This window comes from Sphaerodactylus townsendi, linkage group LG08 (assembly GCF_021028975.2).
Source record: "Sphaerodactylus townsendi isolate TG3544 linkage group LG08, MPM_Stown_v2.3, whole genome shotgun sequence".
Lineage (NCBI taxonomy): Eukaryota > Metazoa > Chordata > Lepidosauria > Squamata > Sphaerodactylidae > Sphaerodactylus > Sphaerodactylus townsendi.
The window spans coordinates 96987870-97114850 of NC_059432.1; the positions used below are offsets into that span (position 1 = coordinate 96987870).

Genomic DNA, 126981 nt, shown 5'->3' on the forward strand with positions numbered 1-126981 from the left:
CTAGTAGTCTTCTTGCACTCTCTGCAGCTTCCTAGCACTTTGGAAAAGAATACTCTCCACACGTTCTTTCCATAGGAAGGTTTTACTTTAGCAGTTCCAAGGTTACACAAGTCTATGCTATACAAGACTATAATACTCTACAGAACTCTTCAGCAAGAACACAGTGAACACACACTGAACTTAACACTCTGAACTTAGCATATACAATGCATTGCTTATATATATAACAGGATACTTCCCCTGCCCCAGCAACAGCCTGTCATTGGTCTACAGTCACAGTTGAACTCACCAATCACGTTAAAGGTCAACTGTTGCTACTTTTTACCCCTAGACTTTGTCTCGGCCTTTTGAGTTGGGCAAACTTCTGCTGACTAGAAAATGACCCTTTTGTGAACCTTTCTTTATATATGTGTGTGTGTGTGTGTGTGTGAGTGTGTGAGTGAGTGTGTGAGTGTGTGTGTGTGTGTGTGAGTGAGTGTATGTATGTGTGTATATATGTATGTATGTATGTGTATGTATGTATGTATGTATGTGTGTGTATATATATATAGCATATCAGCAGAGTATGTGTGTGTGTGTGTATATATATATATATAAAACTTCCAAGTCCTCTCATAGATTAACACATTCCAAGTCCTCTCATAGATTAACACATTAAATATATATATATATAAATGACATAGCGCAAATCTTTAAAAAGCTGAGGGGAAAGCACAGTTGAAAAATTCAGCGAAAAAAATGGTGGTCCTTTTGAAAGCATTCCAAACAGCTCACTGGAGCAGTTCCAACAGGGCAAGGAAGAACTGAAAATGAGAGAAAGCAGTTTTCGTAAAAAATAAAATGGTTGAGCTCTGCAATATGAACAGGAGGCAAGAAACTTAATCTCAACAGGTTTTTAAAAAATCTGAAACAGCCAGGGCCAAAATGGTTGTGTCTGAACTGACCCAAAAAATCTGTTAGCAACCAGCTGTTCAAAGGGATAAGGGCAGTTTGAAAGGGACCTTTGTTTCCTAGCAAACATAAGGAGATAAAGGTGCCCCTGTATCTCATCCTGTCTCTTTCTCTGTTAATTTAGGGCCTGTTTTGTGACGATGGCATCCAACTCCCTTTTGGGGACAGTGACTTACACAGAGGGGTCAAGGAGAAGCTAATCAAAATGAAAATTTCAATAAGGTTAGTAAGCATATGAATAGACAATTACTTGAACTCTTAAAAACCCTTATGGCTAAAGACCCTCACCAAAGTCCTCGTGAACTAATATAGCAGTCAAATAAGATGAGTCCTCTCATAGATTAACACATTAAATGCAGAAAATAGAAGGCAGAAGTAAGTAGAGTTTCATAATGGAAGGAGAGTCCAGTAGCATCTTAAAAACTTACACCAGGGGCGTCCAACTCTGGTGCTTCAGATGTTCATAGACTACAACATCAGGGGCTGATGGGAATTGTAGTCCATTGTGGGGCCAGGACCGCGTTTCTGGTCCTACACAGCTGAATTAGTTTAAGAAAAACTTAAAGTTAGAAATAAAAGCAAAAGACATCTGACATTAGAAACAAACAGACAGTTTTTACTTAGCAGAATATAGAAAGTTACAGAAGGTGACCTCTCCCGAGGAAGAGGCACGCCCTGGTGCTCTCAAGTGAGAGACACACCCCCTTCCGGGTGGCTCTCGAGTGAGAGTCACACCCTTGATACAAAAGACCCCAATCTTTATAGATACAGAATACAGACGTCACACGGTCCATCCCCTTACGTTCCACGTATTATAATCCATACCTCTTTCACGTGCTACAAGCATGTATGTTCAAACCCCATTGGATAGAATCTGTCTCCTGGTCACATGAAGACAGCCTCTTTTCCTACGTATTCACATTCCTTCTGTTCCTCAAACGCTACATGCTGTTAGTGCGTGGCCCTCTATGCATATGCAAAGGACAGCCATAAAACTAGCTTGTTGTCTTCAAGAATAACTTGTTCTTCTGTTTTTTTCTAACTTTGCTCCCAGATAGATATTTCCCCTTCAGGCAATGCAGGCTTAATATACTTTTCTTTACCATTTAGAAATGATTACAAATATTGATTCTAACAACAATTACACCTTCGATTCTAAGACAATAGAATTATGATCAAATACAAGTAAATGTGAATCACTCATTATCATTTCTGTGTTCATTCAACATAAATAGAAAAACACTTTTTCCTTATTTAATTAATCACATTGATTTAGCTATCCCTTATTGCTGGTCATAACCAAGGAAAACAAGGTCATAAATTTATATGGCTTCTGTCATATAGTAACCTGTAGTTAAAAGACCCTAAAGATATCTATCTGTACCTGCCTGCATCTTCGCTAGCAAGCTGGTAACATGCAGGCCTGCTGGTCTGTATACAGAAGCTCCCATTTTGATTCATCAAATCCTTGGTTCGGGCAACTTGATTAAATACAAATTTTATACATTCTGATCCATCTCCACACCATGAACATCTGAAGCACCAGAGTTGGACACCTCAGACTTACACAATTTCTCGCAGGGTACGAGCTTTCATGAGCCACAGCTGACTTCTCCAGATACAAGTGGACTCAAGAATGCTCATATCCTGCCAGAAATTTTATTTGTTTTTAAGATGCCACTAGACTCTTGCTGCTTTCTACTGCTACAAACAGAATAACTTGGATACCCCATCTTCATCTATCTCCGTGGAGGGAGGTAAGCAGTGGAGTCTTTCAAGTATGTGTTTCAGGATCAGTACTATTTAGTTTGTTTACAAATGATTTGCAATTGGGGGTGGAGGGAGTGAACTTTAGGATGGCCAAGTTAGTAAATGACAGGAATGTGAAAACCAAAGTGGATTTTGAAGAGTTCCAGAAGGATCTCTCCAAACTGAATAAGCAACAAAATAAAGTTCTATGTAAATTAATTGACACACAAAATCTGATTTTGCATACTGGTATGTACTCAAAAAACAGGAAAACCATCTCGGGGACATGGTGAATAGTTCAGTGGAAACTGTCAATGCCGTGTGCAACTGAAGTAAAAACAATCAAATTCTGTGTTGCCAAGTTCCAAGGAAACAGGGTGAAACTATAACAGCAAGTATCGCAGTGCCATCATATGAACTTATGGAGTGCTCCCATTTAGAAAACTGTGTACAGTTCTTGTCGCTGCATCTTTAAAAGGGCATTATAGAATTGAAAGAAATGCATTGAAAAACAACTAAAATTAGGAACAACTTCCAAGTCCAGGAGCACCTTAGAGACATGCAAGATTTTCAGGGTATAAGCTTCCCTATACAAAAATACTCCCCAAATCTTATTGGTCAGTAACATGCTACGGGACTTGAATCTATCTGTTCTGCTGCAGACCAACACGGCTGGCCTCTGAAACTAAAATTAGGAAGCCGTTGGGCAACACTTGCTACGAGGACGAGAGAATTTGGGGATTTTCACTAGTGGAATAAATTACTAAATGGGGATAAGGTAGAATTGTATAAGACGCTGCACCGAAGTGAATACTTTCCCTGTCCTTTATGATGGTCAATAGAATTCAAGGGCACACAATGAAACTGATGAACAGTCAGGTAAGGACAAGGCACTTTTTCATACAATGTTCGATGACCTTATGGAACTGTTCCTGAATTTGAGGGCAGCCTCCACATTGGGTGGTTTTAAAAGGGGACTGGAGAAATTCGGGGGGGAAAGCTCATTCAATGGGAAGAAGAAGAAGAAAAGAAGAGGAGGAGGAGGAGGAGTTTGGATTTATATCCCACCTTTCTGTCCTGTAAGGAGACTCAAGGTGGCTCCCAAGCTCCTTTCCCTTCCACTCCTCACAACAGGCACCTTGTGAGGTAGGTGGGGCTGAGAGAGCTCTGAATGAACTGTGACCAAGGTCACCCAGCAGGAATGTAGGAGTGCGGAAACACATCTGGTTCACCAGATAAGCCTCTGCCATTCAGGTGGAGGAGTGGGGAATCAAACTCGGTTCTCCAGATTAGAATCCACTTGCTCAAGAAGAAAATTGGAAAAGGAGAGCTGAAAAAATGAACCTGCTGCTGCACATTTGAAAGAAGAAGAAATTTGGGGGTAGGGTGGGGGAAAGGGGGTAAAATGATATTAAGGATGTACTATAATGTTGAAAAGTGATTGTAAAAATGATCCAATATATCAATTAAATTTTTTTTAAAAGAGAATCCACCTGCTCTTAACCACTACACCTTGCTGGCTCTCAACCAACTTTTCCACGCAGTCGTGCCTAATTCTACTCCACTTTATACTTCCTGTTCCATGTGGCTTGTATCCATGCAAAGCCAGCAATGACCAGCATAGCCTTTTCAGTGGGTTAAGAGATTCCTACTTCCCTTTCTTAACCCCAAAAAACTGGCTGTACCCCTGTGGGTTGCTGGGGAAGAGCAGGATAGGTAATATTTTAGCAGCAGCCTCTGCTTGCGGGTCACTGTTGGAAACACATGTATGGACTAGCTAGACAACTGTCTGACTCAGAAAGGCTCCTTATGAAGCAGGGAAATAGTAAGTACACGTGCCAAGAATAATCTTCTACTCTAATTGTAATCATTCAAGTACGGCACTGGGATTACAAAACCCTTTATAGTTTTAACAGGCATCACACTAGCAGCTCCATAAACACTTCGATTTAAAATGTCACCTTAATCCTAGAATAATACAGGATTAAATCTATTTAATGCCATAAATATTTTCCGTAAACATTTTCATCCCGTGCATTAGTTCTGTGAGATCTGTATTTCCCCCCCGTTACGTGTGAATGTATGTTGCCATCTGCTGTTGGAGAAACAGAGGTGCTGTTTTAGCTAAAGCGTCACATGCTTATTCAAGATGTTAAAATGCAGTGCACAAAAATGTAATTGGAAGACGGCTGTTCCAATACTGTTCTGTGAAAAGCTGCCTTGCGCTGGGCTGGAGCACCCGTTTGACTAACCAAGTACTTGCCACACTAATTGGAAATGGCTCCCCATAGTTTCAAGCAAAGGTCCTTGGGGCGGAACAACCCTGCTGCCTGCGCACACTGGTTCATTTGGCCATCTGTGACTGTCTTAAGTGTCTGCTCTGTGCTCTACCAACCCTTGGCGATGTTTCTCTCTTGCACTTTCTTCAGTACGTTTCCACCAATATATCATTTTAGCTATTACCCACTAACAGAGCCGGTACTCCCAGTTTCCATTCCCAGGCTCCGACAGTGCCTGTTCCTCCTGCTACCCAGCAACTGGTTATTACAGAAATGACTTACTACGCCTGTGCACTCCTAGTGAAACAGTGGTTTAGAAGCACCTGACCGCCTCTCCCCGGCACCATTTTTAAAAGTGTGTGCTAACAGTAGATGTCTATATAGTACAGAGAACGACCACGAGCATTCAGAAATGTACAGAATTGGTTAAAAGTGACACTTACTCTCTGCACAGGAGTGGATTGAACAAGATGTGAACATGTGATCTTCTATCCTTGAGGCCCACACATATCCGTACAGTATCTTATTCTCAGGCAGGCTTTCTTAAAGCCTGGAGGTTACACCATTCTAAAAGCTTTCAATTCTTTTTGTCCAGCCAGCCTGCCCTTTGTTCACTCCATGTAGAAATGGAAGCCATCAAAAATACAGCCCATGTGTGAAAAAGCTCCTTCCCTCCAGATGGTATAAGCCAAAATGGACCTCTTTTCCTGTGCCAAGGGAGTGTATTGCTTGGCTATCCCCTGAGCATTAAACAATCCTTTCCTCAGGTCTTCAGGAAGATACTGTCTAGCCTTTCTTCTCCCCCCCCCCCCTCAAAAGAGTCTGTGTCACCTTCTCCATGTCATATTTCAGCTAAGATGTCAGCTGACCACTTTGTTGTCTTTGGCCAGGAGGGCCACCAGCTTTTTCAAAGTTCTGAGAGTATTTGCCCTTTTAATGCCCTTTCCTCCGGTTTGGAGGGATCCTTTAGGAGCTCTTCACAATCTGTCTTTTGTTTTATCCACCCTAAATGATTTGGTGTGATCTGCAAACTTGGCCACCTCACTGTTCACCTCCAGCTCCAAACCCAGATGAACAGGTTGAAAAAACCATTCTGATCACAGATCCCTCAGGGACCGCACCACTCACTTTCCTCCATTGTGTGAACTGACCAATTATTCCTTCTCTCTACTTTCATTCTTTAGCCAGCTTTCAATCCATAAGAAGACTTGTCCTTTTATCTGAATGGTTTTTTCAGAATGGCTTTTTCAACCTGTTCATCAGTGACTTGGAGCTGGAGGTGAACAGTGAGGTGGCCAGGTTTGCAGATGACACCAAATCATAAGAGGACTCTGCCTAAGTGGCAGAGGCTTATACGGTGAACCAGATGTGCTTCTGCACTCCTACATTCCTGCTGGGTGACCTTGGGCTAGTCACAGTTCTTTGGAGCTCTCTCAGCCCCACCTAGTGTCTGTTGTGGGGAGAGAAAGGGCAAGGAGCTTGTAGGCCACCTTGAATCTCCTTACAAGAGAGAAATGTGGGATATAAATCCAAAATCATCATCTTATCAGTCTTTGGTGGGGGACTCTATAAAAAAGCCTTTTGGAAATCCAATAGCACAGTGTCCACAGATCCATTTCAATTCACATGGTTACTGACACTTTCAAAGAACTCTAGAAGGTTGAGATAGGATCTACCTTTGCAGAAGCCATGCTGGTTTTTTGCTCAGCGAGGCTTGCCCTTCTATATGCTTGACAATTCTATCTTTAATAATAGTTTCATTAATTTACCTGGAACAGACAGTCAGCTAACAGCCTGTAATTTCCTGGATCCCTCTGGATCCCTTTTATAAATAGGTGTTACATTGGCCATTCTCCAGTCCCCAGGTACAGAGGCTGACTTCGGGGACATGCTACATATCATCAGTAGCTCAGCAGTTTCCCATTAAAGTTCTTGAAGAACTCCAAGATGAATGCTGTTTGTTTCTGGTGACTTGTTAGTCTGCAGTTTGTCTGTACATTTTAGAACTTCCTGCGTTGTTTACGCCAGTTCCATGTTCTCCTCTCCCCAAGGCAGGAAAATGTATTTGCCCAATATCTTCAACAGTAAAAACAGATGAAAATAATTCATTTAGCATCTTAGCAATCACTTTATTCTCCTTTAGAGTTCCTTTCTTCCTATTGTCATCCAGCGGTCCAAATGCTTCCCTAGCTGATTTCCAGCTCCTAATGTACTTAAATAGTGTTTTACTGTTTATTTTGATGTTGTTACCGCAGAAGGTGGGAGGGACGAGATAAATGCCAGGAGACAAGAGGCAGTAATTGTTAATTTGTATTCAAACCGACAAGAGATTCTAGTAGCTAAGGAGAGGGACTCTTCGATTGTCAAAATGTGCCCCTTTTTATTGAGAAAAGAATGGGAAAGAATGTCTACTTGATACATAATAAAACAATCAAGCTTACATACATCACAAAGAGACTGGCACCTCATAGTAACACTTTAGATTTAAACATCTGTAAAGAGTATCTGCCATTCTGGCCATCAGTGACCTGGGTAACATAACATGGGGGTAATTGACAGATATAGCAATTCTTGGAAATGCGGCTGTTTATACTAGCAGCCTTGAAAGGGGCATACAGCTCTTGATTACTTTTAACAACCTTGTAGCTTCGGAGACTCTTTTCTCAATGTGCCAGGGGCTTATCAGAATTCCAGGATACAGGAAAACAAGTTAAAACTGTATTCATTCAGTTATATCACATGCTCTATTCATTCTAAATTAAACTAAACTCACAAAAAGGTAGCTTGCAGACACAGAGTACATTCACTAATATTTTTTAATGCATGGAACTAATCAAAATTTTATTTCAGTAACATTTGAAACTAAAAGACTAAAATAGGTCAATAACTTTATAAAAGGTTTAAGGAGAACTTTTGCTGACCCTTGATTGTCACTAGTACAGGAAATTTACGACTGGATCTCTGGACATTCCACAACAACCATTTGTTTTTCTCTTCCTGAGAGGTGTTATCTGTTTAGCAAGACTAAAGGGTGTAAATTAAACCATGTTCAAACCAAGTGCTTTGATGGCCTCAGCGTGAGTGCAGCCGATGTCGTGCCTGGCTTCTGCTCAAGGAAGTAAAAGTTTGGTCAAGCGAAATTCCTCCAAAGGGTTCTGCTTCCCGAAATCAAATTAACTACATTCTTTAATTGGTTCAGGGCCCATCTTCCTTCAGAGGCTACAATGTGTTAGAGATATGTCCTTCAAAATCCTGTTTTTGCATCTCTAATCATTTGCTTGCATTTTATTTGTGCAAATCTGTGTTTGCTTTTGTTAGTCTCATTTGGGCAAACCTCCTAGTATCAGAAAGCAGCACTCCCTCCCCCAATAGCTTCCTTCACCTGACCCGTTGACTACAGAAGTGACCTCTTGGATTTTATACTACCTTTCCTGACTTGTGGTATACAGTCCTACGCAAAGTGTGGATGTCATGCAACACCACTAGATGGCAACAGACCTCTATGCCATGCTTGAGTGAGAGACAACACGTCTTTTTGGAGGACATTTAATTCATAGAAAGCAACTTGTTGGCACTTAGCACACCTGTGTGCTGCAATTCACAACCATCCAAATAAAACAAGTTCCAGGCTCCAAAACATTTATAGAACCCTCATGTACTACTGAAATATGTACAGCCAAAGCTAGCCCTTTTAGGCTATTACAATAAAGTTCATAGATAAAACTAATAAAGCAGCAGTTCACTGATGTGAGCCCACAGGGCACACGTCAATTCCACACAACCTAAGAATCTCGTTATGCTTTAGAGAAGTTCAGTTTTCTATATATTCAATAACAGTCATTAGCATAAGAAAATGTTCTGTTACAAGGGCATTGCGTCGGTGGACTAATATGGTATGGCCAGACGGGCAGCAAGTCTCCTGCATGAGGACAAATTAACATAAGAGTTAAAAACAGAATTCAGCTGGTACAGTCTAATATTCCCATCCTTGCAAAACTGTCTATAGATGGTTGTGGTAAAGGGGTTGGGCTGCAGTTTGGGTGAAACCTAAGAAGCCAACAGATTGCTGCATCAGAAAAACTGCAGACTCATTAAACCTGCCCAAATGGCTGCTAACTAGCCTTTAAAACAGATTATTTCTTTGACACTGCAAGGGACCGAGCTAAGAGTTTATTCTAGGCCACTACAGAACCACACCAAAGTAGGCAGGTATGTTATTACTAAACATGCCTAGTTGTAGGGCTTCCCATGGTCCAATTACTTTAAAGCAGATCGGATCATAGAAGAAAAAGCCCCTTGAGAGCAGTAGCTGGCTGAGCAATATCATACAGACAACGGCAATTAGGGCAATTTCACATTAATTCTTAGCATATACCCAAGACATATAGTGAATTCGGTTATCAGGGGTTTGGAGGGAGAATGTGAGCAAAAAAGTATTTTGCGGTTTCATTTTTAATGCATGGTTTGGCACTAATAACGAACTGGGATCTTCAGCCACATCACTTAAATTAGGAAAGAAGCCAGAAGTGGCCTCAAGCAAGCTAAAGAATGCAAAAGGAATGTTATGTGTGCACACAAAAGAATCTAAATAGAGTAAGCAGGGAGGAAGTTTACCCTCCAAGGTCACCCACTGACCCCTTTCCTGATGCCCATCCTGTATTTTTAGAAAGTAGGCTAGGCCGGGCAGGGCTTTTGTCTCTCTGTCTGTCTCTCTCTCTATATATAGCTTTTGTAGCAGCTGTACAAGGACCTTAAATGTGTGACCAAAGGTAAACTGCAGCAGCTATTTTGTGGCTGGCTTCACCTCCTGAAGCAGCCATTTTGTGTCCTGGGTCATAACAGTGTTAAAATTCCAGTAAGTGTCTTTCCTTGCACTTTAATAACAATAACAATGTGGTACTTGATCTTGCTTTAAGTGACCCCTGAATGTTAACTAAGAAGCCAAAAACATTCTCATCCTACTCTTTACATGCAGAAAAAGAAATAATACACATTGCTCTGGATAGAAAAGACCTGATGCATCTGAAAATCAGGGTGGGCACATATAGGCAAATGAATCACCAGGGAAGTAAGCAGAAAGAACAGGAAGCTATTAACAAAACAAAGAGGTTCTGGATTCAAGAATGTGCTACCATGTAGAAGGATTAAGCTTATTTAAAAGCAAGGTTGCTCCTAAATTATGCTTAAATGTCAGCTCAAATCTGTGAAAAGTCCAATTCCTATTGCAATCTAACACAGACCTGCAGAAACAAAAGAGGGGATTTAAGGTTTGTAGTGTACCCTTTGTGAAATACAGCCTACTTCATCAGACATCCAAGTTTTATCTTCACACAGAGAAAAGCATGATTGGAATCTGATAGCACATTAAAGACTACCTCGAGATTCCTAGGGTATAAACTTGGGAGAGATAAAGCACCCAAGAATCTTGCTCTTCCACTGCAGTTTATAATTGCAATACTTTCTCTCTGTGAGCCTGTGCACGCATCTAGAAACTGAAGCTTTGATTCAACCTATCCCATATCAAACTTAAGTGCAACCCCCCAGGATCCAGCCTTACCAGATCAGACCAGAAGTCCACCTTTGGGGAGAAAGGCAGAGTTAAGCATCCTGCATCACTAAATTAAAAAAACAAGGGCGCGCTGCACATTTATTTGCATCTCACCGGCTTCCAGCCCTTGCGTTTGTTTTTGCTTCCCTCCTCTTTTGCACCTCCATGCGAGAAAAGCAAACCTCGTGCTGAAAAAAGGTCAGCCACCACAAGGCATTTCAAGACGCCCTCCCCAGTCAACATGAGATGCAAATGCAACACCCGCATGAATGTATATCTCGCTGCAACACCCACACACGTGCATTTCTCTCGTTGCAACCCCAACAACGTGCGGCTTCTCTCGCCCCAAATATCGCAACTGGCACACATGAATGTGGGGGCGAGCTGCAGCGCGCGTCCGACAGCTCTGGGCGCGCGCACGGGCAGTCGCCCCGTCTTTGCTCTGGCACCTGCGCCCTCCCCAACCGGGGGCACTTCCCTACTCTTCCACCACACCCAAGGCAGGGACTAGCCCTTCGCGGCAGCAGCGGCGCGGGCCAGGCTGACCGCGGCCTCTTCGGCGGGGCTGCGGCTTCTGAGAGGGCGACGGGCCCCGAAGTGGGGGGAGGCGGGCGCGAGCGGAGGAGGCCTTTTCCCCCGGAAAGCTGATCTTTTTTCTTTCGGAAATCCGCTGAAAGTCAGCCAGGAAAACAGCGAACGCGACTAAAAAGCCGTTTAACGGCATGTTAGGGTTAGAAATCGAGGGGAGGCCTCACAACCGCTGACGTGAGAGCAAGCCGGAGCTCGGGCTTTTATAGCCGGTCCGCCCGCCCCTCGTTCCGCGTTCGCTGCCTTTGATTGGTCCAATGGGTTGCTTGGTGATTTCGCATTGGTTTAGGAGAGAGAACGCGATGACGCTTTTATGTGAGAAAAGGCTTAATCCTCAAGCGCGCGTCTTATTTTTTTTGTTGTTGTTGTTGAAGAAAGACGGTGCTCTGTGGTGTCTGGTGGCTTACTTTTTATTCTTATCTAGAAACTGACAACAACAAAAAAGTTACACAAATTACAAGTGCATTTATCGCAGTAACTTTCAACTTCATCTGCCTCAAGGTGTTAGTTGTAAATAAATATACCCGTTGGTCCTTGGTACATAAAAAGTTATAACTGTATAAACATTACTAATAAATTGATAAATGTTACACTTTTCTAATATTAATTCTTAATTCTAAAAGTCCATTGACCTTCAAAACCACTTTTGCCAGCAGTTTTTGCTTTTATTTCCTTTTAGATTCAGATTTACTGTTTTAATTGCTTCAGTATGATTTATTCTTTATTTCATAGAATTATAGAGTTGGAAAAGACCACAAGGGCCATCAAGTCCAACAATGTAAACAATGCAGGAACACACAGTCAAAGCACTCCCCACGGGTTCATCCAGCCTCTGTTTTGAAAACCTCCAAAGAAGCAGACTCCACAACTCTCGGGGGCAGTGAACTCCACTGTCAAACACCCCTAATGGTCAGAAAGTTCTTCCTAATGTTTAGGTGGAATCTCTTTTCCTTCACCTTGAACCCATTACTCCTGTTCCTAATCTCTGGAGCAACAGAAAACAAGCTTGCTCCCTCACCAACATGACATCCATTCAAATATCTAAACATGGCTATCATGTCACCTCTTAACCTTCTCTTCACCAAACTAAACATACTCAGCTCCCTAAGGCCGTTTCCGCACGGCCAAAAGCAGCGACGCGATGACGTCGCAAATTGCGACGCATACGAAAAAAAGCGTTCACACAGACAGGCGGAGCTGCGGGCGTCCGCAGCCCCGCAGAAATGTGACGGTTCGCACTGAAGCGCTTGCCATGAAGCGGCGTCTCAGCGAAGCGTTAAGTGTCCATGCGCGCTTGGCGGCCGTGCAGGAGCCCTGGCGATCATGCCTGACGCAGCAGTCGCGATGGACAACGTGACTGCCCTGATAAGTTCTGCCTGGCTCCCCCATCTGTCAGTGCCTCCCCTCCCAGCTACTGTCAGTCCCAGTGCATGGGTCTGGGAAAGGTGCTTGGCCATGCAGGGAAAGCACCAGGGACAAACGTGTGTGTGTGGGGGGGGAAAAGGTGACCCAGCTTAAGCCGTCCTGGCGAGTCGCCATTTTGAAGAGCGTGCTCCCTTTATGCTGTTACGCATGCAGTCGCGGCGTCGATGCGTCACAGGGGGAAAAAGAGTGGTTTAAAGCGTTTTCTGAATACGGCGTCTTCGCGCCGGTTTAGCGTTTCCGCGACGGCGCGAATGCGCACCTCCGCCGCTGCGCGTGCGAACGCTCTCGCTATGGCGGTTCTTTTACCGTTTCCACGACGTCATATTTCGCCCGTGCGGAAACGGCCCTAGTCTCTCTGCATAGGGCACAGATTCCAGACCTTTTACCATTATGGTTGCCCTCCTCTGGACCCGTTCCAGCTGGTCAATATCTTTCTTAAATTGTGGTGCCCAGAACTGTACACAATATTCCAAGTGAGGTCTAACCAATGCAGAATGGACCTGATTTACCTTATGCTGGTCTGTGGCCATAATAAAGATTGACTTGACGATATTAGTCATCAGTTCATTTTTTATTTTTCATCTATTTATTATATCATAGGTTTCCAGTTGACCAAAATTTTATTCAGAATCCTTTCTTTAAGCAAGCTGGATGGCGCAGACTACAGCCTCATCTTTTTGAATTATAATGCACATCAGAATTTTAGGACTGCAAGGAACGCTCTCCTAATAAAATCGATAGGAAAAGGTGTCAGGAAGAAGGAAGGGCAATCCAGGTGGACCTATTGCTCCCTGTTGCTTCCCTTAACTACAGGCATGGCAGAATAGTTCTGGCTTGCATGCCCTGCGGAATTTAATTAGGAGTGGCATCTATAAATCATTCATGATAATTGTTTCAATCTTGTTTTCTGGATTTAAAGAACTTTGTTAAACATCTTCAAAACTTTTAATCAGAAGTTAAATTTTTGATGTACTAATATATGTTACTTGTCACGAAAATTGCCCTATGTGATAGATGACTGGAAAACAGCAGATGTCCCACAAATTTTTAAAAAGGTATCCAGTGGAGATCCAGGAAATTACAGGCCAGTTAGCCTAACATCTGTTCCAAATAAATTAACAGAAACTGTTACTAAAGAGAAACTTAGTGCACAGAATTACGCCTGCTAAGGGAAAATCAACGTGGCTTCTGCAAAGGGAATTCTTGCCTCACCAACATTTTAGAGTTCTTTGAGCTAATTATCAAGCATGAAGATATGGATGATCTGACAGACATTACTTATTTGGATTTCCAAAATGCTTCGAACAATGTACCACATTGGGTCACTATCCACTCACCATAAGCCGCGGGGTCACCTCTTTAAAAGCCACGGGGGTCCTGGACGCTCCCCACATCTCCGGCGCTCACTGCGCGGCTGCCAGGGATTTACCTCTCTCCCGCCTCCTGGCTGCGCGGCAAATTAGCTCCGCTAAAAAGAGCAACTTTTTTAAAAACCCAGCAAGGGTGATTACCGCGGGTTGTAAGGGAACCTCGGCTGTTCTTGCGCTGGCCGGGCTGATTCGCTGGCTGTGACGCCGCAGCTCACGGCTACAATCAGGAGGAACAGGGAAGCCATCTTGTTAAGTGGGGTGTCCTCCTGTCTAAAGAGATCTTGCGCGTAGTGATGACGTAGAACCACGCAAGCCCGACATCCAGTCGAAGTCCACGTCTTCACGTCTCAACTTAGAAATTCAAAGCCCGGTGCCGAGCAAATGGAAAATGTAGCGGGCGCTCTCGAAATGCGCATGAGGAAGTACAAGAGGCGTCGCGTGCCGAGCTGGCTTCTGCTTTCACTTCCAGAAACACTGCTGATGGCGTGTCTCCGCAGAAAGCGCGGCCAACGATTTACTGCTGGCGTCAGCGTAATGCGGCCGTCTTAATAGAGAGGGCTGTTAAGCCTCTTTGATAGCGTTCACACTCACGCATTTCGTCGCGAACCTATCATAAACAACCTCTTTAGCCAATCACACTGGAGACCCGCCCTCGGCTGGCAGCCACTTTCCGCGTAACTCATGGCGCTTACACGTTCGACTGACCAATCGGAATCTCCATTCCCCTGTTGCAACGGAACTCCGGCTCTTTGCTGCCCGGCGTTATTTTACAAGAATTGCAAGCGATGTGGGGAACAAATAATATCCGTGGTCGCAGAACCCGCGGAGGCTTTTCATTGCGGGAATATGGCGGCGTTACCGGTTTAGTGAAGACAAAGTGGGTGGTGCCATTGTTAAATGTACCACTTAAATACTCTTAGCAATTATGAGAATAGATGAGAGATCCTTACAGGTGAAAAATTAGTTAAATGATTTGAAGCAGAGAGTAGGAATCCATGAACAGTTCTCACAATGGAAGGAAGTGAGCAGCGGGATCTCACAAGAATTGGTTTGGAGTACCCATAGCTATATGGTGTCTATTCCATTCAAACAGGGCAATCTCATTTTTGCTCCATCATATGAGTTGAGAATAAAGTTTAAAAACATCCCAGAATGTCCTATGGAGATTCTTTGGGGAAGGTTTGGGCAAGCTGTAATCTTTTGGGAAAGTCTGTGGAAGCTGTAATTCAGGGAAGCATAGTTGCCAGTACTGATTTAAAAAAAAAAATTGGGTATCTCCCAATAAGTTTCCACAGAAAGCAGGACTCCCAAACTGTTTTAACCACAGTTTAAAATGGCATTTTCTCTGGAACTTGATGCCCAGAGCATCTGGCTTGTGATGTTTCCATGCCATCCCTATTTAATACATGGGGCAGGGGGGGAAATATTCTGAGCGCTTGGCACCAAAACTTTGAAGGCACAGATCCAGGAGCTTTGTGCTGCATGGGGGAGGGGGGATGAGAAGAGATTTGTGACAGGTGCACATAGTTTCCTACGTACCAGCATTTTACATATAGAAAACCGTCACTAAAACAACACTGTTTTCTAGACAATCGGAAAGATGTATTCTAAAGCAAGCATGCATGGAATTGTTATTTTTATTCATCTTTCAGAAAGTGGGGAGCTTTGAGTTTCACTGAGCATGACATGACTTTGACGTTCTTCCCCACGGCGCATTTAAATAAAAATGTTTCAACACAACAGGAATCTAGAAGCATTTCCTGTGCACTATATTGGGCCCAACTTCGGCATATTCTTCCTTGGAAATCCACATCTCCTGGAAGGCAGAGAGAGAAGCAAGAATGGATCCTCCCATCCAGACAGAGATCTTCCTGTCAGCGGGTGCAGTGACCAACACCTCTGTGTCCTTGGGAGCCATGCGAATCAACTCCTTTGTCAAGCGGTCACCGATGCCAGGAAAAAGACTGGAACCACCGGAAAGGAGTACGTTGGCATACAAGGTTGTCCTCAAGTCGATGTCACATTTCATGATAGTGTTGAAGAGGAGTTTATCGATTCCAGGGGCCTCCATGCCAATATTTGATGGACGAAAAAGGGTCTCAGGACAGCGGAACATTTGGTTGTGGACTTTAATGATTTGTCCATCAGGCAACTTCCAAGTTTTCTCTATCTCATTTGGTCTCTTAGCCATGTCCTCCTCAGGATTCAAACTCACATAACACAGACCCTCCTTCATGATCCGCACGATTTCCCTCTCAGCTGTGCTCACTAAGGCAACTCCACTTTCCCTTAGGATTCTCATGAGGTAATCTGTGAGATCCCGCCCTGCCAGGTCGAGCCGGAGGACCGCGTGAGGCAAACAGTAGCCCTCATAGATTGGGACCGTGTGGGTGACGCCATCTCCCGAATCCATCACACAGCCGGTGGTGAGGCCTGCAGCGTAGAGTGCCAGCACAGCCTGGATGGCCACATAGAGTGCTGGAACCTCAAATTTTTCAAAGAGCAATTTTGTCATTTGTTCACGATTGGCCAGTGGGTTGAGTGGCGCTTCAGTTATCAGCGCTGGCCTTGTGCAAGAATTTAACTTCAATTCGTTATCATAAACATGCCTCCAGATTTTCTCCATGTCTGGCCAGGAAGTGACAATTCCATGTTCTACTGGGTATCTATTGCACATCAGTAGAAATAAAACAAAACATGGATATCTTTGACTTTATCGTGCAAAATAAACCTTTACATTATCCAGTTATACATTCAGCATTCATAGGAGCTCAGCAAAGACACTTAAGAACCTTTCTATAATAACAAGATAGATAATAACTACTCAGATATTTATTATTATCTGCCCATTTAGTTCACTCTACATCTAAGAAGCTCAGGGCTGCACACCAAATTTTCCATTTGGTCCTAACAACAACCCTCTGAGGTAGACCCGGTGTTGATTAATTGTTACATAGTCATGCATAGCATACATGGACTATCTTTTTGTGGTCCATGTTGGGAATTCAGCCCCTAAGCATGTGTGGGCTTGATTGGATCAGGCTACCTCATGTGAAGAGAAGATTTTCAACCTTCTTCCTTGTGCCATTTTCCTGATCCAAAATAGCTTCACAGAGTCATTATTTGTTGCTTGGGGAAACTTACATGTACTGATTGCTCATAGCAAACGTATAACAGGTTGTAGTCGTTATAAAGCAACAATTCTCAACCTGTGGATCGCGACCCCTTTGGGAGTCAAACGACCCTTTCACAGGAGTCGCCTAAGACCATTGGAAAACAGTAGCAAAATTACACTTACACAATAGCAACAAAAATAATTTTATGGTTGGGGGTCACCACAACATGAGGAACTGTATTAAAGGGTCGCGGCATTAGGAAGGTTGAGAACCACTGCTATAAAGGAACTCATTTTCCTATTCACATGCATGCTGTACAGGCAGCAATTGGAAACCGTGGAAACAATCCAGGTTGTGTTTCGCTCCTTCACAGAGAAGTTTCTCTCTTTTTTTGTTTCCTGCAGCACATGCATACAGGAATGAACCCCCCATAGCCATGCCCATCATCCCACAATCCGATTGGCTGCACCTGCGTAGCTGCACATGTGCAACACACAGAACATTTTACAAAGAAAAAGGGGCCTCCCTGCCCAACAGGAGCCAGGAACTGCATGAGAACAATGGGGAGGAACAACATGGGAACAAAAACCATAGCGAGAAAGAGAAGGTAAAAAACAGTTACCAGCGTGGTGTAGTGCTTAAGAGCAGGTGCACACTAATCTGCAGAACTAGGTTTAATTCCCCGCTCTGCCACTTGAGCTATGGAGGCTTAGCTGGTGAACCAGATTGGCCTGTGAACTTCAACACATGCCAGCTGGGTGACCTTGGGCTAGTCACAGTTCTTCGGAACTCTCTCAGCCCCACCTACCTCACAGGGTGTTTGTTATGAGAGGGGAAAGGAAAGGAGTTTGTAAGGCCCTTTGAGTCTCCTTACAGAAGAGAAAGGGGGTGTCAAGAAAGAACTTACATTAGCTTAATTATAGTCATGTTAGTTAGAACATCTTCTGTAAGTTTTGGTATGGTGTTTTTAAAATCATAATCATCTCTGGCTTTTCTCCAGCTGGCCCATCCTGGTATTGAATCATTAGCTGAAGGTCACTGCCCAGCTGTATGGAGTTATCTAGCTGTTGAAACTTCAAAGAATGCTAAGTTTCACACCTGATAAGTCTGACTCCTGATTCCTTGAAGTTAGGCACCTACCGTGTTTCCCCGAATATAAGACAGTGTCTTATATTAATTTTTGCTCCCAAAGATGTGCTATGTCTTATTTTCAGGGGATGTCTTATTTTTCTGTGTTCTGTTCATCGGGCATGCTTCCAAACAAAAACTTTGCTATGTCTTACTTTCGGGGGATGCCTTATATTTCGCACTTCAGCAAAACCTCTACTATGTCTTATTTTTAGGGGATGTCTTATATTCGGGGAAACAGGGTAATTGGTAGTTGAAAACAACCAGGCTAGGCTTATGGCCGGTTAGAGCACTTTGGGAGGAATTTATCATGCTTGCCTTATATTTTGTATGTATTAGCCAAGTCAGTAGCAGTATGCATCTTGCTGTGGTTTTATTTGAATTGTTTTGATGCTGGCTCTTATATTACTCGCATGCATTTTATGCCAGGATATAATAGTTTGTTGAATGGACGCTTGATTCAATAAGCCTTAAAATATTTTTTAAAGACTATTTGCCTCTGAGTTATGTGTTAATACAAAATCCTAACCCACGTTTAAGGAGGATCAGTAAGGTCTTCCTTTACGGGGGGGGGGGGGGGGATATAAATCCAACTCTTCTTCTTCTACTCTTCTTCAAAAGGTGCATATTGTCTCTATAGTGGTGGTGACGGGTAGAAAATTTGGCCTACTACATGATGGGAACCTGAGACTACCGCCATACTGCCATTTGGCGTGGGGGCAGGGGGTCGCTTCTGTGACAGTTTCCGTGGCTGCTCAAATTTTACCTCACTGGAGGAGGATATGGAAGTCAGACTTAATTTGCATGGGAGATGGGTTGCCAGTGCCACGGCGGCCACCTTAGGAAGGAGATTGATTGTCCTATCTGATGGGGGATCAGGTATTCTTTTGGAAAGGTGCTAAACATCTGAAGGTTGCCTGCTGATTTCCTGCCAACAGTGGTGTGTGGAAAGCTCTGTCAACAAACCCAAAATATCTCAGGGCAAGTGGTGAATAGAGGTCAGGGCATCCTGAGATTATGTGTGTGTGTTTACGGCTGCTCATGGTGACCCTATGAATCAAGGTATGCCAGAATATCCTATTGTTAATAGCCTTGCTCTCAACTTGCAAACTTAGGATGGTGGATTCCTTTTTAAAGTCAATCCATCTCATGTTTTAAAGTCATCCATCTCTTTTCCTACTGCCTTCAACTTTTCCTAGCATTATGGTATTTTCCAGTGACTCTTGTCTTATAATGTGACCAATTGGAGTCACATGGAGGCAGAAAATCGCCCCCCCCGGGGCCCCCTCCCCAGGGGCGGGGCGTGGGCGGGGCATGGGCATGGGCATGGTGCGGTGGGGACAGGGCAGGGCAGGGCAGGGCAGGGCAGGGCAGGGCGGAGGGCGCGCACAAGCAGGTCATGCCCCGGCCATAGTTCCCTCTCCCTCCGTCCCTGGGCAACCCCATTATGCCACTTGGATAATAAGTGTGGTGATTAACCCTTGACTTGTTGGATTGTGCACAAAAACTTTGTAGGAGAAATACTAAGTTGTTTGTTTAGTTTGAGAAAACAGTAGACAAAATCATTTTGACATATGTCCTTACTGGCTATACTTTTAGTGCACGTAACTTTCAGGTGGCCCTAACTACACCAACAATGACATCTCTCATTTTTAATCTCTGAACGGGAAGGGACTCAGGTCGTGGTTGGGAGACTGACGGGCAATCTAGAAATCGATGGGATCACCAGCCATTGTTTAAAGTTAGAACGTGGTACTTCTAAAAGGGAGAAAACCTAGCGTAATCTCTCTCTTTCTTGCTCTCCTGCCTCACCAGGACTCCACTCTGAAAACGTCTTTTAGAACCAGATGGATTCCATTTTATTCCTGAAACGACAATCCTACGTTTGTGCACTGAAACAAAGCCACTGATGTTCTGTACTGGTATTTCTATAGCAGTTTTATTCTTAAGTATGATTCCAAGCAGAGTTACACTCTTTTAATGTGCCCATTGAAGTCAACAGCTTTGGTGCTGGTAGAAACTGTCGAGTGACTCCCATAGGGATTTCAAGGCAAGAGGTTTCAAAGATGGTGAGCCATTGCCTGCCTCTACATAGTGAGGTTTTAGTTCTTTGGTGGTCTACCATCCAATTACTAACCAGGGTCAACCCTGCTTAGCTTTCAAGATCTGACAAGATTGGGCTAGCCTGGGCCAACCAGACTGGGACATCAATGGGTTTAGAGGAGTCTAATCTGTTTAGGACTACCCTACTACTCCCTTACTCCCATGCAGGGGAAAAAAGATCTATACTCAGCATAGTCAATGACCCTAGCCATGTATAACCCTGATCTCCCCCATACACATGACATACACATACACATCTTGGTCCCCATATCAATACTGTTACAACAACCAGATTCCGGTTTGTTTGTTTTCCAGCTCTCATGCTAGAGAGCTTACCTATCCTTGTTCTGTTTTCCAGGTTTACTCCTTCCAGTTTGCTATAGAAAAAGGAGAGGAGGAGGCGTTTGGATTTATATCCCACCTTTTTCTCCTGTAAGGAAACTCAAGGTGGCTTACAAGCTCCTTTCCCTTCCTCTCCCCACAACAGACACCTTGTGAGGTAGGTGGGGCTGAGAGAGTTCCCAAGAACTGTGACTAGCCCAGGGTCACCCAGCAGGAATGTAAGAGTGCGGAAACAGATTGGGTTCACCAGATAAGCCTCTGCCGCCCAGGTGGAGGAGTGGGGAATCAAACCTGGTTCTCCATATTAGAATCCACCTGCTCATTACCACTACACCACCCTGGCTCCTAGTAAACAGTCCCCCACATAGTCCCAGTACTTGAGAGAGAGGATCCCTCGCTTGGCTTGCGCCTCGTCTCCGATGTAGAACTCCTTCTGGCCAGCTCCTAGCATCACAGACTTGGCCTTGGGCCGACCTATCAAGTTGGTGAAGATGGTCCGTGGTTCCTTGTCCCCAGCAACGCCACCTTTAAGCAGACCTGAGCCATTGTCTATCACGACCGCTGGTGGTAGCTCACCCATCCCTGGGTGACAGGTTTATTATGCGTGCTTGTTCCTGCTCAGGGCAATTGGCCCTCAGTGGCCCTGCCTTTTATTGGGGGGAGAGGCAGGCTGACAGTCTTCCCAGGCATGTGTGGCTTTCTCTATTGTGACCTGGATGTTGCTATGATACCTTTTCTTCCAACTTGGGGAGGCTTTGGGTGAGAAATTTATGGCGGAGGAGAATTTCTGCTCTTTGTGTGAACAATAGTTGATATAAGACCACAGTAGTCCCAATCTCTCAGCTGAAAAGCAAGCACAAATATAGATTGGTAGGAGATGCTGCCTTCATAGTCAAGCTTGTTGGCGACTCTGGAGAAGATCATGTTGGACTGGATGGGCTATTTTGCTTTGATCCAGCAGGGCCCTTCTGATCATCTTAATATGTTACTATTTGATAAGAGCCTCTTGAATCTCCTCTTTTGCAAGCCCTGGTTAAAATGTTGAGCAGTATTGTCATTAGCCTGCTAATAGTTTATGAGAGTTGGAAGAACAGACACGCTAACAGAGAATTTTAGAGTAACAGGGGCTGACAGGTTTATTGAACTCAACTTGCGCTAGAGAAGGATTCTTCTCACACTTTAACCCATATAGTTGCATATTTGGGATTGTAGGGTTGGAGATTACAGGCTGGGAAATGGCTGGAGATTTGGTTGTGGAATCCTGGGGAGAGTGGGGGTTTGGGAATGAAAGGGTTAGACACAACAAGACCACCCCATCATTGGTCCTATGGCCCTGTCGCCACTACCAGTGTGGCGGAGGTGTGGCTGGGGTTGGAGCCAATAGTAGTGAGCTTCCACCTGGCCTTTGGCTGCCGGAATGGTAGCTCAAGGGGTTTGGGCTTACCCCGTTAGCCCATAAAGCCCAATTGAGGGCTTTTTAACAGCAGGGAGGCCTTTTTTGTTTTTGTATTGTTGAAGGCATTCACGGCCGGAATCACTTGGGTGCTGTGTGGTTTCCAGGCTGTATGGCCGTGTTCTAGCAGCATTCTCTCCTGACGTTTCGCCTGCATCTGTGGCTGGCATCTTCAGATGATGCAGGCGAAACGTCAGTTGTGGGGCTTAGTTAGTGGTTGGTTTTAGCAGCATGCCTTCGGACGCTTCTGCATCTGTGGCTGGCATCTTCAGATGATGCAGGCGAAACGTCAAGAGAGAATGCTGCTAGAACACGGCCATACAGCCCGGAAACCACACAGCACCCAAACTTTTTTGTTTTTGTGTTTTGCATCCCCACGCTGCCTGGAGGTGGCAGGGCAGCGCTGGAGGTGATTGGGCTGCCCGTCTCTTTTGCAGGATTAATAATGTTTACACATTTCTGAATATTGAATATTTTCCTATTTGTAAGAAAACCAATCGGACAGTGGTGGGATCCAAAAATTTTACTAACAGGTTCCGATGGTGGTGGGATTCAAACAGTGCCCTATTGGGCAGGGAGGTTGCTTTAGTATCCCCTTCTCGGCACTCAGAAAAAATTAGTAACCACTTCTAGAGAAGTGGTGAGAACTGGTTGGATCCCACCTCTGCAATCGGATCTTGATCCATATATTTCAATTTCAATAAGCCTTCATTGGCATACAGAACATACAATATAAATACAGTAAAAATTACTAAATAAAATTTCACACTGGATCATAAGTTCAGTTCGCAAACCTCAGCCAGAAACTTTGCCACTGCGAGACAACAGTCAAGGTCATTACAGTTTAAGAGCATATTTACTTTATCAAGCTCTGACAGGGTTTTCATAGAGTCAATGATTTGTAATAATAAGCTGGATCTTGGTTTCTGGTAAAGTGGGCAGTGGAGGAGAATGTGCACAATGGAATCCAACTGCCCTGGACTGCAGGGGCAAAGCCTCTTATCGTTTGGTAGACCCTTGAGTCTTCCTCTATGGAGCGGGGATGGCATAATATTATGTGATCCATATATTTCAAGAGAAATATATAGAGTTCAGTCTACTGACTATCACTGAGGTTCAGATCTTGAAGTCCTGGTTCAAAAGTAGTACTGGACATGATGTGCCGGGAGACACAGGCATTTTCCCAAGTTTAGGTAAAACAACAAACTTTGTTTCTCCCCAAGATGTATGCAATTGCCTGGAGATCAGTACCTATTTCAAAACTATTGTTGGGAGGTTGTAATAAGGCATCAGAACTTTTGGGCCAGGAGACTGGTCATTTTTAACTTATAAAATTTCCAATACTGCCTCTTTTACTAAGAAAGGAACTTGCATTATTCTTCTAAATCAGATTAGAATAGTTTTGATAAATTAATACCAGCAAGAATTTTTTTATAGAATATGTTGGATTGCCTTTTTGATACAGCTTAAATCGTTCTACAATTTTTCCACCTTTAACGATTTGTTACTAAAGATTAAACCATTACTGACTTAAAAAAATTAAGGAACCTCTCAGCTGCTAAAAAAAAGAGTCCTTGGAAAATTTGAAAAACATAGTTATAAAGAGACTAGAGGCAGAAAATGGCATCCTTTCAGGAATCTATGGTTCCAAACAGCACTTTTTTGACAGGCAATCAGAAAGATTAATTCTAGAACAAGCGTGTCTGGAGCTGATACTTTTATTAATTTTTCAGAAAGTTTAACACTGCACGTTTCATTAACAGAGACATGACTTTGAAGTTCTTCCCCACACCATTTTAAATAAAAATGTTTTGATACAACAGGGATCTAGAAACACTTCCTATGTACTATGTTCTGCCCAACTTCAGCATATTCTTCCTTGGAAATCCACATATCCTGGAAGGCAGAGAGAGAAGCAAGGATGGATCCTCCTATCCAAACAGAGATCCTCCTGTCAGGGGGTGCAATGACAACCACCTCAGTGCCCTTGGGAGCCATGCGAATCAACTCCTTTGTCAAGCGTTCAGTGATGCCAGGAAAGAGACTGGAACCACCAGAAAGCAGTATATTGGCATACAAGGTTGTCCTCAAGTCGATGTCACATTTCATGATAGTGTTGAAGAGGAGCTTATCAATTCCAGGGGCCTCCATGCCAACGTTAGATGGGCAGAAGAGTGTCTCAGGACAGCGGAACATTTGGTTGTGGACTTTAATGATCTGTCCATCAGGCAACTTCCAAGTTCTCTCTATTTCTCTTGGGCTTTTAGCCAGCTCTTTCTCGGGGTCCAAAGCCACATAACATAACCCTGCTTTAATGTTTCGAACAATTTCCCTCTCAGCGGTGCTCACCAAGGCCACTCCACCTTCTCTCAGAATCCTCATGAGGTATTCCGTGAGATCCCGCCCTGCCAGGTCAAGTCGGAGGACCGCGTGAGGCAAACAGTAGCCCTCATAGATTGGGACCGTGTGGGTGACGCCATCTCCCGAATCCATCACACAGCCGGTGGTGAGGCCCGCTGCATAGAGTGCCAGCACAGCCTGAATGGCCACATAGAGGGCAGGTACCTCAAAAGTTTCAAAGAGAACTTTTGTCATTTGTTCACGATTGGCCAGTGGGTTGAGTGGCGCTTCTGTTATAAGTGCTGGTCTAGTGCTGGACTTCAACATCAATTCGTTATTGTAAACATGCCACCATATTTTCTCCATGTCAGGCCAGGAAGTGACAATTCCATGTTCTACTGGGTATCTGTTGGATTTTAGTGAGAATAAAACAACAACAAAATTATATTCTATTACTCTGTCATGCAAAAAAAATCCTAAGCATTCCTGAGCTACATATTCAACATTTACCGGTAGTGAGTAAATACATAGTTAGAAACCCTTTAATTCTACTTAGATAAATACTAGCTGCCTCCCAAATGTATATTATTTACAGTAATCCAACTGCCGTTGTAGATAAAGGCCTTTACCGCTCTGGCCCCTGCCTGGTGGAATGCTCTACCTCCAGCTGTCCGGGCCCTGCAGGACCTTGGCGAGTTCCGCAGGGCCTGTAAGACAGAGCTATTCCACCGGGCTTCCACCGCCCCCCATTGAAACTAAAATCAAAGCTGCCTGTCTGGACCATCTTGGTTGGGCCTTAATTCCATCTTGGGCCCTGCCTATCTCCTCCCCTTCTTTCTTCTTCTTTTTTCTTTTCTTCTTTGGCCTTTAGATCGGGCGCATGTGTATATGTGTTCTGCACAATCTTGTTGTTTTAATTTATTTATTGTTATTAATTGCTGCTGAGTTTTAATGGGTTAACTTTTATGTTGTATCGATCTGCTGTTGGAAACAGCCGTGTTGTGAGCCACCTCAAGCCCTTCGGGGATGAGGCAGCCTATAAATGAATGAATGAATGAATGAATGAATGAATGAATGAATGAATGAATGAATGAATGAATGAATGAATGAATAATCTATCTGTATTAACCTGTCATACTTCCAAGAAGCTCAGAATGGCAAATCTGATTTTTATCCCCCTTTAGTCCTCACAAAAACGTTGTGAGAGAGAATGACTTACTCAATGACTTACTTCATAGCTAACAGGGGATTATGAACCCACGTCTTTCCTGTTCAAATCCAACACACTAACCATTAAACCATCCTATCTACAACTTTTATTAATCATGCTTTATACCCCACTTCTGCATTTAAAATGTTCAATGTGACATGTAAAAATAATTATAAAACAGGCTGTTGTGGATTTTCTCGACGGTGTGACTATGGTTTTATCTCCTAACGTTTTGCCCACATCTATGGCTGGCATTTTCAGAGGCATGTCATGGTAAGAGGTATTTCTTTCTGTTGCGCAGTGTGGAGACAAGCCTTTGACAATACTGCGCTAATAAAAGCCAACATCAAACTCAATCATAACTACGTCAGAAATCAGGAGGTCTGGCACATCCACCCATATGCAGAAAAATCTCAGACATTCTATCTGGTGAAATAACCAAAGTTCTACATATATCCAAAGGACAATGGCTGCTCTGAAGTGAGGTGTGGATTCTAGTGTGGCAAACCTTTTGGGCTCGGTGTGTCAAAAATTCAGAAAATGTCTAATCTGCTTCTGCTGGTGTATCATCTCCCTGCAAATCATCTCCCTGAACAAAAGAGAAACAATTCTTTAGAAGAAGAAGAAGAGTTTGGATTTATATCCCCCCCCCTTCTCTCCTGTAGGAGACTCAGAGGGACTTACAATCTCCTTGCCCTTCCCCCCTCACAACAAACACCCTGTGAGGTGGGTGGGGCTGAGAGAGCTCAGCAGAACTGTGACTAGCCCAAGGTCGCCCAACTGGCATGTGTGGGAGTGTACAGGCTAATCTGAATTCCCCAGATAAGCCTCCACAGCTCAGGCGGCAGAGCGGGGAATCAAACGGGTTCATCCAGATTAGAATGCACCTGCTCTTAACCACTACACCACTGCTGCTTCCCTGCTCTACATATTTGTTTCTTTAAAAAAATATACAGTCCAATCATGAGTGGTGCTATGTATGAGATAAAGAAATAGCCATAAATAATTACAAAAATAATGCAGACTCAGACAGGGAGAATAATTGTTGTGGGGTGTTGGTGAACATGGGCGTGTCACCCAAAACGTTGCAGCGCATCATAGGTTCGCCATCACTGTTCTGTGGCATTGTATGCCGCTATCTTCCCCAAGCTTCATCTTCAAATCTCGGGGAATTTCCCAACCTAGATGTGGCAGCCTTACCCCCACATTCCCTGCTGGTGGCACTTTGACTTCAAATGACTTAGAAGGGTGTAACTCTGGCCCCTTCTGCACATGCAGAATAAAGCACTTTCAATCCACTTTCACAATTGTTTGCAAGTGGATTTTGCTATTTCACACAGTAAAATGCAGCTGCAAAGTGCATTACAAGTGGATTGGAAGTGCATTATTCTGCATGTGCGGAAGGAGCCTCTGTTTGCATGCACACTCACACACACACACACACACACACACACACACACACACACACACATCTGCGTACCACATATGCAGATTCTTTAGCCAAATATTCTCTCACCCCTCCCCTTGCTGGCACAGCAACGTATCCCTAGGTAGACGTTCTGTTTTTGTACAACCCCGGCTATTTAAAAAGGAACCTTTCCCCCACTTTCTTTCGAAATCAATTTCATTTGACCACCTCCGATTGGTTCTCTACAGTGGCCAGCGCCCCGTCTTCCCAGCACCTCAGGGAGAGGATCCCTCTCTTGTCTTGTGCCTCGAGCCCAATGTAGAAGTCCTTCTGGCCAGCCCCTAGCATCACAGACTGGGCCTTGGGCCGACCTATCAAGTTGGTGAAGATGAACTCCGGTTCCTTGCCCCCAGCAACACCACCCTTGAGCAGACCGGAGCCATTGTCTATCACGACCGCTGGTGGAAGCTCACCCATCCCTGGGTGATGGGTTTACGCTGCTGCTTGTTCCTGCTCAGGGCTCTTGACCCTCAAGTGGTCCTTCCTCATATTGGGGGAAGACTCAGGCTAACAATCTTCCCAGCCAAGGGTGGCTTCCTCTATTGTGACTTGGGTGTTGCTATGATACCTTCACAGCCAGCTGAGGTCTCAGTCGTATATCCCCTATGCTATTTAACCTCTCTATGAAGTGCTGGGGAGAAGTCATTCATCATTTTTGAATAGCTGTCGTCAACATGTTGACAACCCAGCTCTGTATGTCTTTATCCAAATGCTCTAGTGATGCTGTAGCGATCCTGAGCCGTAGCCTGATCACTGTGGTTAAATTCCTTTGTGTGTAAGGTCTCAGTGTAAGGTGGATTATGCATGAAGTAAATCACTCAACTTGGTAAGGGTTTGAGTAGTTCTGGGAACGAGACAGAAATTTTGGCTGTGGAGAATTTCTGCTCTTTGTGTGTACAGGAGGAGTTAATACTGTAAAAATTATGATCATCGCAATCTGTTATCTACTTTGGAGAAGAGGATAATAGAATAGATGAAGCAAAATAGACAAATTGGCTACATGAATATATGTTACCTATGCATGCTGAGTGAATATTTTATGTTCAGTGCTGGATTTACCTATAGGCTTGGCAGGCTGAAGCTTTGGGCCTCAAAATCTGGGAGGCTTCCAGCCAAGGTGTATAATATTTGTCACAGGCAGTGGTGGGATCCAAAAATTTTAGTAACAGGTTCCCATGGTGGTGGGATTCAAACTGTGGCGTAGCGCCAATGGGGCGGGGCGGGGCACAACAGGGGCGTGACCGGGCATTCCTGGGCGGGGCTGTGGCAAGGACAAAACTAAGGCAAAAATCAAGTGGCAAAATCACCAATTAGTAACCCCCTCTCGGCACACACAAATAATTAGTAACCTACTCTCGGGAACCTGTGAGAACCTGCTGGATCCCACCTCTGGTCACAGGCCTTTTTTACATATGCTGCCATAACATACTGTCATCTCTAAACAACCCTAAAACTCTAAACAGCCCTAAAATTACCCTTCAGTAATTTTCCCTGCACTCCATTTCAGAATAATACTGTCTTGAATCGATAACTCAGACCCTATTTCTGTATTAATTTTGTGAACTGCGGAATTTTAAACACACGTCATCATCCTTGGCTTTATTCAGTTTTGTTTAAAACACTCTTCCAACTTCCTCTGGTTTTGAGGGTGGGGGATTGGGAGGGATCTCACAAGTGGAATAGACTTGGCCCACTCTTTATCTAAATCTGGCACAGTTTATGTTACATGCTGTAGACTGGGGGTTTCACACAGAAGCCTGAGAGGTAGTGTGGTGTAGTGGTTAAGAGCAGGTAGACTCTTAGCAGGACCCTAATCTGAGGTTTGATTCCCTGCTCCTCCACATGAGTGGCAGACTCTAATCTGGAGAACCAGGTTTGATTCCCCTCTCCTCCATATGAATCCTGCTGGGTGACCTTGGGCTAGCCACAGTTCTCTCTGAACTCTCTCAGCCCCACCTACCTCACAAGGAGTCTGTTGTGGGAAGGGGAAGGGAAAGAGTTTGTAAGCTGCGTTGAGACTCCTTACAGTTGAGAAAAGCGGGGTATAAATCCAAACTGTACTTCTTCTCTGCCACTATCACAAGGTTACAAATATACCTATTTAGGGTAATTTGCAAAAGATATACTGTGTAGTTGTTGATGTCATATTATGCAAAATAGTAGTAGCAGCAGTAGTAGTACTAGTGGTTGTGTCAAAGTACAACCAGGGAAACTCACATCCAAATTCTCACTGAACTCCAAAGCCTGCTTTGGGCCAATCACTCTCCCTCAGCTTAACCAACCTCACAAGGATGCTGTGAGGACAAGATGGATAAAAGGATCACATAGAAGCTCCTTAGAGAATTAGTCAGATGAATATTTAATTTTTACCAAATGGCTATGCACTGTCCTGTGAGCAGGACAGAAAAATGGTGCAGTAAATATTTCATGTTACGGATTTTTTTTAAAGTATCACTGACTTTTGTTAACCCCATCCATGAACTGTCCAAAGTGAGCAGAGGTAGTTTGCCATTGACTTGACTTCCGCAGCAGTGGCCTAGTGGCTAAGAGCAGTGGCTAAGAGCAGGTGCACTCTGATCTGGAGAAATAGGGTTTGATTCCCAGCTCTGCAGCTTGAGTTGTGGAGGCTTATCTGGGGAATTCAGATTAGCCTGTGCACTCCCACACATGCCAGCTGGGCGACCTTGGGTTAGTCACAGTTTTTCAGAGCTCTCTCAGCCTCACCCACCTCACAGGGTGTTTGTTGTGGGGGGGGGGGGGAAGGGCAAGGAGATTGTAAGCCCCTTTGAGTCTCCTACAGGAGAGAAGGGGGGGATATAAATCCAAACTCTTCTTCTTCTTTTGCACAGCAACTGCTGTCCTTGGTGGTTTCTCTGTCCCCCCACCGACTGTGCCTGGCAGACTTGGCTTCACAGTCAATAAAGGCACAAGCCACCATCTCTAAGCTGTTAAAAGATGTAACCAATAAACTGTAAAGTGTCAGGTGGTTTAATGATGCCAAGATGCTCAATGTGAAAGAAATGAACAGCGCAATGCATAAGCAACAACATATATCCCTTCTATAGGTTCCATGCCACTTAGCACTATATATAAATGTACAGCTTTTTCAATGGTATGGTCTTACAAATGTGGATACCTCAATGAATAAAACAGTCTCTAAATACAAATCAGATGTGGACTGAAACCACTCTGTAGACAAGAGATGAATCACAGTCTCCTGGGAAGCCAGCCAGGTATTACAGGACCATGTCATTCATTTTCTCCAACCAGTTGCTAAGTAGCAAGAACTGAGTCCCTGGTAAACTTGTCTCGCATTTCGGATAATTCTTTCATCCAGTCATGCTTCAATATATAGAGGTTTAAAAAAATATAAGAATTCACTTTGAGATCCCCTTCTGTAGCATAGGCTTCACGTGAATTGCCCTGAGGAGTTCAGGCTGAGCTGGACAATTCAGTTTGCTGGTTGAGAAATGCCCCACTGTGAGTAAGAAGAGGAGAGCAGAACAAAAGGAGAGAAGGCGTCAACACCATCAGGCAGGGTCTTTCAAACGTTAAATGTCAAGATAGAAAATAAATAGGCATGCTGAGGTATTTGCAGTTGGATGAAGTATCGCAAGCGGAAAATGGGTCCGGAAGTGCAAGACCAATTTCTTCAAACTGGCTTTATAAGGTGGATAAAACTTTGTTTATGAATTAACTTTTTGAAATACCAGGCATCTCATAGAATAGAGAAGTTTTATATATGATAGTTTGGAAGTGACTAGCACCGAGGTTTCCGTAGTGTAGTGGTTATCACGTTCGCCTAACACGCGAAAGGTCCCCGGTTCGAAACCGGGCGGAAACATTTTTTTCCCCTATCCCCATTTATGTCCAGTTCTTTGTAAGGTGTTTTTAAAATTACATACACATTTCATTTAGGAGCAATTAACTGCAATGCTCTTAAAAAGAACAATGGACTGATCTGATTTTTTTAAAAAAAGATTTTACTTGGTAGGGGAAAGGATTACACCCTTCCGAAATCCATCGAAGGAAATTTGCTTAGAACGGGGTGACTGTGTTAACGTTGGCAGTGCACGCCTCGTTAAAATGATTGTACTATTGTACTAACAGCTTCTGAGACTTATTTGTTTGGATTATAAGGAACATGTCATACAGTTACAGCCGTGGAAGCTTGACATGTAAACCATTTGTGTTTGTTGTTTGTTTGTTGTTCTATGTGGGTGTGTTTGTTTCATACCCTTTTCTCTTTTTTAAAACAATAAAGTATATTCAAACCTTTAAAAAAATGATTGTACTATGACTGCGTGCAACTTTTCAGACTTTTTTATTTTTATTTTTTTGCATTCTACCGAGAGTTGCTATAACTTTAGCGTGGTGATGAAATAAAGTTCCCAAATGTTGGGGAGGGTTTTCCTAAAGGCAACATTCAGTTGTTGTTGTTGCCCTTATTCCTTCCCCTGCTCCCCCCATTATGCCCAATATTCTTGCCAAGGAAACCCAGATAAACCCTTCTGGACCCTAGATTTTCAGCCTCAGACACATTTCAATTTATGTCTGGCAATGAATCAGTTAAACTCAGCGCCTCCAGGACGCATAATTGCCTCATCATACGCGCACGCTCAATGGCGCTAGGGATCATGGGAAGTGTAGTTTCCCTGCCGCCCTTGGCGTGCTATAACTCCGCTGTGCCCCGTTCAAACTCCGCTCGGCCCCATTCAAACAAGCTCCTCCCGCCACCCTTTCGTTGCCAGAGTCGATGGAGAACGGAAGTGAGACTTAAACCACCACCGACACCCTCCCAGGACTGCGGCCTGGGTCGCGTCATCAGAAAATGGCGGCTTGATGTGATCAAGGGTCTTTGCCCCACATTCATCTCTCCCCCCCCGCCCTTCAGGTGGGTTTGCCCACTGATTCGTGCCGCGGACTGTGGTTGGACGGGTCCATTTTGCCTGGGGGGGTGTTTTGTAGGGAAGCCCTCCAAGTAGACGGGACGGAAACTCCCATGGAAGACTAATGCAAACGGGGCCAAGAGGGCGTGGGGAGCGGCGGGTGTGCGAGGCTAGTTGGGAAGAGTGTTATGGCGGACGGGAGCGAAGGTCACCGCTGTCCCCTGGACTGGGACTGCGCAAAGAAAGCTGCCGAGAATCTGAGCATACACGCGTGTCTTCGGTCTGCACGTGTGCATGCGATTGCAAGACTTATTGGGAGGCAAGTCCTGCTCACATCTCAAGGGTTTCTTTCTGGTTGACTCGGTTGCAGAAACTGGGCTAGCAGCAAATGATCCCAGTGTCAAAAGGCAGAGAGATGGAGTGAAGGGAAGAGTGCAGGCATGAGGCAAGAGATGCCAGCAAGGCTAAACCGAGTTTCCTGACGTGTGGATCAGCAAAAAGCAGTGTCGATGTGGATGCAGGGATAAGTTGGCAGAAGTTATCTAAATGTGGGATAGGAGAAAGTCTGGGCTGATAGACCAAAGTGTGGTGGAGTTTACACCAAGCTGGTGAGTGGTATTTTTAAGAAATCCCCAGAAATGTGGGTTAAGGGACAACTGTGTAATTGGAACCACCGTGGAGAACAATACAAGTTTTAATAACCTTTGAACTCCCACTTTGACATGTGCCTTCTTTACTTGTCCAGGAGATTGACTCTGAAGGCTCCCAAAACAGAGAAAATAACTTCTGGCAAGACAAGAGTCGAACTTGTTCTTCTTTCATCGGCATAATTGATTGTGTGACCTTTAGTAGGGGTGTTACTTCTGGTACATGGGAGGGCATAGCTTTCAGAAAAGGGTGGTTGTCAAGGATCCACAATCAATAATGTTGCGTTGCTAAAACATTGTTCGAATAAGTGGAAGGTGGTGAACTTGGATCTGCTTCACATTTTACAGACTTCTGTACGAAAGACATAAATGCTTTGCGCATGCAGGACTATTGCCTGTGGTTCGAATGCAGTGAATTTATGCTCGCGTATATTTTTTTCTGGTCAGGATATGCAGTTGAAAAAGCCCACTCATGACATTCGTGATCGTAACAATCTGCATATTATTTCTAATGTGCATGTGCCTGAGAACAAATATTTTTGGGAATTTATTTCTCTGGGTTCACTGTCCACTGGCTATGCACTTCACTCCCAGTGTACCTTAATCTTGCTGAAAAGCAGTTTATGCCAAAGCTGGAACAGCTTGGTGGCACCTGAATAGAGGGTTTATACTAACAGCCATCTCTGACTGGTGGCAGTGCAAAATGATGTTAAGCATTTGGTGAGATTGAGAGGATGCCTCTAATTTTATTTCTATCCCACCATTCTCTGCAAATGGGGACCCAGACCAGCTTACATTGTTCTCTTTGCCTCTGTTTAATCCTCACAAGCAACCCTGAGATAGATTAGACTAGAGTCACTGGCCTCACAAACTTCCAGGCAGCGTGGGGATTTGAACTTGGGTTTCCCAGAGACAAGAATGACACTTTAGCCACTACACCACGGCAGCTCTAACCCTAGAATAGCCTTTTTCAAGGTCAAGTCAACAGCTTATCCTAAAAACTTGTTCTGGCCAATATAAGTCCCTGCTTTGCTGCATAGTAGTTAAATCTCCTCTTTCTTGCTTTATGGTTGTGTTTTTTACCTGCTTGTTTAAAAGGGAAGCCTTTTCGGTACTGTATAGCATAGGTGTCAAACTCGTGGCCCTCCAGATGTTATGGACAACAGTTCCCATCATCCCCTGCCAGCATCATGCTGGCAGGGGATGATGGGAACTGTAGTCCATAATATCTGGAGGGCCATGAGTTTGACACCTGTGCTGTATAGGGACTACTGTACAAAAGTGTTCCTTTGCCTTCTCAGACCAAAAAGTCTGAGTTTGACACCTGTGCTGTATAGGGACTACTGTACTAAAAGTGTTCCTTTGCCTTCTCAGACCAAAAAGTCGCATCCTGTCTTCCCAAAATGCAGTGTTCACATCACTGTGAGCATCTCCTGGAAAGGCTGAACAAGCAGCGAGAGGCAGGTTTCCTGTGCGACTGCACCGTCGTTATTGGTGAATTTCAGTTCAAAGCTCATCGAAATGTGCTGGCTTCCTTCAGTGAGTACTTTGGGGCTTTTTACAAGGACACATCAGACAGTAACGTAGTTTTGGATCAGAATCAAGTGAAAGCCGATGGATTTCAGAAACTTCTGGAGTTCATATATACAGGAGATTTAAACCTTGACAGGTAATATTAATGGGGTTGGGTATGTGTTTGTTCAGTCCTGAGAATTCAGCACAAAGAATTAAAAAGACAGGCCCCTCTCTGAAATTTTGGTGGACCAAATGTCTGATTCGGTATAAGGCTAACTCATCTCAGAAAGGGCAGGGAGTACACAAAGGGACATTAGAATATGAGAGATTATGTTGAATGGTCCCTGGGAGTTGGATCTAGCCCAAACTCTTTGTTCCAGAAAAGGTCAGTAGTGATAGTTAAATGAGACCTCCATTGTGAGAGGCAGCACACCACTGGATGCCAATTCCTGAGGGATAGCAGTGGCCTTGCTTGTGAGTTTTCCTGAAGCATTCAAGAATGATATTGACAAGCTGGAACGGATGCAGAGGAGGGCAGCCAAAATGGTAAAAGGTCTGGAATGCAAGCCGTACGAGGAGAGATCTAGGGAGCTGGTTAAGTTTAGTTTGGTGAATAGAAGGTTAAGAGGTGACACGGTTCCCATGTTTAGATATCTGAAGGGATGTCATGTTGGTGAGGGAGCAAGCTTGTTGTCTGCTGCTCCAGAGACTAGGACCAGGAGTAATGGGCTCAAGGTGAAGAAAAAGAGATTCCACCTAAACATCAGGAAAAAACTTCCTGACAGTGAGGGCCGTTCAACAGTGGAATGCACTACCTCGGAGTGTGGTGGAGTCTCCTCCTTTGGAGGTTTTTTAAAAGAGGCTGGATGGCCATCTGTCAGGAGTGCTTTGATTGTGTATTCCTGCATTGCAAGGGGTTGGACTTGGTGTCCTTGGGGGTCTCTCTTGGTGTCCTTGGGGGTTCCAACTCTATAATTCTGTGATTTAGTTGGCCATCTTAGCATACAGAAGTCTGAACTAGATGAATATTTTGGATGATCCAGCAGAGCTTTTCTTAGAGTAGCAGCCACTGCTGAGATATTTTAATAATAAACAGAAGGCAAATACTCTGCCAGTGACTATTTAAGGGAGCCGTGGTTCACTCCAGACTCCACCTGCCTACGGAATGATATAAAAGAATTAATTTTTTTCTGGTTCTTCAGTCTCTGGTGTTTGAGTTTAAATGGCATAGTAACGTGGTGGTGAACCTTTGGCACTCCAGATGTTATAGACTACAATTCCCATCAGCCCCTGCCAGCATGGCCAATTGGGAATTGATAGCTTTAAAAGGGGCTTGGACAGATTTATGGAGGAGAAGTCGATTTATGGCTACCAATCTTGATCCTCTTTGATCTGAGATTGCAAATGCCTTAACAGACCAGGTGATCGGGAGCAACAGCCGCAGAAGGCCATTGCTTTCACATCCTGCATGTGAGTTCCCAAAGGCACCTGGTGGGCCACTGTGAGTAGCAGAGAGCTGGACTAGATGGACTTTGGTCTGATCCAGCTGGCTTGTTCTTATGTTCTTATAACATCTGGAGTGCCAAAGGTTCACCACCACTGGCATAGTATATCTTTTGGTCAACTGTGAATTTTTAAAATGTGCATTTTTAAAAAAACGAACGTTCTTCTGCACAAGAAATGGGGAATAGAAGGATTAGGGTGGAATAGATGTTTCCTGTCTGTTTTTCTGCAAACTGGGGGGAGTCGCAGGTTCTCCGCCGTACAGCCAAACGCTGATCTCGTGGCCATCGCTTTGCAACCTGGGCAGACTTTTCCCAGGGAGACCCTGTCAGAGGTAGGGAAGGAAGGAACATTGATAAGGTAGGTAGACTGGCTCGTGAGTGGGGAGAAGCAAACAAGGCAGGAGCAGGGGAGAGGCAGTGGGGCTTCGAGGGAACAGAAAGACAAAGTAGTGGGTGAGGCGGCAATGAGATGCCTGCCACAAGTCCTTGTGGGTCCCCTGCGTGTGCTAGATAGATATGGAGTGGCAAATGCATGCAAGAGTCCCATGAGACCAGTCCCATCCTCATGGCCACGTTGCAATCATGCAGTCCCCAACTATGTAGGACGGCACTACAAAAAAGTGGTTTCTGTGTCTCAGTGCCCAAAAGATGCCTGTGAAATATTGGGTTGGTTCAGACATTGTGTGAAAACCATGGTTTGTTTTAACTGCGGCTACTTTGGGGAACCAAGATTCAACTCACAAGCCCTCAAATCTTGGGCTCATTCCGCACATGCAGAATAATGCACCTTCAGACTGCTTTCAGTGCTCTTTAAAGCTGTGCGGAATAGCAAAATCCACTTGCAAACAGTTGTGAAAGTGGTTTGAAAACGCATTATTTTGTGTGTGCGGAAGGGACCCTGGTTTGTCTCAGCAAACTTCGGTTTTGTTTTGCCTCCTCTCTGTAATAGGGGAGGGCATCTGCAGAGAATGAGACAGGATGTCTGCACATGAAACAATAGTTAAGGCTGGCTGTGGTTAATAAACCATGTTTGTATCCATAATTCCTTCCATAATTAGTGGAGTGCCCCATGTTCAGACAGTCTCATTAACCATACTTAATTTAATTAAACCTGGTGTCACATCTGAACCAAGCCAGTGACCTCCCCAGGTTTTCTGAGCTGTGTTGCTGAGCAAAGATTTGAATCTTAGTTTGCTGTTTCCCTGATGTTGTATGTAAAAAGAGACAAAGGAAAAGATTTGACATGATTGCATGAAATCCCATTTTTGTGTTCGACGGCTATTTTCAAGCAGCAATTGAAGAAATCCTGAGGTAAATTAAAAAACAATCTGTTTTAAATGGAAACAAATGTTTACACATTCTAATTTTTATCCAGCATTCATATACATGCAGATTCTTCAGGCATTTTCCTTTTCGTCACCTACCACACGATGTCATTGAATCTTTTTTCCTCGCAGTTGGAATGTTAAAGAAATCCACCAGGCTGCCGACTATCTCAGAGTGGAGGAGGTGGTCACAAAGTGTAAAATAAAGATGGAAGACTTTGCTTTCATTGCAAACCCCTCGTCTACAGAAATCTCCAGCATCACTGGGAACATCGCATTGAACCAGCAGACGTGCCTGCTCACGCTTCGCGACTACAATAGCCAGGAGAAAGCGGGAGACGCCCCTCTGGTAGACACCACTCAGCCCCCAGCTGCCAAAGCGACCCCAGAAAAGAAATCCGCTCAAGCTAAAAAGCGGAAGAAAGGCTTCAGCTCTCCGAAAAACCCGCCGGACAAGTCAGCTCAGTATCCGAGCGATGTCACGGAGAACTCTTTGGCAGAGATGTTTTTGGATGCAAATAAACTGGCCACGGAGATAACGGAGCAAGCCGCCCAGGGCGGGGACAGTTCGGAGCTGCAGTTGATGCCTGTGGTGGAAAGCGAAACTTTTACTGCCCAGGAGATCCTGGTGCAGACGGTGGCCGTGAAACCCAAACAGGGGAAGGCCCAGCAGAGTTGCGCGTTGAAAGAGCACTGCTTGTCCAATATTTCCAATGACAAGAGTTCTTACCAATTGGAGAGCTTGGGAGAGGAACTGGATCCAAAATACCCCAAGGCGAAGCCGGTCTGTAACACTTGCGGGAAGGTGTTTTCGGAAGCCAGCAGTCTGCGACGGCACATGAGGATCCACAAAGGAGTCAAGCCGTACGTGTGCCATCTCTGCGGGAAGGCCTTCACCCAGTGCAATCAGCTGAAAACGCATGTAAGAACTCACACAGGTAGGGCTCTGTGCTTTGGGCGTGTGTGTGTGTGTTTGTGTGTGGCGGTTGCCTCTTGCAATTTTTGTTTTCCTAAATTTATGTCCTGCCCTCCCTGACCAGGGACAGGCTCAGGGCGGCACACAAACATTCCAAAAACAATTCACTAATAAACAAATTCACTAGCCTTGATGTCATTAAAATTTATTAAACACATTTATGTCAGGGAATAAAAAAATGTGTGGTGTGCATCTTGTGAGCAGACAGATCATTGTGATCTAGGTGACAGCACTTGTCAGACAGAAACACCTGTCAGAACCTGATGTAACTGTACAGAACCAGTTTAATCCTGATCACTGACCTTTACTGTGATTGGCTAACAGTAGTATATAGGTAGAGCATGTTCCACTGTACTGTGTCTAGGGATTTCTGAGTTGCTGCACAGCATGCTACCTGATTGTTTCCTGATACTGTCTACGCTGTAAATAACCTGCACCTAAAGATAAAGTGTTCTTTGGAAGTGAAACTACTTTATGGTGTTGTGTTGTTTCTTCTGCCGTGCCAAGCCTGTTGCAGCCGCACTTATCCTACCTCGGTAACACAGCTTCCACTTGTTAAAAGGTCTACTCTGTTAATTTATCCTTAAAAACCCCAAGACGGCAACATTATTCAAGCATATAAAACTCTCCCAGGCAAACTCGCAAGCAGACTTCATTAAAACTATCTAAGTATGGGTGAGGGTAAAGGAGGGACAGTGCTAAAGTAGCATGTTGCTTGTTGAAGGGAGACTGGCCGGGATGGTAATGGGAGACACAAGTGGCCTCAACCAAAGGCCCAGTGGAACAGCTCTGTCTTATAGGCCCTGTGGAACTGTTTAAGATCTCCACAGGGCCATGGTGTCTGCTGACAGAGAGTTCCACTAACCTGGAGCCAGGGCCTAAAGAGGTTTTTATCAGAGAACCAGAGCATCCCCTGTGGGCAGTATAGGGCAATGTGGTTCAATAAATACGTCGGTCCCAGATTGCTCAGATACTTAAAGGTTAAAATCAAAACCTTGAACCTGATTTGGAATTATACTGGCAACTGGTGCAGCTGCTGAAGCACAGGTACAATATGCTCTCTCACGGAAGCACCAACGAGGACTCCAGCTGCTGCATTCTGGAGCAATGTTAGTTTCCGAGTCAGTCTCAAGGGCAGGCCTGCAATAGAGTGAGTTGCAGTAGTCTTGCAGAAAACGTCCTTTCACTCTTATCCATTGGGCCCCATAGCATTGTGGCTCAGTTCTTGCTTCTGATTGGTTGCAGCAGAATTGTAAGAGGTAACCTAGAACTATCCCACAAAAATACCCCCCACCTGCAGTATCAAGTTGCCATGGTCTCTTGGATAACAGAAGCATTTAATGATAACTAGATAAGGTGTTGAACCATCTTAAAATTAACTCCTGTAGTTATAGAATCTATACTGTGATGATAGTTTGGTCAGTTCAAGCGCAGTGATAGAGAAAATAGTATGCTTCTGCATTGGAATATAGTCCTGAATGAATATGAGAATTATCATTCATTTTTACATACTACCTTGGTCAAAACCATTCTTTTGTGCATTATTGAACGTGGTACTTTGATACAAGAGCATTTATACCAAAATGTATTTTTATTTTCAAACAGATGGGGAGAATAGGGCTAGGTAGGCACTAGGACTCAGGCATTTTGGCATGCTTTGTTCTGTGGTGGAGGAATATGCAGCCCAACTATCATGTTTCTGTGGAACAGTGTACAACAGTCTGAATTATGATGCGAAAATTGCTGGTTCAGATCTTTCTTCTGGCTTCAGCTTTCCAGGAAGAACTGGCCTTAACTAATGGAAATAATGTGAACTAGACAGCCCTACCTGTGGAACCTCGTTTTGTTTTTAGAGGGAACAGTCAAGTAATGCCACTTTTTCATCTCAGATAGTGAGGTCAGGAAACTAGAGTTGTAAAGGGTCTGAAGTAGACAATATGGGACCATAATTTCATGGGAAGAAAGAATATAATAGAAATGGAAGAATTTCACAACGATGGAGTCTGATGAATCAGCTAGTCCAAGGCCCCTTTGACACATGCAGAATAATGCACTTTCAATCTATTTTCACAATTGTTTGTAAGTGGATTTTGGTATTCCACACAGCTGCAAAGTGCATTGAAAGTGCATTATTCTGCATGTGTGGAAGAGGCCCAAGCAATGCTAAAAGAACATATCTCCAGTGATGGAGATATCGCAGTCTCTGTTGTTCAAATGTGTTTACTCCCATGGAATACTTAGCCCTAATATTTAACTAAAATATTCCTCAAACTTGCTGGATTTCCCCCACCCCCTTCTGCTCTTAGTAGACTGGTTGAAACATTATTGTCCTTCTTTGTTTGAAATTAAATATATGAAACCATATATGAAACCATATTCCCCACTCCATACCTATTTTGTCCTTTTGATCTTCCTTCAATGTCTCGTGCCTTGCTCTAGTGCTCTCAACTTTCTATCTTGCTTTGTGATACCCAAAATTATTTCTGGTTGAGGTCTTGCATCCCTCATCTAGAGGGCAGCTAGTTTACTAAAATAACAGGGGTCAACTTCATGTGGTTTTTAAAATTGAGAACACAGTTGGTGGTTGGTCTTAATCCATCTTATAATTAACTGTTTTGTTCTAGTACTTCTCCCCACCTCCCAAAAGCTCCTATGAGTCTTTGTGTATCTCTTTAGGAAAGGGTGTGTGTGTTTTGTTTTCAGTGTTCATCACTGGGGTCTGAATTCCTGAAACTTGCCTAGCTAAAATCCTAGCTGAATGCCTTGGGTAAATTCAAAATGGGTCGTAATGGCTTGGGTTTAGGCAGAATGGACTTGAATCTTGCCAGAGTTTCCACTGGTAGAGGGCCTCCTTTTATCACCAAAAGTGCTGTGCTGCATATAGTCAGAACCCTGTAAACAGAGGACAGGTTGCACTGTGTGTATGGCTCATTCCGCACATGCAGAATGATGCACTTTCAAACTGCTTTCAATGCTCTTTGAAGCTGTGCGGAATGGCAAAATCCACTTGCAAACAGTTGTGAAAGTGGTTTGAAAACACATTATTTTGCGTGTGCGGAAGGGGCCTATGTGTACCTGGTGAGGTCAAGCAGAAAAGCTGGTAGTATCTCTCTTGCTGACCAGGTTACCTTTGACTTGTCTTCTGTTTTTTTTTAACATTCTGTATTTTAGTGTCCTTCACATTGCCTGGCTAAAATAAGCAGCTTTATTCTCTCCGTAGGTGAAAAGCCATATAAATGTGAACTCTGCGACAAAGGCTTTGCTCAGAAATGCCAGCTGGTTTTCCACAGCCGCATGCATCACGGAGAGGAGAAACCGTATAAGTGTGATGCTTGCAATCTGCAGTTCGCCACATCTAGCAACTTGAAGATCCACGCCAGGTGAGCGAAAGGGCCCTGCTTGAAACTGGCTCATCCTGTCGGGTTAAGGGTGTTGTTGCGCAGGGAAATGTCTGGGGCATCAGCAGGATTTAATCTGCTTCTTCCCCTTAGGAAGCATAGCGGGGAAAAGCCATACGTCTGCGACAGATGCGGCCAGCGATTCGCCCAGGCGAGCACCCTGACCTATCACGTGCGGCGACACACAGGAGAGAAGCCTTACGTTTGCGACACCTGCGGGAAAGCTTTTGCAGTCTCCAGTTCACTGATCACTCATTCAAGGAAGCACACAGGTGATTCTTCAACAGTTGAGCTGGGGCAAGATCAGGTGGGTCTTTCTGAGAGGGCTGGTGCAGCCAAGGAGCTGGAAGATGGCGCAGAGTGGTATGGTGGTTTCCAAAGGAGGGCTGGGAACTGCGTGGTCTCTGTAGCCATATCCTCTGGATCTCAAAACTACAAAGGGTTGTGTTATGTTATATATTGCCTGGAAATAGGCTACGAGAGAGGAACTAGGTTTTCAGTCAAAGACCCATTAACTTGCGAGAGTCACTGCTGCATAATGTAGTAATAGCAACTACTTTTGTTGGCTTTAAAGGGGGATTACACAGATTCATGGAGGACAAGTCCATTAGTGGCTGAGCCACATACTGATTCAGAAATGTAGAGTTGTAGCTTTTCCTGAGTCTGTGTGGAGTGGTTCTGGCAGATCTTACCTTCCTAACGCTTTCACCCTGGTAGCATCTGTGGCTGGCATCTTCAGAGGTGTATCACAGAGACTTAGACACAGTGTGAAACAGACTTCCCTCTGTGATACACCTCTGAAGATGCCAGCCACAGATGCAGGTGAAACGTTAGGAACAAGATCTACCAGACCACAGCCACACAGCCCGGAAAACCCACAACAACCAATTGAATCCGGCTGTGAAAGCCTTCGACAATACATTATATGGACACTCTGTTTAAAGGCAATAATGCTCTATATATCAATGCTGGGGACAACAACAAGGCCTTCCATTGGCCTCTGGTTTGCCATTCTGTGCAACAGGTTGTTGGACTAATGGACCTTTTGTTTGATCCAGCACAGTTGTTCTTAGGCTCTTATGGACTTAAGCTCTACAGAACAGCTCAGTGGTAGAATGCATGTTTTGCACATATGAAAGCCTTGGAATTTGCATTGGAAAGGCCCTGGAGAGTAGATCCTGCTGGGCTAGATAGACCAATAGCCTACTGTTGAACTTGTGGCCACATGGTATGACCTAAAGGTACTGGAAGCCTGCCTCAGGGTGAATGTGGAGGAGACCAGGGGAGGTCCATGTGGTCTTTTCCTAAGACTCCTGGTAGGGACACTGAAGTACGTCTGTGAGTTCGTGGTATGCAGAGTTCTTCGCATGCATTTGTCCTGTAGCGTGTGCAGGTAATTAATTATGTCCCTTCTCCCTCTCTCTTTCTCTAGGGGAGAAACCATACATATGTGGCATTTGTGGGAAAAGCTTCATTTCTTCAGGGGAACTCAGCAAACACTTCCGATCCCATACAGGTCAGTTTTCAAGAACGTTCCTTCCTGGGTGCTGCTTCCACTGACCCACTTAATATTTGAGTGCTCAAAATCAGCAAATGCCCAGCAGGTGCGTGATGGGTGTGTGCTAAGCGATGTCAATTAATGGCCTCCAAAACGTACCACTGTACATTTTGTTCAGGTCTTGCAAACTTCAGGCAGTGGCTTACTTGATTTTTTTTTTAGAATTTTTAATTGATATTTTGGATTGTTACAGATTTATTATACATCTTTATATTTCATCCTCCATATCCTTTTACCCAGTGGTGGGATCAAAAAATTTTAGTAACAGGTTCCCATGGTGGTGGGATTTAAACTGTGGCGTAGTACCAATGAGGCTGGGCGGGGCATTCCGGGGCGTGGCCGGGCACTCCTGGGTGGGGCTGTGGCAAGGACGCAGCTGCTGCGCCGGTCCTTGGGTGGGAAACGAATGGGCGCAGGCTGCCACGCACGCTGGTGCACCTCCTGCTGTGGGGCCAAGCTTCAAGTTCTGCGCGCTACTGCTGAGAGGAGGGGCATAACTAAGGCAAAAATCCTGTGGCAGAATCACCAATTAGTAACCCCCTCTCGGCACACACAAATAATTAGTAACCTACTCTGGGGAACCTGTGAGAACCTGCTGGATCCCACCTCTGCTTTTACCCCTTTTTTCCCCCTCCCCCCTCTTTTTTTCTTCTTTAGATGTGCAGCAGCAGGTCCATTCTTTCTAATCTTCTTATCCAGGTTTCTTCTGTAATTCCAATTTCATTTAACCAGTCTTTAAATTCAGTCCAGATCCACTTCATGTCCTTTTGTTGTGGCTTACTTGATTGAGCCAGTCCATCTCATGTTGAGTCTTGCTCTTCACCCTTTCCTAGCATTGTCTTTTCCGGTCAGTCTTGTCTTCTCATAATGTGACCCGAGTACAATCGCCTCAGTTTAGTCATTTTAGTTTCTAGGGATAGTTCAGGCCTGATTTGATCTGGAAGCCACGGAGTTGTCTTTTGATAGATGTGCAGTAGCCACTGAACTCTTCTCCCACACATTTCAAATGAATCTATTTTCTTCCTGTCAGCTTTCTTCATTGTCCCACTTTCCCACCCACATATAGTAATGGGGAACACTGTGGTATGGATTATTTCGGTCAGTGTCATCTCCTTGCACTGAAGAATCTAGCTACTTGATGGCTGTCTTTCCCAGTCTCAGTCTCAGCGTGGTGTGGTGTAGTGGTTAGGAGCAGGTGGATTCTAATCTGGAGAACCGGGTTTGATTCCCCACTCCACCTGAGTGGCAGAGGCTTATCTGGTGAACCAGATGTGTTTCCTCACTCCTACATTCCTGCTGGGTGACCTTTAGGTAGTCACAGTTCTCTCAAAACTCTCTCAGCCCCACCTACCTCACAAGGTGTCTGTTGTGGGGAGAGGAAGAGAAAGGAGCTTGTAAGCCACCTTGAGTCTCCTTACAGGAGAGAAAGGTGGGATATAAATCCAAACTTTTTCTTATTCTTCTACTTTGTCAATGCCACCTCCTTGCACTGAAGAATCTTTTCTGCTACTTAATGGCTGTCCTTCCCTCAATCTCCTTCTGATTTCTTGGTCGCCGTCTCCCTTTCGGTTAAGGGTGTAATAATTTCAGTTTCTTCATTGTCAACCTTGACGTTGTATAATTCCTCAGTAGTCATTACTTTTGTTGCCATGATGTTCAGCTGTAATCCTGCTTTGGCACTTTTCTTCTTTAACCTTCATTAGTAGTTGTTTCAAGTCTTCACTTGCTGTCATCTTTATACCTCAAATTGTTAATGTTCCTTCCATCAGTTTTTATTCCCTCTTCATCTAAATCTAATCCAGCTTTCTTTACGACATGTTCTACATATAGATTGAAGGGATAGGGAAATAAAATTCATTCTTGTCTGACACCTTTGCCAAATAGAAACCATTCTGTTTCTCTATATCCTGCCCTAACTGTAGACTCCTGGCTAGTATACAGGTTGCACATCAAAACAATTAAATATTGAGGCATATATCTGTTTTAAAACCAACCATAATTTCATGTTCTAGATACTCAAGATCTTTGCTTTTCTGAATCCAGTTTGAACATCTGGCGTTTTTCGTTCCGTATATAGTAATGGTCTTTCTTGTAAGATTTTGAGCATCACATGACGGTTCAACAGTTGCTGTAATCTTTGACATTTCCTTTTTTTCCGAACTGTAATGTAGATTGAGTTTTCTCACAGGGTTCTTGTGAAGGCAGAGTGGAGGAGGAAAGAACCATGTGTGATGCCCAGAATTGTTTGGAGGGAGGGCAGGTTTTTTTTTTAAAAAAAGACATTCTAGCTGGTAACTGATTAGATCTTAATTTAGTTTATGTAACGCTGAATGTTGAATTAGCACAGCATTTTGACATAAAAGGATTGAAACAATTGAACTTCCAGTTAGGTGACTAAAACTTGCATCCCGAAGCCTAATTAGCTATTCATTTTGTACAGGTGAAAGACCATTTATCTGTGAGCTGTGTGGAAATTCCTACACAGATATAAAGAACCTAAAGAAGCACAAATCAAAGGTTCATGCAGGTGAGAGCTGATTTCTTACAAACAAAATGTGGTATTTGTAGACATGCCGAGCAAAAGGTCATCTGTCTGACCTCCTTTTCAAAGGCCAAGAGAGTCATCCACAAGTCCTGTGCAGATGAACTTGCACGGGCCAATACTGCCACGCAGGCATTTTTGCATGGCTGCTCTTGCACGCACTGCTATCGATCCAGCCCTGTGTAGGAGAACCAATAGGAGAATTGCAACCCTTTCCCAAGAGTGTTAACTTTGCGTGTCACTTAAGGGTTTGAGTGGAAGAAAGATTTAACGATGTCAGTCTGTATAGGTGCAGAATCTGGAAACTCAGGACTGATTTGAGCAAACTGGTAAATCAGGGCATACTATGAAATAAATACGTGCTTGTAAATCAGAAAAGCCTGGCTTTGGGTGGTTGAGAGCCTGGTGGAAGGTGGGGAAGGTATTAAAGATGTCCCAGAGGTGCTTGAGTGTCTTTCAAGGCATGCTTGTCCTTATCTCTGTCCCTGCTGTCTTGCCCTCCCTTTTATTGTCACTGCTGCCACCACCTCAGGTAAAATCCACCACCACCCCTTGTGGGTTGATCGAGGCTGACAAGGGTGTATCACTGTATCATGCCCCGTTGCCAAAGCAGGTGGGTAGGTTCTTCTGAAAACTTTTTTTCAATTAAACAACTTTATATCTACAAGGCACAATCTGAATAGATCCAGGTACACTAAAGGAAGCGAACGAAAGGACAGTTACTAACTAGATACTTGCAATTCATGGTATATCTGGTCTTCTTTGCAGCAGGCAGAGTCTCTGTGTGAAAGCTCTGCCTGCAGTCAGTTGCGTGGACAGACCTCAGCACCAGAAGGATGACACAGCTCTGGCATCTCTTAGGCCTCTAACAGAACTTGTTTGAAAAGCCCTCCTCTGAGGCTCAACTGTTGGAGGTGGGTTTGCTGTGCCAGATGGCTGACAAGGTTATTGTCAAGTCGGACTGACCCAGTGACCAGGAAGGGGGTGGGGAGGGGCAGAGTCAGCATCAAATGGGACAGGAGCGTGTGAATGCTGTTCCTGCATCCTTGTGTCTTGCTTGCTGCTGCCTGCACTGCTTTTCCCACCACAGCCACTTCCGCACATGCAGAACAATGCACTTTCAATCCACTTTCAGTGTACTTTGCAGCTGGATTTTGCTGTGCAGAATAGCAAGATCCACTTGTAAACAGTGGTTAAAGTGGATTGAAAGTACATTATTCTGCATGTGCATCGGCACAGCCCCGATAGCTGTTGTTAGTGCTGTGCTCACAAGAACACAAACATTTTAGGTTTTGTCTTCACAGGTTCCGAGAACCCCCTGGATCCCATCACAGTCGACCATTCCTTCAACGGGCAGGACTCCCTCCCAAGCGAGAAAAGCCCTTTGCTGGAGTCTGCAGATGTGAAGCCTTCTGACATCGTGTTGCCTCTTCCCATTGGCTCAGAGGACCATCAGGTGCTGCTGCCCATAGCCGAGAGCCAGTCTCCCCCCTCGGACACGCTGCTGAGGTCGACCATCACTGGATATTCGGAACCTCAGCTTATTTTCCTCCAGCAGCTGTATTGACATTCAGCATTTCCGGAAGACTTCAGGAGCAAGGAGACGGTCGGTCAAGTGAACATAATCATGCAGACGGTTTCATGCTGGACCTTTGCTTTGGTTTGAATTCGGGACACTTGGTAACGCGCCTGCAGTGTGCTGCTTTTTCTTGGTTACCTTTTGTTAATTTAGAGCAACACTTTGTAACTTTTTTAATTTAAAAAAAATCATGGTAGAATTCTTGCATTTTGTAGGAGATGGAATTCTTTTTTCACACAAAAACACTTGCCTTAAGAATTCTCAGTTCAATAAATATCCCTGAATAGAGCTCCTTCGTCGTTTGAGTAGAAGCCAAGAACACATTCCCGAGGTTATTTTATGTAGCTTTCCCCCTTTTTGCCAGTTGCTGGAGAAGGGAAATGGAGCTTGTGGGGCATGAATCCATGTCCAACCAGTAGGGGCTTTACTCGGGAATTCCCTGGTTTGTAAGATTTCCGTAGGCATTGTCCACAATTTTCGAATGTATTTAAAAATCTTGACTTTTAAAAATGATGGCTGAGATTCTCAGGTAACAGAATTGTGTTTTTTAAGCACTCTTCTGGCAAGCACAAAGACCTCTGGCGCTACATTTGTGTACAGGAGTTGGATTCCCCCAGTCGTCAGGTGAGATAGGGCTAGCAATCTGGAGTGTGGTTTGGGAGAACCGCATGGTGATATGTTGTGTTTTGAAGCCATTGTTGGCCTGTAGCTCAGAGTCAGAGACTGTGTAAATTGCAGAGGCATCTTTCACGACCATTTGCCTTCTGAATGGGTGTTTGTCGTCTCCAGTTGCACGACACGCACTTATGATATACTCCACCTCTAGCTGAACAGTTTTGTCGTGGTGTTGGTCTAGGAATCCATATTGTTCCACACTTGCCGCTGGATTGTGATTAAAACAAGGACAGTGTAAATGAAGGCCTACAAAATACGGTCCAGCATCTGCAGGTTTCTGCCACCCATCCCACACACAGAGGGGGACACTGGATTAGTGTCTCTCACACACCTGCCCAATTGGCAAGCTATCTTTGAAGCAGGAGCAGGTGTCCCAAAACAGTGCAGTCCGCTTGTCCAGAAGGGAAGGAGAGAATCAAAAATCCTTTTGCTGTCTGGGGCACAGTCTCCTTTTTCATTTCTGTGACACACAGGAGCAGCAGTGGCGTAGGAGGTTAAGAGTTCGTGTATCTAATCTGGGGAACCAGGTTTGATTCCCAGCTCTGCCGCCTGAGCTGTGGAGGCTTATCTGGGGAATTCAGATTAGCCTGTACACTCCCACACACGCCAGCTGGGTGACCTTGGGCTAGTCGCAGCTTCTCGAAGCTCTCTCAGCCCCACCCACCTCACAGGGTGTTTGTTGTGAGGGGGGAAGGGCAGGGAGATTGTCAGCCCCTTTGAGTCTCCTGCAGGAGAGAAAGGGGGGATATAAATCCAAACTCCTCCTCTTCTTCTTCAGAATGTTCACATTTCTAACCCATAATTACATGCAGTTTTTAATTTCATGTCTCCCTGCGACAGAACTTTTCAGAAGTTTCCATATTTAACTAAGGCCAACTTTTGCTGGGTGGTTCTTCTTGTCCCGCATCTTGGCCAGTCGGAAATGTCTTCAAGGGAAGTTCCATAGAGTAGGATGTGGAAAAGTTGCCCGTCATCTTTTGCTTGGTCATCAGGGCCCTGCTGCTTGTGTTTACGAAGATACCATTCATAGCTTTATGGTCTGGATAGATCCACCGATCCTTTATCAATTTCTCCAGATGTGGGCTTAACTTAAGTATATCTGATGGAAATACTCATAATAATATGGATAGATTAGGGTACGATGGGACTTGATGTTACCCGCGTTGTAATCTGTTCAGGAGCACTGAGAAGATCCAGATAAAAATTAGGCAAAGTTCTTTTTTATCCCTGGAAATGTAGGTAAGAGATTAATAATGAAGGGTTTGGGGTGTTTTTTGCATTGTAGCTCGTGCAGCCTCTAGCTGTTTGCTGTTTGCTGTGTTTGAGATTTGGAGAAACAAATCAGGGAAGAGAAGCTGGGGAGCTGTGGTCACCAGATGCAATCAAGACACTGTACGACCGTTGAAAGAGAAGTAACGCAAGGGCTATTGTGTAGAATTTTGGCACTGGGGAACATCTTGGCTTTGGTGCTCAAAGTGGCTCAAACCCAAGACCTATTTGCTATTTGGGCAGTCAAAAGATATGTTGGCAGTTGAAAAAAAATATATGTGCAAAGGCAAGATCTTATGTTGCATCTCACCAGCGGCCTGTCCAGACTGGCAGGCGAGCAGCATTCGAGTTGCGAGGAGGTTTCGCCAGTTGTGCTGCTGGAGATGCTCCAACTGGCAACGTCAGAGATTGACCTGGAGAGCTCAAAAGGAGCAAACCATTTTGTTGGGACTTCTCCCGTGTTCTCTTTCACCATTTAGGTTTTCCAAGTTTTGGGGGCAATGGTATTGGTGTAGTGGTAAGAGCAGGTGGACTCTAATCTGGTGAACTGGGTTTGTTGCCCCACTCTTCCACATGAAGACTGCTGGGTGACCTTGGGCTAGTCACAGTTTGTTCAGAACTCTCTCAGCCCCACCTACCTCACAAGGTGTCTGTTGTGGGGAGAGGCAGGGAAAGGAGTTTGTAAGCCACTTTGAATCTCCTTCAGGAGAGAAAGGCAGGGAATAAACCCAAGGTCTACCACTTTGTCTAGGCACCAGTGTGTGAGGGCAACAGCCTGAATATAAGCAGGAGCAGGCACCCATTTTCCAGAACAGGTGATCAGTTGGCAGCATTGGGGTGTGTGTGTGTGTGCGTGAGCGTGCAGTGCTTCCCAGGAGCTAGATATGGGCCTGTCTGTTGTTGCTTCCCTCCCTGCACCCGTGGCTTTCAGCAGGCTTTTGATGCTTCTATTAAGTTCAGAAGCAGATCCTAACTGGGTTTTGGTGACAGTTTTTAAACAACCTGACAAAGATACTGACTTCTCTGTCGAGCACAAACAAGCAGAATTGTGGATCTTGTTCACAGCTGCAAAATGCAGGCATTTTTTACATAACAGGAGACATTTCTTTGTCATAGGACTGCAGCGGCAGATGAGCTCCGGAAAAGTTCCTGCCATTTTAGAATGCATCTTTCACAAAATGTATTTCCAAACATTTTAGTATGCCTTTAATAAAAAAAAAAAAAAAGGTTTCAGACTTTTGGAAAGAAACCAGGACAACCTGTTCTTAAGATTTATACTAGGCCCAACGTAGCTATTTAATATTTATACGGATGTTTTACTTTATAGACCTCACTTGGCTTGTCTTTTGTACATGAAGAGATTTTAAATGGGTAATTTATCCCTTCTCATACACTACACAGGCTCTGCGAGAGCTGAATGTAGCAATAATTATGAGCACTTCCAAGCTGACTGTGATAGAAGTCTGAGGCTAATCAGGATATAATTTTCCCTTAAATATATTCTTTTAGCAGACTAATACTGATATGAAAAGACCAGTAACCAAAAGGGCTGTACAGAAACTCCTTGTGAGGATATATGAAGCCGCCTTTTGTTGTGTCAGATTCAAGTCCATCTAGCTCCCTATTGTCTAGACTGAGAGGGGCTCAGGCAGAGAACCAATAATTCTCTCTGGTTAAATTATGTCCAAAGCGTTTTTCACATGTACAGACAAAACATTTTTCTCTCCTGTGTATCTGGGAAAAGCCCGCCTCCTGCTTTTATAGTCCCCACCACAAGGGGGTCATGTAAATATTTAGCTTGCAATATTTTAATGTTAGACTTGAATAAAATTTGTTTTGTAACACTTCTTGGCTCATGATATTCCTATTTTTCTTATGTGGGCTCCATTTGTGTAATGTATTTATTTGTGTGATTTACGTTCGCAACAAACACAGACTTCTGCCTTGCCTTTCCACTGTTTAGATCTTTGACGCAACTCATGAATAAATGTGTTTTTGGCTGGGTTGAGCTTCTACGTGTAAATCTTCGATGTCCTCACCTAGATGGCCCAGGCTCATCTCTGTGGCCGCAATGCTACAGATGTTTCCACAGGATCATACTGTGAACCAACAGCAAACTCTAATACAATCTATAAGTTTAGGAATATGTTAATGAAAATAATCACTTCATACTGAAGCCATTTATGTGAGACTAAATATTATTGATTTCAGAGGCACTTATTTCTAAAGGACTGGAACTTTACCTTCAAAATAAAAGCAACAGAGAGAGGCAACTTAGCCGTGAGTTAAGCCCCATTGCCTGCAGTGGATTTCATTACAGTCAAATGCTGTCTCAAAGATGCCAATCACGGAACTGTCCGATTGTGGGTCAGCGGAGTGTTTATGATCCATCATTTGGCACCTGTAAAGATGAATTCTCCAAGGAACTAGAGAGTTGTCTTACATTGAGACCCACATCATAAAAACCCAACAAGCACAGTCTTGTTATTGTGTAGCTGCCAGTCAAGATTACCCCCAGACAGCATGTTAGGCTATCAGATTGTAAAAACTGTCATAGTAAGATTTTACCGTAATTTATGGTTTTAAATTTATATATATCTTATTTTATAAACTCTGATGTAAGCCGCTCTGAGCTGGGTCTGCCAGGGGGGTGGTAGGGAATAAATACAATTTTAATTCATATATGGTTCACCTGTAAGAAAACCATCGGATTCACAAATGCTCGTCCACAGGCGCTACGGCTAGAGAGGCATTGGCATCCTTGTTATCGGGTTCTCCATAGCTCGGTGTCCAATAGTAATGTCTCTTGAGGCCATGGGAGAGCTCGGCGAGGTACGTGTGCCCGTCCACTACATACGGGTCAACGTCAGTGTTGGTTGGCTTCAGGCGGCCGCTTTGAAGTAGATCTGCAAATGCCTATAAATGCACAAAACAGTTACACACTAAATGATGTAAACAAGGGAAGGGTTTAAAAGTCTTTAGCTAAATGGTTGTCTTCTGCTTTCCTCGGTCACAGTTGGGTTCCTCGAGGAAACTCTGGGAACCAATACTATGGGGCGCTCAGGAGAGTAACATACGCGAGAGAAGGACAGAAGGATGAACAAAAATTATGTATTGTTCTCTCAGTTATGGCACATTTGCATAGACTGAAAATTCTTGATTTATCTGTGTATATATATATATGATTAATGAACACAATTGGGTGCTGTGTGGTTTCCGGGCTGTATGGCCGTGTTCTAGCAGCATTCTCTCCTGACGTTTCGCCTGCATCTGTGGCTGGCATCTTCAGAGGATCCAGAGGATTCAGAGGAAAGCCTTCGACAATACAATGAACACAATATATCACATATGTCAATACATATCCATAAGCACCATGTCACACTGCATAGTATTTTACAAAGTTAAAAAGTACCTTCATAATCTTAAGGCTTTTTCACACATGGTTTCCTTATTGTTTCTGGCCCCATACCACTTCAGTTTTTTAATTTATTTTTCCAGGGGGGTGGGGATGGTTTCTGGTTCTTTTGAGACCACTTTTACCTCATTCTTTTTCAAAAATCCAGTCCAGAGTCTCCTTTTTCCTCAGGAGTAACGTTGCTATGGTTTTCTTTGTCCAGCCAATTTCCACCCATCTCCATCTCACTTTTCCATGACTGGACTATCATCTCAGGCTCCTTCTGCACATGCAGAATAATGCACTTTCAAACTGCTTTCAGTGCTCTTTAAAGCTGTGCGGAATAGCAAAATCCACCAGCAAACAGTTGTGAAAGTGGTTTGAAAACGCATTATTCTGCGTGTGCGGAAGGGGCCACAGTCAAACTATTCCTTTTTTTCACTCTCACCCTGAAGAGTGGTTTCATTTTATGATTTTTTAAAAAACACACTAAAAATCAATAATGATAGGTTTAGCAGATTCTTGGAGTTCCCAGCTTTTTTTTTATTTTTAAGTGAGTCTCTAATCTTTCTTGCAGAGCCTTCAAGTCATTCAGCTGGCTTCATGTTATGGAAGAGTGGGGAATCAGTCAATTCTCCAGATTATAATCTGCTGCTCTTAACCACTAGACAACACTGCTTCCCAATTTATGTGTAGATACCAGTATCTGTAAGTTTCTGCAATGGCAGCTTCTTGGGTCTGTTTCAGGTCATAATAACTGCATGGGAGTGGGGGCAGGGGTTCAGGTGCTGTCTCAATTCAAAATGGGCCTACGTGCACCTAGGAAGCATAGAATTAGTCTTTGTGGTCTTTATACCACGCGAATGAACAAAGAAATCTGCAAGAGAAGAAAAAACCCAAAAGGTAGACATACCACACATGCAGACTCATCAATCTTGTTGCCCCAAATGTAGATATAGGAAAGTACTGGATTTGTTTTCATTGCCTCAGAAAGTGCCACAAGCCCTTTCCCAGTTATGTTGTTGTTTGTCACTGCTAACCTAGTAAAAGGGAGGTACAAAGGAGCATGAGTGAGTATCCACCTGAGGTGATTTATTTCCTAAAGAACTTGCAAAAAATCCTATACAGGAAGACAACTTGCACTCCTCTCTTCTAAACAGGTTTTCCATCCCCTTTGCCTTCCATCCACCACACAATTTACCTCAGTCGTTTCCGCTACCAGCTCAATTTCTTTCTTCCCAACTCATTCAACCCTGGGGTGTTATGGGTTTTCTGGGTTGTATGGCCAGTGGTGGGATTCAAATAATTTAACAACCGGTTCCGGTAGTGGGATTCAAATAATTTAATAACTGGTTGTATACAAGCACCACTTTAACAACCGAATCTGCTGAATCCCACCATCTGAAGATGCCAGCCACAGATGCAGGTGAAACGTCAGGAGAAAATGCTGCTGGAACATGGCCATACAACCTGGAAAACCCACAACACCCCAGTGATTCCGGCTGTGAAAACCTTTGACAATTCATTCAACCCTATTCTGAGCCTTAGAACTGATACTGCTTGTCTGTTTGCAACATTTCCTGTATTTGGCTCTTGTGGGTTTTCTGGGCTGTGTGGCCATGGTCAGTACTTTTTGCTCCTGATGTTTCACCCGTATCTATGGTTGGCCACTTCAGAGGCGTGAAAGCCTTCGACAAAACCTTTCCCATGCTTCTTTCAGGGGATGAAGCCCTCTATCCTTCCCTGCAGTGACATTTAGGAATATCATAAAAAATGCAATGAGTTTATATAAGAAGAAGAGTTTCGATTTATACCCCACCTTTCTCTTCTTTAAGGAGATTCAAGGCGGCTTACAAACTCCTTTCTTTTCCTCTCCCCACAACAGACACCATGTGAGGCAGGTGGAGCTGAGAGATTTCTGAAGGACTTGTGAGGTAGACACCTGGTGAGGTAGGTGGGGCTGAGAGAGTTCCAAAGAACTGTGACCAGCCCAAAGTCACCCAGCAGGAATGTAGGAGTGCAGAAACACATTTGGTTCACCAGATAAGCCGCTACCACTCAGGTGGAGGAGTGGGCAATCAAACCCGGTTCTCCAGATTAAAATCCATCTGCTCTTAACCACTACACCATGCTGACATCCCCACTTTACTATATAACCAAACAATGTTGGTCTTGCACTCTTTCTCAGCCTAAACTCCTAGCAAGGTTGGTGTAAAGATACATGGAGGAAAGGAACCATGGCCTTTAGAACAGGGGTGTTAAACGTGTGGCCCGAGGCCCAGATCTGGCCCCTTGAGAGAGCTTATCAGGCCTGAAAACCAGCTGAGGCAACCCCCCCCCTTCCTGACCTGGACCACAGTGGGGTGGCCAGTCCAGGCACCCACCCCTTTCTCCCAATCTGGCCTGGTGGAGGATGGCCAGGATAATAGTCCAATAAATCATGAATTACATTCCTTACAGAGTGTTGAGACAGACTGAAATGCTTACTCTAACAGCAACTGACTCTGGGAGTTACAGAAGTGTGTACTAACGCTTGAAGTGTCCGGTTGTACAAAGCAAGCGCCTCGCTAAGGTAGAAAGCTCCATCGTCTTCTATCCTGTTAAAATTGAGATCCAGGATTTCCAGGCTGTCGTTCAGCTTTAACAGCTTCCCCAGAAATCTGACTCCGTCTCGAGTAATTTTATTACTGGAAAGAGAGAGCACATAGATGGGTTCTTCGGTTACAAAGGCAGAACAGATAACGGACTGTGTCATGTCATGAATGATAAATATTGCTCTTGGAATCTGGAGAGCTTTTGGGATGCGGTAAGAGGTCACAGGAAGGAGCTGTTGGCAAATGAAGATTTTTCACCACCGTCCCCTTTCCCCAACAGTCCCTTCCAGCCCTGGAAAACTGATTCCCAGGGTTGCAAGATCCCATTTCAACTGCAGTGAAAGAAGGGATTTCTCCCTTCTTACTTGTAGGTTGATTCTGCACGGTCCAAATATCCTGAGTTGAGCAAGGGAAATATCCCGGTTTGGCAAACAAGTTTGCACGGTTCCTGGTCCTAAAGCGGGTTTGTCCAGCGATATTTTCCTCATTGTGGATTTCTGAAAAACTGCTAAAATCACAGTCTTTTTCCAAAATCCCACAGTGAACCCACTTCCATGGGAACACCACGGGAGCAAAACAGATTTATTTTTCCCGCTCCGTTGCCTGATCTCCCCACCCCGCCTCACATCATGTCAGTTTCACTTCTGCTGAGCCACTGACCAGTATGGTCAAACACAAGCAAGTTTTCTGCCCTTTGACAGCTCTTCTGGGAGCCAGACAAGCAAGGCCACGTGGGAAAGCATGAGCGCTCGCCCCGTTCCCGCTCGCTCTTGCCAAGTGCCGCTCGCTAACCAAGCCACAGCCTGGACAGCCCTACTCCACAGTTTCGAGTTCATATTCCCAATGGGGTCCTGGGGGCTAGGGGTGGGGAAATGCCTGGCAGGATGCTCTCAAGCACCCCGTGACAGTCCCAAAAGATTAGTCAAATGATATTTGGTATATAATGGGGGGGGGGGGGGGGGGTCTTGTGCTGTGGTATAAACCTCAGTTTTTGAAGATCCTAGCAGCTTAAGGTAAGAAACAAATCTTAACTATTTTCTCTTTTTTATGTCTTATAGAACAATGCAACAGCATAAGAACATGAGAAAGAGCCTGCTGGATCAGACCAGAGTCCATCTAGTCCAGCACTCTGCTACTCGCAGTGGCCCACCAGGTGCCTTTGGGAGCTCACGTGCAGGATGTGAAAGCAATGGCCGTCGGCTGCTGCTGCTCCCGAGCACCTGGTCTGCTAAGGCATTTGCAATCTCAGATCAAGGAGGATCAAGATTGGTAGCCATAGAGCGACTTCTCCTCCATAAATCTGTCCAAGCCCTTTTTAAAGCTATCCAGGTTAGTGGCCATCACCACCTCCTGTGGCAGCATATTCCAAACACCAATCACATGTTGCGTGAAGAAGTGTTTCCTTTTATTAGTCCTAATTCTTCCCCCCAGCATTTTCAATGTATGCCCCCTATGTAGAAAACCTCTGCCTGAAACCCTGGACTGTCGCTACCAGTGCCTCTACACATGCATACTGCCTCTAGACACAGAATCTGCTGCTAATCATCGTGGCTAATAAGAACGTAAGATGACCCTTGCTGGAGTGGTCCAAAGATCTATCTAGTCCAGCAACCGGATGTTTCTGAGAAACCCACAAAAGAGGAAATAAAGCAAATAGCTGATCCCCATTGTTTCTCCCCAAGCAACTTGCGCTCAGATGCATCTTAACTATGGACAGAAGGTGCCAGGTTCAATTTCCAGCATCTCCAGTTAAAAGAATCAGCCACCCCCCCCCCCCCCCACCCCCCCCCCCCCCCACCCCCCCCCCCCCCCACCCCCCCCTCCCCCCCCCCCCCCCCCCCCCCACCCCCCCCCCCCCCCACACCTTTTATTAGTCCTAATTCTTCCCCCCAGCATTTTCAATGTATGCCCCCTATGTATGCAAACTGTCACCCCCCCCCCCCCCCCCACACACACACACACACCCGGTACCATGTAAGTCATTCTTACCAGCTGATGTCAAGATACCGCAGGCTGCGGTTTTCATACAGTGCATCACACAAGCGTTCAGCGCCAAAATTCTTCATTTCATGCTTACACAAATGCAGTTCAACCAGAGTGCTGTTGGCTCGCAACATCAGGGCGAGGTGGACTGTGGATTCTTCCTGTGGAGCAGTTTCATTAAATTAGGACTTGAACACATCAGGTGTTCCCCACATTAGGAGCTGTACACGTTTCCTTCCTGCCATGCAGCCAGGAATCCAGGTGTGCACAGCACTGCAGATGTGGACGTGGATCCAGATAATTTTCATCTGCTTTACTGCATTAGTTAGGTGCCTTTGCTCCTGCAAATTCTGCATTGTCACAGGTAGCCCATTCCTGCAGATATCACTGCCCTGTGTCTTTTGCCCTTAAATGCTAGTATGCCAGTCTCCTATGCTGATCTGGAGTGGACATAATTAATTGTCAAAGGAGTTTCCGATAGCACAGCCACATACAGTGTGTAGAACCAGTGCATTTCATTTCCTTTTCACTAGCAAGCTCTGGAGATGTCTGACATTTTGGTAATGGTTTGGTAATGGCTGCTTGACAAAGTACAAACAAAAAGGCCCTCCTGCAAGACAGCAGGTCTGCTCCTCCATACCAGCTTCCCCAGTGAGAAATCTTGCATTCCTAAGGTGTTTCGCCTTCAGCCCCATGCTTAGAATGGGTTGACCCAGAAAGGGGTTGAGACTCAAAGCAGCAGAAGGCTGCAGAGCTCATGTAGTTTGGAGGAGACAAGGCTACCAGACTCAGACCTTGATTTGTATAAGCCCTTAACACCTTAAGATAACTGCAATGTTGTTGGGAACTAGTGGGAAGGTAGTTGTTGATTTTTGCTATGTTGTAAATGTTGGAGTTGTGGGAACGGATCAGAATGTGTATAAATTTGTATTTGATTAAGTCAACGAACCAAAGATTTGCAAAGAATCAAAATGGAGCTTCTGTATAGTGACCAGCAAGCCTGCAGTTTTGAAACAGGTCAAAGGAATGTTACCAGCTATGCAGGCAACTACAGATAACATCTTTTGAGATCTTGGCACTGAGGGCCTACGTGACAGAAGACAAATGAATTTTATTACCTTGTTTTTGGGTTAGAAATGAATGTGATTAGTTAAATTACAAAGTGTTTTTCTATGTAGCTAAATGAACACATAAATGATTCATATTCACATGTATTTGTATTTCACTATAATTCTATTGTTTTAGAATCAGTGTATGTAAAATCTGTTAGAATCATGTTTTAACATTTCAAGCTGGGGAAGAAAAGTTTTATGATCCAGAAGAATGTCAAGCTTGCATAGCTGTAGGACATAGCTCTCTCTCTGGAAGAAACTAAGCAAACGGGTTTTTCTTGAAGACAGTGAGCTAGCTTTTATGGCAGTTCTTTGTATATGCACAGAGAGAAAGCACGCACAAACAGCATGTAGCGTTTGACGTAGAAATAAGAGGTTGTCTTATTGTGACCAAAGACAGATCTGACCAATAGAGTTTGAACACATATGAATCATCATACGTAGAGTAAGGGGATGGACTGTGTGACGTCTTTGCATCTACAAAAACTCAGGTTTTCCTATACTGGGCGTGCCTCCGTCGAGAGCCACCCAGGAGAGGGCAATCTCCTGTAACATTCTAAACATTGTATTGGGGCGTGCCTCTCCTTAGGGAGAGGTCACCTTCTTCAACTTATCTGTATTCTGTAACGATCTAAATTCTGTGTCTATCACTTGAGGGCACCAAGGGTGTGTTTCTTCCTTGGGAGAGTTCACATTCTGTAAACTGATCTATATTCTGCTAAGTAAAACTGTCTGTTTGTTTTCTAATGTCTTTTGCTTTATTTCAAATTTTAAGTTTTTCTTAAAACTAACTCAGCTGTGTAGGACCAGAGAGCGGCCCTGGCCCCACAGAGTTTATTGTTTCAGGGTTTCTTTTTGTGGTTGTAATGGGTGAGAGTTCTCCTGGAAACTTTCATCATATTGAATCCTGTCCATCAAGCCCTTGGAGTCTTCAGGAGCCAACCCACTTGCAAAGAAGAATTGGACTTGGCAGTATCAGTAGACTGTAAATATAAGGACTTGAAAATGCAACCTGAACAGGACCTTGGTGATGTTAAATGTTGATGTTATATGTTAAAAAAGTAAACCATTTTGTTTTTAAAATTTGTTGTTGCAAACTCATTCCAAGTTCTGCCCCACAGAACCCACAGATAGAGGTTACACCAGCTCACAGCACTGCCTCTTCCAAAGTGTTGGAAGTGAAGGACTTTTCACTGTTTCCTGCCTCAATGGCAAAGGGGGTCTGATCAGTGAGAGAGCTAGAGGGGGTCAAGACACCGGGCACCTTCTCTCTATTGCTCTGATACTATCCCTTTCATATGCAAATTGCTACTCTCAGGGAACTTCCTTCCTTCCTGCTTCTCCTCCACTCTCCACCAGTCTTACACACACCTTCCATCTCACACCCTGTGTAGCAGAGAGATGCAGACAGCCCCTCTCACCATCCAGCGAGAGAGATTAGAATAGAGAACCCATCTCTGCACTTTTCTGTCCAGAATGGAGTTCACTAATGACGACTCCTCTTATTAGTCGGACACAGTGAGTTGGCTCTGAGCTTCGTTTGTTTCCAGCACACACAGACATGCCTGCGTCAGCTCCACTGTGTTTTGCCTCTGTGCACTCTGCTGTAATGAAAAAGGTATCTTACCAGAGAGAATTACTAACAGTTCCAAGTTTGCGCACAAGCAGAAAGGGCCAAGGGAGCCCTCCTCTGCCCATCGCTGTACCCACCCTCACCTGGGTGCAGTAGTAGTGGCCCCCACCAGAATTCCTGGGCCTCAGTAGCTTCCCCATTTAATGGTCTGCTGACACCATATCTCAGTGGTGGCGAACCTATGGCACAGGTGCCAGAGGTGGCACTCAGAGCCCTCTCTGTGGGCATGCGCAGAGTGTCCCCCCCCATCTAGGCTGCCCTGGGCTGCTGGGCTCAATTATTAGCATTAAACCTAAGACCTAGTTTTGGGGAAGCAGTGTAGGTAACCCTGTTAAGTGCTGTTAAACCCCACTGATTTTCATGCAAAGAACTAAAGCGCGATCCTTTACCTAGGAGTAAGCTTGGTTGCTGGCAATGGGGCTTGCTTCTGAGTAAACCCTCCTAGGGTCGTGATTCACCCGTTGGAAGAGTTGCACAGTTGCTTCAAAGCAGAGCCACCAACTACCACCAAGCTTACTCCTGAGTAATGCACACCTCGGAGCCAACCATTTTTTCTAAACTAAAACCTCAGTATTCAGGTTAAATTGCCATGTTGGCACATGGTGATAAATAAGTGGGTTTTGGGTTGCTGTTTGGGCACTTGGTCTCAAAAAGGTTTGCCATCACTGCCATATCTCAACACACATATACCTCATTCTCCCAGTTCTGAGAGGTAAAACATTCAACACATGCTTGAACACATAAAATTGCAACAAAGCAACAAGGATTTCCCTGTCCCACAGGCCAAACGTCCTTCCCACTTTCCTTTTTTCTCTCTTTGCTGAGTTTGTGGTGTAATGCCACAGGCCGGCTCAGCTGGGGGAGCCCTTTAAAGAGCTGAAAGGAGCAGGAGCAGGAAATCCAGAGTTTAGCTCTGCCCTCTCTGCGCAGTGGTTGCCTGTGGAGAGTCCACATGGATCCTCCACCTGCAGCCACAGATTCCCCTTTGAGCCAGATTAAAGTGGGTTTATTTTTAATCCAGCTCAAACAGGCCAGACTCAAAGAGTATCAGACTCAAGCCATGCCCCAGATCAAGCAAGATTTGGATCATGTGGATCATTTTAAACTGAAAGATCCATCTGAATTTATATTTTAATAATTTGTTTTTGTTTTTATAGAACCTATATAAAAAATACCAGGCTCTAAATAAGATTGCATGGATTGAGAGTAGTTCTGTGTATGTGGGCGTTTCCCCACTCTCGAGGATCCCCCCTATGCCATGCGATGCTCTCAGCGTGCGGCATCCCTGGCGCACGCCCGGGCATCCCCACGACCCCACACTCTGCGCGGGATCATCAAAAGGCGCCATTTACAAGAGTGCCAGGGATGCCGCCCGCTGAGGGGGCGCAAGAGGGGCAGCGTCGGGGCGGCTGCACTGTCGCCGCCCCTGTCGTGGGGAGTACCCCGGAACCCCACACTACTTGAGGAGAGTAGCGCGGGGCTTAAGGTAAGTGGGGAAAGGCCCTTTGTGGGTTGTTTATTGGCCTTGTAAGAAGATCCAGTGGGATCGAAACGAGTCTAGGTTTTTTGTTTTGGTCTTTTTTGCGTCACATTCTGAGATATTGCGTATTTGATCTTTAAAATTGAGGTTTTGTGGCTGTTTGCTATATATTTTGTGATACTGTGACATTTGACAGGTATTTAGACATGAATGCATATTTTCTATTGAGCTTTTCATGCATAGTGTTTTATTGTTAAGAATATAGCACAGTGCAATAACATGCATATTTAATATATATTAATTGATAGTTATTAGACATCTCAATCTTTTTTGATCCCTGTCATGTGGATGTTCCCCATTACTGCTGGGCCTTCCCACTGAAATATAGGGAAATTATTTCTTTTTTCTATAAGCCACTTGGAATGTAGAAAAGTAGGTTAAAATGCCCCGATAAAATTTTAAAACGTGGAAGTAGCCAAAATCATATGACTAGAGAGGTATGGCTGAAAAGATGCAGAGCTGAAAAGGCAGTACAGTGGAACCTCGGTTTTCATTGCCTTCGGTTTTCATCGGTTTCGGTTTTCGTCGATTTTTTTCAGTGAAAAATTTGTCTCGGCTTTCATCTATTTGCCTCGGTTTTCATCAATTTGCAGTAAGGTGCAGGGGTTTGTGGAGAAAAATCATCCAAACAAAGCTGTTGCAGGCCATGTCTGCAACTTGTTTAATGACAATGTCTTGCCCCATTTCAGACAAACCTTAAAGAGGCGTCAGAAACAGACCTCTTTGGACAGCTTTCTGGTGCGACATTGGTCCACTGGCTCTGAAGCTGGTCCTAGTGTTATTGTTTGTTACTGTTTTCAGCATTAAGCACTATATTTATTCACCAAAAATGTGTTTTTGGTATGTTTTTGGAGTGCCTAGAACGGATTAATTGGATTTACATTTATTCCTATGGAAAAGTTTGCCTCGGTTTTCATCGGTTTTGGTTTTCATCAATTCTTTTCAGATGGATTACCAACGAAAACCAAGGTTCCACTGTATAAGTTACCATCAAGTTTCTTCTACCTTTTTGTTATTTTTCCAGAAGTCATTGCTTCCATTTTTCTAAGTTCTGTGTCCTGTATCAGGCAAGAAAATCCATGAGATTTACCTCTTCACTGTATAGTATCGGGCGGTTCAGGTTTATGGCTTTGATAGATTCGTTGTGATTCAAAACAGTGGCCACCGCGATCAGACTCTGCGTTCCCTGGGGAAAAAAAGAGCACAGAAGAAGACAAGCACGCCAAAAGTAGAAACCAACAAAAGTAGAAGTCACTCTGCAAACCAAGACCAAACGTGTGTTGACTTGAACCAGAACCAAACCAGAATCAGAAGAGAAACCCTCCAAAATGAAAACCCTGGAATGCTTTGGCACTCTGGTCTGGCACTCTGAAGTTGGCGAAAAAGCTCCAGAAGCCACCTCCAAAAATTGCTTTTAAGGACTTCAGCTTTGCTCCATTGCAATTTGGAGGTAAGAGATCCAAGGATGAGTCAACGATGGCATTCTTCTCAGCCATCAAGTCACTTCTGATGTATGGTGACCCTGGATCCAGGCAAGAGATGTTCTGAGGTCGTTTGCCTTTGGTTGTCTCCACATCCCGACCCTGATATTCCTTGGAAGTCTCCCATCCAAATACTCCCCAGTGTACGTGACAGGCCCAGAGTCATCCAGCAACTTTCCATGGCACAGAGGGGATTCGAACCTGCATTTCCCAGATCGTAGTCCGGCACCTTAACAGCTACACCACACTTGCTTGGCATACCTTCAGCCAGCATAAATTATTCAGGATACAAGCCTTGCTCACAAACAGAGTGGTTACCAAACAAGCCAGAACTTCCATCTTTTTTTACCTTCACTGCCTCCCAGGCACAAAGTCTCCCCTGGACATGGCCCATCCACCCTAGCCGAGGGAGGGGAGGGAGGGGTGGCATGCAAGGGAGGAAGAGGGGGCCCGGCATCTGGACATGGCCCACCCACCCTAGTGAAGGGAGGGGGAGGGGTGGCATGCAAGGGAAGGGGAGGGGGCCCAGCATCTGGACATGGCCCACCCACCCTAGCAGAGGGAGAGGGGAGGGATGGCATGCAAGGGAAGGGGAGGGAGGGGTGGCATGCAAGGGAGGGGGCCCAGCATCTGGACATGGCCCACCCACCCTAGCAGAGGGAGAGGAAGGGGAGGGAGGGATGGCATGCAAGGGGAAGGGGAGGAAGAGGGAGCAGAGAGAGGGGTGGCATGCAAGGGAGGGGAAGGAGGGGTACAGTGGTCTCCCAAGGTCCCCCCACCCCATTTTTGACCCTGCCAGATGGCCAGATTGTCCTGTCTGCCTCACACATGAAGCTGCCTCATACTGAGTCAGACCATCAGCCCAACAAGGTCAGTGCTGTCTACTAAGACCGGCAGCAGCTCTCCAGGATCTTAGATACGCATCTTTCCCACCACCCAGTGACTGGTGCTTTTTAACTGGAGATGCTGGGAACTGAACCAGCATCCACTGAACCAGTTTTCACATGCAAAACTGATGCTCTGCCACCGAGCCACAGCAGCTTCACAGCCTCCCTCCTCTGAATCACAGCAGTTATGAATCCAGTTCCTCTCGGTCCTGGTCCACAGGACCTGCAGCGGGCACACAAAGGACACAAAGTATTTGGGCCTGGCCTTGATATTGCTTACCAGATCACAGTCTCCGAGATCTAACTTCTGCAGGGTTGAATTGATCTGCATCATCGCTGCAAAGTGCATCCCTCCTTTGTTGTCGATCTTGTTGCCAGTCATTCTTAGGTATATCAGAGTGTCATTCCTCTAAGTAGGGAAAAATGGGGTTTTTTGCAACAGTCTGAACTGCAAAATGGTATAATCTGCAAAACAAACAGAACTGCAGATCTGCACATTTTTAAAAAAATGTTCTAGATCCAGCTTGGCAAAGAAAACCCCCCTGACCTACACTAGCTATTTGACAGCCTTTATGTAGAGGCGCCAAGAATTGAACTTGGGAACTTCTGCATGCAAAACAGATGCCCTGCCACTGTTCCATGGCTCCCATCCATAGTTCCACATATCTCCTTAAGGAAGTGCAACTATCTCTTGATAGGGCTACTACCTGCAGCTAATATATGAGGAGTAATTTCCAACCAATCTTGCAGGTTTCACTTGTACCATCTCTGCAGCTCCTGGCCATGTGTACAGTCCATGTAACCCCAGCTTTGCTTTCTCTTCCCCCAAGTCTTCTCTTCTTCTTTCAATTCCTTTTATTATTATTTTTATTTTATTTATTTATAATTTAAATTTGATCGACTGCCCACCCCTGAAGGGCTCTGGGCGGTGTACAATACATGTTTAAAACGAACAGATCAAACAATCAGAATAACATAAAACCTTAAAACAGTAATACCAAGTTTTTTAAAAAAGGATTACAGCAAAATCTAAAACAAAACTAAAGAGAATGTGATTTATAGAAACCTGGCACATCCAGGAAGAGGCATGATGTTGTAAAACAGCTGTCACTTGAGAGCACAGGGTAGACTAAGGCTTAAGAAGAACTGCCCCTGATACAGACAGAAGACATTATGTGTGAAGGTCAAGTCTGGAAGTAAATGTACTTCTCACCCACGCAGCACACCCACCTTGCATTGGGTAAAGCAGATGCCCATTTTAACACTATTATAAACTCCCAAAGCTGTGTGGCGTAGTGGCTAAGTGCTTGCACTGCCACTCACACGGTCAGGAGTTTGAGCCCCCTGTGGGTCACATATCAAAGCAGCTGACTCATGGTCAACTCAGCCATCCATCCATTTCTTGGTCGGTAAATGAGTACCTGAATAGCCAAGGAAAGCAATGGCAAACTACCTCACAAAGAGGCTTGCCTATAAAATCATTGCTCGCAGTGGTACCCCAGGGTCAAACACGACTGAAGGGGAAACTTTACCTTTACAAACTCCAGACTGTTTTTGAAAATGTCCAGCAACCTTTTCCTTGATTTGCTCCACATCCACCCTAAAGATAGATCTGATGTTTTTGCTGTACTTTGTAATGTTGAATTGATCCTGTGCTGTATCTTTTTTCCCCCTGACTAGCTGCATTCTTTTGCCCATTTCAGAAGAGACCCTTGGGATGCTCAGTACTCACATGCAGTGCTTTAGATATGGATTCTGCTCCAGCAGTACCAATGTCATTAAACATCAGGTTGAGGTATCGCAGGGTCCGATTGTCCTAGAAGATGCACAAGGCCAGGCGGTTGTTGATGCACATTCCAACATCACTCTTATCTCTGTACAACACTCCCAAAACACTCTTGCCGTCTGGAAACAGCACATTTCTTCCCTGTTAAATACAGTCAGTGCTTCCCTGGTTCTGACTGGAAGAACTTCAGGCAGTATCTTTGACTGGACATAGAGTTGGAAACTCCGGGTTGAGAAATTCCTGGTGATTTAAAGGTGCAGCCTCATGTGGGTGGGGTTTTTTGGGTGGGGCAGCAGCAGGGTCTGAGTCTACCTTTCAAAGCAGCCATTTGGCCCTGGGGATATCTGGCCCTCCCAGATATCCATTGTAATCCTATAGGATTTCCAGGCCCCACCTGGCAATACCTTGTTCTACATTGCAAGATTCTGACCTAACAGAATGTATTTGTTGGAAGGAAACCAAAGGTTGACTAAGTGCTCTAACCTTGAGATTGTGCTCTCCAGTCCTAAACATTCCTGGGATAAATGAAATGTTTTGTTATCTTGTAAAGTCAAGATTCAGCTGCTGGCACCAAGAGGGAACTCAGACAACTCTGCATTACTCCAGGGGAAATCTGGAGTCTGAACAGGATATTTAGGGTTGAACCAGGAGCATCATACAGGTCAGAAGAGGCTGGCAGCTAGCCCCTGAAGAAAGGCGTATAAGCACCATGTAAATGTGTATCACACTGCAGAAGCTTCAAGCGTTAGTCTCTTGTGTTTGTACTGTATCTTTCTATAGAAAAAAAAATCTGCGGTTTTCCACTCTGGTGTGTTTATTGGACTCAAAGCCACACCAGATGAATGGACTTTATTTTATTTCAGATCTCCCTCTTTTTTCCCCTCAGATACCTTTTTTTCCCCCATCCAAGAGGGAGGCAGCACCTGTTGGGGCTGAGAAGCAGCTCTGTCCCCATCATTTCCCCCCCCCCCCCCAGTTCTCACAGCCATTGACTCCTCAACCTGTAAAGTAAGAACTAAGCATTTTCACAGGAAGTACCTGAAGGAAAGCACCTATGAGGGCTGCGCCATCATCCGTTAACCGGTTGTACCGAAGGTCCAGTCCTAAAAGGGCCAAAGAATAGAGAAATCAGAAGCAAACATTCCATTGGAAAGACACTTTTACTGCAGTGCACTGTTTTTTAGCTGTCAAATGGTACGCATCATTTCTTCCTCTGTACTTTTTATTTAGCACATCTTCCTCTGGACTTCATCCAAGGAATTCAGGTTGGCACAGAGGCACCGTTTCCTCCATTTAATCCTCACCACACCCTGTGAGGTGGGCTAGATTAAGGCCGTTTCCCCACTCAGCTTGATCCCCCCTATGCGCGCCCTTTGCAAGAGCGCCAGGGATGCCGCGCGTTGAGGGGGCGCGACAGCAGCAGCGTCAGGGCGGCTGCTGCCACCTCTCTCGTGGGGAGTGCCGGGGGGCCCCGCGCTACTCTCCTCAAGAAGCGCGGGGCTTAAGGTAAGTGGGGAAAGGCCCTAAGAAAGGGTGGCTGATCCAAGGAACTTCCTGGGGATCTGAACCCACACAGCTTACAGTCTCACTGCAAACATAAGCCCTGCACAACAACTGCCTCTCTTTGGCTTTTTCTTTCAATATTTGCAACTGCTGAATGCTGGCTGCTAGTGTGGAAGATTTAAGCAGCACCTGCTTCAATCAGGATTCTGATGCGATTGCAAAGCCTACCCAGGCTATAATGCTCACCTACCAACACCTTTCCTCCTTTCTCTCTTTTGCATGAGCAATGATCAGAAATTAATATCAGCAGGGGCTCAAAGGTCATTTATGCCTTGCTTGCAAGAATGCCTGCACTCAGGATTACACAAAAGCTGGCTCTTGCTGCAGCCTTGCATTTGTTTATAAGGGTCTCCAAAATGGCACTAGTGGATACCACGGTGCCCACCAAGATGTTTCTGAGTGCACACGTCCTTGTTTATCAAAACAAAGCCGACCCTGGCTCTCCTGCACCTCCTTCTGCAGTAAGGAAGTGCTTCACAAGAGCCCAGCTGTCTTTTAGAAAATATCTGCTTGACGACAGCTACTTCTATCTGTAAGGTCTCGGACCTTTTAGTCAATAAATAGACTCTGGATTCTTGATCAGTAGCTTTTATTGAAAGGCAGCGAAGCACCCACCGTGAGAAAGCCAATTCTGCCGACCTGGCTTTCTCTAGTCCATTTATTCCTGAATTGTTTCCCCTCCCGTTTTCCCAAAGAGAGTGTGAAAAGAGTTATTTTGGAGCTTAGGCACCCCAAGGTCGACAATAGAGAGAGAGAAGCCACCTGGCGCATCCACCCCAACAGGGCAACATGGGTTTACCCATGGGAGCAACTCCTCAGGGCCAGCCTAGTTGTCGACAATTGTGCTTGATCATAAAGAGAGAGAAAGAGAGGTCCATTACATAAGGCAGGCTGATTACAAATCCTGCAACAATTACCCTGAAGTGAAAGTACCGCTCTCTCACCCAGATACCAGAACTCTATCATCATAATTTGTTGCAAAGGCAATAGCAATAAGCTAGGAATGCCCCTCAATCACTAGGTGCAGTTCCTGACACTATGGCCCCTTCTGCACACACAAAATAATGCGTTTTCAAACCACTTTCACAACTGTTTGCAAGTGGATTTTGCTATTCCGTACAGCCGCAAAGAGCACTGAAAGCAGTTTGAAAGTGCATTATTCTGCATGTGCGGAATGAGCCTATCATAGGATATTTAGTGCCGGCTAGAGACTCTGTGACTGAACGCTGTCCAAAATATTGTGAAATAGTTGAATGTGAGAGGCGCTGGAAGCACTAAGAATATTCTGAGCCTGCAAATGGATGTTGAGGTCCGGCATCACCTAGGAGCCAACTAGCTCAATATTATCTATTTCAAACTTAAAAAGAAGAGTTGGATTTATATCCCCCCTTTCTCTCCTACAGGAGACTCAAGGGGGCTTTCAATCTCCTTTCCCTTCCCTCCTCACAACAAACACCCTGTGAGGTGGGTGGGGCTGAGAGAGCTCAGAAGAACTGTGACTCGCCCAAGGTCACCCAGCTGGCGTGTGTTGGGAGTGTACAGTACAGATCAATCTGAATTTCCCAGGTAAGCCTCCACAGCTCAGGCGGCAGAGCGGGGAATCAAACCCAATTCCTCCAGATTAGAGTACACCTGCTCTTAACCACTATGCCACTGCTGCTTAAGAAGCTACAGCACACCATCAGTTTGTGTGCTAGGTGTAAGCTGCCACAAATATTTCTGATATGATAAAATGTCACAGTGGAGACTGAGAAACTTATTTGCATACTGTATTTGAACTATCCAAGTGATAGTAGAGTCTGAGGAATAAGTCCCACTTATCTATAGATTGTATTGAAACCTCTAAGGCAGTGGTTCTCAACCTTCCTAATGCCGCGACACTTTAATACAGTTTCTCATGTTGTGGTGACCCCCAACCCTAACATTTATCCATTTTACAGATGGAGAACACTGATGCAGAGAGTCTTAGGCGACGCCTGTGAAAAGGTCATTCGACCCCCCCCCAAGGGGTCCCGACCCCTAGGTTGAGAACCACTGCTCTAAGGTCTATCTTGTGTTAACAGTAGTAAAGCATTTTCAAATTTTGTAAGTAATTTAGTCCTGTGACTGCCAGTCTTTATTTGTGCAAACTGTCTTAGCTTGTCTTCCAGGAAATGCCTGTTTGAAGACAGTTGCCTCCATCATAGAAAGACACTTGGCTTGGAATCACCCGCATCATGTAATTGGCTCTGGTTGCCATGAGAACCATTTTATGATTGGCTGCCCCCTATGGCTGCCATTTTATGATGGCACCCACTAATTATTCTCAAAATCTCAAAATGGCACACTGGCTTAACACGGCCAGACTTCCCAGGTTTATAAGGCTGCTAAAGCTATGGTGAGTTCAATGCAAGAAGGCGGAAGCAAAACAAAAAGAGCTGAAACTGAGGTAAAGTGAGGAAGGGGATCTGGTTGATCAGCTGCATACTACAATTTTGTTTAAAACAAATTGGACATCCCCATATGCACATCCATTTAGACACAACTGGTGGACAACAGGAAGATTATCTCCACCAGGTCTAATTTGGCTCTTGCTTTCGATGAATGGTTCTTATCAATAACTATTTAATACGAATGTTTGAAAGAACCTGCAAGTGGAAGAAATAAACTTAGGTTGAATACACAAATAAAGAGATATACCTGTAAGAAACGCATTGTTTGAAAAGACTACAGCCAGAGCTTGGAAGTCTTCATCTGTAACCTTCACTACAGGAATCAGACGGTTATTTCCAGCTATCTTTATAGTTATATTTTTGGTCAATCTATAACAAAAATAGAAATGGATTGCAGGGGGAGGGGGGAGTTGTTAGAGTTAGCTTTCGCTAAAGCAGGGCATCAAAAGAATAGCTAAGAATTCTCAAATGTCTGCAAAATCATTTAGTAAAATGTGTAATGGAAGACATAATAATATTATTCAGCATTTTTATAGCACACTGTTTCCCAGTGGCATAGCGCCCACGGGACAGGGGGGCACGATGCCCCAGGCGGAGCCGTGGCAGGGGCGTGGCAAGGTTGTGGAGGGGGAGTGGGGGGGGACATTCCGGGGCGGGGCAGGGGCTGGCGGTACTGTGGCAGGGGTGCAGGGTGTGCGCGTGCCCCGGGCGCGGTTTCCTCTTGCTCCGCCCCTGCCATTTTCCATATATTATTACAGAAATCTATACAGCAGCCCTGTAAGGTAGACTAGCATTGCATCCTGGCCAAACAGTGGCTTGTCTACAGATCCTTAGTGAGTTTACTGCTGAGGTAAGAACTAAAGCAGGTCTGTCTCACTTGAACAATTTATTCTGCTAGCAGAATCCAGATTTTGTTAGCATGCGATTTGGGTTACCTTTGCCACAGAATTCTGATTTTTATTTTTTATTTACCACAGAGCCTAAAAACCCATCAAGACTGATAAAACTGTCAGGCTGAGCAGCTGTTACTGTTACCTTACATGTCATCATCTAGCGCCGCTTCCTGGAAAATGCTGAATATGAACGGGTTCTCTGGCAGCTGCAGTTCTAGGCAGGCTTGAGAATACTGCTGGTCAAGGCTTAGAGGTTTCTCCATGGCTACCTGAGGAGAGGTAGAGTGGGAGACCATTGGTTACTTACAAAAAGATTTACCTTTAACTTTATGCAAGCTCTTTTTCACAGGATGGTATTTGTCTTAAAGTTAGTTCAGATCTGTGGAATTTTACTGTGGGTCATAGACCCCATGTTTTAAGCTGCCCCCCCCCCCCCATCCCACCCCCTGTTCACAATTAAGCATCTATTCACAAGTGACTTGGGCAGAAAACAAACGTTCAGCTTTTTCATGGCACAGGAGGGTGGAAGTTCACCAGATATCCTGTTGTGTGACAAGAAAAGCCACTGGTGTATGCTCAGTTTTTCAAAACCTGGCATCCCATCAGTAACTCTCAGGGACACCCTCTCCATTCCTTTCCTGCCAATGCAGTGCCACTGTGCCCGGCTGGCTGCTAAGAGACGTCTCCACCTTTCTTGACAAGACGCCCCGGGGAAAAAGAGGTACCTTACGAAAGATCCCCGCCGCTTACTTGCTTGCTACGGCGACCGGCTTTCCAGGAAAAGGCACGCGCCGGGCAACGCTGCGCCCGGGCCACGGTTGCTATGGTGACCGCACGCGACATTCTTTCCCGGTTTGCTGCCCAAAGAAGTCCGACTGCGCCTGCGCCTGCGCTTTTTCTGGGTGCGCTCACTAGAGTTAGGGTAAGGGCTAGCGACATGTCCTCTGCACCTCCAAAGGCAGAGAAGGGTTGGCAAGCCTTTGGATCTCCATGCACTAGCAATAACTGCTGCTTTCTGCATAACTTGCAGGAACTAAACGTGCAGCGCGGCTGCATCCCAGGAGCTTCGCAGAGTGGGGGCTTATATCCTCTTCTTCCAAAATGGATGCATCTTGAGAATGGGGCTTTTTTTGTCCCGCGTTTGCGGGCGGTATTGTCAGGGATGGCATGTAGTTGATTGATGTGCATCTCTGGTTCCAGACCAGGGCTGTAAAAAGCGGGTGATGGTATCTAAATTTTTGAGATGCATCCCTGTCAATGTAACTGTTTGAATATATATGGGATGTAGCATTTTCCCAACCTAGCATGCCCTTGGCCTTTGATTCTGGTGTTTTTAATTACTGGTAGCCAAGTTTTGTTAATTAACAATTAACAAGAATTTACAAAGAATTAACAATAACAAAGAATTAATTAACAAGAATTAATAATAACAAGAATTAACAAAACTTGGCTACCAGTAACAATTCTTGAGCAGAGCAAGATGCAGCCTTAAGTACATAGTTCTGTAAATATGTAACAGAGCAGTATATCATTTATTTGTTTTTATTCCATGTAACCCTACTCTTTCCGTTTGTAAACTTTTATCTAAAGCAACTCAAAGTATCTCTGGCTCTCTTTTTTTACTGGATACTGCTTCCGTATCTCTGCTAATTAAGTATCTCTTTACCCACAATTTGTGGCTGGCATCTTCAGAGACATGTCACAACACAAGATGCAGATGAAACATTACTACCAGACCACGGCCACGCAGGCAGAAAACCCACAACAGCCAACTAGAGAACTTTTATCATATTGACTCTTCTGGCAAGGATCCCTGTGTATTTCAGTGGATTATCAGAAATGTTCTTGAAGACACTTAGATGCCATTTTGGGGATCACAGTTTAGCATGGATATCAGTTCGCGGGAAAAGGTCCAGTGTGGGGCAGTGGAGTTGATGAGGGTTTGGAGACTGTGTTCTATAAGGAGAGGTTGAAGGATTTGGGAATCTCTGCTTTGGAGAAGAGACGTTTGTGAGGTAATATTGCTTCCGGCCAATACCTGAAGGGTTGCCATGTAAAGGAACAAATGGGGCAGATACCGGTTCTTTCTCAATTATGCTGCAGAGCAGGACTTGGACTAATGGATATAAACTATATCAAAGGAGGTTTCATTTAAATTTGAGGAAATATTTCCTGATGTGGTTATTCGACACTGGAATGGTCTCCCTTGTGAGGAGAGGTATTCTTCAGTTTAAAAAGTTTTTAAGTATTGATTGAATACTTACTTTTGGCAATGTGTAGTCATCACTCCTGTGTTGGAAGGGAGTTGGACTAAATGACCCAGCAGACCCCTTCCAACTCTGAGATTAAATAATTAAAATAAACAGATTTGACTGACTGTTGTAATGTGCTGTACGTGGGGCTGCCCTTGAAGATGGTCCAGCAGTTGCAGCTGGTGCAGAATTCGGCAGCTTGAGTGCCAGCGGATTTCTCAGGATGTCAGCATATAACACCTGTCCTGAGAGAACTGCACTGGCTCCCTATTTGCAGTCGGGCCCAATTCAAGGTGCTGGCACTGACTTTTAAAGCCTTACATAGTTTTAGGGCCCTGTGTATCTGAAAGAGTAAAGCTGAGGGTTATCAGGGGAGGGGCCTTCCTAGTAGCTCCACTGCCTCCAAGATTTGGGGGTGGGGCCGCCTGCAGGGCCTCCTCTATGGTGACCCCAGCACTCTGGAACACTCTCCCCCTGGAGAACTGCCAGGCACCGACTCTGCAGGGGTTTAGGCGCCTGGCTAAGATCACCCTCTCTACCCAGGTATACAGGTGATCCCTTCTGGCAGTGCCTGCCCCCCTTTTATTTATTTTAAGAAGGGTGGCTTAGAGTCAGGGGAAGGGGTGGTTTTAAAGGAGCTTTTAAGATGGTTTTATGATTGCAGTTTTATGGTTGTTTTCTGATTGTACCCTGCCTAGAGACTTTGGTGATGGGCAGGAAATAAATGTACAGTAAATAAGCAAACAAACAAATAAATGTTTAGAATAATCCAGCCGCATACCGCTTGTTACCCAAACACCTTACTGTAATTTGCCTGAGAAAGGCAGACTGTAAATTAAATAACGATAAACTGGCTACTTATCATACCACTAGGGTAGGATTTAAGCTAGATTCAAATCCAGTGGCACCTTAGAGACCAATAAAATTTGGAAGTATAAACTGTTGACTTTGTCAGGTGGGTAGAATTTCATTTCAGTTTAATCAGACTAGTTGTATATTTCATATTTGAGTTTTCCCCATGTTTTCTGCAGGTTGCCTCTAGCACTTTTCTAAGATGTTCCCCCCGCCCCGCCCCTCATACCTGAGTTGAGCTTGATGGGAACACAAAGCTGTCCATACTGGGATTGTTACGATCTCTGAGGTCAATGTGAGCTCATCAAACTCTTCTTAGATAAACTTCCTCTGCTTTTTCCTCCACTCTTCTTTGGTGCTGTTCGCTGAAAAACGGAAGGTGTCTTCGATTCCAGGATGTTTTGTGACATCAGAGGTACGTGAGCGAATCAGCTTCACTCCCTAGTTGGAAAGGACCTTTTGGCCCTCTGAAAATGTGGGGCGTTGACCATTGTGTCAGGATCCCTGCAGAAACAGCCAGTAGTTGAAGAGCCGGTGTGGTGTAGTGGCTAAGAGTGTCGGACTAGGATCAGGGGGACCCAGAATCAAAACTGCATTTGCCCCATGGAAGCGTACAGGGTGACTTTGGCCCAGTCACACTCTCTCAGCCTAACCTCCCTCACCAGGTTGTTGTGTGGATTAAATGGAAGAAGAAAAATATTTTGGATTTATATCCCACCTTTCTCTCCTGTAAGGAGACTCAAGGTGGCTTACAGGCTCCTTTCCCTTCCTCTCCCCACAACAGACACCTTGCGAAGTAGATGGGGCTGAGAGAGTTCCAAAGAACTGTGACCAGCCCAAGGTCACCCAGCAGGAATGTAGGAGTGCGGAAACACATCTGGTTCACCAGATAAGCCGCTGCCACTCAGGTGGAGGAGTGTGGAATCAAACCCAGTTCTCCAGATTAGAATCTACCTGCTCTTAACCACTACACCACTCTGGCTCTCAATGGAGGAGAAGAGACAGATGTAAGTCACTTTTGGGTCCCTGCTGGGTAGAAAGGCAGAGTAAATAAATAGTTAAAGAATAGCAAACTCTGTATGCCACCTTTTTCTGCCTAGTGTCCCTAGCTGCCTGGGTTACAGTTTTACCAGTGCGAAGATCCACATGACAACTTGGATCATAATGTGGAGGTGCGTTGCATCAAAAAGCAATGCAGTGTAGCCAAGTGACATTTGCATTTGGATAGTGTGGGGTTTTTGCAAGTGTCAACCTCTTCTGTTCTGAAAGGGTTAAGCCAAGCTAGCATAGAGCCAGTTGGGCATGGTTTAGTTTCTTCCCTCCAAAATCGGTTGAGCTTTGTGGAAAAAGAAATTTTCATTTCTTCCTTTGTTAGACTGTTAAAAGCCTGTCAGAGAGAATGTTAGAGAGCTGTTACAGACAGCTGGGATGTTATGGTGGTAACCAAAGTTAGAGCTACAAAAAACAGTTTGGCTTCAATGTATTGTCGAAAGCTTTCACGGCCAGAATCACGGGGGCGGGGGCGGGGGGGGGGTGTTTTCCAGACTGTATGGTTTCCAGGCTGTAGCATTTTCTCCTGACGTTTCACCTGCATCTGTGGCTGGCATCTTTAGAGGATCTGAAGATGCCAGCCACAGATGCAGGCGAAACATCAGGAGAAAATGCTACTAGAACACGGCCATACAGCCTGGAAACCCAGTTCGGCTTCTGTTTTTTCTTTCCTTGTAACCCTTTACCTGTTCTTTTTTTCAAAGTGACTTTTTCTTTGCAGCTAAACCCACACGTGTCTAAGCTGCAGCAATCCTCTGAGCTACATTCACCCTGCTAAACAACCAACCGATAGACATCCAGGCAGACGTGGCATTTTTGCCTGTCGTTTTACTGAGAAGGTACAGATAGATCTCCTTTTCCATACTGGACTAGGAGTTTTCAAATGATAAAATGGAAGTGGTCAGACAGATTGGTGACCAAGAGCAATGGAGGGAACTTAGTTTTCTGAAATCTTTGGGGCTTGCTTCTGAATAAATGTGTTCAGGATCAAGGTGGAATGGATGCTTTATAGATGAATGTACATCATGATAAATAATGGCATGATTAATCCAATTATGTATTGACCCTCTAAAATGTTCTACCATGAGGTGAGAAGTAGTTTGACCACGTATCCTCTCCCTCTGACATTTGAGGGAGCTAACAGTCGCCTCTGGTTCTTTCTGATATGGCTGTTTATGTAAATATTGTGTGTGGGCGGGGTGGGGGGTTATGTGTATGTTGCTGTGGTTTAACCTACGGGCAGTGGTGCGATTCAGCAGGTTTGCACCACTTCGGCAGAAATGGTTGTTAAAATGGTGCTTGTAAACAGTCAGTTTTTAATTTTTTTTGAATTCCCACCACTGGAACCAGTTGTTAAATTATTTGAATCCTACCACTGCCGACGGGCCTGCAGAGTAAGAAAGAGAGGGACTAAATGTGTCACTGAAATGCATTATGATTAGATGGTGACTGTACCCTATTGAACAGAGCTGACTGTTTTGTTCGGAGAGAGGATTTGTGTGTGAGAAAGGAAGAAGGTCGGTGTATGAGAGGAGAAAAGCGTTGAGGGGATGAATAGCTGGAGTGAGATGCTGTGGGGGTGAGAGAAATCTGTGTTCTCTGTGGAAGTTGTTAGTAGGTTCCAACCTCCAGTGGGATCTATAGATCTCTCGCTAATACGCTTGATCTCCAGACAATCTCAGTTCCCCTGGAGAAAATGGATGCTTTTGAGGGGGACTCTATGCCATTAATCCCCATGGAGGAACCCCTTCCCCCTGCCTGAGGTGAGGTGTACCCTGCCAAAGGAGAGTGCAAATAGCTCTATCTACCCATGTGGAGCCCACAGCTGGCTGGTGGCTTGTGCAAAGACGCACGCTGGGCTCAGCTGAGCCAAGCTAGGTTTTCAGTTCTGGGTGTGTGGAGTGTGGTGCAGTGGAGTGTGGTTCAGTGGGTGGGTGTGGTGTGTGGAGTGTGGTGCAGAGCTGCAAGATAGACTCAGCCCAGCATAGTCCAGCATGTAACTCTGCGCAGGCTTGCCCACTGGAGGAAATGGGGTGTGGTAAAATTTGGATTTGGATCTAATTGAATTGATTTTTTTCAGGAATCCTGATATTCCTGATATGGAAGTTTGGGGATGTGCAGGTTTAATGCGTCCAAAATCTTTAGACGAAACTTTTATGCAGTTCATGGAAGATACTGTTTATGATTCAGATTCCCCCAACAAGTTTACCATAGGCAAGTTCAGTTAAGGAAGGCAAAAGTGTTTGCGCAGATAAAGAAATCAGTCCCCATAAACAGTCATGTTTTGCATCCCTTACGAACAAACCTGCTGGAATTTAAGAAGGTGATCGAATAGGTTCATACTCATAATGTTAATTCACAATTTTCCAATCCCTCGTCTTTTTTTGCAGACAGAAGTAGGGTATAAAATGAGTGGAATCCCCCAACTCAGTTTGATATGCCCAAGCAATGAATTCCCTGAAACAGAGGTTACCAATACTGCTCTCTTCAATGAGTCACTGATACAAGTAGTGTTTAGTAATGAAGAAATAAATGAAAAGCCAAGTGAGAAGGTTTTCATTCCAGTGCAGATCACGAACCGAATCTTCTTCCTTGATTTAGCCAAGAAAAACCAGACAATTATCCCATGGCAAATTTTTGAACTGGAAGACATAGAGGAATTGCATCTGGAGCAAAATATAATTAAGAGTATTCCAGGAAGTATCAGCCGGCTTCGGAACATGAAAGTTCTTTATCTGAATAAGAACAACATCAGAGAGTTATGTGAGGAACTTGGAGATCTGAAATCCCTTGAGAGCTTGGATTTAAGCAGTAACCCACTCTCGACAAAATCTCTGGATATCCTTAGTCAGTTGAGAGCTCTTCGCTGGCTCCGGTTATATAATGTGTACCTGAATGAGTTCCCAGTTGAAATCTGCAAACACCTTCATCATTTGGAGCTGCTTGGACTTTCTGGTAATAACCTAAATTGTCTTCCCAAGGAAATAATCAATTTGACCAAACTTAAGGAGATTTATTTAAAAAACAACAGGTTTGAAGATTTCCCGTCAGAACTTTGTCATCTTTACAATCTGGAAATTATAGATCTGGAAAACAACAGTTTGAGCGCCATTCCAGACGAAATTGTCTCTCTGGAAAATTTAGCCCAGTTCTTTCTCGCTTTCAACAGTCTGACTGTTGTGCCTGATGCCCTGAGCCAATGCTTGAAAATGTTGGTGCTCGATGTGTCCCACAACCGTCTGTACAAACTCCCTCGAAGTCTGAAACTGCTGACTGAAATGAAAGAGTTTGGGCTGTCTGGGAACCAACTGGCTGCATTTCCACGCCAGATCCGCCGCTGGAAGTCGCTTGTCGTGGTCTACTTGAAAAACTGTGCCCTACAGACGGTGCACCCTTCGTTTGCCAAGCTAACGGCTATGAAGATCCTCGACTTAAGTCAAAATCTGCTGGAGGAATTCCCGAGAGAGATTTGTGCAATGGAAAACTTGGAGGTGTTGTCAATTGATGACAACATGATCTGTGAGGTATGGGTCAACTGTGAAATTAAGAATGAATTAAAATCCAGTTAAAATCTACCAGAATGTGTTAAAACATGGGGGCCAAAATAATACCTTCTGGCAGCCAAACAATGGCTTCAACAATTTGAAATCAGCATATAACAATCTGGGGGTGATCCGTGATCTTGAAAGATATCCAACTGGCCTCAATCAGGGTTAGGGCATTCTTGGCCCTAGCCCCAACCTGTTGGAATGCCCTCTCTAGTGAGACCGGGGTCTTGCCGGACCTGATGCAGTTCCACAGGGTGTGTAAGACAGAGTTCCACCAGGCATATGGTTGAGGCAGCTATAGTTTTGCCATCAACCCTGGAGGAACCGGGGCCGCCCGAGCTGTGGAGGCTTATCTGGGGAATTCAGATTAGCCTGTACACTCCCACACATGCCAGCTGGGTGACCTTGGGCTAGTCACAGCTTCTCGGAGCTCTCTCAGCCCCACCTACCTCACAGGGTGTTTGTTGTGAGGGGGGAAGGGCAAGGAGATTGTAAGCCCCTTTGAGTCTCCTGCAGGAGAGAAAGGGGGGATATAAATCCAAAACTCTTCTTCTTCTTCTTCTCTTCTTCCCCCTCATTTACTGCTTCTGTTTTCTATTGATTGAGATGTATCTATTAATTTGTACATATTTTAAGATTAGTTCAGTCGCCATCCATTTTTAAAGGAATTTAATGCGTGAATTTTATTGTTTTTATATGTTGGCAGCTTCCCTGAGTCTGCGAAGGATAGGGCAGCATGTAAATTACATGAATGAAATGAAATATATAACATGGTTTGGGGTGTGATTACAAACACAGTGGGGCTATGCTGGCAAGGAGTACTGAGCCCTGTTTTTCCCGACCTACTTTTCTTCCAGTCCCGTTTAGCTCTTTTGGAGCCCGTTTATGGGCTTGGGAGGACTTGGGAGAGGGATATTAAAGGGGCACAGAAACAGAGTAGTGGTGGAAAGTGCCATTGAGCCACAGCCGACTTATAGCGACCCCTTATGGGGTTTTCAAGGCAAGAGATCAACAGAGGCGGTTTGCCATTGTCTGCCTATGTGTAGCAACCCGGTCTTTCTTGGTGGTTTCCCATCCATGCAGAGGCGTTCCTCCCATTGGGCAAAGTGGGCAGTTGCCCAGGGCACCACCTTGTGGGGGGGCGCCAAAAATGCAGGTGGGATTTTTTTTGAATTTTCAGTGTTTTTCAGTTTTTGGCCTGCAGGGGATGCAGTTTTTAGGCTAGCAGCACCAAAGGTTCAGGGATTTTTCAGGAGACTATCCTGATGATATCACCCAGGTTTGGTAAGATTTGGTTTAGGGAGTCCAAAGTTATGGACTTCCATAGGGAGTGTCCCCATCCCCCATTGTTTCCAATGGGAGCTAATAGGAGATGGGGGCTACACATTTGAGGGTCCATAACTTTGGACCCCCTGAACCAAACTTCACCAAACCTGGGAGATATCATCAGTAAGGGTTCATGAAGATACTCTGAAATTTTGGTGCTGCTATCTTAATAATTGCACCCCTGACAGCAGGCAAACCCTAAATTTCCCCAGATTCTCCTTTTAAATCCACCCCCTTCCTGCCAATGCTTTTCTTTCTTTCTTTCTTTCTTTCTTTCTTTCTTTCTTTCTTTCTTTCTTTCTTTCTTTCTTTCTTTCTTTCTTTCTTTCTTTCTTTCTTTCTTTCTTTCTTTCTTTCTTTCTTTCTTTCAATGCCTAATAAATGTTGTTGGTGGGGGGGGCATCAAACGCAGGTTTTGCCCAGGGCTCCGGTTTGCCGAGGTACGCCACTGCATCTATGTGCTAACTAAGGCCAACTCTGCTTAGCTTCCAAAATCCAATGAGATCAGGCTTGCCTAGGCTATCCTGCTCAGAGCAGAGACAGAGTTGGGGTCATCATTCGCCATTTGCATGTCTCTTTTGTGCTTTAAATTGCACTATTTATCAGGGACAGTTGCCACTTTCAGGGTCCCCGTATCTGGTATGTATCACTGTTCCTGTTTGGTCCATATTTTTGTGCCTGAGGATGTCTTTAGAAAAAGTTGAAAGTCTTTAGGCTTCGGCTCTGTTCTCAGAGTTCCTAGATATTATAGCTCAGATCCTCTGGTTTCTCTTCATTAAGTCTCGATTTGGGAAGTGGACCTTAGATCCTCTGGACACGCTCCTAATAATGGTGAGACTGTCTCAAGGAGGCTTCCGCTGGAGGCTATTCCACTTGCACTTGCAAGAAGTCTCCTTGCGCTGGAAGAAAACACTACTGGTAGCCGGTGGGAATCAACCCAGTGTCTGAAAGGTCACTGTATGCTAATGAACACTAAGGAAATGCATGACCAGCCTCATCACAGCCTGCAGCTACTGAGATTAATTTTGAACTGGTAATAATTTGTTGCATATAGAAATCTAGACATACCCAGATTATATGTATGCATTCAGAATTATTCTGTTGTTGCAGAAACTCTTTGCTTGCTTTAAAAAAAAGGGTGAATTGGCTGACTTAGGCCCCATGCTGAATAATGCACTTTCAGTGCACTTTGCAGCTTCATTTTACTGTGCTGAATAGCAAAATCCACTTGCAAACAATTGGGAAAGTGGATTGAAAGTGCATTATTCTGCATGTGTGGAAGGGCCTTAAAGTTTCCTGCTCAACTCTGTATGGGTGAGAGCAACCAGAGGTGTAGCTCAGCCAAACTGTGCCCAGTGCGCCGTGTGTTTTTTCCGCCCCCCCCCCCATGGCCCACCCGCGATGCCCCCCGCCCCCCATGATGGCCTCCCCTTGCGGCACATTTCCCCACCCTCCTTCCCACACTTACCTACGTTCCTTTTCTATTTCTAGTACTTTTTGAGGCTGAAAAAAGCGGCCTCTTCACAGTTCAGGGAAAAAACTGCCTGACGAACTATACTTCCCAGGAGACCTTGTGAGCCCCAGGGTCTCCTGGGAACTGTAGTTCCTCAGGCAGTTCTTAGTCTGAAATAGGCCGCTTTTTTCAGCCTCAAAAAGTACTAAAAAAAGAAAAGGAACGTAGGTAAGTGTGGGAACGGGGGCGGGGAAGTGTGTCGTGGGGGCTGCGGGGGGCGGGGAAAAGGGGGAGGGGCCTGGGCGATCCCCCCCCAGGAGTGCGCCTGGTGCACAATGCACCCCTCACCCCCTTGGTCCTCCGCCGCTGAGATCAACTACACTGTGTCTTATTCAACAACTGTGTCTTTGGTATAGCCCTTGAGGTATCTGGGAATAAGTAGCAGGAAAATTTATAGTTGGTGGTCTTCCCTCACAACATAGCCATTAGTGCATCCTTCTTGAACACAGCACAATGTTACCTTTTGACTAACATACATTTTAAAAAATTACTTTTTTGGGAAACTGTCCAGATACCTCAAACAGTAGCCAGGCTCTCTCAGCTGAAGTGCCTCAGTCTGACCGGCAACAAATTTTTCTCATTCCCTGAGGAAATCTTTCTGCTCCAGTCGCTAGAGAAACTGTATTTGGGGCAAGACCTTGGGACTAAATTTACATCATTACCTGCCGAAATCTGCAAGTTACAGGTAAGAAAATGAGCAGGACTCGGATCTCAGTCATAGAGGAATCTTGCAAAATCAATGGAAAATAGGGGGGGGGGGGTATAGCAACAGTGGAAAGAAAAAAGCAATGGGTGTGTTTTATAAAAATGTTTACATTTATTTATGCTACACACATCGTTTATGTAGACAGCAGATAGCAGGGGTTCCCAACATTTCTGAGCCTGTGGATACCTTTGGAATTCTGATATAGCATGTTGGGCACCACAGCAAACAAGTTGCCACAGGAGGCCGAGCCAACCACAAAATGTCTACTGCCAGAGGTAGAACCATCTTAGGGTTGCCAATTTAAATATGTTGGGAGTTCCAGTCCTGGAGAGCCAGGGTGGTGTAGTGGTTTGACTGGGTTTGACTCCCCGCTCTGCCACTTGAGCTGTGGAGGCTTATCTGGTGAACCAGATTAGTTTGTACACTCCACCACTTGCCAACTGGGTGACCTTGGGCTAGTCACAGTTCTTCAGAGCTCTGTCAGCCCCACCTACCTCACAAGGTGTTTGTTGTGGGGGGTGGAGGAAAAGGAGATTGTAAGCCCCTTTGAGTCTCCTTACCGGAGAGAAATCCAAATTCTTATTCTTGGATCATTTTAGTCTTGTTGAGGATTTTAAAAAATCCATTTGCTAAATTTCTAGGCACTATTCTCAATAGTCTCTGGGAAGGTATCATTGACTACAGAGCCCCTCCAGGATGGGGCGGTATATTAAGTTAAATAAATAATGATAAAAACAACAACAACAACAACAGCAACAATAATAAATGGCATTAATGCAGCCAACTAATGGTAACTTTTAATGGGGCTTTCAAGAGAAGAGATGTACAGAGGGGGTTTGCTATCACCTTCCTCTAAGACACAGGTGTCATTCGCGGCCCTCCAGATATTATGGACTACACTTCCCATAATCCCCTGCCAGGCTGCAAGTTTGACACCTATGCTCTAAGATATCCTTAACATCTTCCTATTCTGAGATTCTAAATGAGACTCTTGTTTACATGGGGTTGTTACCAACCTACTTTTCTCCTGGTGGAAAAAGAAAGGATCCCAGTGACTTCCAAAAAAGATCCCATTGTCTACCAAAAAAATAATTCGCTGGGGATCATGAGATTTTTGGACAGCCTCAGGGTCTTTTCCGCAAAGCGAAAATAAAATGTCCTGCAGATGTTTTTAAAAGATCCATTTTGGGTTTTTGGGTTTGCTCTGTGTGGATAAAAAAAAGTGTTGCCAGCCAAAACGGTTCTTTTTCCACACCTGCCGCCCAGCTGAGCTCTTGTCAGTTTCGGGGTGGGGCATGGGGGCATGGCTGGAGAAGGAGTTGTCTCCGGGTGCCATTTCCCCCCGATACTGCTCTGGGCCCATGTCCCACCTGCCGTCTTGAGAGAAGTAAAATGTCCTGAAGTCATTTGGGGGAAGGAAGCTGTGTGAACTTCTTCCCAAAAATGATTTTTATAACATCCTCAAGATGTTATATTTCTGCTATGCAGAAAAGGCCCACGTCCCACAGGGGCTGTAACAAGGAGGGAGAATGAACAAGACTGTGTTAAAAATGTGGCTGGATTCAACCCATAAGATTTTATTGTCAGGGAGTGTGTAACACAATTGAGGATAAAGACAGAGGTCATATTTAAGTAGTGACTACTTACTTTGGGGGAAGGCAGTATATAAATCCAATAATAAATAAATAAAATAAAAAGGGGTTATTCCTAGGCTTGGAAATTAGGATGCAACAAATACTGGATTTGGCCCGAATCTGGGCAAATTTGGGCATATTCGGACAAAAATTGGCCGAATATGTCCTGCCTGAATATAGACAAATCCAAATGCAAGGAATTCGGGCTTTTTTGGTATTTTTTGCATTTTGGCCTGCAGGGGGTACATTTTTAAAGCTAGTGGCACCAAAATTTCAGGGTATCATCCGGAGACTGTTCTGATAATACCACCTAAGTTTGGTGAAGTTAGGTTTGGGGGGGATCAAAGTTATGGATCCTCAAAGGGGTAGCCCCATCTTCTATTAGCTCCCATTGGAAACAATGGGGCAATCCCTTTGGGGGTCCATAACTTTGCCCCCCCCCCGAACCTACCTTCACCAAACTGGTGTGGCACCATCAGGACTGTCATCGGATGACACCCTGAAATTTGGGTGCCACTCTCTTTAAAAATGTGCCCCCTGCAGGCCAAAATGTGAAAAACACAAAAAATTCAAAAAAAAATCAGACATGAATTTTTCAGGTATACCCGAATATTCGGGTATATTGAATATGTTATTTGTCTTATCTGGGCATACAGATAATTTTATGCCTGAATAAATCCAAATCTGAATTTTACCAAATTTCTAGGGTATTTACCAAGTCCAGTCATTCCCCTGCAGTCGAAGATCTGCTTTACAACTTACTTTGCCGACTTACCTGCTTGCAAAGCAAATACTGGCGGAACCTTCCATTTTTCCCATCCCTCTGCTTTAGAGGCGAAAGTTAGAGGAAATGGACATATCATGTACTATTAATCTTTTGTCATTTGAAAAATAATCCCAATATCTGTATTGCTGTTATACAACTGATTTGGGGATTGGAAAGGGAGAGGATGATGGGTAGGTAGCCCAGGAGTCCCAAACCTTTTTGAGCCTGTAGGCAGTTTTGGAATTTTGACCTGCAGGGTACACGCAGCCACAAAATTAACACAAAATGGCTGCCACAGGAGTTGCAGCCAAGCCACAAAACAGCTGTCAGAGCTTACCTTCTGTCACACAGCGAAGGCTGTGGTGGCAGCAGCTCCCAAAGCAAAGCTTTTAAAAATCTTCATAGCCAATCTAACCTCCAGTGGCCACTCAGACGCCATGCTGTGCAAAAACTCCACTTGGACGATTTCTAAAAACACTAGACAGGTTTTTCCAGGAAAGGTGATAGAGATTGCTATGACAAGCATGAGCATCATGATGTGGACCCCTGCTGTAGCCAATTAGCACACAGCTATTTTTATCTTAGCCAAATCAATAAATTCCAGAAAGCAGCAGAAAAAAATTCCTCAGAGGCCTCCACAGGTGTCAGATATTTGGCTTTCCCCAACCATTCCACTACTACACCTTTAGATAATCAGTAGCTAACATACAGGTACTAGAAAGGGGGCTACCATGGGCTCACACCTGTAAAAAATGCATGTATTTTTTAAATTTCAGAACCTGAAAGAGCTGTACCTTGAGAACAACGAATTGCAGTATCTTCCATCAACCATAGGCTTGCTGAGTAACTTGGAAATACTGAACTGTCGCGAGAACTTTCTTATTGAGTTGCCTGACTCCATATGCCAAATACAAGGTGAAGAAAAAAAAACAGAGTTCCTGGCGAAGTCGGGGTTTAGGGAGGGGTGGGACTTCAACAAGGTATGTTACCGTACAGTCCGCTTTCCAAAGCATCCATTTTCTCCAGGTGAATTGGCATCTGTCACCTGGAGCTCAGGTATAATTCCAGGAAATCTCCAGACATCATGTGGAGATCGGCAACCCTAGCGCTAACACTAGCCACTGTTTTCACCTCCTGCCCATGTATGTCTCTTTGACAGGAGATCGTTTGTGATCCGCTATTCCAGGAAACCTGCCAGGTGCTTGACTCGGAAGCCATCTGTAGTTCAGCTGGCTTTGACCAACCTATTCTTGAAGAAAGCTTTCAAAGCAAATATTAAACGGGCCTGCATTGTGGGGGTCGTTTCAACGGTGCACTTCTGTATGTTCAGGTTTGCAGAAAATACTGGTGGAGAGTAATCAACTGTTTCAACTCCCGGAGAAATTGGACAGTCTAGTGAAACTGCAGGTTATTACGCTGTATGGAAACCCCATGATGGAGCCACCAGTAGAAGTGTTCAGTCAGGGGATACAGGCGATATATAAGTACTTGAAGGAGCAAAGGAAATGCAAAGCCATGGCTATCAAGGTACAAATCTCAAATAAGACACAGGAGAAACGTTCTGCTCACACTGTATTGAACATGTTCTCCAATGCTGTGGAATGCCCTTAAAATTTCAGAACAGTAGGTGCAAACCAGCAGATGTTCCATGTCAGAAAATGTGTGGATAGGTACATATAGGTCAGTGGTGGCGAACCTATGGCACGCGTGCCAGAGGTGGCACTCAGAGCCCTCTCTGTGGGCACTCGCACACAGAATTCGTCATGTAGGGGGAGTGGAAAATCACCACCACCCCCCACTCACATCTAGACTGGCCTTGCTTCTGAGTAAACCCTCCTAGGGTCATGATTCATACATTCAAAGAGTTGCACGGTTGCTTCACCAAGCATACTCCCGAGTAACGCGCGCCTTGGAGCAAACCATTTTTTTCTAAACTAAAACCTCAGTATTCAGGTTAAATTGCCATATTGGCACTTTGTGATAAATAAGTAGGCTTTGGGTTGCAATTTGGGCACCTGGTCTCGAAAAGGTTTGCCATCACTGATATAGGTCAATGGCCCACGGTCGGCTCTGCCCTGACCTTGCCCTGCTTTGGCTCAAAAGTCACACCAGAAATACTCTTGCTTCCTGCGGGAAAAGCAAGGAGCACAGGCAGGGCAACAAGAAGCGTGTTGGGACAAGAAATCTTGCCCTGGGGTGCTTCCTCTCTCGACGAGCTGCAGGGAGGAAGATTTTTTGCCCTGATATGCTTCTGCTTCTGGCACACAACAGGGAGGAAGCATGTCAGGACAAGATTTCTTGCCCTGATATGCTCCAGCTGCCAGTGCACGACCCCGCCCCCTGCCCCCCCCCCCCCGTCTCATGAGGTCCTGTGTAGAAGTCCTTTGCCTGAGATGGTGGCCAGAGAAACCTATACAGAACTAGATGGGCCCAATAGTCTGTCTAAAACGACTTCATGTATTCAATGCCTTCCGTGACCTTAGGAAGATAGTAGGATCTCAAATCCATTGCTCCCCAAGTATTTGATTGGTGGGGAGGGGGAAGGAAACCCCAGCCTCTGTTTTTGACAACTTTAACCTTGATTTGACATTTCCAGGTCCAGTCTTGGTGGCGGGGCACGATGGTGCGCAGAGGGATTGGCGTTTTTGCCGAGCTCTTGAGACTGATGAAGAAAGTCAAAAAAGAAAAGAAAGAGAAGAAAGGCAAGGAAAAGGGGAAAGGGAAAGACAAAGGAAAGGGGAAAGAAAAGGGGAAAGAAAAGGGGAAAAAGAAATAATGCATCCGTCTGGAGCCTCAAACGATGTTCAGAATTGCGTGCGAGGAAAAGAGCTAAGGGAATAAATGCACAAAAGTGGAAAACAAAAAGCAGTTTACAAAAAATTCATTTCGATAGATCAAAAAAAACATGCATTTTTTTCTGCTGTGTGAAGAATAAGCTTTGTAATGATGTCAGCAAGGCAGCGCCTGTCGTGAGAGCACAGCAGCCAGGCCAATGGCTAAGCGGGATTTGTGTTTTAGTGGACAGTTTTTAGAATCCCCTCTCTGTGCAAACCTCCCTGGCTGTTGCTGTTGATTCCTTCTCCTTCCCACTGTACTGCACCAGGTAAAGCTCAGCAGCAAAGAGGAACCACACATCTGCTTGCTGCCAACCATAACACTAGTTCGACAAGTTGAAGCTAAGAGTCAAAGTGAAAATTCCGTTCGTTGTCCCATTTGAAACTTTCCAGCTGTTTTTGCTGACTTCTGGAGAGGACCCAGCCATGCAGGTCTAGCTCGGAGAGTTCGGGCAATTTTGGCAAGGCAGCCAACAGCTTGCCAAACCATTCCCCGCAGTCGCAGTGTGATGTCGGCCGAAGACTGACATCCAGTTCCGAAAGCTGCTCAAACGCAACTATGCCTTGATAGAACGTTGCCCATCCCTGGTCAGAGATATGGTGGTTGTAGCTCAGGTCCAGCTTCTTTAATTTAGCCAGAGGGCCATCTTGGATAACCAGGGCTGAAAGGAGACACAGGTCAGTAGTTAAGATATACCATATATACTTGTGTATAAGCCGACCCGTGTATAAGCCGAGGCACCTAATTTTACTGCCCAAACCTGGGAAAACTTATTGACTCGGGTATAAGCCGAGGGTGGGAAGCCGGCAGGCAGAGGGAGCTCCTTATTTGGGCAGTGACATCAGGGGGAGTCACTGCCCAAATAAAGAGCTCCCTCTGCCTGCCGGCTAGCTGGGCGTTGTCAAACCCAGCCGGCAGGCAGAGGGAGTTCCTTATTTGGGCAGTGACTCCCCCTGATGTCACTGCCCAAATAAGGAGCTCCCTCTGCTGGGTTTGAGGAAGCCCAGCCAGCCAAGGTGCCTCAGGGTTCCCCCTTCACACTCAACAAGCAGCTTCCCAGCGGCAGGAGGTTGTCCTGGCCCCGCCCCCAGCCTCCTTGTGATGTATAGAAAATGGTGACTCGCGTATAAGCCGAGGGGGCTTTTCTTAGCCTTTAAACAGGGCTGAAAAACTCGTCTTATACACAAGTATATACGGTATGTTAGCTAGGATACATTTAAACAGTATGCATGGTGTGCTTTCAACTTGCAAATGGGGCTTTGTAGCAAGTTTTTTAAAAACGGGGAGGGAGGGTCATATTTTAGACAGAAATATAAAAATGCATGGGACACTAAAGCATCACCCTAAAGCATACAGTGAAAAACACAGCAATAGTGCCTTGAGTCCCAGGGTTACAAATACTACACTATACTCTGTTTAGTCAGTTGAGGTGCAGTGGTTGAGAAAGTTGTTCTGAATGAATGTGAGAATTATCATTCATTTATTCATTCATTTATACCTTTGTCAAAACCGTTCTTTTGTGCATTATTGAGCATGGTATTTTGTGCATTGCTGAACATGGTACTTTGATGCAAGAGCATTTATGCCAAAATGTATCTTACTTTCAGATTTTCAAACAGATAAGCAGTGGTGGTGAACCTATGGCGCTCCAGATGTTCATGGACTACAATTCCCATCAGCCCCTGCCAGCATGGCCAATTGTAGTCCATGAACATCTGGAGTGCCATAGGTTCGCCACCACGGAGATAGGGGGAAAGAAAGGCTAGGTAGGCACTGGGACCCAGGCAGAGTATTCTACAACAAAGAAGGTCCAGCATGCTTTGTTCTGTGGCAGAGGAATATACTATTTACTATAATCTTTATGTGGAACAGAGTATAGGATTAACAAGGTAATTGAAAGGAGGCGGCAGTATTTATTTAGATATGTATACCCCATTTTTCTCACCAATGGGCATCCAAAGCAGTTTACAACATAATTATCTCCTCTTCCAATTCATCAACACAACGACGCTGAGATTGAAAAACACTGACAGGCCAAACATCACCCAATGAGCTTCCATGGAAGAGTGAAGATTCGAACCTGGGTTTCCGAGACCCTAATGCAACATTCTAATCACCAGACCGCACAGTATTCCTGTTCTCAAACCATTTTTCTTTTCAAACAAGATAGCAGGGATTCGTGGAGGCCAGGCGGGGCCTCACTATAAAGCAGTAGCTTTTAAAATTTCTGCCTTCAAGGAATCTGAAGCATTGCTCTGATATTTTGTTGTTGTGCCTGTCAAGTCACAGGTGAGTTATGGCAACCCAGTAGGGCATTCAAGGCCAAAGACGTTCACAGTTGGTTTTCCATGGCCTGCATATGTGTCCAGACCGTGTTATTGGTCAGAGGTCTCTCATCCAAGTACTATCCATGATTAAGGTGACCAGATTGTCACCTTTGCAAACCGGGACCCGGGCGAGTGGCCGCACGCACGCACTGCCGCAGGAGCGCACTGCCTTGGGGTGCTCCCCGGTTTCCCGCCCTGTGACAGGGCAGGAAACAGGAGCGCCCCAGAAGGCAGGGCGGCAGCGCGGGAGGCTGCCACCCTGCCTTCTGGGGTGCTCCCCTGTTTCCCGCCCTGTGAAAGGGCAGGAAAAGGGGAGTGCTCCAGAAGGCAGTGCGACAACCTTCCAAAAATCAGGACAGTTCAAAAAACCCGCGAGACGCGGGACAAATTGGTTTAAGGCGGGACTGTCCCGCCAAAAGCGGGACGTCTGGTCACCTTGTACAAGATTGACTCTGCTTAGCTTCTGAGAGCTGACAAGAACAGCCTTGCCTGAGCTATCCAGGTCAGGGCATTGCTCTGGTATATGCATTGTTAAAACTGTCCCCTTTTCCACACGCGTACACACCCATTTCTCCCTGCATTCCTGATGTCCTGTTGAGAGTCGATCGAAATTTTTGCAAGCTGAATTATCCCATGTGAAAAGTTAACCCTGGTGCAGTGGTTAAGAGTGGTGGACTCTAATCTCAAGAACCGGGTTTGATTCCCTGCTCTTACACATGCAGCCTGATAGGTAACCTTGGCCTAGTTGCAGTTCTTGCAGAACTCTCTCAGCCCCACCTACCTCACAAGGTGCCTTCTGTGGGAAGAGGAAGGGAAGGAGTTTGTAAGCCACTTTGAGACTCCTTACAGTTGGGGAAAGCAAAGTATAAACCCAAACTCTTCTTCTCTCCTCCCAGGTGTGTGCCAAGATCAGTTGTGGTTGTCAAGCTAACTGGCTCTGAATCCCAGATTTTTAGTAAACAGAGATTTGAGGAGGGGAATGCACTTTCATACCTACCAAGACAAGCCAGATCTTTATCCACCAAGCTGCAGCTGCTCAGTCTTAGCTCTTGGAGCTCAGCTTCAAGGTTTAGCGCTTTCAAAAGCAGCTTTAGGTTCCCACCAACGCATTTATTCCAAGAAAGGTCTAATATCTTCAGTTCAGGAAGGTGAAGGGCAGCCTCGGCTGAAAAGATTAACAACAGCATCTTGAGCTTACCAAAATAAATAGGCCTGCTTTGGAGACACACAACCTCCCGCCTTGAACTGTGTTCCTTCTGTAATGTGAAAAGGCCACTTGCTAATATTCTGTTCCGTTCTCTCAACACTCCATCGCGGTCACTGCTGTGTTACCAAGACACAAAGGCCAGGATTGAACTACGAATTTACGATCGGGGTGGGTTTTCGGTGGCTGGGGGGAGCATTTGAGGCAGAGAGAAAGCTTAGCTCTCTCACCCCTTTAGTGTCCCTAGCTGCACCCCTTTCCTTTCTCCCATGTCAGTGAACAGTTGCCCTTATACCAACTAGAACAAGTAAAGCATGGTGAGAGCCAGCGTGGTGTAGTGGTTAAGAGCAGGTGGATTCTAATCTGGAGAGCCTGGTTTGATTCCCCACTCCTCCATCTGAGTGGCGGAGACTTATCTGGTGAACTAGATGAGTTTTCACACTCCTACATTCCTGCTGGGTGACCCTCATACCAGTCACAGTTCTTGCAGAACTCTCTCAGCCCCACCTACCTCCAGAGAAAGGGAGATGAGCTTGTAAGCCACCTTGAGTCACCTTACAGGAGAGAAAGGTGGAGTATAAATCCAAACTCTTCTTCTTTTAAAGAGCTATGCTTAGAGGGCCAACTAGACGTTACGGCATCCACAGATCCAACCTATGGACGCCAACGCCATTTCTGAGAAGAATTCTGTGAGAGCCTGTGGCACTGCAAAACCAGACAATCTTTTTTTCCTCCATGCCTTCTCAAGTGCTAAAATAGCTAACGTTGGAACCTGAAAAGAAGTGGGCAAGGAGATAAGACTGCTTTGTCCCCCCCATGCTGTGAGCTTTCACAGCATTTATAAATGGCTGAATTCTTTTCTAAAATTGCAACAGTAATCATGACCCTTGAACCTAGGAGCAGCACTGACCTAAAAATGAATAAAACAATGCAGTATTAGTTTTTGGCATACCTCTAACGTAGCCCAGGACAGCTTTGCGGCTTCTCTGTGGCTATAAGCTAGGATAGTCGGGAAAGGTTTTAAACAGGCCCAGCGGGATCAGCTCCTGCTCTGGAGATTTTCCAGATGCTAGTGAAATATTGAGGCCTCTAACTTTGAACTCTAAGACAGAAGGGCCACGCCTTCCCAAACTCCACCTCCAGTCTCAGTAACTATAAAAGCAGGTCTCGGAGGCTGGGTGACAGCAGCCGCTTCTGGCCTCCCTGGAGGGGAGGGCAGAAGGGACTGCCAGCTGGGAGCCGGGAGCAAGGGGGGCAGCAGCCTGGGGTGGGGGAGGCGGCAGCCGGGTGCCCTTGACCCTGCCCATGGGTGGGGTTGAGGGCTCCCGAAGACTATGAGGCAGCGGGACGTCCTGCTGCCTTGCCGTCTTCTTGGTCACATGGGGGGTCAATTTTGCATCCCACACGTGACCAGATTAGGGGCACATGGGGACAGAGGGTACCCCTTGTCCCCGGGTGAATATGCTACTGCATCCCATGGAATTTGACTGCATTACCTTGCACTGTATAAAACTCAGTGAAAAAGGCAGGCTATGAATGAAGTAAATAAATACATAGGAGAAACTATGAAAAGCTGCACTGAATATTGTCTATCCATCTGTTACCATTTTTTATCCCATTCTTGCTCTAATTACTTTCCATAGCTCTTCTCCATTTTATCCTGACCCCCAACCTTGTGAAGTAAGCTAGACTGAAAAGAGTGAGGGGTCAAAGGTCACCCAATGAGTTTCATGACCAACTGGAGATTTTACTTCATATTTCCCCAGTCTATTTTTCACTCTCTGATCTTGGATACCACACTGACTTACTTATATGTTAGATGTTACAGAGAATGTATTCTCATTAGAAGAAGAACCAGCAAGGTTTATTGGTACAATGTCAAATTAGGAATCCCAGCTCTGCCAAGAAAACTTGCTGGGTGACCTTGGGCCAGTCTCTCAGCCTAGCACAGTGGTGGTGAACCTTTGGCACTCCAGATGTTATGGACTACCATTCCCATCAGCCCCTACAATTGGCCATGCTGGCAGGGGCTGATGGGAATTGTAGTCCATAACATCTGGAGTGCCAAAGGTTCGCCACCACGGGCCTAGCATGACCAAGAGGGCGGTTGTTGTAAGGATAAAATGGAATGGGGGTGAATGATGTAGCAAATTGCTTCGGTCCCCATTGGGAATAAAAGTGGGTACAAATAAATATAAATAAGGTTTTTAATGGAAGCTTGTCTGTTACTTAGAAGTAAAGATAATTTATGTCTGACCTAGTAAGAATAGATGGGATTATAAGGCATGCCTATCTGGATCATCAGTCTCCTCGTTTATCTATCTCAGCACTTTCCACACTTGGCAGTCTATATTGGGGAGACCCGGATAAAGCCAGAATAAATTTAAATTACCTAAAGATGCAAATGATTTCTGCTGTAGACCGCAGTTGCTCAGGAGCACAGATTTCAATTTCGGTAAAAATCGGAGTCTGCTAAGAAGGTTATCAGAAGATATCCCAACGCTTTTATTTGATGATAGATCCAGCTTTTGAAGGCTTGACAAAAGTGGTATTATTTGAGCTATAAAATATCAATAGACAGTACAGAGGCATTATGATAAAGACTGATAATGTATAAAGAAAAGTGGACAAGATCTTTGGATGCATCCCTTCCTTCCAGTCTCTCTTTCCTGGATACAAAATTTCTAAAATGGCTAAAAAACATGTTGGTCTTCAGTAGGACAGCTAGAGTGGCGTTCAGTAGCGCCCTAAAGAGCAACAACTATTTTTTTTAATGCAAGCTTTCAAGTCAAAGATGATGAAGGTATCTAAGGAAAGGAACTCTGGCCGTTTCCGCACGGAGGCGGGAACGGCTAGGTCGGCGCATTGCGCGCCGACCCGACGACGCTGGGACCGTCTGCACGGACGGTCCTGGAAACAGCCGGGCAGCCAGCGCCACGGAGCGCTGGCACCCGGCCAACCTGGCATGTCCCCGGGCCTCCGGCGCGTCGCCAAGGCCTGGGGACATGCCCCCCTGGCCCTGCGTGCCTGCTCCAGTGGAGGGGTAAGTGCCGGGTGGGGGAGGCAAGGTAAGTGCCGGGTGGGGGAGGCGTCGTAAAGCCGCTGCCGACGGCGGCGTTTCCCCAACAAGAGCGCTTCCAAGCGCTCTGGGGAAACGCCGGCTTTGCGGCGGCCGGGCGGCGCGAGGGCGGCGCAGCTGCAATGCAGCTGCGCCCCCTGTGCGAATGGCGGCCTGGAGACGGCGTTTTTGCCGTCTCCAGGCCGCCATTAATTGCCCGTGCAGAAATGGCCATTGATTCTTGAAAGCTTGACTCTTGACATCCTTGTTAGTCCCTGAGATGCTACTGGACTTGACTGTACAAACGACTGTACTCATATGTAAGGTTGCACTAATTTCCAGGGGCGGGGCGAGGGGGAACTGTGCCCAGGGCATATCTGCATCCTCCACCCCTGCCACGCACCCGCCCCGAAATGCCACCTCCATGCCCCGGCCACGCCCACGCAGAGGCGCATGCTCCACCGCACCCTGTTGGCGCTACGCCACTGCTAATTTCCACATTTCCACCAGGTCCCCCCTCAGAGCTTGGTAGAGTCCCAAAAAGATGCCAGTACTCAATACCAGTGAGTATTGCCTCAAAAAAGCCCTGATCTTTTCCAACGAAATCTTTCTCTGGTTTGTTTTTAGGCAGCTCATTGTATCTATCTTACTTAAAGCTGCCATGTCCTCCTCCATAATCCGGCACTGATGAAGATCCAGGACTTCAAGTTCCCTCAGGCTGGCCAAAGGAGCAGCTGAGTTCTGCAAGCTTCCTCCAATTTCTTTATTGCACGACACATCTAATTTTTTTAGTTCCAGCAAGTACTGAAAAGCATCACCTGGATAGCAAAATAGGAACAAGTTAGCAAAGATTATGGTCATCTGCCACTTGGTCCTTTCTCCTCACCTCTGACTTTGAACACAAATCTGAAATGAACTTGTTTCAAGAATTTGAAATGTAATAACTCGTCAGAATTTGCACATTTTCACATCCTACTTGTAAAACTTTATTTTCAATGATCCAATTGGTTGGCAGAGCCACAGCGTACTTTTTTTTAAAAGACTCTCCGCCAAACTTTTCTGATATGATTTTTTTTGCAACAATTTGAATGTGTATTTTTCTAATTCATATTTATTTCACATTTTCCATTTAAGAATGCCGATAGATCTAGAAGTTAAAACATTTCAAACATTCGGTAGCATAGCTTTCCTTGCAGCCAATGCAAGCAGAGGATAACAATAACTATTACTGATAAGACTAACTGGCAACAATTAACAAGTTGAAAATACTTCAGATAACAGACAGTATATCAAAACAGAGTAACAGCATGAAAGCAAAGGAAGAGAAAAAGATAGATAGCCTAGATCTAGAAGTATAGGACAGTATAGAACCTGGCAGGTTGAATTTCATATGTAATTACCTTTTCATTTCTATTTAAAGTAATTTGAATTAATTGTATGGATTTGAGTTTATACTCCCCAGCTCCTAACTCAACGTTTGTATTTACCCAAGCACTGGAATCCATCTTGTTTCAATCCACACATGTGCAGATTTAGTCCCTTCAGGCCTGGGACATATTTCAGCTCCTGAGTGATATTTTTCAGACTACGTCCTATGTTTTTGTTAATGGACAAATCCAGTTCTTCAAGGCTCTGGATCCTGTGTAGAAGCTGAGCTGAATGGAAGGCAGAAAATGGGCTGGTTATAACATACAGAGGCTAAAAACTTGCTGTCACCTGCTCACTTGTTAACAAGAGATTCCATTGGTATTAGACAAGCTCCTGTTGTATATGTCCAAGATGAACTTCTCAGGAATTATAATGATGACATACTATCCACCATGAAGGAAATGGAATCTGCCAGATCCATGGGAGAAACTTCATACACAGGTTAGTGACCAAAGGGGCTATCTGTTCTACAAACAGGCATAGTTGTGCGCTCCTAACAGGAAGAAGAAGAAGTTTGGATTTATATCCCCCCTTTCTCTCCTGTAGGAGACTCAAAGGGGCTTACAATCTCCTTGCCCTTCCCCCCTTACAACAAACACCCTGTGAGGTAGGTGGGGCTGAGAGAGCTCTGAAAAGCTGTGACTCGCCCAAGGTCACCCAGCTGGCGTGTGTTGGAGTGCACAGGCTATCTGAATTCCCCAGATAAGCCTCCACAACTCAAGTGGCAGAGCTGGGAATCAAACCCGGTTCCTCCAGATCAGAGTGCACCTGCTCTTAGCCACTACGCCACTGCATGTGTTTTTACTAATAATCTGATCTTGTTTCCTCAGCTACATTATCCCCTGTCCATCCATCTGTGCATTTGTCCATTTATATCCCACCAAAACTGTGATTATCACTTGCCAAAATCCTGTGCCTTTCTACTTTACTTTTAGCCACCTGGGCATTTTGGGAGTACTTCATATAAAATCCTGTTGTTTTTCTGTTGTGCAGATGGAAGACCAGAGCTGGAATTTTAGTCTAGACCTCCATAATTCGACACCCATTATAAAATTACATTTGTGAACAGTATTGTGAGAATTCCAAACACATAAACCAGAGTTTACAGTCACGCACGACAAGCTGCAGATCACAAAAGAATAGTAACTATTTAGTCTGATGTTTGAAATAAATGATACCATAATAAACAATTGTGTGCCTCTATGCCCGGAGCTCTTACCTAGAGATTTTCCATCTTCTGTCGTTAGACTGCAATCTGTCACTTTCAGTATTTTGAGATTACAACTTTTGGGAATTTTTGGGGTTAGAATGGAAAGGCTGCCACCAATATTATTATTCCATGATAAATCCAGTATCTCTAGGTAGGGAATTACTTCAAGGGCTTCTCCTGTAACAAAGCATCTAGTGGTCTTAATATTGTACGCATTCAAGCACAGAAGAAGAAAAAAGATGAAACAAATGCCATTTAGTAGCTTGTTTGAGGAACTGGAACCACTCAATGCTTTCAGGCAGTTATATATTCATCTTATTCACACTAGGCGACATCCTAGAACTCTCAAGTCCGTTAGCTTGGGAGTGATGCTTGCCACTGGTTCCATACTCGCAATAAAGAATGAAGATTAGAATTCCACAAATGCATTGAAAATTTAGAAAAACCCTTATTTCCGCACTGTGGCATGGATCCACACTAGATATTTCCTAGGTACGAGTACTTACACTTTGGGATTGTGATTTTCCCACATGCCCCCTCCCTCTCCTGCTGCAGCCAAAAATGCTCCCCAAAATTCTGTTCCTGGGGATCCTCTCTCCCCCAGACTAACAATGGCTCTCCAGGGTCCCAAAGCAGAAACCTTTCACAGTATCTGCAACCTGATTAAAAAAAAAACTGGAGATGTTGAGGGTAGAAACCAGGATCTTTTATGTACAGAGCAAATGATGTGCCACTAAGTCACATAGGTTGATTCCGCACTAGTGTTATCGACCTAAGTTCGAGTTGCATTTGACCTAAGTGTTCTGCACAACTTTCGGGGTCGACGTGGTTTTGTACCAGTTTCACCCCGTGTAACAGTCAAATTTCTGAATCCAGTTGGGAACTACTACTTTTTCGGGGAACCACGCTCAAATGCAGCTTCATTCCAGTAAAGTGCGGAATCTCTGGCGCCAGGAGTCGTTGTTCATCCAATCACAGCTGAGTGTTTTGGGCATGCATAGAGCTGGAGAACCGCCGTGGCAAAAATCGCGCCAAATTTCTGACAAGAGGTGGGAGCTATGCAAATCTCGCCCTCATCTGTACGGCGCAGGCCTCTACAGAATTTCAATGTAGGTTTCCCACCATATAGAATAGTAGCCAATCGTAGTCTTGCCGGGCGAAGAGGCATTGTGGATGATCCCGCCCTCCGAGCTGGGATCAAGCTGGTTGCAGTGGGGAACAACAATGGCTTCGACCTAGGTCAGTATCCTTCTCAGGGAACTGGGTCAAACCTATTTTACTCGTGTGCGGAATCGCCCATAGCCTCTCCTTTAGTAATTCCCATCCCCTTCATGTACGCTCTAGACAAAGCCATTATAAGTAAATGGTTGTTTTGTTGTTTGCAGGCCCATGATATTAAATGAGGGGTTCCAAAAATTTTTGAGCCTCCTGGCACATTTGGAATTTTGACATGGCATGTTGAGTGCAGTGACAAAATGGCTGCCATTGGAGGCAGAGTCAGCCACAAAATGATCACCACAGCTTGACTTCAGAAATACAGTGCATATCATTGTGCTATAGTGGCAGCTGCTGCCAAAGCAACATTAATCTCCACAGCCAATCAGATTTCCAATAGTCAATCAGAAGCCTTCCTGGGCAAAAGCCCTACCTGGCTCTACCCGCTGCCTAGAAATACTTGGTGGGGGGAGCCAGAAGAAGTGTCAGCAAGCACTCAGGCATCCATGGGTACCATGTAGGGATTACTGTGTTAATCATGTGCCAAACATGTGCCAAACACAGATACACCAGTTGTGGCAGACCAATTTTAGCAGTTATGGGATAGATAGATTCCCCATCTCTACACCAATCCACTTTAGAAATAATCTCCAGCAACATATGGATACCCAGATAATTAATTCAGATTGCAGATTGGAATCTCTGCCCCAAAGCTTGATACAGTGATGACAGAATGGTATTGGGGCCATGATTTCTTTCTTCCTTAAAAGCTTTCATCATCTCTGTATCCTTCATCACTATGAATTGAGTCCAACTGCTCATCCCTAACACTACTGTTAAGTAACATAAAATGGGAGCATAGAAAGCAGGAAAAACACTGCGGCAAACCTAGAGACCTCAGAGAAAAATGGAGTTCCACTTACACGAGTCCAAGTCTAGAATCATAGAATCATACAGTTGGAAGAGACCACAAGAGCCATCAAGTCCAACCCCCTGCCATGTAGGAACACACAGTCAAAGCCCTTCCAACATATGATCATCTAGCCCAGTGGTGGCAGGGTTTTATATCTCCAGATGTTATGGATCATTATACTCCCATCAGCCCCTTCTGCCAGCATGGGCCAATGAATCGACTGATGGGAATTGTAGTCCATAACATCTGGAGTAGCCAAAGGTCCGGCCACCCTTCAAATGATCTTAGCCTCTTGGTTTAAAATCCTTCCAAAGAAGGAGAGATTCCAACGACGCCCAAGGCAGCTGACCGACTGTCAAACAGCCCTCACTGAAAGTTCTTCCTAATTTTAGGGGACATTAGGAAGAATTTTCTGACTGTCAGGGCTGTTCGACAATGGAATTCACTGCCTCGGAGAGTGGTGGAGTCTCCTTCTGAAATGGATCTGCAAGTTCCCTCAATGCAAGTTTAAAATCTGAGCATGGCAGATTTTTACTAGTATCTCCTATGACATTCCTCAAAACTCCCATCAGAGCATTACTCCCATCGAAGTGGTTTTAAGCAGCTGCTGGAAGATACCTAAAAAAGTTATATCCTTGGCTGTGAGTCCACAATTATTCAGTCGGAGGACTTTTAGCCTTTGTGTGTGGCTGAACTGAAGAGTAAGAGATTCAAGAGCCCCTCCTATGGAATGGTTCCAGGAAAGATCGATCTCCTCCAGGTCTGGCAACAGAGGTGTAATGGCAACTAGGGGAAAGAAAAAGCAGAGCAACAGTGAGATATGAACCACTACTGGCATGCAGTGCCCATGTTTACGTTTCTTATGTCACAGACTATGCAATGTACAAAACTATGTTCTCTAGTGAACTGCTACATCTCTGATGTAAGGTTGTGTTGTAAGGATTAGGCTGCCACTGATCCTGCCAACCTCAGTCATACCCTTGACATGGAAGGTATCAGGGTAAGAGGGATAAAAAGCTGGGGATCCTATCTGCTTTTGATTTTGGTTGATGCCCCTTCTCCACACTGGCGTAATGCCCATTGGGCAAGGTGGGCAGCTGCCCAGGGCATCACCTTGTGAGGGGCATCAAAATGCTGGGTTCGTTTTTGGGTATTTTAGTGGTTTTCGATTTTTGGCCTGCAGGGGGTGCGGTTTTTAGGCTAGCGGCACCAAAATTTCAACGTATCATCAGGAGACTGTCCTTATGCTACCCCCCAAGTTTGGTGAGGTTTGGTTCAGGGAGTCCAAAGTTATGGACTCCCAAAGGGGGTGCTCCTATCCCCCATTGTTTCCAATGGGAGCTAATAGGAGATGGGGGCTACAGTTTTGAGGGTCCATAACTTTGGCCCCCATGAACCAAACTGCACCAAACCTGGGGGGTAGCATTAGGGCAGTCTCCTGAAGAGACCCTGAAAGTTTTGAGACTGTACCTTCTGAAATGTGCCCCCTACAGCCTGCAACCCCCATTGACAGCAATGCAGAAAACTCAATGCAGAACAAAGATTCTTGGGCAAATGTCTAGGATGTTCCTGCAGGGGGTGCATTTTTGGATGTATCGGCACCAAAATTTCAGGGTATCATCTGGAGATGATGGCACCCCCCAAGTTTGGTGCAGTTTGGTTCAGGGGGGCCAAAGTTATGAACCCTCAAAACTGTAGCCCCCATCTCCTATTAGCTCCCATTGGAAACAATGGGGGATGGGGCACCCCCTTTGGAAATCCATAACCTTGGACTCCTTGAACCAAACCTCACCAAACTTGGGGAGTAGCATAAGGACAGTCTCCTGATGGTATGCTGAAATTTCGGTGCTGGTATGTTTAAAAATGCACCCCCTGCAGGCACCAATGTCCTGGTGCAAAAAAATTTTTGGTCATGGTGGAGTGGCCGCCCATGGGGGGGGGGGGCATCCAACTCAGGTTTTGCCCAGGGCTACAGTTTCTCCAGGGCTGCCTCGTTACGCCCCTGCTTCTCCCACCCCAAGTGGCTTTCCTTCATCTGGGTCTCTCAGTTGCTGGCACAGCCTTTTGGGTGCTCCAAAGGGCCCCACCTGGAAAAAGCTGGTAAGATCTAACTGAAATAAGTTACAGGATGTTTAACAAAGCTGTGCTGAAGAAGCTTTGGATGCATCCACATAGTGTTGGATATTGTGGTGTTATTGTACTATAGCAGTGGTGGCAAACCTCTGGCACGGATACCAGAGGTGGCACTCAGAGCCCTCTCTGTGGGCACGCACAAACAGAGTCCCCCCCCCCACACACACACATCTAGGCTGCCCTGGGCCACTGGGCTCGATTATTAGCATTAAACCTAAGACCCAGTTTTGGGGAAGCAGTGTAGGTAACCCTGTTAAGCGCTGTTAAACGCCAATGATTTTCATGCAAAGAACTAAAGTGCGATCCTTTACCTGGGAGTAAGCTTGGTTGCTGGCAATGGGGCTTGCTTCTGAGTAAACCCTCCTAGGGTCATGAGTCACCGTTGGAAGAGTTGCACGGTTGCTTCAAAGCAAAGCCACCGACTACCACCAAGCTTACTCCCAAGTAACGCATGCCTCGTCGGAGCCAACCATTTTTTCTAAACTAACACCTCAGTATTCAGGTTAAATTGCCGTGTTGGCACTTTGCGCTAAATAAGTGGGTTTTTGGTTGCAATTTGGGCACTCGGTCTCGAAAAGGTTCGCCATCACTGTACTATAGCAATCATTCACTTCCTGAATTGTCTTGTGTGCACAGAGGAATCCATTTGTCAAATGTGCTATAGTGCACCAATGGCACAATGTTGTGTGGCTGTAGCACTAAGCCGAATCTCAGTTAAATATGAGACCACTAAGCTGCTTTTGCCCTGCGGGGGAGGGGGAGGGGGAGGGAATGGAAGGGGGGCTGTCATCTAGTTGTGGCCCACCCACACTGGGATGGAAAGAAAAGGGGAGGGGGCACATCATCTGGTTGTGGCCCAACCATCCTTGGGGGTTGAGAAGGGGAGGGAGACCCATCATCTGGTCACCTGCAATCCCCCTTTCCCCTTCCTTACCTATCTGTTAGACTTTATTAATACATTCCATATTAATAAGGAATCTATTTTTATATAGCAAAAACAAGAAAGGACCGTTGTTCTTTACACCCCACTTTTCTCTAAACAGTTTACAATCCCCTTCCCTTCTCTTCCCCAAAATGGAAACCTTTTGAGGTAGTTGCAGCTGAGAGAGTTCCGTGAGAACTGTGACTAGCCCAAGGTCACCCAGCAGGCTTCATGTGGAGGAGTGGGGAAACCAACCTGTTAATTAGATTAGAGTCCGCCACTAGCATGGAGGAGTCGGGAACCAAACCTGTTTCTCCAGATTAGAGTCCACTGCTCCAAACTGCTTAGGTATGAGCACCAATAAAAATTATAGAAACATTTTGGGTTCAAGTTCGTTTTGACCCAGAAATTTTCAGCAAAGCTGAATGAAGCCGATATCTGTGGTGGGATATAGATAGGTAATAATAGATGGATTTCTTAACTCTTAATCTTGGGATTGAATGGAAGCTGATAGGTGAGTTAAGAGATGGAAGCTTCTCCAGTCTTAGCACCGGAGTCATTGTACTCAAGGCAAAGAGATGAGTTTGGGGGCACGGGGTTGGTGCTGTCCCCGATACCTTTCAGTACCACGAGCCCTTAGTAGCTACCCAACACCGGCTAGTCAAGAGCAGTGGCGTATCTGCCTAGGGACAAGGGGTACCCCTTGTCCCCGGGCGCCACTCTTCTGGTCACGTGGGGGGCGCAAAATCGACCCCGTCCGAGGCACGCAAAAATGACGAAACAGCAGGACTTCCTGCTGCCTGCAAGCCCCCTCAACCCCACCCTGGACTCCTCCCTCTCTTCCTCCCCCCCGCCAGCTGGGTCGAGGGCAGTGTGGGCGGAGCCGAGGTGGGCGGGGCAGGGGCACAGCCTGGGGGCGTCCTGGAGACAATTTGTCTCCGGGCGCCATTTACCCCTAGTACGCCTCTGGTCAAGAGACCAGCCCTGGGCTGGCTGCTGTATGAAAGCTGTTTATTTGAGCCTTATAGCTGAGAAACCTTTTGAGAAAAGGATACCGAGTGACTGTGAGAAAACAGGTACGTACTCAGCTCTTCTATATCGGCTGCCTTCAATGCACAGTTGTTTAGGTCCAAAACCTTGTTATCCGGCTGTTTATCCAGTTTTTCCAGGAACTGCTTCACTCTCCAATGATGCAGCGTTGACTCTGCTTTGGAAACAATTGATAATGGGGTGATATGAGGAACCAAAGCAATCAAAGTGTGGGATTCTGGCTTCTTTTCAGTCGTCCCGACTTACTCAAATCAACTCAAGCCAGAGGCGTATCTAGGGGAAATGGAGCCCGGTGCAAAATCTGAGTTTTCTGTCCCTCCCCTCCCTCGTATGGGCGGCCACCCTCCCCCACCATGACCAAACACGGGTTTTTGTGCCAGGTCTTGAAATCAGTGAATGGACCTGGGGGGTCAGAGGAGGGGTGTGGGAGCCATTTTCCACCACCACCCCACACGTGACTACGGGGGGTGAGAACTCCAGGCGCTACCCCATTGAATGTGGGGTGCCGCAGGGGGCGATCCTCTCCCCGATGCTTTTTAATATCTACATGCGCCCCCTGGCAAGTTTAGTCCGGAGTTTCGGGCTGCGGTGCTATCAGTACGCCGATGACACCCAGCTCGTGTTCACGATGGAGGGCAGCCCGTCTGCGGCCCCTGGAGCTCTCCAGTGCTGTTTAGAAGCCGTAGCTGGGTGGTTGAGAGCAAGTTGGTTGAAGCTAAACCCTGCAAAGATGGAGGTCCTGTGGTTGGGATGAGGGGAGAGACCGGTGCCATCGCTAAACGGCGAGGTCTTGCATCTAACCTCGACTGTTAAGAGCTTGGGCGTGACTTTGGACCCGACATTATCAATGGAGGGCCAGGTCACTCAAACTGCCCGAATCGCTTTTTACCATCTGTGACAGGCGAGACAATTAGCCCCCGGATGATTCGTCCCGTTCTGACTCTGGCCACAGTGATCCATGCAACGGGTCATCCTCTAGGCTGGATTATTGTAACGCAGCTCTACACTGGTCTGCCTCTGTCGGGTGATCCGGAAATTGAAAACTTCGCTCAACCATGCGCGCAGCCAGACAACTTACAGGAACAGCTAGCTGGGACCAGATTACTCCGGTCCTATACCATCTACACTGGCTGCCCATCGACTTCCGGGCCATCTTCAAAGTGCTGGTCTTGACCTTTTAAAGGCCATTAGCGGCATTTGGGCCTACCATATTACTGGAGGGATCGTGATCTCCCCAGCATCAGTACTGCCCTACTAGGGCCCCTCCCGCTTCTACGGAGGAAGCCGGGTTGCTGGAAATCCCTGGCTCCAAAAGATCCATTTAGCTGGCCTCCAACAAGGGCTTTCAGGGCTTTTACTGTCCCTGGCCCCTACTCTGGTGGAACAGGCTCCCTAAGGGAGACCAAGGGACCTGGGACCTTCAGAGTTCTCGCGAGGGCCTGCTAACGGACCTGTTCCGCCAGGCTTTTGGCCAGCCGGGATGACCATCTGACCCCATACCATCTTGGTCTCCCATGGGCGGGAATGGGGTTGGGATAAGTCGCCATCTGTAAATTTTAAATGGTTCAAATTTTATTAATTTAAAATTGTTATAGATTGTTTTATATTTGTGTTATATGATGCTGATGTACACCGCCCTGAGCCCTTCGGGGGAGGGCAGTTTAAAAATGAAATAAATAAATAAATAAATAAATAAATAAATAAATAAATAAATAAATAAATAAATAAATGGCCGCAGCCTGGGGACATTAGCCCCTGACTCAAGCTATGTTTTTAGAAACCATTTACATACACATCAGGGCCTGAGGTCTAGATGGTCTTTACTGTGATTATCAGCATTTCTGCAGCATTTCGTAGAGCAGGGCTAACATCAGCATACTAGGAAGAGGTAAAGCTGCTGGGCCCCAGAACATCTGGCAAGGCCCACTGCTGCCAACATGTCCTTTCAGCAGTGGCGTAGTGGCTAAGAGCAGTGGCTAAGAGCAGGTGCACTCTGATCTGGAGGAACCGGGTTTGATTCCCAGCTCTGCCGCTTGAGTTGTGGAAGCTTATCTGGGGAATTCAGATTAGCCTGTGCACTCCCACACACGCCAGCTGGGTGGCCTTGGGCTAGTCACAGCTTTTCGGAGCTCTCTCAGCCCCACCTACCTCGCAGGGTGTTTGTTGTGAGGGGGGAAGGGCAAGGAGATTGTAAGCCCCTTTGAGTCTCCTGCAGGAGAGAAAGGGGGGGATATAAATCCAAACTCTTCTCTTCTTCTTCTCTCTTCTCTTCTTCTTCTTCTTCTTCTTCTTCTTCTTCTTCTTCTTCTTCTTCTTCTTCTTCTTCTTCTTCTTCTTCTTCTTCTTCTTCTTCTTCTTCTTCTTCTTCTTCTTCTTCTTCTTCTTCTTCTTCTTTCCCTGACTGCTTGCTTGTGAGTGCTCTGCCACTCGTACTCCCAGCTGCAAGCTCTGCCCAGAGCCATCAAGGAAAGGAAAGATGGTTGTGAGCATTGGCAGGGAAAGGAAGAATAAGGAGGCAGTGAGACAGATAGGTGAGTGGGCGGGAACGGAACCCTAGGAATTCTCTGCCCAGGGACCCCAAAATCTGGAACCAGCCCTATCTCAACAAATAAAATGTTTTGCAGTTCTTATTGGCACTACGTGAAAAGCCAAAATCTAGCTCTTGTACAAGTTAGTGTAAGGGTTTCAATGGTGTTGATGTTCAGAACAGCCGCCTGGCCTTGACTGAGTTCCAAAATCCGGGCGATGGGCCAGCATCTGCGGCGGAGACTTTGGTGGAGGCCTTATCTCTTCGAGGAGATAGAGAACTTACCGTTCCCATGAAACCCGGGAGGATGGGATGGACAGAGTTATAACCTGTATGTTTCTGGCCCGGGAGACTTTATTCCCTGCCACCGTCGTGTCGCAGTGAGCTTTTCTAGGATGTCTGAATAAGCGGTCTTTTACACAAAAGCTTCCTTTATTTCTGCTTCTAATAAAATTCCTTACATTGTGGCAGGAATCCTAATTGTCTATATCTTCCAGTGTAAGTGGACCTCACAATTGTCACCGGCATGGAGAGGTTTGAATATTCCTGAAACTGTGGATGGCGCTGTAGCCCCCAAAGAGGGCTCCGAAGCTTTCCCTTATGGCGGATTTGGAGGAACCGGGCGGGAGAACGCGGGTCTCGCTGGTAATCCCTTCTTTCCCGTCCTCGTGTATCCATCTGAGTCTTCCCTTCGCCGTTGGGGCGAGGAGGCGAGGGAGCGATCATCAATGGACTTCGCATGATGCGTTTGGGGTGCTGTCCTATGGACCGTGCGCCTGTGGATCCGGATACCTACCACGTTTCGGTGTGGATTACAAACCCTCAGATGCAACCTGTCACAGAGGAGATGGGCCTTCGACCACTTTTCTATGCTGCACAGCCCAGGAGTCAGGTCAGGCGATTCCTGGACTCGTATTTCGATGATGCTCCCAAGAATCCACCATGGCATAGCACTGGGGCCCGTCCACAAGACCACCCGTTGAAACCCGGGGACTCTACTCGGGTGATTGGGAGGGGTATCCGTACCAACTTCAATCCGAACCCCCAGATCCCGGACGGTCAGCAGTTGCACCAAAATGCTCTTCCGTGGAGTCGCGGTGGATACCAGTAGCTGAATCTCGATGAGGAGGAATCGAAGAAAGCTCTGCCTTCTTCATCGGACCTATTTCCCTCCGTCAAAAGAGAGCTGGGATGAGGAAGTGGGCCGACCAAGCGAGATGCCCAAGAAGCATGGGCCTGTGAGCGCCAGCTATGGGAAGCAGGAGCGAAGACGCTGCAGCAAGAAGCGTGAAAACCTGCAAAGGGACCGGGAACAGCAGCGCCAAGAAATCCAACTTCGAACTAGACCGTGGTACAAAGACGCGAGTTGCCGCGTGGCAATATATACAGAATCTATCGGTCTCATGATAAGGTCCCTGGAACACTCCAAAATGGACTTACCGGCGTCAGCAGCCAAAGCGTTAAGGCCATGCGCGTGCACAAAAGTGAACTAACTGGGCCAGCCATTCAACGGGACCGAACTGGCCAAACTGGAGCGAGAAAGCAGCTTTGCATACGCGATCAAGATGCCTTGACTCGTAGGGAAAGGGACTTAGTCACGCCTTTGGAAAAGGGAGCTGAGGAAGCAGCGCGGACTAGATGCCCCAAGCTGGAGTCTACGCCGTTACCGGTAATGCGGCCAGCACCAGAGGCGGCGCTTCGCTGGGTCCTGCTACTGGCGTATCGGCCACCTTCTCCGTAGCGCCTGCTCCCACCCAGAGCACCGAGCGGCAGTACCCTGTGCCTCCACCTCCACCGATTCGGCTCTCAAGCGCTGCGCCGCGCCTCAACCTGGCGCAACCGCCCGCCACCAGCAAGCTCCGAGGGCGTGGTAGAGGATACTACAGACCTCCGATACCTCGCCCGTTTTCGATGGGACCGCTTCCAAACTCCCCTCTACTTCATCCTGCAACTTCGATGCCCACATGTAGGACTATGGCCCGATTTGTTCAGCCCCAGTCTGGCTTGAAAAAATCACGGGACATCGGTTCCGTCTTGGATAAGCTGACGGCGACTGGTTTTGTAACTCTTTGACCTGCAAGGGGATGATGCTACGCCGCGATTGCCTCGCGTTCCTCCAAGCCTTAAGGGCTCGGGCTTCCAAGATCCGGATGCTGAAAATGAAGCCATGCCAAAGACCGCAAAATCCTTCCAGCAGACGCTCTTTTGCCTTAATTTGCCCGTGAATTCGCGTCGGCGGGCTGCTCGACTCCTCCTGAGTGGCCTGGCGCGCGGAAATGTGAATACTTCTGGATGCGTCGGCGGCAAACTTCACAGCGGTGAAACGGGTGGTTCCTTTATTGGATCCCAATGCACTATTGCTGAATCGGATCAATTAGGATCTGGTAAACCGTTTGGATGCATTTCAGCGCGGGCGCCCTTAAAACCGCTGCTACCGCTGCTCGACCACGCTGCGACTTCGCAAGTCAAGCCCAGCTGATCTCTACTGAAACCACACTCCAAAGCGCTTAATTAAGCCCGTTTGGGATTATTGCCTTTACTGCGGAGGACGGGTCATCTAGCTGCCAACTGCCGAAAAACAGAAGCCAACACATCGGCTCTTGCTTTTCCCATCTGCCAAACCACCGTAAAATCCGGACGCTCCGGCCGAATTTCGTCTAAAGCGATTTACGAAGAAGCGACAGAAGAGGAAGTGGCGGTTTGCCTCTCATCAACATGTGGATGCTCGAGTTCGACTCAGATCACGGTGAGTGAAGGCAAGCGCTCCCATTGCGATTCAAGCGATTTAATGTTTCATTTGACCACCAAGCGGCCGCGTCTGGTATCGCCAAGCACTGGAAAGCAAGTACTCCGACAACGGAAGAATGGAAGACGAAAATACAGCATTTATTTATTTATGGACAAACAAAGCTCATCAAATTGCACTTTACCAGCGAAATATAGAACCAACTGGCAGCTTTGGATAAAACATATATCAGAAGTAAATGACATTAAAATTGCTTCGGTTGAATATTAACTGATTATCGCCACAAGTTTTTGTTTTATGTTACTGAATGTTATGTAGTACGTAGCCAATATACAGGTGAATAATAAGACCAGAAGGACTATAATATAGTTAGCAGAGTGGTTAGCGGAAAGTTGATATATATAGTTTAGAAGGAATGAAACTTCTAAGATGAAGTAACATTTAGTATTATTTTAGTTAGCTTAATATATATATAGAAATAGAGAGGAAAAGGCAGGCTACCGACCTGCTCCTGAAGATGAAGTCACAATGAATTAAGCTAGAATATGAAATATAATACCGTGACTTTAACGGTATGAAACCTCTTAACTAATTTGTTTTTCGGTCTTTCCTAACTCTCCAAATATTTCTCTTCTACTTGAGTCTTGGTTTTCATTATATTTTGATATGATAAACATAAAGTAAAGAAATTTAGACTTTACACGTACAAGACAAGAAATCATAAAATTATTTCGATGGTTGTAACTGAGGCTTTTTAAATCTTCTTTTTTGTATCTATTGTATCTATTGATTTTCTGTAACTTTGCCAAAAAATTCTAATAAAGAATATTTAAAAAAAAACAAACGATTCAAGCGATTCTGGCCTTATCTCTTCGAGGGAGATGAGAACACCGTTCCCATGAGAAACCGGGAGGGGGGATGGGATGGACAGAGTTATAACCTGTGTTTCTGGCGGGAGACTTTATTCCTGCCACGTCGTGTACGTGAGCTTTCTAGGATGTCTGAATAAACGGTCTTTTACACCAAAAAGCCTTTTATTTCTGCTTCTATGGAATTCCTTACAGTTAGCCCAGAAGTAAGTCCCAGTACTTTACATGGGCCATACTCAACATCAAAGAAGTATGCAAAGGATTATATCCTGAGCTGAGAGTGGCTTGCATCACCCTTTTCAGCAGTGAGTTGTACCATCAGTGGGATTAGAAGGGTCCAGCTCTACTGTTAGCAAAGGCCAACTACTGCAAATGTCTTTTCAGTTTTCTGGGCATCAGCCCAGAGAGCCCAATCAAGCACTTGAGGAAAACATTTGGATAATGTTTTTAGAGCAATGGAGCTGGTTTGGCAGCAAGAATCCTAAGTATGTCATCTTCCTGGCTGAGCACTGAAATACCGGTTTCGCAAGTTTTTAAAAAGAGCTTGCCAAGGAGGGCTCCGGTTGGCTAGCACCCATAATGTCCTCACGGTTCACATGATGGACAATGGTTTTTTGCACTGATTTTTTTAAAAAAATTGAAGCAACCAATAGCCCTTTCCACACAACACAAATAAAACATTTTCAGGCAGGGCATAAAATGTTTCCTCCATGGCGTTCCATATGTTTTTAGCCCAAACATTTTGTTTCTAGCCTAAAAATGTTTTATTTGTATGCTGTTCCCTAACGATTCTTTTTGTGAGACTGTCTTTTCACTTGCTATATAATTTCTTTGAAATGTTTCCCACGCCTCTACACAGTCCCCAGACTTTCTCACTGGTGCCATTTTCTGAGCTCGTACCGGTTGTCTCATGCTGTATTTCTATAAAGCACTTTTTATTTTGGGGTGTGTGTGTGTGTGTGTCTACATAGTGACGCATGTGTCTACGTAGTATGTGTGTGTCTATGGAGCGACGTAGACACAACCCCTAGAGAATCAGAGCACGAAGCTTTGAAACTTCATAGCTGTAAATCAAAGAAGAAGTTTTAAAAATGGAACGAACACAAAATGACATCCAGGAAACGTTTTTGAGGGGATGAGTGTGGACAAACAGGGTTTTTTAAAAAAACATTTGCAAAATGTTTGCAAAACATTTTCAGGGAATTGTGCAGAAAGGCCCTACATGAAACGGGGGGGGGGGGGGGGCAGACTGACAGCTGAACCAAAATTCAATTTGTTGGTTGTCGTGGGTTTTCCGGGCTGTGTGGCCGTGGTCTGGTAGATTTTGTTCCTAACGTCTTGCCTGCATCTGCAGATGGAATCTTCAGAGGTGTATCACAGAGAAAAGTCTGTTAATTTGAATTAATTCAAATTCAATTTGCCTGTCAGTATGTGTGTAAACTGGGTTGTGAAGCTGGGGTCACAGGCTGGATGAAGAACTCACAGGCAGCATTAAGTGGAACATCTGTATTCTCCTCTGGCAACACAGGATTCCTGTGCGGACACTCTATATGTGTTTCAAACATAAATGCTCCGTTCATCACTATTACCTGCATCAGGAAGAGCTTGCTTCATGGTTTGAGTTTCTCTAAAATTATTCACTCTTAGTCCTGCCGTTCTGTTTCTGCCTTCATCATGGCAGGCTCTTTGATGGATGCTGATGCTTCTCTTTCGGTACAGGGGGTTTCTTCTTCCGAATCTGACTTATAAAGAGGCTGACTGAGAATCTCTGGGGGATGCTGTCTTTCCCGGGGTTCCCGGCTTTGAATCTTTCAAAAAATAGGGGGAGACCAACATTGTGATTTCCATCTCATTTGTAGTAGCTTTGTTCTCTGGGAAACAAAAGAGTGTTACACTTAAGAAGAATTTCAGCCGCCTTTTGGTTGTATTAGATGGAGCTTAAAACCATGGCTGAAGGATTCCATTATTTTTTAAGCAATGGTGTAGAAAATGATGGCGAGTTTGGCGTTGTGGTTTATACCGTAAGAACACTCCTTTTCACACTGCTGTTTTAGGCCCATGTGGAATCATCCTATGTAAATTACGGGAAACTTTCAAATATGTAACAATATTTAACCGTAGCGGAAGACGCAAGATCTACTGCCATTTTTACTGTAACAGAGCCCTTCGGGGGTTGGGCGGTCTATAAGACTGAGAAATAAATAAATAAATAAATAAACTACGCATCCCTCACCATCTTTTTTTCCCCTTATTTGTAGCAGGAAGGATTTCTTGAAAATATACCTGCACAGCAGGGTGTGCAATTGACCTGAATGTTCTTAGAGGGCTATGGATTGTATTATAGCAGGAGCCCACACAAAATACAAATGGAACATTGCTGTTCTGACGCCCAACATATCCAAATAGAAAAGCCAGAATAAATGCAGAAAAGCCAGTACATTAAACAGACCTATCAAAAAGGGAAGATAAGAATCAAAGCACATGGCAATAAACAACAAGGGTTCATTGAATTGACTACATTGTTTTCAAACTCATCCTTGCACAATTACCCAAGCATTGTGCCCATACTTTAGCATCATGTTGCGTAGGCAACTGAGTAATGCGCGGTATATTCTCTGAATCATCATGACCCCTTCTGCTATGAGTGACTGCTTATGCATCATCATAGTTTTACATTTTGAACATAAGAACATAAGAACAAAAGAACTAGCCTGCTGGATCAGACCAGAGTCCATCTAGTCCAGCACTCTGCTACTCTCAGTGGCCCACCAGGTGCCTTTGGGAGCTCACATGCAGGATGTAAAAGCAATGGCCTGCTGCTGCTGCTGCTGCTCCCAAGTACCTGGTCTGCTAAGGCATTTGCAATCTGAGATCAAGGAGGATCAAGATTGGTAGCCATAGATTGACTTCTCCACCATAAATCTGTCCAAGCCCCTTTTAAAGCTATCCAGGTTAGTGGCCATCACCACCTCCTGTGGCAGCATATTCCCAACACCAATCACACGTTGCGTGAAGAAGTGTTTCCTTTTATTAGTCCTAATTCTTCCCCCCAGCATTTTCAATGAATGCCCCCTGGTTCTAGTATTGTGGGAAAGAGAGAAAAATTTCTCTCTGTCAACATTTTCTACCCCATGCATAATTTTATAGACTTCAATCATATCTCTCCTCAGACGTCTCCTCTCCAAACTAAAGAGTCCCAAACGCTGCAGCCTCTCCTCATAAGAGAACATGGAGGGAACAAGAGAAAATGGGCCAGCAAAGCAAGTTCTATTTTTGAGCACAGTTCTGAAGCATCTACATACAGAAATGTGTATACCTATGCCTGATCACAAATGATGGTGCATAAGTTGTTTCCGGTGCAGAAAGGAGATCTGTGTAGGCTAGTCATGTGTGAAGAAGTAGCTGAAATTAAGATCCCAACCAGCTTGAACCTTTAGGGAAATCTAACATTGTGGACTCATGGATTGCATAATAGTTTTTGCAGTTGATAGGCTATTGATTTTGTCTGAAGGGCTGCTGCCCAGGTTCTTGGGATGAGTAACCTCCAAAAATGTAAAGGCATACACATACAAAAAGCATTTAACAAAATGGAACCACGTACCTTCTCCATCCACTTTTTAAAAATGCCAAGGGGTTAAATCTTCCAAAGCATTTTCTCGGCCTGTGAAACAAATAAGCTTTGATCGTGGATGTATTGTGGGTTCAATCTTCCATCAGCATGAAGCGTTCCATGAAGCTTTATTCTTTCAGGTAGGAAGCCGGGTTGGTCCTCTGTGGAAAAGTGAGCTCCAAGTTCAGTTACATCTTAAAAACCAACAGGATTTCCAGGGTACAAGCATTCAAGAGTCAATGCTTCCTTTGCCAGAAGCTTTATTTCTTCTCTTCCAAGAGTTTCTGCAGTTGCAAATGCTAGTTTCCAGTGCAAAACACTCGGTGCAGCCTTTTGAAGAAGAATTGGACGGAGTTCAAAAGTTCTATGTGTCTACCAAAAAGAGACAGAGACAGAAGAGCTGGTTCTATGACAAACGTTCCTTCTCTTTCCAGTACATCCGGGACCAGGTGCCACAGGCTAGCTTAATGTATGCTCTTAAACAATTCGTTTGACCAGTCTCGTTAGCTTTCTTTTCTTTTTTTTTAAATCCCAAGATATAAGAGGAAGTAATTGTGTAGACTTTGGTACTGGAGAGACTACGTGTGACAGATTGCTGGCAACTGGTTTTTCTTGGGAGGGCCGAGTGGTTTCCTAGCTCAAGTTACAAGGCTACCTGTGGGGGGCGGGGGGGGGGGGAGTCCATTGTGTTCTCCCCACCCTCTTGGTTACACTTTGAATAAACTGCACACTGCTAGGAAAACAGAGGAAGAGAATAGCTTGCCTGCTGCTGATAGCTGACTTCTGTGGGAATGACTTTGCTTAATGATATTAAAAATATTTTGCAAAGCATGGCTGGGTTTGTCTAGTCCAGGGGTAGGGAACCTGCGGCTCGAGAGCCGCATGCGGCTCTTCTGCCCTTGCACTGCGGCTCCATGAGCAGAGCCGCCGGCCCCATCCTTGCAGGGGGGGCGCACCAACGGCCCGTGGTTGGCTGGGCCACGCCAGGGGCTTCCTCTCTCGCCCGCCCCGTTCGAGCTGGGCGGGTGCTTTCCCGGTGGCCGGCAAGGCCGAGCCACTGGCCCCATCCTTGCCCGCCCTGCAGGCAGCTTCTCAGAATGAGCGGAGTAAAAGGTAGAAAAAAACCCAATAGTGTTATCTTTATTTTAAATGTCAAAAATTATTTGCGGCTCCAAGTGTTTTCTTTTCCCGTGGAAAACGGGTCCAAATGGCTCTGTGAGTGTTAAAGGTTCCCTACCCCTGGTCTAGTCAGACTATGTTAGTCAGCAGTAGTCCAGTATGGCTCAAAGCGAAATCCAGTTTTTGATGGTTTGCTAACTTCCAGATTGGCCGTGGAGATTTACAACTGCAGTAATTCTCCAGACTACAGGGATCAATTCCCCTAGAACAGGGGTAAGGAACCTGCGGCTCTCCAGATGTTCAGGAACTACAATTCCCATCAGCCCCTACCAGCATGGCCAATTGGCCATGCTGACAGAGGCTGATGGGAATTGTAGTTCCTGAACATCTGGAGAGCCGCAGGTTCCCTACCCCTGCCCTAGAGGAAATGTCCGCTGCGGAGAATAAACTCAATGACATTATGCCCATTGAGATTCCTTCCTTCCCCAAACCCTGCCTTGATTAAATTTTCCTCCCTACCGTGTTTCCCCGAAACTTTTGCTCCAAAAGATGCGTTGGGTCTTATTTTCAGGGGATGTCTTATTTTTTTCCATGAACAACATGGCGATTTTGTGCCCCCCATGTGACAGGGGAATCTGTAACTAGGGCTTATTTTTGGAGTAGGGCTTATATTTCAAGCATCCTTCAAAAATCCCGAAAGAGGGTATTTAGGAGGGGTTCTGCTTGACCTATTCTGAAATGGGGGCTGAGTCCCCTCATTTCCCACCAGCTGACATCTAGCTAATGAATTCCATTGCTTCAAAATCTGGCAGGAGAAAAAAAGTTTCCTGATCTCCACACAGCAAGCAGGAAACGTTTTGAAAACACTTTGGGGGAAAAGATAGCAGCGGATTCAAATAAACAGTTTTGAAGGTGAAATAAAATGTTTTGGGCAAAAAGCTGTGCAGAACTCCTGCAGAAAATGTTTTATTGTCCTTTTTTATTTGTGCTGTGTGGAAACAGCCAAGGAGACTAGTGTTATTATCCCAGCCTTTAATGGAGAGCAACATGTTAAAGGCCAATCAGGGAGCATGTAGCAGAGGACAACTTTGAATAGGGACCTTCTGAATCAGAGCACATCCTTTAAGCCAGTGTGCTATACCAGCACTTCTAGTGAATGATATCCAATGGCATGAAGCCCAGTAACCATCATAAAGAACATACCAAAGGATTGGGGAGGTTTCAGTCTAGACCAGTTGTGGCAAACCTATGGCACAGGTGCCAGAGGTGGCACTCAGAGCCCTCTTTGTCGCCCCCCCCCCACCCAACCCCACACACCTAGGCTGGCCTGGGCACCTAGGCTCAATTATTAGCATTAAACCTAAGACTTAGTTTTGGGGGAAGCACTTTTTTGGGGGGAAGTACTGTTAAACCCCACTGATTTTCATGCGAAGAACTAAAGCGTGATCCTTTACCTGGGAGTAAGCTTGCTTCTGAGTAAACCCTCCTAGGGGCTTCCTTCTGAGTAAACCCTCCTAGGGGCTTGCTTCTGAGTAAACCCTCCTAGGGTCGTGATTCACCCATTGGAAGAGTTGCACGGTTGCTTCAAAGCCACCGACTACCACCAAGCTTACTCCCTAGTAACGCATGCCTTGGAGCCAACCACTTTTTCTAAACTAAAACCTCAGTATTCAGGTTAAATTGCCGTGTTGGCACTTGGCGATAAATAAGTGGGTTTGGGGCTGCAATTTGGGCACTCAGTCTCAAAAAGGTTCACCATCACTGGTCTAGACCAACCTAGATATGATGAGCCACTGTAAGGGGGAATGTATAGCACACCAGCTGACAGGCCGGCGACGTTGGATAAATACATCCTTCTGCAAATATACATAGGGCGTGAACACCAAAGATAGGAACCTCTGTGGTGATGTACATAGCTATAGTATAACAACAGCCTTAATAAACATAGGTCACAGTGGATTTTCCCCACCCCCTCTTTCCAGGGCGTCACAGAAGTTTACTTCTAAGTTCCCATTTTACACAGATACTGGACTTCACATGGATGCAATGCTTCCTGTTCTTTTAGGATCGTTTGCAGGAAACCTGGCTGCCTTTTGGGGGTGTGATGAGGAAGTAGATCCCACAAATCTGTCTGTATTCATACTGAACTAAGAGGGTTTTTACAACTGAAGTGATCAATTATCTGGGGAGGTGGATTCTGAGCTTTCTAATGTTTGCAAGTCCCTTGTGCACATGCTGTAAACAAACAGATTCTTTCTGTTGTTGAAGGATTTCACAGCTGGAATCGAACCAGCTGTTGTGGGTTTCCCAGGCTGTGTGGCTGTGGTCTGCCAGTAGAAGCAAAAAACTACCAGCCCACTGACACACAGCCCAGGAAACCCACAACTGCCAGATTCTCTCTTCCTTGTCCTCTTGACTTGACAGAAGGGAGCAGGTGAGCAGAAGAGGGACCGACCCTTTAACAGGGACAACCTCATTAGCTGCATCCTACGCAGCATCCTCCATTGAAAGATTAGGTTGGATTCTGGGACTTTGCCTCATCTTGACTCCTTAATCCGGCATATATGCTCAAGGAATAATGCCATTAGAGGATTGATGCCACAAGTTGATTTGCGCGCGCACACACACACACACACACACACACACACACACACACACACACACACACACACACACACACACACACACACGAGCAAGCAAAAAAAAAAAGGATTTGCAAACGCTAAAATCCTATATTGCATGCTCTTAATCATGAAGTATTATTTTGAGGATTTCCTCTTCAGTTCAGTAGCGATTCTAGCGTAGCCCAGGTGGTGCTGCTCGAGAACAGAGCGATTCTACCCCAATGTCTATTTTGCGTTGAGGAAAAGACGAATTCCCCAGCCGGGTGTCCAGTGGCACCCTGTCCCCCACCCATGTGTTTATTGGTACTCTGTCCCTTCTTCAGTCTTGGGGATAGAATCTGAAAGTTCTTGAATGGAACTGGTCGCTCCCCAAAAGCTGATGGATTCGCACAGTTCCTCCTGGGCAGGAGCATCACAACTGCACACCCTCCATGTAGCCGTAGATGGGAGGGTGGATTAGCCGTTGAGAAAAACCGGGGAAGTCCAAATGAGCCAATGGCTAAGGGGCTACCCCCAGGTGAGGCCAACTTGCTCCCAAGCAAAGGGTGTCTCTTTTCCATTTGGAGCAGGCAGTAGCCGCTACTGCAAGCCAGCATCCCGTGCCCTGAGCCAGGCAGGGAAGAAGGTGTGAGGCCCAGTTGAATCCCATGCGGGGAGGGTGGGGGAGTAAGCTATGGTCATGCTCAGTCAAGCCTGACATAGGGCAGGGCTGTCAAGGCAAGCCTTTTCTCCAGTGGTGGGATCCAAAAATTTTAGTAACAGGTTCCCATGGGGGTGGGATTCAAATTGTGGCGTAGCGCCAATGGGACTGGGCGGGGCACGATGGGGGTGTGGCCAGGCATTCCGTGGGCGGGGCATTCTTGGGTGGGGCTGTGGCAAGGACACAGCCGCTGCGCCGGTCCTTGGGCGGGAAACGAATGCACACAGGCGCCGGCTGCCACGCACGCCGGTGCACCTCCTGCTAGACTGCTTCAAGTTCTGTGCGCTACTGCTCAGAGGAGGGGCGTAACTAAGGCAAAAATCACGTGGCAAAATCTCCAATTAGTCACCCCCTCTCGGCACACACAAATAATTAGTAACCTACTCTCGGGAACCTGTGAGAACCTGCGGCATCCCACCTCTGCTTTTCTCCTTCCTGCCTACCCTCCCTGGAAGGGTCAGGGGTGGGGCTGGGGTCCTTTCCCTGGGCCTTTTTCTTCATTCCAGTCCACCCCTGGTTGTAGATACCAACTCTGGGCTTAGAAACCTCTCTCTAGGATGGTGTGCACAATGCAAACTCTTTCCTTGCTTTGTAAACTGAAACTAAATCACATCTCTTCCCCAAAGCAGAGCTGAGCCCAGCTTCCTTTTGCCTCATTGGAGCTTCAGAAGAGCCGCGAAGCATCCGCTTTTACGTCTACAGGGAGTGCCCTTGTGAGGGAAGCAGGCATTTCTGTGCACCGCCCATCAAACAGTAGTTATAGTCCCTGATTCAATCCTTTTGCTAATTTGTAAGAATTCTCCTCTTCACTTCTTTACACGAGTGATTTAAGTGTGGGATTTGCTGGTCTGACCCAGCACCGCTCTTCTTATGTTTCTACGAACATATTAAATGAATACTATAGCTCAAAGGACATGAAACAACATCCCTCCTAAATTGATCTCCGTCCATTTAAAAGAAAACGCTGTTACACTTTTGTTAACATTTGTTAAAACTCAGTCCTGCACAGAATACATTTTAATGTATAAAACCTATAATGAATATTGGAGGTACCATGATAACAGGGGAGATATGAAACGCATGTTTCGGACATATTCCAAAATCCAAGCTTTTTGGCGCATATGTTGTGCACCAAGTATTTTAAAGTGCTTCAGAAGAAGAAGAAAAGTTTGGATTTATACCCCCCTCCCCTTTCTCTCCTACAAGCGCCTTTCGCTTCCTCTCCCCACAACAGACCCCTTGTGAGGTAGGTTGGGCTGAGAGAGCTCTGAAGAACTGTGACTACTAGCCCAAGGTCACCCAGCAGGAATGTAGGAGTGAGGAAACACATCTGGTTCACCAGATAAGCCTCTGCCATTCAGGTAAAGGAGTACGGAATCAAACCCAGTTCTCCAGATTAGAATCAACCTGCTCTTAACCACCACACCACACTGGCACTCTTCAGACAGGCAGTAAGAGTTCTGAGCCTCCCAATTGTCCAATGCCCTTTTACTATTTGTAGTTTCAGTGCCCAGGGAGAAATGGCTTCTACTTTTCCCACTGTGTTTTGTCATGTCCTCAAACTGCCCTGTGGATGTGGAGCCACTACGGGGAAAACTATGCGTAGTTCTCAGCTTCATCGTTTTTTCAATGGAGCCGACAGCAGTGTAGGGCGCAGGCTATTCCATGCAAAGCTCTGCATGTCCCTAGGATCTTTATCGCTGCAGGACCGTTTCCCCTTCTGCGTTCCACCAAGACAGCTTCATTCATTTGCACAAAGCTTAAATAAATAAAATATCTGAGTGTGCAAACATGGCATGTGGTGGAGTAGGGGCCAAAAGGGCTCCTCCCTGCAAAGGCATTAGCAGATAAGGTCTGCAAAAATCTGCAGCCACAGAACTCACGTTGCACATCTGATGTAGTCTTCATGTCCTTCCCCATCATACAGGAAAACTTTGTAATGTCCAGGGCCACTTGCCCACAATACAAATAAAACATCTTCAGGATGGACATAGAAGCATTTTAGGAAGGAGTTATGTCCAGTTTCACTCCCCCCACCCGCCCAAAAAAAGTTTTGAATATGTTTTATTTCAGCCCCAAATGATTTTATTTGGAAATGCTAAACTAGCAATCTTTTTTTCCTGAAATGATTTCAAAACATTTCCTGTTTGTTGTGTGGACATCAGGAAATGTTTGATTTCTCTCACCTGATTTTTGAAGCTCTCGCTTTCGGTTCTCCACCACTTGCTGCTTGTCAGTTTGTGCTGCTTCTCCATGCTGTCTGCCATTTGCTCAATTGTCTTACAGACGTTTTCTCAACTAGCATCGGGGCTGCCTCGGCCTCCCATTCGTGCTGTGCATGAATAAACTCAGCATTGCCTGATGATGATGTGAACATGTCGTTATTTCCATTTTAAAAAATTATGTGAGGTATAGTCAATGCTATGTAGACGTGATATGAGAACCGGCAAGGTCTCACAGATTTTGAGTCTCCAACAGATACGACAGCATGTTTTTTTTTTAATGAAAGAACCGTTTTCACCTGAAACGCTTTATTTCCCCCCATTGTGAGGACAAAAAAACCCCCAAAAGAGTTCTTTTCAAAATGTTTGCAAAACATTTTAATAGTTCTGTACGGAAAAAGGCGATATTTCACAGATCTAGCTGAAGTGGAAAAGGCTGTCAAGTTTCAGGCAACTTATGGTGACCCCTCAAGGGGTTTTCAAGGCAAGAGAATTTCAGAGTGATTTGCCATTACCTGCCTTTGCTTAGCAACCCTGGATTTCCTTGCTTGTTTCCCATCCAAATGCTAACCAGGGCCAACCCTGGTTAGCTTCTGAAATCTGATGAAATCAGGCTATACCAGTGCAATAAATCTAAATGTACCAAAGATGGGCTCATTGATGTTAAATATTTGCATAGATAGGTAGCTGACTGGGTTTATTTGAGTCCTGCAAGCCATATTAACTGTCAGAAACCTAGGCAAAACCTACTATAACTGTCAAAATATGACTGCTACTTCCATCTGGTATATAGATATGTGGTTTGTATTACAGTTTAGCAGTTTGCAATATGGAGTAATCATAATAGATATTAATACTTGCCTTCTGTTATTTCCAGAACATGAATCATCAATAAAATACGGCATAATGAAATGCTAATCAATATGCAAATGACAAATGAAAATTAAAAATCAAGACTATTAGAAAACTACACCAGATACTGCAGTGTTCATTTGGAAGTGGTATGAAAACAATTGTTCCTTCAAAAAAGACTAGGTCGTCCAAAGGTTCTCCACAATTGTGATTCCAGCTCACCATATAACTGAGGCAAAACACCGCCCAGAGTCCTAGGGGATGGGGCATTATATCAAAACTAACAAATAAATAAATAAATCACTGATTATATTTATATTGGTTCCAAAAACAATATATAGTTACCCTGGATTAGGCACAGTTGGATTATTTCTGGCTGTATTTGACCACTGATTTAATTAGTGGCCACTGATTTAATTATCTTTTAATTAATAAAAGCTTTAATTGTAGATTTGTTAGAGTAGCGAGTAAAAGATTGCACAGATATGGTGGCTTTCTGCTCCATGTGCCAGATTATATGATGAGAATGAAATTTTAAAATCGTTTTTCCAATTAGTATCCAAAGCTAGAGATGGGATGGATTCCATTATTCTGTTCTGCGAATGGAGAAATTTTCTTGGGCGCAAGAAGCTGTGATCTGACTCTAGAGAAACGTGTCCATGGGATCCAACCCCATAGTTCTACAATGGATCCACCTTTCAATATCTGTCTTTTTCCTTGCCAAGCTGAGCCACTGCTCAGCTGAAATTAGTGGAGTTGGATCCTACAAACCGTACACAGGGCTGGTCATCTGGCATTCCGATCTTCCTTTTCTTTCAGGGAACTAGAAGTCTGATGGCAACTGTGTAAGAGTCTTTGAACAGGCACAAAGGTCTTTGAGACACCTTAAGCAGGTTTAGTGATTTCATGAAGGTTTAAGCGATTGGGCCAAACAGATGTCAAATGTCAAACTGAAGAAGTCAGTTCAGTGGGGTATTGTCCTTTTTCTTCTAGGCATACCTTCTCAGGAAATGTCACAAATACCATTGGACAGGGATCAGGAGGTGGTTAGGAGAATGACACAAGGTCTAGAAGACATTGGTCGTTTCCCCACTTACCTGGGTGAATGGTTGCTGCGCGCTACTCCCAGTGCGCGTCATTTCTGCCGCACTCCCGGGCTTCCCCAAGACCCCACACGCAGGGTCATCAAAAGGCGCCGTTTCGAGGAGTGCCAGGAATGATGCGTGCTGAGGGGGCGTGACAGCGTCAGCATCGGTATGGCTGCGTTGTCACCGCCCCTGTAGTGGGGAGTGCCGGGGGACCCCGCGCTACTTGGGAAGAGTAGCACGCAGCAGCAGGTAAGTGGGGAAATGACCATTGTCATGGGAGGGTAGTGCTGAATGGTTTGGGTATGTTTAATCTATGTGAAAGAAAATTAAGGTGTGACATATTGAGAGTTTTCAAGAAACTGAGAAGGATATGGAAATGGACAAGAAGGACGCTCACACTTTTAAAGAGCAGAAAACACAACATGTTGTGTGATGTAGCTGTTAAGAATGTCAGACTGGGAGCAACAGACAGTATATATTATGCAAAGTAGCATCGTCAACTATCCTGCCCCTTTACCAGAGCATCTTTATGAACCATTTTGTTACATTGCAGCCCTGTTACCTGTATAACAAAGAGCCCTCCTGAATATGGATTTGCAGCAAAGACAATTGGCAGGTAACATGTGCTTTAAAAAATCAGATTTTAATTCCCCAAACACATATCAACTAAAGCTAAAAAAGTAAAGAGAAAAATCTGGACAGGGCATGTCACTTCTCACATGGCATAATGTCAGAAACCTCAAACATATTGTGTGAGCATATGTAAACAGATACCCAGGGCAAGAATGGTAGAGCGCATGAACCTCTTTAAATAGCCACAAGCACACGTGAACTGGGGTGGGTCTTACCCAATAATAAAAACTGTTTAAAGCTCTTTCCTGTGTCTCGATTGTGCTGTATCTCGATTGCGGTGTTCCAGTTTGAACAGAAATTGACTGACCCGAACAGCATAAAAGCCAAACTGAAACGGACGTAATTCCTTCTGGGCATTTAAGATGCGATTAATTGTAGGTCTCCAGACAAGCTCAGCCATTTGACATCCCCACCCACATACATGTTTGAACTTAAGAGCATTGTGGTCACAGTTGCCAAGCGGCTTGACAAAGCTTACCCATTGTACTGGATCCTGAGCACCACCTAGGATTAGACCAAGAGTCACCTTTGCACTTGGTAGTTCCATACATAACTACTCCAAGTCGTCATCGGTTATTATATCTACAAACAGAACCTCTGTGGAGTTATTCCCATGTCATACCATGTATGGGGGAAGGCAACTGAAAAACTTCTACAAATTCACAATGTTGGCGCGTGTGTTAAGATACTCCATATTAGATAGCTATATTGTGGGTAGCCATGTTAATCAACAGTAGAAGACCAAGATTTGAGTCCATTAACACCTTAAAAAATGACAAGATAGTCAGGGTTTTGAGTTCAAAATCCCTTGCTGTCTGAGAGAATTTTCACTTTCAAAACTTATACCCTGGAAATCTTATTGGTCTTTAAGGTGCCACTGGACTCAAATCTTGCTCTCCATATTAAATGTATGATTTTCAAATGTTGTGTTCCATGTGTGAAGCTGCCACCATCTTGTGGAAGCAATTGGCGATCTCTTAAAGAGCAGGAGAATCAGTCTTCCTTCCTTCCTTCCTTCCTTCCTCCTTCCTTCCTTCCTTCCTTCCTTCCTTCCTTCCTTCCTTCCTTCCTTCCTTCCTTCCTTCCTTTTACAAAATGTATCTCCCATCTTTCTGCCCTCACAAAGGCAGCCAACAAATTAAAACATACATAATAATATAACACTTTAAAACCATAGAAACCAACCAGGAAGAACAAGAAGATATTATTAGAAAATCAGAATTAAAAAACATACTCAGACATAAAAACAATTAATAAAATGTTGGGCAGGAAGAGGTGGATCATTGAGCGAATGCCAAAAGAAACAAAAAAAAATCTTCACTTGCTGGTGGAAGATGGCACCAGAAGGGCACAGACAAATCTTCTTGAGTTCCAGAGTTTTGCTGCCCTGACCAAGAAGGTCCTCTTTTAGATTGCCACCTATCTAATTTCAGAAGGTAGGGGCACCTGAAGCAGGGCATCCCAAGATGACCATGGTGGGATGGGAAGGGAAGCAGTTCTTCGCATCTGTTGATCCCAGACCATAGAGCTTTAAAGATCAACTATGTGGTGGCGAACCTTTGGCACTCCAGATGTTATGGACTACAATTCCCATCAGCCCCCTGCCAGCATGGCCAATTGGCAGGGGCTGATGGGAATTGTAGTCCATAACATCTGGAGTGCCAAAGGTTCGCCACCATGGAACTATAGCATCTTGAATTGCACCTGGAAACAAATTGGGAGCCAGTGAAGAACTCGACATGTAACCCATACAAAGGAACAAGATGATCCAGGAAGGGGTGGAGCCTCTAGAGGCAGAAGGGTGCAGAATATAGGGAAAACAGAAGGAAGCAAGGGTGCCTGGCTGGTAGCTTGAAATTTAATTGTAGGCTCTTAACACCTTATTTAAGGTAACCATGATATTTGTGTGGGACCTAATGAGGGAGGGAGGGTTTTGTTCTGAATTGTAAATTTTAGAATTTATTGTTTCAGGGCTGAGTTTATTTGGTGGGAGTTCTTTTGGGACCTTTGCCTTCTGAGGCCAGTGCACCAAGAGTTCACGTGGTGACTTCCTGGACCACCTACAAAAGGACAGAAACGGACTTGGGGTTGGCAAGTTGTGAAAAGGGGAAACGTTAATTGTTAAACTTAAGTAAAATCATGGTTTTGTTGTATTACTAAGTTCTACCTTGTTACGTGATTTGTTAAGTAAAAAGTAAAAACAAAAATTGGTTTTACATTGTTTGCAAGATACATTCCAAGTTTTGCTCAAAGAACCCACAAGCTGAGGTTACAGGCTGTTTCAAGGCTATCTCAATCTGTTTCAAGGCAATCTCAAGGAGGCACTAACTATCCCTTGGATCCAGACTCTTAGGGCACTTTCGCACATGCAGAGTAATGCAATTTCAATCCACTTTCAATGCACTTTCACAATTGTTTGCAAGTGGGTTTTGCCATTTCACACAGTAAAATCCAGCTGCAAAGTGCATTTAAAGTGGATTGAAAGTGCATTATTCTGCATGTGTGAAAGTGCCCTCAGTTATTACTTGTTTGGATGCTTTACCCAAGTAACCTGATAACAAGTACCCTGTTTCCCAAAAAAATAAGACATCCCCTGAAAATAAGACATAGTAGAGGTTTTGCTGAAGTGCTAAATATAAAGCATCCCCCGAAAGTAAGACGCAGCAAAGGTTTTGTTTGGAAGCATGCCCATCGAACAGAACACCAGAGGATGCAGCTGTGGAGCGGAAAAATAAGACATTCCTTGAAAATAAGACATAGCGCATCTTTGGGAGCAAAAATTAATATAAGACACTGTCTTATTTTCGAGGAAACACGGTAGTAATTTATTCCAGCACAATATAGTGGATTGAGTGTCAGACTAGGAACTGGATGACTCAAGTTCGAGTCCCCAGTCAGCCTCATAAGCTAACTTGATGGCCTAACCTACCTCCAGGTTAGTTGTGAGGATAAAATGGAAAAGGGGAAAACATGGTAGGTCCCTTTGGGGGGCCATTGGAGTACAAATAAAGTAAAATGGATAGAAAATAAAATTCAGTTTCTGTCATGTTAATTACTATGATTATTCTGCTGTGTTTACTTCTGCTCTCTAACTCATCAACAAAAAGAATAAGAGCTTGGAAATGTCACTAGGGTAATTCTACCCCAGTTTGGCTTCTACAGATTCTTTACTTAGTGTACTGATGTAAATGAATCTTCGCATTCTTAATATAAGGACTATTATGCTTTCCTCAAGATCTCAGAATTTACAGGGATTTGTGCATTACATTTGGCACCAGAGAGACGTTTTCATCAGCTATTGGTCATTATAGTTTCAACTGGATGGCTTCCGTTTTTTGCTTCTTCGTCCCAGCACACCAAGGGAACACTTCATTGAAGTAAAATAAACATCCCAGTCAGGATGCAGATAAAGATACATTGGGCCTTTCCCCACTTTTCCCTCGGCCGCCGTCGCTACGCGCAATTCCCAGCGTGTGGCATCCCTGGCGCGCGCCCGGGCGTCCCCACCACCCCATGCTTTGCGCGGGGTCATCAAAAGGCGCCCTTTGCAAGAGCGCCAGGGATGCCTCGCGCTGAGGGGGCGCGACAGCAGCCGCGTCAGGGCGGCTGCGCTGTCGCCTCCCCTCTCGTGGGGAGTGCCGGGGGACCCTGCGCTACTCTCCTCAAGTAGCGCGGGGCTTAAGGTAAGTGGGGAAAGGCCCATTAACACCATGATCTGAAAGATATACTCCTCAGTCCCGTCCCCCCCCCCAGCCCTAATATTTCAAATATCAAACATGCTATCAAATTCTGGAAAATGTGACCACATATGTTGTGTTTTTAGTTAAGTCTTATAAGGCGTTATGTGGTTTTTGCTTTGGGAATATGTTGTGGACCAACATGGCTACCTACTTTTTAAATCTTTACATTGAATTTCTGTCCATACAGATTCTGTGATGTGGTCATGGTTTCCTTTAAGTTATCCAACTTATGGAACAACTACGTTCAGAAGAACATAATTTTAATAGATGTTGCCTGTTATGTCAGTCATCCATGTTCTTGGAGCTTACCAGCTTTTCTGCTCCATCTCTTCCCTGTAGCCTGCCCCCCCCCCAAAAAAATGTGGCTTCTGTCTAAATGGGTTTTCCAGTCTCTGATAAAGCATTTTTTAGTGATAAAAGGGGACTCTTTCCTCTTTCCCCAGTGGAAAAGCCATGAGGGCACAGTCCATTGTGTTTTATATGTGTTCATTTCCATGCTACTTTCATATTGCAGTTTCCAAATATTTAAGTCTCTCTTATTTTTTTGGAAGCAGGGCAGTTTATTGGGAGTTAGATACCACCAAATTTTGATTATTATTTTTTTACAGTCAGGGGAAGTGTTAGGGATAAGCCAAGGAAACATGCATGGTCAAACAAAAAGCCCAAGTTCCAGTGAGGCATGAATGGCAGGCCTCTAGTTCTCGTCGTCACTTTCTCCCAAGGTGTGCTTGTCAAACAGGTACTCTGCCATTTCAGATTTTGGCGCCCCCATGTTGCGCAGATTGGTCACATGATCACCCAGCTCCTTGATAGATTTGACCTGCTCATCCAGATAGTGGGTTTCAATGAAGCAACATAAATGAGGATCGTTTTTGTCAGTTGCCAGTTTGTGCAGTTCCAACAGAGACTGGTTCACATCCTTCTCCAAGTGCAAAGCACATTCCATTGCGGTCAGCCCACTCTCCCAATCATCACGATCTGGTTTCTTGATGTCCTGTAGGAAAATGCGACCACCCCTCTGGTTCTGTAACTTCATAAGCTTCTCTGCATGCTTGCGCTCCTCAAGGGACTGGTATAAGAAGTATTTGGCAAAGTTCTTCAGAGCCGCATCATCGCGGTCAAAGTAGTAGGACATGCTGAGGTACACGTAGGAAGCGTAAAGCTCCAAGTTGATCTGCCGGTTGATAGCTGCTTCGCAGTCCTGATGGTAGTTCTGGCGCACCTGGGAAGGAGAGGAAACCATGGCAGTGTGGCGGTGAGAGTGGCGGCAGCGGCGGGGCTATCGGGTGGAGCCAAGAAGGGGGAGTTCCATCCAATCACTGTTGAAGCAGGAACCTCCAAGGTCGGTCTCGCAGGTCGTTCTACCATAAGAACATAAGAACATAAGAACTAGCCTGCTGGATCAGACCAGCGTCCATCTAGTCCAGCACTCTGCTACTCGCAGTGGCCCACCAGGTGCCTTTGTGAGCTCACATGCAGGATGTGAAAGCAATGGCCTTCTGCTGCTGCTGCTGCTGCTGCTGCTCCTGAGCACCTGGTCTGCTAAGGCATTTGCAATCTGAGATCAAGGAGGATCAAGATTGGTAACCATAAATTGACTTCTCCTCCATAAATCTGTCCAAGCCCTTTTTAAAAGCTAAGATTGAAGATTGAAGTCTCAAGTACTTGTCTTGGTCCACAGATTTTATTTATTTATTTTAAAATGGGGATCTCGCTTCAGAACTTGCGTGGGGGTGCACCGTGGCTGAGGAAGAGCTATGGCTCAGTCGCAAAGCATCTGCTTTGGATGCAGAGGTTCCCAGCTTCAATTCCTGTCATTGCCAGTTAAAAAGATCAGGAGACAAGAATGTGAAAGATTCTGGAGACCCTGGAGACCATGGAGAGCTGCTACCAGCCCGAGCAGACAATACTGACCATGATGGTCTGATTCAGTATAAAGCAGCTTTGGGTGTGCACGTGCCGTGGTGGGATTCAGCCGGTTCGCCCCGGTTCAGGCGAACCGGTTGTTAAAATCCCCCTCGCTCCCCCCCGCCCGGGAGAGGGAGCAACAGGGCTTTTATCTC

General features: G+C 45.3%; 7 protein-coding genes and 1 non-coding gene across 16 annotated transcripts; 3 read left to right on the forward strand and 5 right to left on the reverse strand.

Moving 5' to 3' along the window:
* Positions 1–15657: 15657 nt before the first annotated feature.
* Positions 15658–21179, reverse strand: LOC125437841 (actin, clone 302-like). Its single transcript, XM_048505854.1, has 2 exons — positions 20977–21179; positions 15658–16576 (listed from the first exon to the last, which is right to left on the reverse strand). The coding sequence occupies exons 1-2, from the start codon at positions 21177–21179 to the stop codon at positions 15658–15660; spliced, it is 1122 nt and encodes a 373-aa protein (XP_048361811.1).
* Positions 21180–23879: 2700 nt separating this feature from the next.
* LOC125437843 (actin, clone 302-like) lies at positions 23880–27487 on the reverse strand. Its single transcript, XM_048505857.1, has 2 exons — positions 27285–27487; positions 23880–24798 (listed from the first exon to the last, which is right to left on the reverse strand). The coding sequence occupies exons 1-2, from the start codon at positions 27485–27487 to the stop codon at positions 23880–23882; spliced, it is 1122 nt and encodes a 373-aa protein (XP_048361814.1).
* Positions 27488–30841: 3354 nt separating this feature from the next.
* On the forward strand, positions 30842–30914 carry TRNAV-AAC. The gene has a single exon. It is a non-coding gene; the product is annotated as a tRNA-Val (tRNA).
* An 851-nt stretch (positions 30915–31765) lies between these two features.
* Positions 31766–47203, forward strand: MYNN (myoneurin). Of its 5 annotated transcripts, none has more exons than XM_048507061.1 (8): positions 31766–31964; positions 33981–34275; positions 37084–37889; positions 41148–41307; positions 41419–41597; positions 42758–42841; positions 45324–45410; positions 46730–47203. In XM_048507061.1, the coding sequence occupies exons 2-8, from the start codon at positions 34010–34012 to the stop codon at positions 46990–46992; spliced, it is 1845 nt and encodes a 614-aa protein (XP_048363018.1). In that variant the 5' UTR covers positions 31766–31964; positions 33981–34009; the 3' UTR covers positions 46993–47203. The 5 variants fall into 5 exon arrangements, with proteins under 5 accessions (XP_048363018.1, XP_048363019.1, XP_048363022.1 ...); XM_048507062.1 differs by lacking the exon at positions 31766–31964 and adding an exon at positions 31987–32567; XM_048507065.1 differs by lacking the exon at positions 31766–31964 and having other exon boundaries at positions 34020–34145; positions 37002–37889.
* A 3925-nt stretch (positions 47204–51128) lies between these two features.
* On the reverse strand, positions 51129–73675 carry LRRC34 (leucine rich repeat containing 34). 3 transcript variants are annotated; one of them, XM_048506990.1, is made up of 11 exons: positions 73580–73675; positions 70394–70515; positions 69601–69722; positions 66397–66461; positions 65305–65388; positions 63853–63981; positions 62295–62390; positions 56926–57080; positions 54874–55029; positions 53256–53382; positions 51129–51864 (listed from the first exon to the last, which is right to left on the reverse strand). In XM_048506990.1, the coding sequence occupies exons 1-11, from the start codon at positions 73613–73615 to the stop codon at positions 51661–51663; spliced, it is 1296 nt and encodes a 431-aa protein (XP_048362947.1). In that variant the 5' UTR covers positions 73616–73675; the 3' UTR covers positions 51129–51660. The 3 variants fall into 3 exon arrangements, with proteins under 3 accessions (XP_048362947.1, XP_048362948.1, XP_048362950.1); XM_048506991.1 differs by lacking the exon at positions 73580–73675 and adding an exon at positions 70972–71035; XM_048506993.1 differs by lacking the exon at positions 73580–73675 and adding an exon at positions 70997–71019.
* Positions 73676–76883: 3208 nt separating this feature from the next.
* Positions 76884–86761, forward strand: LRRIQ4 (leucine rich repeats and IQ motif containing 4; the record flags this gene model as incomplete). Its single annotated transcript, XM_048506933.1, has 5 exons — positions 76884–77924; positions 81299–81472; positions 84670–84808; positions 85224–85420; positions 86490–86761. Coding segments are annotated over 5 exons (1731 nt in total), but the record flags the coding sequence as incomplete, so codon positions are not given.
* LRRC31 (leucine rich repeat containing 31) lies at positions 86288–112384 on the reverse strand. 3 transcript variants are annotated; one of them, XM_048506194.1, is made up of 10 exons: positions 111932–112384; positions 109920–110138; positions 102223–102342; positions 98702–98869; positions 95965–96132; positions 94805–94972; positions 93968–94135; positions 92652–92819; positions 90053–90220; positions 86288–87389 (listed from the first exon to the last, which is right to left on the reverse strand). In XM_048506194.1, the coding sequence occupies exons 2-10, from the start codon at positions 109942–109944 to the stop codon at positions 87070–87072; spliced, it is 1473 nt and encodes a 490-aa protein (XP_048362151.1). In that variant the 5' UTR covers positions 109945–110138; positions 111932–112384; the 3' UTR covers positions 86288–87069. The 3 variants fall into 3 exon arrangements, with proteins under 3 accessions (XP_048362151.1, XP_048362149.1, XP_048362150.1); XM_048506192.1 differs by having other exon boundaries at positions 102223–102345; XM_048506193.1 differs by having other exon boundaries at positions 102223–102345; positions 109920–110201.
* Positions 112385–125612: 13228 nt separating this feature from the next.
* LOC125438032 (ferritin heavy chain-like) lies at positions 125613–126202 on the reverse strand. The gene has a single exon (XM_048506178.1). The coding sequence runs from the start codon at positions 126159–126161 to the stop codon at positions 125613–125615; it is 549 nt and encodes a 182-aa protein (XP_048362135.1). The 5' UTR covers positions 126162–126202.
* Positions 126203–126981: the final 779 nt, after the last annotated feature.

What these genes read in the sequence shown, in the direction of transcription:
- LRRC34 (XM_048506990.1), bottom strand. Translation starts at nt 73,615, where the DNA reads ATGGACAGCTTTGTGTTCCCATCAAGCTCAACTCAG. An exon ending in GCGGCGCTAGATGATGACAT is followed by an intron (nt 69,723 to 70,393) that starts GTAAGGTAACAG and finishes TTTTTGTTATAG; the next exon opens with ATTGACCAAAAATATAACTA. An exon ending in TACAACCGGACACTTCAAGC is followed by an intron (nt 53,383 to 54,873) that starts GTTAGTACACAC and finishes CCCTTTTACTAG; the next exon opens with GTTAGCAGTGACAAACAACA.
- LOC125437841 (XM_048505854.1), bottom strand. Translation starts at nt 21,179, where the DNA reads ATGGGTGAGCTACCACCAGCGGTCGTGATAGACAATGGCTCAGGTCTG. An exon ending in CGAGGGATCCTCTCTCTCAA is followed by an intron (nt 16,577 to 20,976) that starts GTACTGGGACTA and finishes GATGTGCAATAG; the next exon opens with ATACCCAGTAGAACATGGAA.
- MYNN (XM_048507061.1), top strand. Translation starts at nt 34,010, where the DNA reads ATGCAGTGTTCACATCACTGTGAGCATCTCCTGGAAAGGCTGAACAAG. An exon ending in TCATTCAAGGAAGCACACAG is followed by an intron (nt 41,598 to 42,757) that starts GTGATTCTTCAA and finishes CTCTTTCTCTAG; the next exon opens with GGGAGAAACCATACATATGT. An exon ending in ACACTTCCGATCCCATACAG is followed by an intron (nt 42,842 to 45,323) that starts GTCAGTTTTCAA and finishes CATTTTGTACAG; the next exon opens with GTGAAAGACCATTTATCTGT.
- LOC125438032 (XM_048506178.1), bottom strand. Translation starts at nt 126,161, where the DNA reads ATGGTTTCCTCTCCTTCCCAGGTGCGCCAGAACTACCATCAGGACTGC.
- LOC125437843 (XM_048505857.1), bottom strand. Translation starts at nt 27,487, where the DNA reads ATGGGTGAGCTTCCACCAGCGGTCGTGATAGACAATGGCTCCGGTCTG. An exon ending in AGAGGGATCCTCTCCCTGAG is followed by an intron (nt 24,799 to 27,284) that starts GTGCTGGGAAGA and finishes AAAATCCAACAG; the next exon opens with ATACCCAGTAGAACATGGAA.
- LRRC31 (XM_048506192.1), bottom strand. Translation starts at nt 109,944, where the DNA reads ATGAAGCAAGCTCTTCCTGATGCAG. An exon ending in AGAAGATGGAAAATCTCTAG is followed by an intron (nt 94,973 to 95,964) that starts GTAAGAGCTCCG and finishes CCTTCCATTCAG; the next exon opens with CTCAGCTTCTACACAGGATC. An exon ending in GAAATCATTTGCATCTTTAG is followed by an intron (nt 90,221 to 92,651) that starts GTAATTTAAATT and finishes TAATCTTTTCAG; the next exon opens with CCGAGGCTGCCCTTCACCTT.